This window comes from Pipistrellus hanaki, assembly GCF_964339955.1.
Source record: "Pipistrellus hanaki genome assembly, chromosome: 4".
In the NCBI taxonomy this organism is placed as follows: Eukaryota; Metazoa; Chordata; class Mammalia; order Chiroptera; family Vespertilionidae; genus Pipistrellus; species Pipistrellus hanaki.
The window spans coordinates 62,761,490-62,892,508 of record NC_140506.1 but is presented as its reverse complement, the minus strand read 5'-3'; the positions used below and the strand labels follow the sequence as shown (position 1 = coordinate 62,892,508).

Below are 131,019 nucleotides of genomic sequence, written 5' to 3'. Positions count from 1 at the left end.
CTGCCAGGCAGGTGGGGGGGGTGGGGGAGGGTCAGTCGGACATCCCCTGAGGGGTCCCGGATTGGAGAGGGTTCAGGCTGGACTGAAGCTCCCACACACACACAATGACATATACTGACATACACTTTGATATACACTGACAACCAAGGGGCAGACATTTGACCAGTTGACCAGTCACTATGATGTGCACTGACCACCAGGGGGAAGGCACTCCAACCAGTAGGTAGCTTGCTGTTGGGGTCTGGCCAATAGAGACTGAGCAAGATTGGCTGGACATGCCCTGGAGCCCTCCCATGGTCTCTTTCCGGCTGGCCAACCTCCTGCATCCTTTCCTGGCCCCAATCATACACCAGTGGGGTCCCTCGGCCTGGCCTGCACCCTCTTGCAATCTGGGACCCCTTGGGGGATGACAGAGAGCCAGTTTCAGCCCGATCCTGCAGGGCAGGCTGAGGGATCCCACTGGTGCACGAATTCATGCACCGGACCTCTAGTGGAGAACATATAAACAGAGAAAAGTGAAATTTCTCAAAACAAATGTAATTCATTGAAATAGCATATATAAAGGGGTCATCTGTAATATTTTCAACAATAAAGATAAACTAATAAAAGTAAATAGTATGTATATATGACTTAGCAGCAGAATTCCAAAATAAATATCCTTTTAATTTCATTATAATTCCTACCTCAAAATTCCTGTAAAGATAAACACATGTAGCCTTGTTACTAACAAAACCCTTCAAATAGTCTAAAATAGAACAACATTCGGATTCCATGCCAAACCAGATGGAACTGTCAGAGTAGGCAGTTAGTTATTAACAAAACAGAAAGGAGGCAGACATCTGGTTAAGACTAAGTCAGGAAACAAAGTTTCACAGTCACCCTGGGGAGTAACCAGCATCATTTTGGACAGCATTCCCTCCAGTCAATAAGGCAGGAAAGACAGCCTTAGAGTATCCCAAGGGGTAATAGGCTTGGGGAATGGAGGGGGTGTCACAAAATGGCAAAGAGGAATTCCTTTCACTAAGTGCATGCATAGTAGAAGCCAAAATAAATCAGAGGGATTCTTTTTACTAAGCACATATACAGTAGGAGCCAAATAATGAAACAAAAGTATGAAGCATGCACAGAAGCCAAAATGGTGACCATAAAGGGGGAAGAGACTATGCTGGAAAAATCTGGGAAAAGGATCTGATTGGAGAATGGCACAAGACCTCGGAAAAGCTAGCAAAGAGATTAAATGAGGGTGGTTTAGAGAAGGGGACAAATGGAAGCCTGGGAAAAGCCAGGAACCCAGCTCACGTCCTCCTTGGGGCACACCATGCCCTTTTCTCTTGGGTGTATACTTTTTGCCTTATTTTCTCCTAAACTCTAAGGGTCCCTGCAAGACTTGCAACCAGAGTAGCAGCAAGCAGTGGCAGAGCACTCCTCCTTTGCCTCTGTAACATCCTTTCTTGAGTCCATGCAGCCAATACCATAAAGCCCGCCCACGCTCTGTCCCTCTAAGAGTGTACTCTCTCTTTTTGCTCTAATAAATTTGCCAATGTTGTTTAAATCTCTTCTTACATGAGTGTTCCTGAAATTCTTTTCCCAATACACTGTGGAAGAACTGTAGCCTCTGGTACCAGAAATATAACAAAGCCCTGGTGTTATTTCTAAAATTATAACACATTTATATAGCACTTTACAATTTATAAAGTCTTTTTATCAACATTATTCCATTCTGTTCTTCCCCACAGCCTTGCAAGGTAATTAAGCTATATATTATTATCTCTATTTGATGAATAAGGAAAAATGACAGCCTCTGGAAATGAGGTGGCTTGTTTAATTTAAAATGACTATTTTAAGTGACAAGACTATGCTTAAAAACTATATCTACTAACTCTGGGGTAGTTCTCTTCTTCTGATACCATAAAATTTCTTCCTTTTTTAACAACATGGTTAAGTAGATGTTTATTGTTTCCCCAATTTCATATTGTACAAAACTGAGTTTACTTACAGTGAAATGAATGCTTTGACATTATGACATTATAGATCAGAATTTATATTTCCTGAGTTGCTGTTTCCACTGATGATTCTGCTAGAGATGTTTATCACTGTAAATCACTGTTTTTGCTACATAAGTACCTTGAGCCAAAATCTCTGAGAAAAATATGCTTGACATAAGTTCTCTTATGAATGGTTATAATTCAATTTCCTACCATATTTACTTCATTTTTTAAAGTTTCCAAAGAGATAATGTTTATATTATATAAGAAACATGCATGTTTCAAAACACCTTTTGCAGAAGGAAGTTTAAAATCGCTGAAGCAGATGTGACTATTGCCAAAAAAAAAAAAAAAAAAAAAAAGAGGAAGTTAAACAAAACTAAATATAAAAATGATCAGATGTTAGAATGCTTGAGTGGATGCATTGTGGCAGTCATACTTGGGAAATCTTACATTTTACATTTTGGAGACATGTCTTACACAAAGCCCCTATTTAGTGAAAATGCTGTTATATGGGTATATGATGGATGATTTATTTTTATTTTAGAAGAGGCATGAGTGCAGTTTAAGACTAGTCCAAAGAATCACCCTGTGCTAGAGTTTATAGTCGCTGATAAAATTTCTCACAACCTATATACCTCATTAATACTTAAAAATAAGTGAGTTCTATATGAATCATTATTCTCTTTTTACCAGAAGGAAATAGGTTCAGGGAAATTAAGATAAGTTTCCTAGTACCACACAATTAATAAATTGTGAAGAATGAGTGATTATTTAGCTTATTTATGTCTCTCAATGAAACAAATAACATATGTTGAGAATCAAGTCAATTATAATAACTATTAGAAATGTTTTTATCATGGTTTTCCTGGGGCAGAAGTCTGGCTGGGCCTATGCTCTGGCTGGAACTCATGCTGAATTAGCACCTCCTTCCTCCATCCACACCCAGAGCTGAGAGCTGATCTTCACTTAGTTATGTTTACCTTTGAGACAAGAAATTTAGTCTTTAACATAGAAAACATAGGAAAAACTGAAAATGCAAAATAATAATAGATCTATTTGCAGAAATAAACTTGTTCTTGGAACTAAAAGCATGGCAGGTCTGCAGACACTCTGGATCGGCCTTCTTCCACTTGACCTCTGTGCCTGCTCAGATTTGGAAGGAGAAATCCTTCCAAACTTTGAATAAAGCTAGTGATAGATGTGCTGCCTTTACTGGACCGGGTTCCATAGTCTGTCTTCCCAGCACTGAAGGGCTGAGGTTGAGAGAGCACTGTTTAAGTCTGTGAGAACATTACTAGTAAGTTCAAACCAAAGTTCCGTCTCAGAGCCTGTGGGAGTGACTTCGGCCCAGGTGGCACAGAGCCCACGCTGGCATCCCAGGTGTGCTCTCAGGTCCAGCTCTCCATAGATGCCTCTTCTCCTGAGCCTCTGCCACCTTCCCTGGTCCTCAGGCTAGAAGTTCTGGTTTCTCTCAGAATTTGAGATTTCTCTCCCCACCATGCACTGTGCTGAAGCTTCACATAACTGGTGGTTGAAAGGGCAAAGTGGAAAGTAAAAAAAGAGAAAAAATAATCAGGATTCCCCCCAAATTGTGGACCACAGGGGACCTGGGAAAATGGCGTGCAGAAACCAGTTTCCCGTGGAATTTTAATAGCTTAATTCCTGTCCTGGTTGGAGCTTCAGGGTAGGAGCAAGGCCAGGAGAGAAGAAAAGGGAATGTTCTGGGGCAGTGCCCCAGTATGGCTTGGCAGCCCTTTGTCCAGTCCTGTCTGTGTCATTCCAGTTCTGCCCTGATCAGGAAGGAAAACCAATCAGCTCATCTCTGTGCTGCTCATTTGTCAGATTCTATATATTTTTACTGAATTCAGAGAGAAAGGGAGAGGGAGATAGAAACATCGATGATGAGAGAGAATCATGGATTGGCTACCTCCTGCACACCCCACACTGGGCATGCACCCCTGACCAGAATGGAATTGGGGACTTACCCTCCTCTCCTACCCCCAGCCCACAGGTCTATGCTCCATCCGCTAAGCATTCGTCAGGTTCTGACTTCCCACCCAGTCTGCCTGTGGCTGCTTTCTTTCCAGAGTCCGCAGTTTCCAGCCTTTTCTATTCTCTCCCCAGCTTGTGGTGACCATCAGTGAGGGGACGGCTGGCTGTGGACCTGCTCCACCTTGGTGGCTCCAGAAAGATGTATTACAGTTTTTGTTTCTTAAGAAGAAAGGGAAGGAAGAAAGTGAGCCTGGACAGCAAGTAGACTTTCTTCAGAAATAAATGAACAGTGTCTTTTCTCATAGATCTTTGAAGTGCTCTGTTGGTTGGGATGAAGTACTTTTTGCTTTTCTCTCTGGGTATTCTTCCTGAAAAAGGTGGGCGGAGTTGGCAGCACAGATACAGGAACAGAGGGTGAGCGTGCAGTCCCGGGTTTCGAAAGGATGTTGTTCACACTATTCTGCATTTGTGAGCCTCTTTCACCTTGTGGCTCAGAATTGGCAGTAGGTGGGACCAGCCATGCATAGCTCCTCCTGTGCCTTTTGATATGCCCATCTGTTGCTCCTGCACGCCATTGTTCTGTGCTCATTGTCAGCTGAATGTGGAAGGTCAACAGGCCTCCAGGGTACTTAGTGAAGCCGCCTGTCTGAAAGCCCAGGGTCCCTGAGTCACTGTGTGGAGAGGAAGAGCTACAGTGGTTCCCAGGCCCACAAGATGGAACACAAATAGATTTCACTGGGTTCAGACATTGGAAAGTTCATTATGACAGCTCGACATTATTACCTTAACAGACACATTCTCTGATGGGCAATTAGAATCTCCAGGCTTACCCTCTGAGTAAATGTTGGACTTTTGATGAGTCACTTTTTGTTTCTCATCTTGGTTTAACCTCCTGCAGAATAGAGCTATCTCTCAAAGAAGAGAGCATGTAGAGATAAGGTACAATTATCATCAAATTTTGAGCACCATTATGCCAAGTACACAGAGAAAAAATTATTAATCATCCCTTACCTTTGACAGAACGTAAGCATCATTTCTACAGTTGTGATCTGCAGATCATTTAAAAGTATAGCCCCCTACAACGGTGCCACCTTTCCTCTGATCATCGCATGTCCTTGAGTTGTGTCAGATATCAATATTGCTACCTCAGCCATTTTCTTTATTTCCATTTGCTAATATATATATATATATTATATATATATATATATATTATATATATATATATATCCCTTTCCTTTTAGTCTGTGTGTATCTATTATTTTGATGTGGGTTTCTTGTATACAGCATACATATAGGTCTTATTTCCTTATCCATTCAAATACCCTATGTCTTTTGATTGGAGCATTTAAAGTGATTATTGATAGGCTAGTATTTATTGCCATTTTATTCTTTTGACTGTGTTCATGCTTTTTCTTCTTCTTCAAGAAGATCCTTTAACAGGCACTGTATTACTGATTTGGTGATGACAAACATTTTTAATCTTTTATTGAGTGGAAAGTTCTTTATTTTTATTTTTTTTTTCAACTTTAAATGATGGCCTTGCTGGGTAGCGTAGTGTTGGTTTTAGTTTATTGCTTTTTATCACTTTGAATAATTTTTTCTAAACCCTTCTCTCCAGAAATGTTTCTGTTGAGAAATAAGCTATTAGACTTATTTCCCTTGTAGGTAACTCTCTCTGCTGATTTTAAGATTCTTTATTTTTAACCTTTGTCATTTTAATTATGACATTTCTTGGTGTAAACCTCTTTGAGTTCATCTGCTCTGGGATACTCTGTGCTTCCCAGATGGTGTGTCTTTTTCCTTCACCAGGTTATGGAAATTTTCAATTATTTCTTTAAATAGGTTCTCAATCCCTTGCTCTATTTGTTCTTTTTCTGTTACCCTTATGATGTGGATGTTGTTATGCTTTATGTTCCAAAAGTCCCTTAAACTACCCTCATTTTTAAATTTTTTTCTGCACTGAATGAGTATTTTCTCCTACTCTGTCTTTGAAATTGCTTATTTGATCCTCTGCTTAATCCAATAACAATATACAGATTATTGTACCCTGGAGTTAGAAATGTGAACAGATGCAACTTCTAAGGAAAGCAATTTCCTCAAGAAAAAAACAACAAAAAATAGAACTACCATGTGATCCAGCAATCCCATTTCTGGATATTTACTCAAAGAACAGAAGGCAGGGTCTTGAAGAAATATATGCTACCCTTGTTCACATCAGCTTTGTTCACAATAACTAAACATTGAAGCAACTCAGGTATTTCAGTGATGGATGAATGGATAAATACAAGGTGGGTCCACTAGTGTTATATAAATGCCCAAATTACAGGTGTATTTATGGCCAATAAATAGAGCCTATAACATTATTAAAATGTTCTAAAAATAACAGAGAATAGTTATCTGGGAGGCACAAAAAAAAAAAAATTGCTTTGTTCGAGATTGTGACCTAAAAGTAAAATTAATTTCAAAGTAAGGGGCAACAAGCATTTATTTGAGACCAAAAATAATATCTATTCAGGAAGCATGATTTAGATAGAAGCCCACAAAATGTTCTGATAAAGAGAAAAAGCAAGAGGTGTTTATGAGAAAGGGAAGAAGGACAATTACATCAGCAGAGAAAGGCCTTCCTGTGAGTACAGAAAAGCTAACAAAGTGATACTAATTCTAAAAAATTTTCAGTCTGTGAGTCATCAGTCTTACAGTCATAACATCTGCTTTCTTATTATCTTTGCAAATACTTCTTTGGGACACAATGTTGTTTCAGGCCCAGTCCAAAGATGATTTTGCCCCAATTTAACATTCCAAAGATTTGAGGCAGCGACTATGGGCAGCGACTCTGGAATGGCAGCTCTGGCTCCATTTTAAAGTGGCTCTATCTATTATTATTACTATATATATATATTTTTTTTTACAAGACTACCTGAAAGATTTTTCTTTTATTTACATTAGCTGCCTATGGGGCCCATCAGGTGATTCAAATGTAAACCAGGGTGGAGAAGTACTATCTTAGATGATCTTTAAGCTCCCTTCCTGCTCCTAAATTAGTTGTTTCTAATAATAGTTACATTTTTGTTTAATTCAAATAGTTAAATTTAAACATTTGCCAGTTGTTTGAATTGTAGTTTTATAGTTTCATTATTTAACACTCAGTAAGGATATTCACGTCAAAATGTAAAAGTGTCTCCTGTTACAATATTAATTTGTAAAACAAACAAATCTAAGCGAAGAAGAAACTTTACAAAATAAACCTGTGAGCAGAAGTTCAAAAATATGTGTAGATAAGGGGCAATAAATTTCCAAGTTAATTAAACCTAGACTTAAGATGAAAGCAAAACTGCACAGCCAGGAAATACAAACATTAGAATAGATCCTTGAGGAAACCCAGGCAGGAAAAATTCAGGACATTTTTACATAGAGTTGGTGTCAGGAAAGGAAGAAGAAAAGGGGGAAAAGGCACTAAACCGATGGTATAACAAAGGAAGAGATGGTGCAGGTGACCTGGGAGAGAAGCTGGGTGAAAGGCATGAATTATGAAGGAAGGCCCTGCCCTGAGAAAAAGAATTTCAACCTCTTCACTGGAGTTAGAAGGAGCAGCAAATGGTCCAGGCCTTAAGGATTGAGGAAGAGACCATCACATCTTCATCATCAACTAGGTCATTTAAGAACAATTTATGTCAAAATAACCATTATAGATGTACTTAAGGAACATGTAATACATATGAGGCTCCCTGGGCTCACTACCAATTTACATTAAAAAAACAAACAAACAAAAAAACCCCACAAGATTAGAGCCCTGACTGGTTTGGCTCGGTGGATAGAGCATCAACCTTCAGTCCATAGGTTTGATTCTGGTCAAGGGCATGTACCTTGGTTGGGGGCACATCCCCAGTAGGGCTGTGCAGGAGGCAGCTGATTGATGTTTCTCTCTCATCGATGTTTCTAACTCTCTATCCCTCTCCCTTCCTCTCTGTAAAACATCAATAAAATATACTTTTTTTTAAAAGATCAGAAAGCCCTAGCCAGTTTGGCTCAGTGGATAGAGCATTGGCCAGAGGACTGAAGGGTCAGAGGTTCGATTCTGATCAAAGGTACATGCCTGATTGCAGGCTCAGTCCCCAGTAAGGGGTATGCAGGAGGCAGATGATCAATGACTCTCTCTCACCATTGATGTTTCTGTCTCTCTCCCTCTCTGAAATCAATAGGCTCAGAGTAGGTGTTTCACAAACTAATAGCATACAGGATAATATCTCTTACTAAGACAAAATATTTTTTTAATGTTTCAAAAAAATCAGAAATATATTTTTAAGAAAAGGTATCCCACAGAAGCCACCTTTCCCTTATATTACTTGACATTTTATAACATTTTAGGTTTTGATGTCTAGTTGTTAATGTTCCACATTCTTCTTCTAAAAATAAGGTTCTCATGGCCATTGTGCAGAATATTTGTAAGATAAAGGAAAACACTCTCTGAGAGACCTCCAATCCTAGCACCTTGGTATAAATATCAATAATATTTTTGGCATATAAATTTACATTTTTTTCACATAAAGTTTATATGAATTTGCAACCTTAAACTTTAGATGTGCAAAAGTGGAAGGCAAGATTTGTGCCCTCATGATCTGCATTCCATGGTGTTATGTCTATGTCTATGTTACTTTACACAACAAAATGGAATTAAGGTTGCAGATGGAATTAGGTTGCTAAGCAGTTAGCAAATTAGAGAGACTATACTTGGTTACTTGGGTGGAAATGGAAGTAGAAAAGGAAGTCAGAGAGATGCAACTATTAGGAAGAGGCAGGAGAGATTCGAATCACGAGAGGGACTCAACCTGCCACTACTGGCGTTGATGATGTAGCATGGGGATCATGAGCCAGAAGGAGTTTAGAATATGCTACCCCAAATATATGTTGCTCTGGTATATTGACTATTTTGTCTTTAAAGCTCTTGAAAAACAGCAAATATAAGAAAAATACTTTAAAAGCAGTGGATGAAATATCTATATGAAAGATGCCCTCCCTATACCATAAGGAAAATACGTACTAATCATCAAGGGCAGGAAGTTGAGATAAAGAGAATTCTATATAAACAGAGCTTGCTAACATAATTCTTATCTTCCTTAAGCCTTCCCACAAAGCTGAGTCACTTTTTCACATTTGCCTCTCTTTGTTCTAATATAAAAGTGTATTGGTTTCACAATTTCTTTGGGTCTCTGCGCCTCATGAAAGCTCTCAAGCCATGAAAAGCTTGTTAAGTAAATGTGTATGCTTTTCTTCTGTTGATTTGTATTATGTCAATTTAATTCTCAAGCCCAGCCAAAAGGAACCCTAAGAGGTTTAATAAAGATAACGGTTTGCCTTCCCTATAAGTCAAGGAACATGGGTTCCCTCTAGAAGATGGGAACAGCCCTCTGTTGACAGCCAGCAGGTAAATAACAACCACATTCCTGCACTGACAGGTTGTATCCCTTAAAGGACTTTGGCTCCCCATCTTGGTATCTTGGCATTTCCCAGAGGTTGGGTCACTGATGGTCTTTATTCTTATACCAGGGTCTGTCTCAGGCTAGTAACCTCACATAAAGTAGCAGTCAGCTGGGTGGGTAATACACTTTCCCAGGCTCTTAATGTCAGGCTTCTTAAAGCTGGATATTCCGTACAGGGAAACAACTTTTTTTTTCCTTCTCTCTCCCAATTCGGTTCTTTGATTCTGATCAACCTCTGGGAAATAGGTTATTCAGAAACAAGGATGGAGCAAGGGAGCACTTATGACCCTATGGTAAAATCCTAAGCAAGAGATGACGGGACTTGAACCAGCGCAGAAGTGATAAATGGCTGCATTTTGAATACTTTCAAGGGTGGAACCAGTGATTTGACATGGGGTGTTAAGTCAAGTATAAGTAGGTTTGTCAGGACTCACCTGCCTTCACATAACTCATAATTGGGAGTTCAAAAGGACCATAAGTGACTTATGGGAACATTTCACATCTTGAAACTGGAAATGAGAGTGTAAAGGTTGTCACACGTGAGCATTTAATTTTAGTAGTTAAAGACTTGGTTCTCCAACCTAAATCTACAGCCAATATTGTTTTTGATTCATCTCCTTTTCTACAGTCTTTGGGTTTTGATTATCTTACAAATCCAGCTGGCACAAGTGCCAGTTCTTTCTCTTATCCTATATCTATCACCCATGCATGCTTCAGCCTTTGCTTATCCCTCCCTTACAGCAGTAGTCCAAAAGAAATGATGCCTGCTGTTTGCAGGGGAAGAGAATACCAGATAGTTGAAAACAGCCTTCTAGTCTATTCACACACTTGACTTTACATTACTGAAAACCGAATAGTGAAATAAACACTTTTAAGAAATACAAAATTGCTCTATTACTGTTAGTGGTAAATCTACTTTATTGGTGGAAGTAACATAAAGTATTAATAAATTAAAAGAAGCAGTATCATTTTGGGCAAGTAGAATTTCCTCTTTCATTCTCCGGTGGACTTCATTTTGGCTTTTAAACAATTGCGGGCTCTGCTGCTGTTACCCAGGAGCTGTAAAAACTTGGGCAAGGTAGTTTTCTTTCTATGGCAACCCCCCCCCCGCCCCCGCCCCCCAATCCATAAAATCTCAACCCTTCTATAGCCTCCTGATCTTAGGGGCCTTGGAAAATTTAAAACCTCCTTTAGCAAATACTTGGTGTCTACTGCTCGCTTGATGCTGGGAGAAATACCAAGTACAAGATACAGGACACAGGCCCCTGCCTTTCTAGAGTAAGAAATTCGCATGAATCAGGCAAGAGTGAATCCAGTTTTCAGTGAGTGCATCTCCTGGGTTGGCCTTTAGCTATCACGTTCATCAACTGCTGCAACTGCTGTGAACACTCCCCCAGCCAATTCCTCAGGGGCCATGCTAAGGCGGAAAGGGCTGAATTCCATCTTATTTTAACTTTTAGAGAAGGGACCTTAAGGACGACTCACTGGTGTTTTCAAAGGGCATTCCTTCACCTGCCCCAGGATGCTAACCTAACTTCAGTTTCCCCCGGGACCACCCACACTTCCCAGTCCAGTTCTAGGTGAAAGGTCGCACTGGATCTTGACCAATGGGCTCGTGCCTTCTCCGCTGAGGGGCGGGACCATGGGGTGTAAACTTCGGAGGCCCGCCCCCGGACGTGGCGTGCGTGCGTGCGTGCGTGCGTGGCGGCGCGCCGCGCCGCGCGAGCCGGGTTCTCTAGCGTGTGGCGCCCCCTGGCGGCCGCGGGGACTCCGTGGGACAGCCGGAGCCGCGTCCCGGCCATGGACCCGCAGAAAGAGGCGCGAACAGCCCGGGACCAGGCCGCGCCGCCGCCGGCCTCGCAGACCCAGGCGCCGCCGCAGGAGGAGGCGCGGCGGGAGGGCGGCGAGGCGCCGGCGGCGGCCCTGGGCGAGGAGGCGGAGGCCAGTGCGGACGGGCTGTGGGCGCTGCCGGTGGAGCCGGCGGAGCGGAGGCCGGAGTGCAGCCGGTGCAGGTGACGGAGGAGGGAGGGGAAGGAGGCGGGGCCGGGGAGAAGGACAGGGGCGGGGCGGGGCGCTCCCCTGGCTCAGGCTTCTCAGCGCTTTAGGGTGCGGGCCCCTGGCTGAGCGTGCAGCCTGGGCGCATCCTTGTCAGTGCTCTTCAGCCAGAAGCCGCTCCTCTGGGCTCGGTGTTGTGCAGCCTCACTTCCCGCGGGACCCCGAGCGCGTCACGTGAGAAGCAGCCCTCAGGTCTGCGGTCCGGAAACTTCCGAGCGATGGGAAAGGAAGGCTTCGTGGCAGTAGTACTTGTGATCGTGAACACCTGTATGCATAAGCGACAGTCATCTCACACGTAAAAACAAAGCAGAATGCACTGGAGGACAGAAACAACCCAAGTGGCCATGAGAGGCGTGAAGATTATATTCAGAATACTAAATTCTGAATATAATATTTTTGAGCACCCCCTGTCTGCCAGGCACCGTGCTGGGTCCTGGGGGATGCAGGCGTGGATAAAACAGACCTGGTCTCTCACAGGCCAATGACGAGATTATTGACTACATAAGCAGCAGCAGCACCACCACCACCACCACCAACTAACATGATTGAGTGCTCACAGTGTGCGCAGTTGTTCAGGTATTTTCCAGGAGCACTCCACTGGGCTGGTACACGGGAGGACTGCTTTCCCCGCTTGTTTGAACTTTTTGCTATTGAGATACACGATTCTCTTTATGTCCTGGGTGTTCTGGATCATTTTCCTTGGTTAGATGAAGGTCTCCATCTATCACCTATCTCGCTGTGGCCTGTCACAATTTAACTATTAGATAGTGCCCCTGCTTGGTCACTTACAATCACACTACATTTAGTCACCAGAATGGCTCTCACTAAAGTCACCAGTAATATCCATGAGGTGAAATCCAATGGATCCTTTTCTGTCCACGTTTTACTAGGCTTTTTGGAAGCTTTCTACCATTATTTCTTCAAACACGTTCTCTATTCATTTCTCTCTTTCTGCGTCTTCTGGCACCCCTGCTATTTGAATATTATTATGTTTCACATTTTCCCATAACTTCCTCCTGTTTTTTGTTTGTTTTTTCTTTTTCTTTTTGGTTCTCTGATTGAGTGATTTTTTTCAACCCTGTCTTCTAATTCACTGATTTGATCCTTAGCATCTCCTAATCTGCTGTGTATTCCTTCCAATGTCTTCTTTATTTGTGCTATGTCATTCTTTATTTCTGTTTTCATATCTTACGGTGTAGAGCATCTTTACCATCATTATTCTGAATTCTGTATCAGATAAATTTCTATTATCCATTTATCTCTTCTGGAGAATTCTCTTGTTCTTTCTTTTGTGTGTTGTTTCCTAGTCTCATTTTAGTTGCCTATTTGGTAGATATTTTAGGTAGTCTGCTGTGCCTCTCAATCTCTAGTGCAGGACAGTGGCAAAGGCTGCTTCTGACTAATTAGATTAGGCAAAGACTCAAAGTCTCCAGAGACTGTCTCTGTCTACAGACTGATAGGATTTTCAAGAGTTTTCTTCAACAGGGTTGAACAATTGCTTCTGCTTGGAGGCTAATTGTTATTCTCAGTCTCTTTAATGGGCCTGAGCAACTCCACACCAGGAGGCAAGATGTTTTCTGATAGGGTGGATCAACTTTCTTCCCCTAGGCAAGGTTGCCTGTATAGCAAATGTCTGTGATGACCTCCACAGCCTGAGGCAATGACTCAGCATTGGAAACTGGAGTGTCTGAGCTCTAGCCCCACAACCCCTAATCCTGGCTTCTGCTCACACAGCTCCACTCCACTCTGGCCTCCTTCTGCCAGAGCACAAGGTGGTGGCTCAACAAGGAATTTTGTGTGTTGGCCCTTGAAGAGGGTACCTGAATTTCCGGCTATATCTTTCCTGGCAGACAGCAACCCTGCTGCTTTTCATAGCCAGATGTTATGAGGTACCCTTCTCAGTTCTAGTGCTTTCTGCTGGGGGGCCCAGCTTGGGAATTAGACTCTATAGTTCTCAGTGGCAACCCCCTACAGCTGAGATATTTCTCTGGAATTTCAATTGTTGTCTGCTAGAGATCAGCCAGCCCTTTTTTACATCTGCGTGCCCTTCCCCCATCCCCCCCCCCCCAATCTCTATGTGGTCTCCACTTTCAGTCCTTGGTTATTAGGGTTCACTCTAGCAAGTCTTTTGTTGATTATTCAGGAAGTTTTTCTTTCTTTCTTCATATATATATATATATATATATATATGTATATATATATATATATATATGCTTAGGAAGTTCTATATTTCAGTTCTAATATCAGTTTGGTCTTGGGAGTTTGTCTGTGTAACATCCACTTACTTTGCTGCCATTTTTAATCTCTCCCCCAAGGCAGTTTGAAATAAAGATTGTTGAATTGGTATCTAGTTAGAATTAGAAAACAAACTTTTGATAAATTTAAAATCAACTAGGTTAGCCCTGGGCAGTGGGGCACAATTGTTTGGAGCATTATCTCATACACTGGAAGCTCGTAGTTTTTAATTCCTGGTTAGGGCACAAAGCCAGGTCTCAAATTCAATCCCCAATTGGGGGCACATATGGAAGGCAACTGATCACTCCATGTTTCTCTCTCTCTCTCCCCCCCCCCTTTCTCTCCCTTTCTCTAAAGTCAATAAAGAAACAAACATATCCTCAGGTGAGGACTAAAAAATTAAAATCAACTAGGTTATTGATGATAATTTTTAGGGTAAAAACTTAGATAATCTGCAAGTTTAATTTTTTTGTGGATTTCAAAAGTATCATATTCCTAAGAGGAAATTATTAAGGTAATGTTCTCTTTTCTGTTAGTATAGAAAATATGTTTACTCTTTGAAGTAGTTCATTAGTAATATATGTGGAAAGCTAACTGATTTACAGATTACTTTGTAAGCTAATTATATGTTCAAAGTTGAGCAAAGATGATATATGTCAAAAAGGAATTTTTTTTCATATCTTAATTAAGTCTCCAAAGAGGAGTGACCAATTTAAAAAATCACATTAGAGCTTTCTAAGTGTTTGATTTATATTCCCCAAGAAAAATAAGAGTTAGTTATTACCCTCTGATAGAAGTTTTCTTAAAAAACATCAAAGCATATTAATTCTTTAAAGTATATCTGCCCAAAATTAATAATTCATAGTTCTGTTAGGGCTTATGTAGTGAGAAAACATATTCAGAAATAGGATAGTCTAAAATTTGTCATTACTTAAAGAGATCAAGGGTTACAAGTGCTTTTACATCTATATTTTTATTCAGTACATAAGATAACTTTGTGAATTAAATAGTTATTCCCTTTTATAGACTCTCAAGGTCAGATTTCTACTAAGAAGTATAGCTGCTTTAGCTTTCATATTTTTATTAGTATACCAAGTAATAATGAATTATACTGAAATGAATAGTATGGCTCCTTCTCCCCCCCCTCCCCTGTTGCATATAATAAATACTTTGAAAGAAGTGTTTGTCTTAAAATCCATCAATTCTTTTAATTTTTCTTTGTCTATGACTACTTTTAGTTACTTTGGGATGAGCACATTTTTGGGGGTTAGTGGGGGAGAAGCAATTTTAATTGTCTTTTTTTTTCTTTTCTTTTTAAGATAGAGCTTTTATTTCTTGAATCCTTTACCTGCCTATGGTCAGCTTCTCATTTGTATAAGTGGCGTCTCACTTTTCAGTCAGAAAGGCAAATTTGTCAAAGGGGAGGGGTTGGGGAGTGGAGAGCACTGCTTTAGACCTCTGGAGCACAGGCCTCTGAAATCTCATTTAAAGATTTTATTCTCTTTATAGAGTTGCTTCCTTTCCTATAACATGATTTTATCTTTTAAACTTATCCTTCCTCTACTCCTGAAGGCAGTTATAAAATAATACTATAGTGATAAAAACAACTTTTGGGAGTATGAGAATATTATTGTTATTTATATTTGAAGCAATCCGACATACAAGTTTTTTTTTTTTTTTTCTTCTCTTTATGAGGTAAAAGTTTACTATAATATTAATAAAGAAGAGCTGTTTTTTTATTATTTAGAATGGATTATTTTTATTTTTTTTATTTTTTGTTAATCCTCACCTGAGGATATTTTTCCCATTGATTTTTAGAGAGAGTGAAAAGGAGGGAAGAGTGAGGGAGGAAGGGAAGTAGTGGGGGAAGGGAGGGAGGGAGGGAAGAGAGAGAAGGGAGGGAGGGAAAGAAACATTTACATGAAAGAGACACATTAATTGATTGTGTCCCGAATGTGCCCAGATGGGGTGGGACCAGGAATAGATCCTGCAACTGAGGTAGGCATCCTTGACTGGCCAGGGCAGAGCTTTTTTAATTGGTTTCACAAATTTTAAAAACTAGTTTATTATACAGATTATATTCCTTTAAAATAACAGTAGAGGGCACTATGGTATTTAGTTTTTCAAAGCTTGTTTTAAAATTACCAAGTTGTTGGAATTTTTATGTGTAATAGTGTCTATGCAAGTAATCTATTGAAGGCTATGAAACTCTTTGTTCTTTGCTTTTTCGCTCTGTTGGGACTATAAAAATCTTGTTGAGTATTGGGAAATCTGAGGTGTACTATTTTTCTGTGTTCTGCATTTGCTTTTTTTTTTTTTTTTTTTTTTTAAATGGGTAAAAGAAATCCTTTTAAAATATTCTTGTAAATCTATTCACTAATCTTTACATGTTTCCCTCTGTGAGATTTTCTTGTTTAAAATTATGAGAAAAGTAGTTTCTCATAAGTTGGATATTACCTAAGACACTTAATTAAATTTTTGAAAAATGTTTTTTAAAGGTTCTAGCATATCTGGTCATATGCCAGCTACAATTTCATTTGCCTAACGGCTGGCAGAGATAGCATGCCCAGAGTGACAGATTATAGCATTCACTTCAGAAGCCAGTCAAGCTTAGTCTGACAGGAGTCCTACATATTTATTCCAATATTCCTTAATGATAAAAGAAGAAAAAATAAAACCTCACAGATTTTATAAAATTTCCTCAGGGAAATTATTAAAAAAAATTTACTTATATTTTAAGAATATAATTAACATTAAGTGGGTTGTGTATATTTTAAAGAAGAAAAACCACAATGATGGAAAACAGTATTTATAATATATTGGCAATGCATTAGTACATGTGGAAGAGGGAAAAACCTCAGCTCTTACTTTGGTCATTCTGTTATACATTAGCTGAAAATTAATATTTGTAAATGATTACAATTTTATAACATTTGCTTATGATTCATTCAGTAGCTATTCCCCAGAACTTTCCTGGTACTTTATCACCAATATTATGAAGGAGGAAATTGGAAAACCTGTGACGTGCTCCAGCTCACATAGCAAGACAAGGACATTGTCAGTGACATACCTTAAGATCACCCCCTAACCACTTCCATTCCATCCTGATTGATGTCTAACTGCTCCCCTGCCAGCCTCTTTGCCCCCAACTTCCCTCCTCTGCCGGCCTGGCCACCCCTAACTGCTCTCCCCTGCAGGGTTGATCTCCTCCAACTGCCCTCCCTTGCAGAGCTGGTCCCTTCCAACCGCCCTCCCCTGCTGGCCATCTTGTAGTGGCCCTTGTGACCACATGGGCCATATTGTGTATTGGAGTTTGGAACCGCTGGCTCCTAACCACTCACCTGCCTGCCTGATCGCCCCTAAAATTCAAGCTTCTTTTTATTTATTTATTTATTTTATTTTTTAAAATATATTTTATTGATATTTTTACAGAGAGGAAGAGAGAGGGATAGAGAGTTAGAAACATCGATGAGAGAGAATCATCGATCAGCTGCCTTTTGCACACCCCCTACTGGGGATGTGCCTGCAACCAAGGTACATGCCCTCGACTGGAATCGAACTGGGGACCTTTCAGTCTGCAGGCTCTATCCACTGAGCTAAACCGATTTCGGCTCTTTTTTATTTTTAATATTTATATTTCTTTATTTTTTTATTTTAAAAGTCAAGCTTCTTGAGAATATCACAGAGAGCTAAGCATAGTAAACATAGCAAATACTTAATACTTATGGGCTTCTACACAAACACTTTCCAACCAGGTATGTTTTAATAGGCAGTCTCCAAAAACTTGAACTGGAAAACCTAAAAGTAGTGCTCAGGTTTCAGGCATCAGGTGCTATCAGCAGGATTTCTATCCTAATTAAACTCTAATTCTTAGCTCTCAACAGTCTGGACAAACTGCCCTTTACTGTCCCCAAAGTTTCTTATTCGCCACTATCCCATTTTCTTTCTTTTTCCTTCCTTCCTTCCTTCTTTCCTTCCTTCCTTCCTTCCTTCCTTCCTTCCTTCCTTCCTTCCTTCCTTCCTTCCTTCCTTCCTTCCTTCCTTCCTTCCTTCCTTCCTTCCTTCCTTCCTTCCTTCCTTCCTGTTCAATGTTTTACCATACAAAACCCACCTGCCAACCTAGCTGGGCAGGCAGGAGGGGAGTCCATGGCAGCACAGAAAACCGGGGTTGCCCTAACCAGTTAGTGGATAGAGCGTCGGCCTGCAGACTGAAAGGTCCCAGGTTTAATTCTGGTCAAGGGCATGTACCTTGGTTACGGGCACATCCCCAGTAGGAGGTGTGCAGGAGGCAGCTGATCAATGTTTCTCTCTCATTGATGTTTCTAACTCTATCCCTCTCCCTTCCATTTAAAAAAAAAAAAAATCAATAAAATATATTAGAAAGCTGGGGTTTTTGTCCCAAAGAGGAAAAAATTAGTTTACAATCAAGGAAACAAAATCAGAACCCAACATGATCAAGGAGAAGCCTTGAAACTGCATCCAGCAGAGGTGCTGTGGGCAGCAGTGCATCTCGGCTGGCCCAGCAGTACCTGCAGCAGCCTCGGTTCCTGGGAAGCCTGGGGTCAGATAGGGCCCAGCTCTTGAGGTTATTTTTTAATAATTTTGCTTTTGGGGGAGGAGGGCTTCTGGGCAGCAGCTCCATGTGGGGGTAACCGGTGCGGGTTTCACTTCAGGGTTTGGAGGGGAAGTTGGGTTTGTGGGGCGGGACCGCCCGGCCCCAAATGTCACAGCTGAGATTCTTGGAAGTGGCCCAGCGAAGTTACTTCCTGCTTTCTTCCTGCCCTGACCTTAGGTCTGTGGTTTAAAAATCAGGGCACCAGGCTGGGGCTGAGCACCCCAGGGGCCTTTAGCCTCTTTAACTTAGTTGATGACCTGCCTTTTTCTGTGACATATAGTAAAGTTTGATTAAGAGCTGAGAGGGAGCTCTGTTCTCTTGGCCACACCTTCTTGGAATGGAGCTTCTGCCAACCTGAGCTGGGGCAAGGTAGGAAATGTGTTATGGCCCAGATGCCATAAACTGTCCCTGGGATAGGGGAGGGGAAGTTGAATCACAGTTGTTTCATAGCTACTCACTGTGAAGAGGTTTTCTTACAGACCCTGGGAAACTGAGCAGCTTATTATAAGAAGAACAAACCCTGAGGATAAGATAGCCAGGAGCTCAGATCAAGGACAGAATCTCTCTGAAGGGAGACAGCTTTCCAGGGGCTACTCTTTGCAAGGACAATGAAAGAAGGCAGACCCTAGGGTAGGAACTCACTAACTTTAGATTTTTCCTTATCCACTAACCCTCTATGAGCTTGTTTGAAATGAAGGGTCAGAGCGGTCTTTTCAGAGTGTTACACCTGCTGCTCTCTCAGATTGCCAGCTATCTGATTAATAAACGCACCACAAAGATTCAACATCATCTCTGGTAATGATGGGCAACTAGAACGCTTATAGGTTTCGCCTATACCAAATTTTAGTAGATATTCTTGAATAATATTTCTATATTCAAATACTTGAGGCCTGGTGCATGAAATTCATGCACAGGAGTGTGTGTCCTTCAGCCCAGCCTGCACCCTCTCCAATCTGGGACATCCCTCTCACAATCCAGGACTGCTGGCTCCCAACTGCTCATCTGCCTGCCTTCCTGATTGCCCCTAACCGCTTCTGCCTGCCAGCCTGATCACCCCGTAATCATTCTCCTACCAGCCTGATTGATGCCTAACTGCTCCCCTGCCAGCCTCTTTGCCCCTAACAGCCTTCCCCTGCCAGCCTGGTCATCTCAACTGCCCTCCTCCGTAGGCCCAGTCCCCCCCAACTGCCCTCCCTTGCAGGCCTGGCCCCTCCCAACTGCCCTCCCCTGCTGGCCTGATTGCCCACAACTGCCCTCTCTTGCAGGCCTGGTCTCTCACAACTGCTCTCCCCTGCTGGCCATCTTGTGATGGCCATCTTGTGTCCACATGGGGGCAGGATCTTTGACCACATGGTGGCAGCCATCTTGTGTGTTGGAGTGAGAGTCAATTTGCATGTTACTATTGTATTTTATTAGATAGGATGTCATCAGGGCAATTTCTAGACTTTAAGTGTATGTTTTTAAAAGTAGTTTTTGCTTGCAAGAAAAATAGTTTTCTCTGGCAAGTGAGTCTGTTAAACAACTTTCCCTGTCATCCTGGAAGTGGAACTCTCCAAATATCTTAATTCCAAATATTCCTAAAGTTCAAAATGACTTCTAATAAGGAAATTACCATCTCAAGAAACTGAATTGTTTTTTGTTTTTGTTTTTTTTCTCTTCTGAACAGAGGTTTTGGCCAGACATGAAACCCAGAACTACCAATATCAGGGAAGTCTTTGCACTATTCTGTCATATTAAGGACTTTTAAAATCATTGTTTATATCATGAGCTAAAGATGTTATTTTTAGGGCATGTTTACCTAGTTTCTGCTACTCATAGAAATCTGAAGCTTCCTCCTAGCATGTTTACTTGATTGAAACTTGCAGTTTTTTGGCTCTATTGATATGTGGATGTTTCCTGCATAGGACAGTTGTGTGTTTTGTTTTTTGTGTTTTTTTGTTTTTTTTTTTGTGGGGGGAGCATTCTTTTGTATTCTTAGATATTTAAGTTGTTAGTAAATTAAATTATGAATTTTTAAAATGGCTTCATCTGATCTGAAATTACATTTTATAAAACAATTTTACTGACATCTGTGCATTTCAGTCATATACAGAGTTAAATATAAAAGAGTTAGATACTTATCCCTGGCTGGGTGGCTCAGTTGGTTGGAGCATTGTCCTGTACACTGAATGATTGTGGGTTTGATTCCCCATGAGGTCATAGCGAGGTTGTGGATTCCATCTCTGGGTGGGTAACATACTGATTGGCGTTTATCTCTCACATTGGTGCTTCTCTCTCCTTCCTTCCCTCCCAGCATACCCCCCTCCTTCCTCTCTAAAATCAATAAGATTCTTGGGTGAGGATTACAGAAATAATAAATAAAGTCAGAAGCTTAAAGTTTTAGAAGTGAAATGTGCATCATTTTTTATTCTACCAAATGAAGAATTCTTTCTAATTGTCCCCCTTGATATGCTGGTCAGTATACCTAGATTATTCAGTCATTCTCTGTTTCTTTCTGGGTTTACTTTTGTTTACTCTTCTTGTGACCACAGAATGACTCCATTCCTAAAATCTCACATTCCTGGGAGAGAATCCAGTGTAGGGCAGAGTAATCATACCAAATCATTTTGTATGTCATTGGAAAGCAAGTATATTGGTTTTCCTTTGGTTAGTCATCCATTTTAGTTTGGATGGTTGAGAGGGGAGTGGGGTCATGTTGTAAAATATGATTATATTTCTGCCTAAGATTATCATGTAGATAATTTTTTTCAGCAGGAGCATAGGTTTGACAGTTTCTTGCAGAATGAGATGGTAGATATAATTGAACCAATTTACTCACACTCTGTTTATTGGCATAAACATTTTTTTACCTCAGGCTATACCTCTGCATAAGCAAGATTACTGAGGGAGTTGATAGTGCTTAGTTTTGTAGCAATTAGTATGCTGCTCAAATTCCCTTTAATATCACTTTCACTTGTACACTACTGTAATGTCATATAACACCTGTCTGCAATAGTGTTCTACTGTGAAAATTTATTTCCAAGATACACTGATATACTGGTAAACACACATATCCAATGTAGGGTTTACTGGTAAAATATCCATGTATGTTTCTACAATTTCTTTGGAAGGACACACAAGTTTCTGGACATTGGTTACCCCTAGAGAAGAGAATGCTCTAAGCTAGAGGGCTCAGATCGAAGTGTACCTTTTTATTCCTTATGCATTTTGTAATGAGTATAAGTGTTACTGAGACAGTAGTAAAGCACTAAAAAGTAAGTAAAACAAGAACAACAAAGTAAACAGCAAAAGGGAAAATAGGCAGACACTCTGCCATGATATAATTCTAGCCAAATATAATTTGGTGGCTGCTGTTTGGGTTTCTCACATTTATTAAGCTTTCTGTGTTGATTGATGTCTAAATTTGATCAGAACTCTCTTTTAGGTGGTAATACTGTTCTAATACTTTATCATCAGATTGTTCCCTCCAACTTCCAGGTGATGTAGAAAAGTTGCCAAGTTTCTCTTTGATATGAGATCTGTTCTTTTTCTTTCTTTTTTTTTTTTTTTAATAGATTTTATTGATTTTGTACAGAGAGGAAGGGAGAGAGATACCGAGTCAGAAACATCGATGAGAGAGAGTCATCGATTAGCTGCCTCTTGCACACCCCCTACTGGGGATATGCCCACAACCAAGGTACATGCCCTTGAATCGAACCCGGGACCCTTCAGACCCCAAGCCGACGCTATCCATTGAGCCAAACCGGTTTTGGCCAGATCTGTTCTTGATTTGGAATGCAAGTTAGTAGAAGTGTTGCTTCATGAATAAAAAGACTGTGCTGCTGATTTATGAGTATTGTTCAACTACAGATATCTAAGAAAATATTTTTTGGAGGAACTTTGATCTAATAGATGATAAAGAATTTACTAGAATCTTTTTTTCAAATTCTCATATGTAAAGTCTGGGTGATTAAATTCATTCTTAGGGGTTCATTTTTAGTCTTGGCCAGTGTTTATCAGTTTTTGAAGCCTCATCCTGTGTACAGATATTTAAGTTGTTATGGGTTATAATTCCAGTCAGGGCACATATCTAGGTTTTGGGTTTGATGCCTGTTTGGGTGTTTCTCTCTCACATTGATGTTTCTCTCTTTCTCACTTTCCCTCTTTCCTTCTCTCCCTCTCTTCTTCTTCTCTCTCTAGAGTCAATGAAAAAAAAAAAAAAATCCTCCAGTGAGGATTAAAAAATAAAAAGGTTGGGTTATGTTCAAGTTTTAGGTTATTGTCATATTTTATTTTAAACATTTACAGGCTTTCTTTTTCTTTATGCCCTTTAGCCGGCCTCAGAAAGTGTGTTTATGTCCGTTTCTACCAATGCATCCTCTGCACATCTCTACCCACTTGTACATAATTCAGCATCCGGCAGAGGTGAGTGAGTCTTCATAAAATGCACAATTTCAAATAGAATATTAGTATACAAGAGGAAACACACAGATGAACATATTCATTCTTCCTCGGTGCTTAGCATTTCTGGAAATAAATCGACAATAAATGCTTTCTCTTTGGGAAAAAAATAGTTTCTTTTATATATTATATGGTAGTATGTTGTATGCTTTGGAGATGGAGAAAATAATTTTATTTCATAAAAACTGTGTCATTGAATAGTATAGAAATTTAGAACTTCAACAATATTGTGTGAAGGAAAAAATGAGATTTTTGTGAGAAAAGAGGAAAATCATTGCTATTTAAATTTTGATTATAGTTTATATTCATTGATGTCTTGTTAAAATAGAAGTATCTCTCAGCAAATTGTTTTATTTTTTGTTTTTATTAATTTTGATTTTTCAGTTAAAGTCGACATACAATTTTATATTAGTATCATTTATACAATATAGTGACATTTATTTATTTATAGTAATAAATTTATTTATTATTTATGAAGTAATCACCCCAATAAAACTAGTAAACACCTGGTACCATACATAGTTATTACAATATGCTATGCTTTACATTCCCATGACTATTTTGTAACTACCAATTTGTACTTCTTAAACCTTTTCCCCCTTTTCATCTATCTCCCTAACCCCCTCCATCTGGCAGTCGTCAAAATGTTCTCTGTATCTGTGTTTGTTTTTGTTTTGTTTGTTTGTGTATTTTGTTTTTTAGATTCTACGTATAATTGAAATCAGATGGCATATGTTTTTCTCTGTCTGACATTTCACTCATCACAGTATCTTCTGGGTCAGGGGTGGAGAACATTTTTCCTGCCAAGTGCCATTTGGATATTCATAATATCATTTGTGGGCCATACAAAATTATCAATTTAAAAATATTTGGCCCTAACCGCTTTGACTCAGTGGATAGAGCGTTGGTGTGCAGACTGAAAAGTCCCAGTTCGATTCTGGACAAGGGCATGTACCTTGGTTGTGGGCACATCCCCAATAGGAGATGTGCAGGAGGCAGCTGATAGATGTTTCTCTCTCATCAATGTTTCTAACTCTCTATCCCTCTCTTTTACTCTCTGTAACAAATCAATAAAATATATTTTTAAAAAATTTAAAAATATTTGGTCAAACATTGAATTAGCTCATCCTTAATGCCTTGGCAGGGCCAGACCACATGATTTTGTGGGCCTTATATAGCCTGTGGCCAGACTTCCCTACTCCTGCTCTAGATTTGTGTTTTGCAGATGGTACTTTTTTTTTAAACCCTCACACGAAGATATTGTTTCATTTGATTTTTAGAGAAAGTAAAAGGGAGGAAGGAGCAAAAGAGAGGGAGAGGAAAAGGGAGAGAGAGAGACATCGAAGTGAAAGAGATATAGTAATTGGTTGTCTCCCACATGCCTGGGGCATGATCAAACCTGCAACCAATATGTCCTTTTCTTGGGAATTGAGTCCCCAACCCTTTGGTCCATGGACTGTCACTCTAACCACTGAGAAACCAGCCAGGGAAAGAAGTTCTTTTTTATGGCTGAGTCATATTCCACTCATTGTGTATATGAACCACATCTTTATCTGTTCATCTATTGATGAACATTTAGGTTGCTTCCATATATTGGCTGTTGTAAGTAATGCCACAATAAACATAAATGTATATGTCTTTTCAATTTAGTGTTTTTTGTTTTTTTTTCAGATAAATATAGAAGTAGAATTTCTGGGTCCTTCTTTGTTTCTTATTATAGCCTTTTAAAAAATTTATTTATCCTCACTTGGTGATATGTTTATTAATTTTTGAGAGAGGAGGGGCAAAGAGAGAGAGAGAGAAATATCAGTGTGAGAGAGAAACATTGATCAGTTGCCTCTTGTATGTTCCCTGACTGGGAATCAAACCCTGCTGGGGGTCTTGTTCAGCATCTAGAAGGGTCCAGGAATCTGGAGAAGGGCTGCATGTAAATTATTAAAGAGTCTAGACATGAAACATAAATTTGGAAGGCATTTTGGGGGGGGGGCGGTAAAAGAGTGATATGCAAACTGACCATCACTCCAACACACAAGATGGCTGCCCCCATGTGGTCAAAGATGGTTGCCCTCAGGTGGACACAAGATAGCCACCACAAGATGGCCAGCAGGGGAGGGCAGTTGGGAGGAACCAGGCCTGCAAGGGAGGGCAGTTGGGGGCCATCAAGCCTGCAGGGGAGGGAAGTTAGGGGGGACCAGGTGGCAGAGGAGGGAAGTTAGGGGTGACCCAGGCCTGCAGGGGAGAGCAATTGGGGGGACCAGGCCTACAGGGGAGCACAGTTGGGGCAAACAGGCTAGCAGGGCAGCAGTTAGGCATCAATCAGGCTATCAGGGGAGTGGTGAGAGGGTGATTAGGCTGGCAGGCAGAAGCGGTTAGGGGCAATCAGGAAGGCAGGTAAGCGAGCAGTTAGGAGCCAGCAGTCCTGGGTTGTGAGAGGGATGTCCAACTGCCCATTTAGGCCCAATTTTACTATTGGACATCCCTCGAGGGGTCCCAATTGGAGAAGGTGCAAGCTGGGCTGAGAGACGCCCCCTCACCCCGTGCATGAATTTTGTGCACCAGGCCTTTAGTAGTAATATATTTATAAAATGCATTTTGATTATATACATTGAAGTTAGCTATTATGATGATAATGGTAGTTTGTAGATAATTGATAAATTATTAATGTGACAAAGCAAAACATTATTTAGAAATATAGAGATCAATACTAAAAGATATAACTAAAACAAAGTGATTGCCTCTGGAAGTGGTATAGGGAAGTAATTGGAGAACATTATAAATTTTTGGCATTTTTCAATTTGACATAAATGTCAAAAGTTTGAAAAGTGATTTTAGTGTGTGTCAAAGTCTCCTACTGATGATCTAGATTAGAGGTAAGAAAACAGTATGAAACACAGAAAATGTCCTAAAATGCCCTCTCACCTGTCTCCTCTGAGTTGCATTTATATTATTAACTGCTCCAAATTGCTGTTTTCATGTTTCCTTAGAACTCCAGCTTGCTACATGTTCTTGAAAAAAATCCCAGCAAATATTTAATTTCCTATTTTCTTTTTCTACTTTTTATTAGATAGACGAATTTAGCTACTCTCAGCATCTTTAAATTTATTTTTTGATAATAATTTATTATTATTTTAATAATTCAGGAAACCAGGGGAGAAAGTACACACAAAAATGTCTCCAACAGGTGTGTGTGTGTGTGTGTGTGTGTGTGTGTGTGTGTGTGTTTGGTGGTGAAGAATGGTGAATACTTTTACAACAGTACTTTTGTTTTGCTGTTTAATCAATAAATATATTATTGTCTGTATCTGAAAATCTTTATAGAAAATTATGACTTGGTTTATTAGCTCTCAGCAACCCATTCCTGAGTTCTGAGGAAGCTTGCCTTCTTTTGAGCTACCTGATCTTTCTTCTGGGCAAGAGACATTTGAGATGGTTCCACCTCTTATTTTTAACTTCTTTCTTAGGCTTATTCTCATAGACTGGTTTCTCTTGTATAGCAGCATGAACTTTCTTATATTTCACCTCCATCATGTCTGGAGTTATGTGTTTTTTTATGTATGAGATAATTGTTTCTTATAAGCATCTTCATCTTCTTCTATTAGATAATGCTTATATTCTGCAATGTTCTGACCCATGATGTGCTTCTAATGTACTTGTGCATTGAATTCTTTGCTCTCTAAATCATAAGCAGGGAATCATTTGGAACTGAGAGGGATAGACCAGTCTCTTTCCACAGCTTCCTTTAGGGATCCAAAACTTCATTTCTAGTATTAGTTCTGGCAAGCTCTGCACTAAAATAGCAGGAGAAGGCACCAGGTTTGCCATCAGTGCTTTCCACATTGTATTCATCTCTGACACCTGCATTTAGCCCTAACAGATCCTATCCAGGCAAAACCTATGGGAAGCCTGCAGGCCAGCAGCAGCCCTGTACAATGTGCTGCAGCATAATTTGTCAGGCCAACCTGCACCCCATACTTTGGGAGTTTATGAGCATAAGCTACACAACTATCACATCTTCTTTCAGATTGGCATAAGCAGTCTGACAAATGATGTGTCTGTTTGTTACCCGAACTGTCATCCTGTATTTGGGTGTGTTGTATTTATTTTTATCCTAGATTACCGAGTTTATCCAGGAATCACTCATCATGTCCTAAATCTCACTTAGTATCTCTTGAAGTAGGCCTTAGTTTTGACAACTTTAACAAACCCCATCATGTGAAGATGGGCTTGTGTTTGCAGCTGTGATCCAGTGTAGCTACAGGGGGGTGAGGAGAAATGCAACACTTTTTATTTGTGTTAACAAATAATTATAAATTTATTTATTTTTAATTATTTTAGTAAATTCATATGTAACATTATTGTTTTGTGTATTAATTTGCTAGGTAAATGATAGTCCCAAAGTAAAATAAATAATATTTCATTATTTCACATACACAAAGATTATCAAATTATTCACTGCAAGGATCTATATAAGCAGGATTATATAAATTGATAAAGATAATATTGGATTGTATGTAGGTACACTGATTAGAAAGGGGCTGTGTTATATATTCACTCAAGCATGACATTCCCAGTTGGAACCGAGGTGCCAAGGAATGACTGAGCACTATGGATCAAAATCACCAAGATAAATGCAGGCTAATGCAGAATAGCTAATCACCTGGCTCTGCTGGGATTAAGGATAGAATTCCTGTGACAACAAGAAAGGTTTTTTAGTGTTAGATGCTAAGACATTAAAAAAACCACTTGTGATAATGGGATTTATAAATATGGTCTCCGGATTTTTCCACTTTAAAAGATATTTTTCTTCCATTTCTATACTCACTATTTTTTGAAGTCAGGCCATAAATTCAGCCCATACTCAAGTGGGAGGGAGAGATTAAGCTCTACCTCCTGCAGTGGGAAGTATTTACATTATTAGTTGGAATTCTCCTATTTCTTTTATTCCATTTATTTACTTATATAAATCTAGACTCTTATTTTATACTTTCGGTTATAATTCAAATGCTATGTTAACTTATTTTGTTGCTCATATTATTCCATTTTGGCCATTGGGAGCTCTTAAGATTGGCTTCTATGTGTCATTGATATCCTCCATCGTTTTGTTTTTTGAAATCTTCCTTGCTTTCTGAGCATAAAGATCTAGGCAGTTATCTTCAGGTAATTACTAATGGAATAAAAAGTTTGTCAGAATAAATGATTCAATTTAGTTAAGCACAAATTTATATTTTTCATAATTTTAACTATGATTTAATATTATCTTGTTTTGACTAATAAACCTTTAAATATAACCAAGTAGAATAATAATGTATACTTGTAGTAGATTTACTACAGATAAAGCAGAAAAATGGTAGTTCTTTTTATTAAACTGTGGTCTGCAGTAAAAGACTTGTGAAAATTCTGTATAATGTTAGGAGTGAAATGTTCAAAGTGTGTTTGGCTAAGTAAAAATCTACAGTTTAATTAATTTTTTAATTAAAGGAAAGCAAAGTGTTGCGGACAGTTCCTCTACTAGCAGCATGCCTCCCCCAGGACAAGTGTAAAGTCAAGATTGGTCGTCGTTTTAGTGAAGAAAGGTAAATTAACTTTTAGGGCAACTTAAAATGATTTTTCTCCATAGATCTTTAAAAATGATTTCTTTAAACTTACTCTTTAGACCCAGAATGTGGTACATTGGAAGTGGTAAAAAAAATTAAGTTCTGCCTTTTCTCTCAAAATTATACAAGATAAAGCAAAACATAAAAACACTTCTCTAAAACAAACCAAAATGGAATAAACAAAGGAATGATAGCATTATTCAAATGGAATATTAATATATATTGAGCCAAAAGACATATTTACTGTTTATTTCATTTTAGTTTAGATGGTTTAGTTCCATATTTTTATTTTTTTATATTATGTATGAGATACATGTATATAAGTAAATACATATATATCCATTTCTAGCTCATTAAGGCTTTTCTAACATACAGTGACTAGAACTATATTTAGTATCCTAGTTATAGGCACATCATTTATTTTTTTTTAAGTATAAAACACAATCTCTTGTCCTATTTAAACTGTTATTTTTTGCCTGGCAGATGCTGCTCAGTGATTGAGCATCATCCTGTGAACCAGGGTATCATGGGTCAGTTCCTGGTCAGGGCACATGCTTGGGTTGAGGGCTCAGTCCCCAGTAGGGGGTGTACAGGAAATAGCTGATGTTTCTCTCTCATTGATGTTTCTATCTCTTTATCCCTCTCCCTTCCTCTCTGAAATAAAAAAATATTTTAAAAATGCTATTTTTGATGTTAATTAAGATTTTTCCTTACTTAATTATTTTAGCTTCCTTTATAATTTAGCTTCATATAGTAAAAATAACATCATATTAGAACTTTAATAATATTTTTCTTTTCTCTGAAATTTATTTAGACACACTTTTCTCATATAGAAGTTTGTATTGTAGTATTTTTATGTACAGCTACCATTAGGTGATATCTTATTGACAGATCTATAATGTTCTTGGATCTTATTTTATATTTTTATTACATAAATAATTATAAATATGTTATATGCTATACAGTATATTTAAATTTTCTACAAGTCTTTTTATACCTTTGAATCATCTGTGTTGCTTTTCTGCCCATTCACAAAGCCTTCAAATTACTTTGATTCTGTCTACACAATTAAATATATCTTTTGATGGAAATTTTAACTTCTCATGAAAATATAGAGATTTCATTTTCAGGTCACTTAGAAAAATGCTAAGTGACACTTGTACTAACATGAAGCCCAGGGAATTGGCCAAGCTTTTTCCTTAATTATTTTAGTTTCCTTTATAAGTTAGCTTCATATAGTGAAAATAACATCATATTTACAGGGGTCCTCAAACTTTTTAAAGTGGGGGCCAGATCACGGTCCCTCAGAGAGCTGGAGGGCCGGACTATATGAACTACTAATTCCTACTGTAACACCTTGGCTGCGCTCACTGCCCAAAAAACCTGGCGGGCAGGATCAGACTCCCTTGGGGGCTGCATGTGGCCCGCGGGCCGTAGTTTGAAGACCCCTGTATTAGAACTTTAAATAACAATATTTTTCTTTTCTCTGAAACTGTTAGACACACTTTTCTCATATAGAAGTTTGTGTTGTAGTTTTTGCATAGCCTTGCCCACAGAGGAGAAATTTGCTCTGTGCGCGGTGCTGCTATTGGGAATTTTGCTGTTTTGCTGGGAATGGAAGCAAGATCCAGAGCTTATCACATGAGGAACAGCAACATCATTTACACTGTGACACTTCTTTCACACAGAGGCTCTTTATGATAGTTCCTCTACAATTCGTGGGTGGATGTGGATATATAGGTGGAATAGGGTCCTACATAATCTCTCAGCTTGGATCTAGGTTATTTTATTGCACCTATGGTGGTAGAAATGGAAACTATTGGACCATCTCTGACATTTTGGCTATATAACCACCTCTATGAATGTGCTTGGGGATAAGAAGCTTGACACTTTTACAAATAGCTTATCTCATTTTGAGTCCATTATATTAAGTAGTTCAGTTTTTTCCATGGTGCCTAATATAGTGCTTACTCAGTAAATTGTTATTCACTGATGGATTTTAAAGCTCATTAAGATTATTGATTTAATATTACTCTGGTAATATCAATTTAAACTATTCCTAGAATATATGATATAAACATAGTGGAATGATTATGAGGCATTACTTTTGGTATCCTTTATAAATAGAAGTTAAAAATACTTATTTTTTTGAACTTTTTTGCCTCTATTGTATAAGAAAACTTTTGGGGTTTCTTTAGTGTTTTTTTTTTTTTTTTTAACAGTTGTGTTTTGCGTATCAACCCTATATCCAGTGACTTTGTAAGTTCATTTGTTAGTTGAAGAAATTGTTTTGTAGGTTCTCTAGGACTTTCTGTGTAAGGAGCATTAGCATTGCAAATAGGGTTGTTTATACTTCTTTCAAAATTTTTATGCCTTTTTTTCCTTGCCTTATTGCAATAATTGGGACCTTCAATATAACATTATTAGGAGTGGGGGTGAAAGCCAACATCTTTACCTTGATCCCAATCTCAAAGAACATTGTCAAATATGAAATTGGCCATACATTTTTGTAGATGCCTTTTACTGGTTTGAAGATGCCATTTATTGTCTTTAATTGACTCTTTAATTTGTCTCCTTTCCCCTCAAGCTTGTTTTGTTTCCTGTAAAGTAGATGGAGGCTATCTTTTTATATATCTTCAGTCCCAAAATGCTTTGATATATATTTTGGAATGTATTTCAATAAGAATAATAAAACTTTTTGTTACCCCACAAAGTAATAAAGATTAAAGAAACATTTTTTTTTTTTTTTTTTTTTTTTTAGAGATCCTGAACTTTCAACTGTTTGTCGGAAGTCTGGTACATTAATATTATATCCAGGGGCTGAAGCTGCTAATTTGGAAGAGTTTATATTAGATTCTCCTACTTATCCTTCCACAATCATCATCATCGATGGTACATGGAGCCAGGCTAAGGACATTTTCTATAAGAATTCCTTGTTCCGACTGCCCAAACAGGTAAACATAGAATAAAGACAAATGTATTATTATGTATGTTATATATGTTGTTTGTAAGGGAATACATATAATTTTATGGTTTTTGTATAGGTAAATGTATACATAGATATGTGCATGCTTCTGTGTGTGTGTGTGTGTGTGTGTGTGTGTGTGTGTGTAGGGGCATAGGTTTGAGATATATGTGTAGAAAATTTCAAATTTGTCCTTCTTTCTCAATTCCCACTGCCTAACCATATCATAGTTTAGGCATTTTGCTTTATTAAGAGTTTCTCAGACATTTAATTAGAAAAGTCTAAAGAATATTTCTGTAAGTATTAATGTTTTATTAAGAATTATTATGTTTAAATACTTTTATTTGGTAACTAAGTTACTGTGTTCTTATTAGGAATTACTGAATTTTTATGAAATACTTTTTTGTATTTATTATAAGCATATGATTTTTCCTTCAATTTGTTGATGAAATTTTCTGTAGTAGTATAAAAATTTTGCTCCATATGCATGAGAAAAAAATGACAGAAAGAAAACACAAATCAGAATTAACTCATTAAGCCCCAGGTCAATCATAGTGACTGACACTATACTTTTTGTCCAGAAGACAAACCAGGCTGAGTGTTTAACATGTTAAAATCCAAATATTGCTTTCTTTACAGAAAAAATATATAGTTTTTTCTCCGCAAATACATAATTATTTGTGAACTTCACATTTATCTTATTAAGGAATGAAATAATTGTAATGCAAACCCATTAACTTGGCCTCCATTTAATCTGGATTTCTAATACAGCCACATCATTTAGCAGTGAATCTCTTCCCTCAGAGGAATTTTACACAGGAGACTCTTGACATTTGCTAGGAATAAATCCAAAGTGAATATGGAAATGTTTGTGGAGGCTCCTGACTTTCTTCATAAACTTGTTTTCAATGATATTTGTATTTCCTGATCTACTGCCTTTAAAACTTCCCCTTAAAGCTTAATTTCTAATTTCAAAAGCAGAACACTGTTGGGAACACTCACTGGCTAAGAGATTCTCATGAAAACTTTTTCTTGTGTCTACATAGAGCTATGACAGACTGGTTTAGGTTATATATCTAATCTATTGAAAAATTATCCTTTTATTTTTTTCATTGAGGTATAATTGACATATAACATTAAATTGGTTTTAGGTGGATAGCATAATGATTCGATGTTTGTATGTATTACAAAATAATCTCCAAAATATGTCTATTTAATACCCATTACCATATATAGTTATAATTTTTTTGAGATGGAGAAATTTTGTCTATGCCAGGTAGAAATCTGTTCTTTGGGCAATGTAAATTTTCCACTTTTCTGTGTGTGAGACTGTAAGACCTAGAGTATTGATTTTGGAATTAAAATTTAATTTTAGTGAGTAGGTAAATTAACAAATACAGAATCTATAAATAATGAGGATTGACTGTATGTACTAGTATATAATTCCTGTTAGTACTTGAGTAAATATTTCTAGATCAAGTATATAAGTGGACTTTTTCTCCTTACACTAAATGTTTTCAATACCAATTTGTGATTAAAATTAGATAAATTCTAGAATACTGATTTTGTTAATATTTTTCCCCAGACTATAAGTTTTCATGATAACCATAATTTTTGGTGACAAGCTTTAGTAGATTTAAAGTTTTATCATCTGATTCTTTACAGATTCATTATAACATTGCACATTAGTTTGCTTTTGCCTGGTAACAACTTACCATTAGGTTATTACTTTTCAAGTGCTGTAATTCTTATCAAGGCCAACCTTTAGGAGACTTAAGGTATACCATTAATTTTCAGATATTAAGTTTACTCTGTGGTTGTTTGCAATTATGCATATCTCAAAAATAAATACTATTTAATGTGATTTGTTTTACACACTGATTCCTTTTAACTACCTTTAATTTAATTTTTTCCCAAGGAACAGAAAATATGCCATTTAGGTCAGTCCCAGCCAGTGGTTTGTGTATCCCAATACATTGTTTTTGACAATAACATGTGGCTGTTGTTTCAATTACCTCTTACTGTTTGTGCAAAATGCAATTAATATAGATTTGAGTTGGCTCTCCTTAGATACAAAAATGCTTACAAATATGGCCTTTGGCTGGCATCTGTGAATGTGAATGGTAAACAGTTTTCTGTACAGATCTAAAACTTTTCCTAAATGGTCAGAGTGGATCATTGTGCTTAAATTATTTGTGCAAACAAATCCTATATAAAAAAGCCTAATACTAATGCAAATTGTCCCTCGAGTGGTCATTGGACGGGGAGTTCAACTGGAGTTTAATTGCTCACTATGACATGTGCTGACCACCAGGGGGCAGTGGCCAACTTCTGTTGGCACCTGGGGGAGGATGTGGGGGCTGCGACCTCTCACCGGCTACCTGGAGATGGGGGGGGGGGGGGGGCAGGCGGGGACAGACATGCGGTGAGAATTCGGGGTGTCACTCCACCTGCTACCCTCCCCCAGGACACCAGAGCACGTGTGCCGTGGAAGCCCCCACACTTAGGTTCTGGGCACCTATGAGGAGCCTGCCCCACACCCGCACGGCTCTTCGGGGTGAGCCGGGCCACAGCTGCTGGGACTGCAGGGGTTCATGCAGGAGCCGGTCTGCAAGGAGAGAGTGGGCTGCCCTCCCAGCTTCTATGTAGCACCATTGGGTGGCCCAGAGGTCCATGCTGGGCCCTGTCCCATGGTGACTGCTGTGCTCACTGTATCTCCACATGGGGACTTGGGGGCCGTGACTCAGGCGGAAGGGGGTATGTGGGTTCCTGGGGCCCCAGGTGCTGCCCACGGCCCAGAGGTCAGCTGGAACCTATCCTTTCATGCCAGACACTTGCGCGTGGATTGCAGGCCAGGCCTAGGAACTGCACCCATGCATGATTTTCATGCACCAGGCCTCTAGTGATATACAATATATATGAGCACCTGTTTTTCTCGGAGTCTGGCAGAGGGTGCCTAAGTGACTAGCCTCCATTAAAGCCCTTGGGCACTGTCTTCAATGAGCTTCTCCAGTAGACAACACTTCACGTAGGTTGTCACAGTTCAGTGCCATTTTAGGATTTAAGTGCATCTTGAGCAACTTCACTGGGAGAGGACTCTTAGAAGTTGACATTGTTTTCATCTGGACTCTGCCATATGTCTGTTCCTTTTGCTTATTCCACTTTGTAGTATTTTGCTGTAAGAAATTGTAGCCATGAATTTGACTATATGCTGAGTTTTGTGAGGCCTAGTGAATCTCTGTGGGTCATTGGGGACTTCTGACACACAAAATTTGGTATGAAAACAACAACCAATTTATTGTATTTCATGATTTTGTTGGTCAAACACAGTTTGATTTGGTGTTGACAGAGGTCTCTGCATGGTTTTCATTTAATAGTTGGTCTGGACTGGAGAGTCCAAGAGCTTTGTGCACGTATCTGGCATGTTGGCAGAGAGGGATGGAGGGTTGTGCTCAGCCTGTATTGTTGCGTAGAATGTAGCCTCTCCTGTTTTAGAGGTCTGAAATGCCAGTGAAGAGTCAGACCACCCTGGATAGATAGATTGTTCCTTCACTTACCTTCTACTTCTGAAATAAGCTTATATTTTCATTCTTAGCTGGAATAATTGGAGTAATGAATTCCCTATATTACCACATATTTTATAAATTTAATTCTTCTTATTTTTTCTCAGACCACCTTCTCTGAGTATTAAGGAATTTCCTTTTGTTTTGAAGAATTCTATGTTCATGTTATCAATACCCTGTATGATTTTATTAACATGTAACATCTTCTCTTGGCTTTATTTTACTAAGAAGATAATTAATGTTTTTATTGTGTCATTTTTAGAGAGTGATTATTCTAGTTGTCTTTATCTTTAATCATTTGCAGATTTTCATTTTGGAAATGAAAAAAATATGATCTGCCTGCAGTATGTTAGCTCAAATGCACCATAATGTTTGTTCTCCAGAAGAACTATGGAAGCATGAATTCCCTTTGCATAAAATTTTATGACTAGAAATTATTTTTTAATATGGAAAAATTTTCAACTTGTGATGAGAAATGTTTTTTGTTTACTCACTGGTTTATAGTTCCTAGAGATCCCCTGGAGCCTTCTTTTAGGAACTGAAAAATTATTGAATTCTCTCAGTGGCTATTATATATTTTAGCTTGTAGTTTGATATTTTCATATTTGAGTTCCTTCAGAACTCCCATGTGAATGTTATTCAATCCTAATTTATTTATATTCAATAATTATTTTTCAGTATTAATAATAAATGACATTTCTATGGGATGTTGCATGGTAGACAATAATTTAGTATGTTTTATATATATATATATATATATATATATATATATATATATATATATATATATATATATATGGCAGGCAGGATATTGGCCACTCCATTTGCCTGAGGTTTTGGAAATTTGATGATCTAAGCTAGATGTTTGGCTACTCAGTGTGAATCCTGAACATTAATGGCCACCGTGAGCCTCCCCTCTGCTTTTCCTCATTTAGAGTGCCCAGTCTAGGTGACTGAATTTCAGTCTTCATTTCTGATTTAACATTTTGTTTCGCCCAATAGGACTAAACTGCCTTAAACCTACACTTTTCTAGTTCTTGCTCTTAGAAATTGGACCACAGAGGTCCACCTCCTGGCTGGAATCTTGTCCCAAAGATAGGATCATGCTGGTACCACCCACCTGACTCTTCTGACCTTGTCTCACTTACTAGTTGAGTTCTTCTGCTACCGTGTTTCCCCGAAAATAAGACATCCTCCGAAAATAAGACCTACTTACAGGTTTCCTTCAGAGTGAAATATAAGGCATCCCCCCAAAAATAAGGCCCCCCCAGGCTAAACATGAGAGATTTGGTCCACTGATTCTGAAAGAAATGGAGTCACAAGAAATTCACCAGGAAATTCAGGAATTGGATTGTTATGATGATGCTCCAGAAGATGATGACATGATTGTCACTGAATAAATGAGTAAATTCTTGATACTGTAGGATTCACAGTTTGTCTGGTTTGTGTTGACAACTACCGTACTATCGTACCGTATACAGGTAATAAATTTCCTTTATTTTCATTTAACAATAAATGTGGACCGTATTCTTCTTCATGGAAAAATAAGACATCCCCTGAAAATAAGACCTAGCACATCTTTGGGAGCAAAAATTAATATAAGACACTGTTTTATTTTCGGGGAAACAGGGTATTTATCACCTTTCAGTACCACTAACAACATGGTAGTTTGGTTGTTGGTCGCCTTTTTTTGGGCAGTCCTAAGTATGGGCTTACTTATACTCACCTTCCTCATTAGCATATATTGAAATTGAAACCATAGTAAGGACTTCCATTCTTCCTTAGAATAATCCTAAACTGTTAATTAGATTTAGATTCTTTTCACTTACCATTTTTTTTCATATATATCTTCGGAATTAAAATGAAATTAAGAATTCAAGACTATGCCCTAGCCAGTTTGGCTCCTCTGCCTGAGTACCGAAAAGTCCAGGGATTGATCCTGTCCAGGTCATGTACCTTGGTTGCAGGCTCCTCCCAGGCTGGGGCTTGTGCAGAAGGCAACCAATTGATGTGTTTCTCTCACATCAATATTTATCTTTGTCTATCCCTCTCACTTCCACTCTTTCTATTTTTTTTCTTTTTTTAAATATATATTTTATTGATTTTTTACAGAGAGGAAGAGAGAGGGATAGAGAGTTAGAAACATCGACGAGAGAGAATCATCGAACAGCTGCCTCTTGCACACCCTGTACTGGGGATGTGCCCGTAATCAAGATATATGCCCTTGACCGGAATCGAACCCGGGACCTTTCGGTCCACAGGCCGACGCTCTATCCACTGAGCCAAACCGGTTTCGGCTCACTTCCACTCTTTCTAAAAATCAATGGAAAAATATCCTCGGGTGAGGATTTAAAAAAAAAAAAAATTCAGAATTTTTTTTTAAGTAATAATTTTCATGAATGAGCCTAAAGTATACATTTGTGGGTCATTTCTAGGTAGGTGGTAAGTTAAATGAGGCTATGGATGATGTTATCTAGTAGGAAAATATAGAGTAAAAAGAAAAGAGTATTTAAGTTTGGGCCTTGAAGAACTTAAGTATTTAGTAGCCAGGGAAGAACCACAAAGGAGACAGAACATGAAGCTAGCTAAGTAGAAGGATAACTAGGGGAGTCTGGTATCTTGGGAACAAAGGAAGAAGAGAGTTTTACCAGAGTTGAATGCTCCTGAGAGATCAATTAAAACGAGGACAGGGAAACATTTATTAGTTTTAGTGACATGATGTTCATTGATGGTTTTAGTAATAGTGTTTTAGTGGAGTGCTAGGTTGGAAATCAGGCAGCATGGCTTAAAGGGCAGTGCTGTATGAGAGTGCCTTTTTCTTAACAGCTTTTTCAACAAAGTTGTTAAATCTGTCTCTGAGTATTTAATATTTTTGATGCTATTATAATGATTGTATTTTGTTGATTTAAATTTCTAATTGTTTGTGGCTAATATATAGAAATACAATTCAATTTTGTATATTGACCAGAGACATTTCTAACTTAACTTATTATTTGCAATATATTTTATTATTTTTTTCTTTATTGATTAAGGTATTATATATGTGTCCTTATCCCCCCATTGTCCCCTACTCCTCCATTCATGCCCTCATCCTCCTAGTGTCTGTGTCCATTGGTTAGGCTTATATGCATGATCTCTCCCCTTTACCCCAACTCTCCCTTACCTTCCCTCTTGAGGTTTGAGGGTCTGATGGATGCTTCTCTGTCTCTGGATCTGTTTTTGTTCATCAGTTTATGTTGTTCATTATATTCCAGACGAGTGAGCTCATGTGATATTTATCTTCCTCTGACTGGCTTATTTTGCTTAGCATAATGCTCTCCAAATTCTATCCATACTGTTGCAAATGGTAAGAATTCTTTCTTTTTTATAGCAGAGTAGCATTCCATTGTGTAGATGTACCACATTTTTTAGTAAAAGATGAAAGATTTATGTGATCTGAAGAGAAACCAGAGTATAGATGTACCACATTTTTTAATCCACTCATCTGCTGATGGGCACTTAGGCTGTTCCAAATCTTAACTATGGTGAATTGTACTGCTATGAACATAGGGGTGCATATATCCTTTCTGATTGGTGCTTCTAATTTCTTGGGATATATTCCTAGAAGTGGGATCACTGGGTTAAATGGGAGTTCCATTTTTAGTTTATTGAAAAAATCCCATGTGATGCAAAGTATAATCTATTAATTAAGTGGCTGCAGCAGTCTGAATTTCCACAGTGGCTGCATCAGTCTGCATTCCCACCGACAATGCATGAGGGTTCCTTTTTCTCCACATCCTTGCCAGCACTTGTTGTTTGTTGATTTGTTGATGATAGCCATTCTGACAGGTGTGAGATGGTACCGAATTGTTGTTTTGATTTGCATCTTTCGGATAATTAGTGACTTTGAGCATGTTTTCACATGTCTCTTGGCCTTTCTTATGTCCTCCTTCAAAAAGTATTTATTGTAGGTCCCTTTATTGATTGGATTGTTTATTTTCCTTTTGTTAAGTTGTATGAGTTCCCTGTAAATGTTGGAGATTAAACCCTTATCGCTAATAACATTGGCAAATGTGTTTTCCCAAGTAGTGGGCTTTTTTGTTGTTTTGTTGATGGTTTCTTTTGCTGTGCAGAAGCATTTTAATTTAGTTGTAGTCCATTGTTTATTTTCTCTTTAGTTTCCATTGCCCTAGAAGCTGTACCAGTGAAGATATTGCTTCGTCATATGTGTGAGATTTTTGCTGCCTGTGGATTAAATATATTTCTTTAGGTTTTTAGAAACTTAGATGGGCATATGTAGACATTATTAAATGGTGATATGGTAAAATAATTCATTTCTGTTGTGGAAATTTTGTTAGAAAAAGTTGAAAGATTTTCAATTTAGCTACCCTAAAATTGCTCATAGACTATAAAATCTTTCCTATGATATCAACGATCAGCTAATTCCAATTAAGAAAAATTGCAGATACTTTTATTTAGCTTTAGATGTCATGTGATAAAAGAGATACAGCCCAATTAATAATTGGGAAAAATATTTTGGGTAAGCTCAAATGTAGAAAGAAAAGTTGTCAATTTGTAACCTAAAAAATTGAACTCAGGATATAGATATTTTTTGATTCTTTTAAATCCTTCAAAGAATTTCAGCTAAATATGAATAAAATAATTTACTTCATGTGGATAGTATCCCAGGTATTGTAGGACAAAAATTTGGAATTTTTAGAATTTTCACGTAAGAAATATTTTTATTTATTGCTTCATTTAAGCATATATTACATACTGAATATATTTGTACCTTAGTTTTCTCAAGTAGTATCTCTGAAAAGTATCATGCATTCAGTTGTTAAAAAATAATTATGTATATATGTACAAATGCTATGACTTACCACTGGCTAATAGTGGAACAATTGAAAGAAATAGAGGACAGTGAACTTAATCAATTGTTATATGCTAATTCTTTTTTTAATATATATATATATATATATATATATATATATATATATATATATATTTTATTGATTTTTCACATAGAGGAAGGAAGAGAGATAGAGAGCTAGAAACATCAATGAGAGAGATACATCGACCAGCTGCCTCTTGCACACCCCCTACTGGGGATGTGCCCGCAACCGATGTACATGCCCTTGACCAGAATCGAACTCAGGACCTTTCAGTCCGCAGGCCGATACTCTATCCACTGAGCCAAACCAGTTTCGGCTGTTATATGCTAATTCTTATTGGTTGAATAGTAGAAGAATTTTACAAAAAATATATGTATTGTTAACTCCAAGTTAAAATGTTTACCAATTGTTCAACAAACAAACCAAAAAAAAACAGCAAAAAATGGCATTGTGATTAAAATTTTTTCACTATTATTGTAGTTTTATGCAGGCAAATTTGAAGCTCAAGGAAAGGAAATTGCAAGAAAAACTTGAGGATTGCTTTGTTGACATTGATAAATTTGAAAATACTTTTCAATTTATGAAGTAACCCTTTGAATTTGAGATTAGTAAAACTGAGTTGACATAAGATTTAGTGAATTTACTTACTACACAGTCATGGATTTTAAAGTGATATGCTTTTGCTTCTGAGTTAAAGCAGTGATTTAAAAAAGATAAACGAATTTAGTCAATGTGAATGTAAATATTGAAGGAATGTATTTATGTGATATATGAATGTATTATTGGAAAACTTTGATGTTGGAACAACTTAGATGTGAGAACTACATTTTAAACTCTTATTGATAAAATCTAAATACCGATTAAGTATTTATGATTAAAATTTATCCAACTAAATTTTATATATGTTCTGTATATATAAAATACACAATGGCTTTCAAACACTTAGTTTTAAGAAAAGAATATAAAATCTCAATAATTTTTATAATATTACAAAATAAATGGAGTCCCAATGCACAAAAATCGTGCAAGAGTAGGCTTTCCTTGCCCCAGCTGCTGGCACTGGCTTCCCTCTGGGACCTGGGCTTCCCTTGAAGCCCTGGCTTTGTCTGGAAGGTTGTCTGGTCTAATTAGTATATTATGCTTTTGTTGTTATAGATTTTATAATAATAGTTATTATTTTAGTAGTAATAGTTATAAAATAATTATTCATTTTGGCTATTTTGGATTAAATAAGATATATTAAGATAAATTTTACCTTTTTATTTTACATATATTCTCACTAGACAGTATTGAGCTAGGTTATTGTATTATCTTGCATAAAAGTTTGTGGGCATTTTCTGGATGCTTGAGGTTAAGAGAAGTTTGAATTAAGGGTAGTTTGGTCTTTAATTCAATCAATAGTAATTTCTTGATTATCCTAGTCACTTTAACAACTCTATGAGGAAGTTTTATAATACAAGTTTTAAAACTCTTCAACTGAGGATATGTTTTTTAAAATTGATTTTTAGAAAGAGAGGAAGTGAGAGTGAGTGAGAGAGAGAGAGAGAGAAACATTGATCAGTTGTCTCTCATATATGCCCCAGATCAAACCAGCAACCTAGATACAGGTCCTGACTGGAAATTGAACCAGCCACCTTTTGGTGTACAGGATGATGTTCCAACCACCAACTGAGCCACCTGGTATTGGTAGGTCAGGTTTATAATGCATACTATTTATTAAATATTAATACCTGATGCAATGGCTCCTACTGGGTTGTAGTCATATGTGCAAGCATCTACTAACATGAAATGAATTTGTGTTCAAATGTATTAATTACTGTAACTTTTAGTGAGCTGTATTATGATACTGATGGTCTTTGTCTTTAATTGCTTGCATTCTTTCAGGGGAGTTTATTATTCAGAACTATTTTGCATTGCCACAATTGGGAGTACATACATACTGTGAGTGGCAGTATATATTCTATAAACTTTCTTACAACAGCTGTCAGTTGGCAGAGATAATCCTGGAGAAGCACTACATTAATTCAGCTCAGTGGATATAGTTATTTCAGAGAAAGACGGGCTATTTGCATCGCAAGCATGCTTGGTATATTTTGGCAACTGGCATGATTTATGTGTTTCAAGTATAGGGCATAATGGGTAAAAATGCCTCTGTTTACAAAGGATTGTGGAGTGGGAACAGATGGCTGAAAATACTTGATCTTCAAATGGCTTACTAATAATGAAAATAATTTTAAAATTTAGAATAATTTTTTATAAGTTTAGAAAACATTGAATAAAAATGGAATGTCAGAAGAAAAAAGCCATATTTAAAAATATTGCATCTAGAGGTTATTGATGAAATCTCATTATTGATAAAATCTATAATAATAAAAGCGTAATATGCAAATCGACCAAACGGCCTAATAGCCAGAGGACCATCCGGACTACCACGCTATGACATGCCCTGGTGCCAGGCCAGCTAAGGCAGATGTGATGCGATTGGTCGGGGGCCCGAACATGGCCTCACAATTACCCCATAGAGGGAGGCCTAAGTCACCTTCTGTGGGGTGATCGATGCGGGAGGGACTCCGCAATTGATCACCCCAAAGAGGGAAGCTGGAGGCGCCCAAAGGTGCAAACGAGGCGCTGAGCTTGAAAAGCACATCGACAGCCTGATGGAGGAAATCGCCTTTCTGAAGAAGGTGCACAAAGAGGAGATCATGGAGCTGCAGGTGTAGATCCAGTACACTCAGATCTCCGTGGAGATGGATGTGTTCTCCAAGTCCGACCTCTCCTCCACGCTCAAGACATCTGTGCCCAGTATGAGAAGCTGGCTGCCAAGAACACGCAGAATGCCGAAGGATGGTTCAAGAGCAGCTTCTCCGTGCTGACCGAGAGCACTGCCAAGAATCCCTACTCGGTGCACGCCGCCAAGGATGAGGTGTCCAAGAGCCACTGTCTGCTCAAGGCCAAGACCCTGGAGATCAAAGCATGCCGGGGCATGAACAAAGCACTGGAAAAGCAGCTGCAAGAGCTGGAGGATAAGCAGAACTCAGATGTTACTATGCAAGACACAATCAACAAATTAGAAAATGAGTTGAGAATTACAAAGAGTGAAATGGCACGCTATTTAAAAGAATTCCAGGATCTCCTCAATGTGAAGGTGGCTTTGGACATTGACATTGCAGCTAATAGGAAACTCTTGGGAGATGAGGAGACCTGGCTCAGTTTCACCAGCGTGGGAAGCATAACCAGTGGTTACTCCTAGAGTTCCCAGGTCTTTTGCCAGTCTGCCTATGGTTACAGACCAGCTCCTACTTGATGCCCACTCGCTCCTTCCCTTCTTAATACACCAGCCAGGTCCAGGAGGAGCAGATCAAGGTGGAGGAGACCATTGAGGCTGCAAAGCCAAGGAATCTAAGGATGAACCCCCCATCTGAAGGAGAAACTAAAGAGAAGAAGAAAGTGGCTGAGGAAGAGGAAAGAGTGGAAGAAGAAGGAGAGGAAAAGGAAGAAGGTGCCAAGGAAGAATTTGAGGACGCAAAGGAGGAAGAAGGACAAAAAGAAAGATTGAGCCTTCCTTTCCTTAATTATTCTAGGAAACCAGGTCAACCTTGTCATCAACCAAGCAGTTGAGTTCCCAATACTACTATATGAATTAAGAAGTCAAATATATGTCACATTCTGAGGTGATTCAGGTTGGACATTACATATTGTGCTATGACTTTCCTCCTTACACAGAGTATCTGTTTGCTTGCAGAGTGGCTTCCTGGCTTGCTGCCAGCCTGTGAATGGTCCACACTTATGAGTTCAGGATCTATGAATGTGAATAACTCAGATGTTTACAATAAAAACACATGAATACATGAATTCATTAACGTTAATGTTAAACTTTATGGAAAAAATAGTTCTTTGAATCTTTGGTGGTTAGAAATTAAGGACCTCAAATCATGTGCAATAAACAGTAAAAGTTACACTGAAAGACAAAAAAAAAAAAAATACATTAGGGACCAGGAAATGTTCAGAGAACTGGAGAACCATTCCTAAAACGGGAAGGGAAGCCACAGGGTGTATATTATTGCTATGAATACAGTATTTTCTACTACTTACAACATATACAATGTAATGTATTAGATGCCTTCCTATCGCATTAAGTGCAATATTACTCATAGAGTAATACTGGCAGTTATGTTATAGTTATAGTGGTATTTCATATCCTATTTATAATAATAAAAGGGTAATATGCTAATTAGACCATGAGACCTTCCGGACAAAGCCATGGTGGCGGGGCTGAGGCAGAGGCGGTTAGGGGCGATCAGACACATATGTAATATCTTAATTAATAAAAAATTAATTAAAAAATAAGAAAGCCATCTCAATTTTAAAATGGCCAAAAGTTTTGAACACTTTGTCAAAGATGATAAGTGAATGGCAAATATGCATATGAAAAGATGCTTAAAATTATTAGAGAAATGAAAGTAAAAGCATATTGTTACACCTATTAGAATGGATAAAATTTAAAAAGACTACCTATACATGTATTGTCAAAGCTCTAGAGTGACTGAAATGCTAGTACACTCCTAGTGGCAATGTACAATGATATAGTCACTAACATACGTCTAGAGATCCATCCATTCCACAACTAGGTATTTACCCAAGGGAAATGAAGGTTAATATCCATACAAAAACTTATATGTGAATGTTTATAGCAGTTAAACTTGTAATAGCATCAAACTAGTAACGGAACGACCAAAATGTCTATTAATAGGGATGTAGATAAAAAATGTGTGGTATATCCATATAATGGAAAACTACTGAGCAATAAAAAGCACTGAACTCTTGATACAGACTACAACACGGATGAATCCAAAAATAATTATGCTGAGTGAAAGAAGCCAGATAACTGTATGATTCCATTTACATAAAATTATAGGAAATTCAGATTAATCTATACTATCATAAACAAGATTTTTGCTTGCCCGGAGAAAGGGAGGGACGAGAAGAGATTACAGGGGTAAAGTATGATGGTTATGTTTATCTTGATTGTGGTGTTGGTTTCACAGATATATACGTATGTATACATATGACGTGCTTTAATTCTGTGCAGTTTATTTTATATCAGTTTTACCTCAGTAAAGTACTAAAAAATAATTTAAGTGAAGCAGACAAAAGTTCACATAGCTAGAATAATTGGCAATAAAGTCCAGACTTCAAAAGTTAGTGCTAAGATGTACACAGTTGCAGATGATAATGTCAAGTCAGTAAGAGTCAAATTAAAATCTAGAGATTTAGCCATTCCTCTCGGGCCCAATCTTTTATATATATAAGGCTAAAGTAGTATATTGATCTGGATATGTGCAGGAAACCATCTCTTGTGGCTGGGTAAACACATTAAACAAGTGTGCTGTGAAAATATAGATCTGTACAATTAGATGTGAACATAGTCTTAATTGATCACCCTTTGGCTTCCTAGACTGTCAAAACCTGATCCAAGCACATGGCTAAACTGAGTGTCAGTTAATAAGACTCAAATTAACTGGAAATCTCTGTGACTCACTTTAATATGCCCTTGGATCAACTTTATTAGGCTCCATCCCTATATTCTGACAGACATTTAGAAGATTGAATGTTATTACACATTTTATTTATTATTTATTATTTATTGGGGTAATATTAGTTAATAAAATCAAAAGTTTCAAACGTACATTTCTTTTGATTTTAGAATAATTGTAGATCCACATGCAGTTGTAAGAAATACTTCAGAGAAACATTCAACTTTTTAAAGCTTATAATTTCAGTACAACTGTAATATAGCTGAAATAATATTTATTGTTTTTAACCTTTTTTCCTTTTCTGACTGGGGCCCTGCAAATTAGACTGACCAGCCGGACCCCACCCATGCTTGAATTCTTGCATTAGGCCTCTAGTTTATATGTAATTTTTATTATTACTATTATGCTATCATTGTAGAAACAGTTTGGCTTGGGTGCTTTTTTTTTAATATATATATATTTTATTGATTTTTCACAGAGAGGAAGGGAGAGAGATAGAGAGTTAGAAACATCAATGAGAGAGAGTCATCGATCAGCTGCCTCTTGCACACCTCCTACTGGGGATATGCCCGCAACCAAGGTACATGCCCTTGACCGGAATCGAACCTGGGACCCTTCAGTCCCCAAGCCGATGCTCTATCCATTGAGCCAAACCGGTTTCGGCTTGGGTGCTTTTGATGATTATTTTTTAAAGAATAGTAAAATTTTGTAACTGTAAGGGTGCTGGTTCTATCACATATTTTCTATAGGAGACTAAGTCTCAGGAAGTTTAAATAACTTGTCTGATATTACACAAATAATTTTAAGTGGGAGGGATTTTTTAAAAAAAGGCAAGTGACAATTGAATAGTTTTTAGATTCATAACTTGTGTGCCTGATTGTTCTAAAATGGAACATATTAAGTGGTTATTTTAGAGGAGGTCAAGTTTATTAGGAGAATTTTTATTGTTTTACTAAGGACATTCTTAAGTGAAATTGGATGTATGGGTCTATCTTATCTATTTATCTATTTATATTTGTGTGTGTAGTGAGCATTGGGGGGGGGGGTAGCCTGACATGTCAGTCATTTTGGTTATATTCTGTTTCTTAAATAGTTAGAAGATTCAGGGATGTCAGTTTTAGTCTTATACTTCATAACTCAAATTTTACATATTTTGTAGATATAAATATTTTCATAATTATATATTAAAAACTAAAGTATTAGAAGAATAAATACCATTAGTAAATAGTCATTGTCTCTGGATGGTGACATTACAGGTCACTTTACTTTTTATATTATTCATTTTTGTATTTTTTAGGTATTTTATAATTAACATGCAGTTCTTTGTATCTAAAAAAGATATTGTATATGTGAATATAGGAAGTAAAAGCACAAATGTAAAAATTTTCAATTATTTTGCTAACAAAGATGGTAACCTTGCATTATACACTATCTTATTAAGCTGTCATGTCAGACTTAATGCTAAAGATATTTGTTTTTGTAAATCATTAGGCCCAGTATTTACTCTCATTTCAGACTTCGAGATAAGCCTCTTTATCTTTCATCAGAATTTTAGTTAGTCCAAGTAGGGTCAGCAAATTCTCCACTGGTATAATATATAGGTAAATTTAAAACCAAAGTTGACCTTTGAGTGATCAAAAGTTAACTAATATATACTATATTATTATAGCAATAGTACTTAGTTATCATCTCCTATGCAATATTATTAAACAATTCCAAAAGCCACTCACTTCAAGTAAAAGTTTATTTTATAAGTTGTGCAGAAATGTTCCTCTGTCTTCATGATACTTTATATTTTTAGATATTGTTTAGAACCTATAGATAAATATTAATATCCTAGAGGCCCAATGCACAAAATCCTTGCAAGAGTAGGCCTTTCTTCCTTTGGCTGCTGGCACCAGCTTCCCTCTGGCACCTGGGACCCAGGCTTCCCTCTGGTCACTGGCAGGCACCAGGACCAGGCTTCCCTTGCAGCCCTGTTTCATCCAAAAGGTCATCTGGAAGGATGTCTGGTCTAATTAGCATATTATGCTTTCATTATTATAGATTATGAAAAGTAAGAGTAAAAATGATAAATATTTTAATTTTAAAGAACAAAATACAAATTCTGTGGTTATTAAAAGTCTTTGATTATTTTAAAATATTTTAAACTTTAAAACTCTAACTTTAAATAGAACATTAAATGTTTTAGAAACATGAATGATACAATTGATCATGAAACACTACCTTCAATAATACTAACTTTATATATATTTTTTGGGTTGACAATTGAGAAACTTTCTGAGATCTCCATTGTTATGGTAAAATAAAATGTGTGTGTGTGTGTGTGTGTGTGTGTGTGTATATATATATATATATATATATATATATATATATATATATATATATGAACCAGTTGTTTAAAAAGTTTTTGTGACATTTAATTTCTTTATATGACTGTACACTTTAAAACATTGCATGATATGTATTCCCTTTATAATTTTTTTCTCCAAATGAGTGCACTGAAAATGTCACTTTGAATTAAAGCATAATGTCTGGAAAAGATAACTTATTTATGTTCTTGATTTAGATTTCAATAACATGCTGCGTTTTGCTCTAGTTGATTTTTTCTTGTATCCCTAAAGAAAATGCTGAAAATATTTAGATATAAGATTTTCAGATTTTGCATCATAGATAAAATGTTAGGATTGTATAGAATAAAATAAAGTAATCCTTTTTAATATTCTTTGAAAAGGATAGGATAAACACTACATATTTTATAATTAGTCAGAGTTCATATTTGATTCATAAAGTCTATGTGCTTTTTATAGATACCTCAGCTTAAATGCAGATGTACTATTTTTGGCTGAATTTCTAGTTCTTGTAGGATTTGTGAGCCATCAGTGGGCTCTCCCTGCTATATAAACTTACTAACGTCCCTCAAAATAGGTAAATTATGACTAGTATATATTTCTCAATTCCAGCCTTTTAATGTAAAAGTTGATAATTGACTAAAATAGTATTTTATCAGCTTCATAAGCTTAAATTCAGACACTAATCCTAACCTCTTTATACAGATCCTTTGTCCACTTCTCATTTTTACACCTGCTTTCCAAGTAAAGTCACCCCCACCCCCTCCTCAATTTAAGTGCTAACTTCTGGGTTATATTCATAGATAAACAGGCAGTCCTCGGGGTACGTCGGACTTTTCGTGGTTACGTGGTTACGTTGCCATCTCCCATTTATTTATAAAAAGAAAAAGTTCCGTCATTTCAACATATGTACATACGTGCTTTATGTTTTTTACTTACTTACTACAAGTAAAAGTCAGGAATTGTTATCTTTCTTTCTTTCTTTCTTTTCTTTTTTTTTTTTTTTTTTTACTGTTTCACTTAATTATTGCTGCATATGTACTCCATATGAGTGATGTAGGTGGGTTCTGACTTACGGTGAAAATTGCGTTACGTCTCACAGTAGGACTGGATCTCCTAAATAACCCAGGGACCTACTGTAGCTTGTTTTCTAATAGCTGAGATCAATATTCATTAACCTAACCAATATTTATTGAACATCAGCCACTGGGTGTTGGGCACTGTTCTTGACACCAGAATACAGTGGTGAGTAAAACAGTCAGTCCATGTCCTAATGGGAAATACACAGCCAGTTAGATCAGTATATAATTATAAATTAAAGTAAATTTTATAAGGGTGCTTAAAATGGGGGTTTAATTGAAGTTGGGGTTCACAAAGACCTCTCTAGTACTTGAAAACTCAAGGTTAAGTAGTAGTTAGCAAAAAGAAAAGGGTAGAGAAAATTTCATACATAATCTTGCTGGTGTGTAGTGATGGAAGTATGGAGAGAGCATTATTGATGAGATGGAAGATTTATAGACCATGTTAAGGATTTAGCTTAGTGGCAAGCTAAGGATTTTAATCTGAGTGATAATGTGATCAGTTGTTGTTGTTGTTGTTGTTGTTGTTGTTGTTTTAAATAGCAATTTTAGGTTCACAATAAAGTTGACTGGAAAGTAGAGAGAGTTTGTGTTTTAAAACATTTTATTATGACTTTAGTTTTTCCTTTATGATCAAATATAATGATGCAGCCCTATAAAACCTTTAATTCCATATATTCCATTGAACATTAGGAAGAAATATCAGGTTACTTTCTTGATAAAACAGTGCTTCCCTCAACATTTAGAAACCTGTAAATCCATCCTTGCAAAGCCCTGTATATTTCTTTCCTCTGAGTGAAGACCAGTGTTTTATGCCTCTTGTTCCAAACATTGCCTATTTATTATTTATTTGTTAGATTTTATAGGCACACTCGTTTGTTTTTTAAATGATCACTTGGGTGACACATCGAGAATGATACAAGAAGACTTAAGCGGAAGCAAGATTATTCAGATAGACCTTTGCAAACATTCAGGTTAGAAATGATGGTGACTTGAAATTAAGTACTGTCATTGGAGAGAAACTTATTTAAAAATAAATGCTATGCTATATCAACTGTAACTGAAAAATCAATTTTAAAAAATTGATAAAGTTCATGCTAGTAGTTGCAAAGATTTTGTGTGGTCTCTGGCTTAGAATGTTGGCCTTGTTTAGTAGAAAGATAACTAATTAAAATAGGTGAAATTAGGTTCTAGCTATTGCCAATAAATTAAATACACACAAACAGCTTTTCATTGGTTAAAGAAGTGATGAGAGTCTTAATAAGATAATTGTAAATTAAAACTACAGAAGAAGCTTTCATTAAGCAGCTGGTGAAAACAATATAATAATAAACCACTAATTATTAAATATTTTATATGATAATAGCGATACTTTTATTATAATTAATGCCTTTCCACAAAGAAGTGTGGCATTAACATGTCACTGGTTTTGATTAACAATTTAATAGAATTTTCATTTAAATCACTTACAAAGATGAATAAGCTTTGGGAAAATTCACTTTTAATTTGAAATCAGAGTATTTTTCCTCCTGAATAGAAAAGAAATCCCTGCCATTTGATAAGAATTCTCCATTTAATATTCTTTGCCCATATTCTTTTTATTCTTCATTGCAGTTATTAGTGCATCATCATTTTTGGGAGTGATAATTATTCAGCTTTAAATGTGTCATGAAAAACATTCATTTATCAAAAAAACACTTAAACATGTTTTCCAGTCTACAAAGTTGACAGAATTTTACTATCTTCCTGAGTGGAACATATTGTATCATTAATGGCGATTACACAGGATTTTATGTTACGCTTGAATGGATTCATTTAAAAAATACCAGTTCACTTTTTGGATTCCACTAGCTCTCTTAAATAGTCTAAGAAAGTAATTAACAGAACAAACATAAGTATTATCTAACATCTCAATATGTTGACTTACACTTAAATGGACAGTTGTCAATAAAATTAAATTCCACAACACCACAAAATATAATGCATATTATATTTCTTTTTATTAACCTTTTCAGCTTTCACACAGAACGGTTATTATATATTTGAGTTTAAAGACGTATTCTTCAATCAGCAGCTATTTATATCCCTGCCATTTTGTTAGGCTGATAAGATAGTAAATTCAGGGTCAAATATTGGCTGATTATTATTCCTTAAATAATAGACAATACTATGCATGTATGCCTATATACAATTCCCCCACCCCCCACCCCCCCCACTTTGCTGCACAACAAAGATGGAAAGAATATACATGTAATTGAGTCAGGGTCTCGATTTCATTTAGTTCCTTTTCTGGAAATTTGTCCTGTTCTTTCATTTGGGACCCATTTGTTGGTCACTTCGTTCTGGCTGCTTTCCTGTATTAGGTGAGATGCTATGTCTCCTGGACTTGGTAGAGTAGCCTCCTGTAGAATGTGTCCTGTAGGATCACAGTCTTCCCAGTCACTTGAGCTGGGTGCTGTGGGTGTGCCCCTTTGTAGTTGAACCTTGATTTCTGTTGGCAGGTCATTGGGAGGGATTGACCCACACACTGATTCTGCAGCAAGGACCAGCTGTGACTCTAGGGGAGGCCAGTGGTCTAAATTTTATAGGTGAGCAAGAACTGAGAAATTGAATGACTTGACTGAGATTGATTAATTATTGTCAGGTTTAATATAATAATCCTGGTCTTTCAATAAATCCTCTTTCTATATTCTAAGATGTTATCATATGTTAATTTTTTTCTTTGAATAATTTTGCCTTGAATTTCCTTGTACATTTACTTAAGAAGATAAGACAATCTTTGGCAAATTATTTGTTATGATGACTTCTCAAAAAGACAAATCCAGAGTGTTTCTTTTTGCACTTGCTTATTTACTCATTGAATCAAATATGTGATGGAGGTGAAATAGCACAAAAAAGAGGAACTTGGAGAATGTCGTATTAGCATACTCTAATAACATCCTATATAATAAAGAGCTAATATGCTAATTAGACCGAACAGCAGAACAACCGTCCGGATGACCTTCCAGATGACCTTCAGATGACCTTCCAGATGAAGCCAGGGCTGTGAGGGCCAGCTGAGGCAGGCAGGGCTGCAAGGGCCGAGCCACTTGCACTAATTTCATGCATCGGGCCTCTAGAGTATATTAATAATATGATAGATCTAGTGCATATTAATAATATGACAGATCTTAGTTATATACTCTTTTAATATATCCAGTTACTGGATAATTCCCAGAGAGATGATTTGTGTGGGATATTCTGAAGTGTAACATGATAAATGTCAAATTCTGAGTTTTCATATAGCTGTGTGGGTCACAGTATAAATTAAAACACTTCCCTGAAATGAGAAATGTCTTTTAAAAATCAAATTTATTCCAATAAACAAAACTTACTGTGAATTTTGCATGTATCACAAAGATTTTGTTATAATCAGCTGTCTATTATAATTCTCTCAGTAATGACTAGAAATTGAGTACTGAAACAGTAGTTGTCTGTTTTCTGTTCTAGTTGACCTGATGAAATATTAAAGCCATTAGTAATTACAGTTAATCAACATCATGAATTATTCTTACAGTTATTTAATCATAAGTTTTCTTTCATCACTGTATATGTTTTTCAATTTTTTCCTCCATCTCTTTCCTTCCCTGCATCTAATTTTCATTTTGTCTATTGGTAGAAATGTAAAATAATCTTACTATGATCATACTAAAACATTATTAGTCAAATATGCTTTAAAAGATGTATCCCAAAACCAGCCGAAACCGGTTTGGCTCAGTGGTAGAGCATTGGTCTGAGGACTGAAAGGTCCCGGGTTCGATTCCAGTCAGGGGCATGTACCTTGGTTGCGGGCACATCCCCAGTGGGGGGTGTACAAGGGGCAGCTGATAGATGATTCTCTATCATCGATGTTTCTAACTCTCTATTCCCCTCTCTTCCTCTCTGTAAAAAATCAATAAAATATATTTAAATAAAAAAAATAAAAAAAATAAAAGATGTATCCCAAATACATTATGTAGTGAATCTTAATGATACCCACTGTGCTTTCCTCCCTCCCTCCCTTTCTTTCTCTCTCCCTCTCCTCCCCTTCCCCTCTTCCTTTCTTCTTTCCCTCTCTTTCCTCTCTCTTTCTGAGGAAAGAAAGGAAAAAAGTTGTAAAAGAGAATTCTTTGAGCAAAAAGCAATTCTAATAGAACTATATTATGGGGGACTGCATGAGAAACAAAGGAGGAAAAGAATTGAGGGAAAAGATGCCATGGATGGGTTTTAATGGTATAAAGTAATGAGAGACTCTTAGGACTTTAGAGATATTAGAAAATAAGAGAGCCCAGTTGGCATTGCTCAGTGGTTTGAGTGTCAGCCTATGAACCAGGAGGTCACAGTTTCATTCCTGGTCAGGGCATATGTCCAAGTTGTGGGCTCAATCTGTAGTGTAGAAAGTGCAGGAGGCAGCCAATCAATTATTCTCTCTCATCACTAATGTTTTTTTTTCTCTTTTTCTCTCCCTTCTTCTCTGAAATCAATAAAAATGTATTAAAAAGAAAGAAAATAAGAGAGAACACCTGATTTTAATAAGTTGCTTTGTATTAATACTTATTGTAGATACCACTGCCTTCAATCTCCATGTATACATAGTTTAGGAGTAAAAGCTGAAATTCTCACCTATCCTCACATGTTTAAATATGATTTTGATCAGAATATGGGCTAGGAATATGGCTTTGTGAGTATAAAATTATTTGTTCATTTAATTAAAACAGGAATCTAAAAGCCAAATGTGTTGACATTAAAATTTTTATTGCCATTTTATATCTAATTCTGCCTCAGTCATTAGGTCTCAGTTAAAATACTATAGTATGTCACCTTTTACATACATATGTGTATGTCTATATTTATACACATTTCACACCCATGTGGACATACACCTATCAGTATATATTAAGAAATAATGGGAGGATAAATCATGAAATAAATTCTCCCAAGTGGTTACACCATTTTTAGTGCCACTACAGTGTTAGAGAGTTTCATTTGCTCCATATCCTCCGCTGGTGCTGTTAGTCTTTTTGATTTTAACTGTTCTGGTAAGTATGAAATGTTATATCATTGTGACCTTAATTTACATTGAATCATGCTGAGCCCTTTTACACATACCTATTTTCCATTCTTATTTCTTTTTTGTGAAATATCTATTCACTCTTTTGCCCATTGAGAGGGGGTTATTAGTCTACTTATTTTTTATTTGTAGGAATTTGTATATATGTACTCTGGTATCCTCTTATACTATTTGAAAATAACTAAAATAAAGATATATATGTATATGATATATATGATATACATATTATATATATATATATATATATATATATATATAATACTGATACAGTTAATATTTCTAAACTGGCAATTTCAGAAGGAAATTAAATTAATTAGTATTTAAAACACAGACTTCATAGTTTTAAATTTAAAACAGAAATTACATTCTATTCTGTTTTTGGTTTCAGGTGCAGTTAAAAACTAGCATTTCTAGTCAGTACGTAATTCGGGCACAACCAACCAATAGGTGCCTGTCTACACTGGAGTGTGCAGCTGTTGCTCTTTCCATCTTAGAGAAAAACAATCACATACAAGAGGTAGGTATGTCTTTGAAAGATTATATAGTTTTTGAAAATAGAAGTTTGATTAGATTTTATCTAGAAAAGTTAGAAATATATAGCTTGTTAAGTTTGTAGCTCAAGTGACAAGTATAATGTATCTGTGATATAAGTTTGTGGCCCTGGCCAGGGTGGCTTAGTTGGTTGGATCAGTCACCATTAGACCAAGGACCCATTAAAAGTTCAAATCTTGAAGGGAAAATATAATATTCTTTGTGTGTAGATAACTTTCTTTCCTTGCCCTGACCAGCTGGCTCAGTTGGTCAGAGCATCTTCTTGTATACCAAAAGGGTGTTGATTTGATTTCAGGTCAGGGCACATAGGTTGGTTTAATCTCCAGTCTATTGATGATGTTTCTCTCTTTCCCTTTGTCCCTCTCCCTCTCTCTCTTCTTCCCTTCTTCTCTTTCTCTCTACCTCTTCTCTTTCTCAAAAATTGAAAATAAAACCCCAAAGTAATAGCCTCATTCTCTTTGCTTTTGTCAGCAGTTACAGGAAAAAGATGTTTGACAATCAGACGTGTGATCTGGGAGGTACTAATAAGATGGTTGGTTAAAGTATGAGCAGAAGAAATGCAAATGAAACATCCCAAGTTGCTTATTACTGCAGATGGCAAAAATGGAGCTTTCTTAGTGGGGGCACCCCAAGTCCAGCCTGTTCAGATCTAGCTATAATAATAAAAAAAAAAAGGTACATTCTTCTGAGAAACATAAAGGTATTTTCTCTTTTTTCCTTTTCCAACCCTTCTCCCCACTCATAACCTTTAATTAATGGCATCGTTATAGAACCTTAGCATGATGGGGGAGAGCAGTAATTTTTCAGCCTGCTTCATTCTATAGAGGTAGGGCTCCTCAAAATAATAGCTTTCTTAGTCTGTTGATTTATCCACATCCTTTATTCTTGAGTAGTTTTTCGAACACTTGGAAGTTTAGCATGATAGGAGCTTTGAAGCAGGTTTGAATTAAAACTTCATCATTTATCATCATTATTTTTTGCCAGTGGGCAATTCTTTGTAATCTCTTAATGCTTATTTTCTTATCTGTAATATAAGAACATTAGTTACCTCATAGTGTTGTGAGAATTAAATGGAATAAAGTATAATTGCCTGACATCAAGCACTCAAAATAATTAATCCTTTTGCCCTTCCTTGTCCCATTGATAGGATTGACAAAATTTGAACTAAAAGTTGGTGATTTTCATCAGCTGCAATAATATTTACCAGGGTTTTCATACATTGGAAATCTTGAGTTTGGGAATGTTTTTTATTATAGAACACCCTCTGTTTATGAAGTTTGACCTTATGAACTTTTATAACCAGATGTGGCCAAGTTTTGTGCTGTAGCCCAAGTGCTTTAACTACACTCAGCACCAGCAGTTGGTAATTATGGTCCCTTGAAAACTCACTTTGTACCTATAGACAAAAAGATTTACAAAACAGGGATTTCCCCTGAAGTAACCTTTTAAAAACTATCTTTTTTGTTTTATAAATAGAAGATTTTCTTTGTTCCTGATATCTGGTCCATCTCTCATAAAGCTTCAGAGTGCCTCAGATACAATAAATATAATGTATATCTGAAGAAATCTGAAACACTAATACGAAAGAGTGTATGCAGCCCTATGCCTATTGCAACATTATTTACAATAGCCAACATTTGAAAGCAGCCCAAGTGTTCATCAGTAGATGAGTGGATAAAAAAGCTGCGACACATTTACACAATGGAATACTATGCAGCTGTAAAAACGAAGGAAATCTTACCTTTCCGACAGCATTGGTGGACCTGGAGAGCATTGTGCTAAGTGCAGTAAGCCAGACAGAGAAAGATAAGTTTCATATGATTTCACTCATAAATTAAATCTAATGAACAAAATAAACTAACAAAATAGAAATAGACTCATAGGTAGAGAACAGACTAATTGTTAGAGGGGAAGGAGGTTGTAGGGCTGGGTGAAAAAGCAAAAGGGATTAAGCAAAAAGTCCCCACAAAATAGCAACACCTCCTAAACTCAGACAATGACATAGTGATTACCAAAAGGGAAGGGGGGTAGGGGGAGAGGTAAAAGAAGATAAGGGGATAAATGGTGATGGAAGACTTGACTTGGGATGGTGAACACACAATAAATTATGTAAATGATGTACTATAGAATTTTATACCTGAAAAATATAATTTTATTTAATGTCACCCCAATAAATTCAATTAAAAAATAGGCTGATTTAGGCTCCAGTAACTTAAAAACCCAATATTAGAATGGCTAATCCAACAACAGCGTATGTCTCTCTCACACTGCCTATCCATTGTGATTGCCAGGGGATCTCTGCTCATTGCAGTCATTTAGGGAACCAGGCTGATGGAGGCACTATCTAGACATGTCATTCTATTTTCTTCAAGGAAGGAATAAAGGGAGGTGGTCAATCATATACTGCCTTTAAAGCTTCTGCCCAGATGTGGCATGCATTATTTGTGCTCACACTCTGTTAACCAAAGCGACTTATATAGCCATGCCTGACTTCAAAGGGGATTAGAAAATGCAGTTTGATCATGTACCAGGGAGGAGTGGAACATTTGTGACTAGTTCTAGTGACTGGCAGAGAGATGGAGAGGGGATCTAATTCAGGTCTCTCTTTCTCCAAAGTTCATTCTCTGAATCACCCCAGAAAATTAATAGACGCTTATGTTCAGGATGTAAAAGTTAGAGTCTCTTAACCAGAGGAATGTAGTATTCTCCTGTCTATGCAGAATTTAATAAATTCCATAAAATTGAAATAGAACCTTCAATTGTCTCAGTCTGTACATAGTCCTAGATATGTTTCCTAAGTACAGTGATGCAAAATCCAATCGTTGACTCTGTAAAGTAATATATAGTCATCTCCAAATTTCCTGTCTTGTTTGAAGAAATTAAGCTGTTAAAAGAAATTAAGATGTTAAAAGAACATTAGGGGCCCAGTGCATGAATTCATGCACCTTGAAAGGCACATGGGCGTGTCTTGGTCCATCCTTCTGCCCCCACCCACCCCCTCCCGCTGCTGCAGCATCTGACCCCCTCTCTACTGGCAGCCCCGCTTCCACCACTGCCGCTCCCACGTGCTAACGGCACCAGCCCTGCTCGCACCCACCGACAGCACAGAGCGATTGGGACTGGCTCCAGCAGAAGTGGGAGTAGCTGCTGCTGCCCCCTTTGCCCTTCAGGAACAGGGGGAGATGGAGAAGCCTTCAGGGGCAATCAAGGCTGGTAGCCACCACTCACACCTGCTGATAGCGCCGAATAATTGGGACTGGCACCGGGCGCCAGCAGCGAGTGCAAGTCCCGGCTGTGGGTACAAGCAGGGCCTGTGCCAGCAGTGGGTGCTAGTGGGGCTGATACTGGCAGTGGGTGCAAGAGATGGCTGCTGGCCCCAATCGCCCCTTAGGAGCAAGGGGAGGTGGAGAAGCCCTGAGGGGAGATTGGGGCCAGCAGCTGCCATTCACACCCACTGATGATGCCGAGTGATCCGGGCTGGCGCCAGACACCCGCAGTGGATGCGAGTGTGAGTACAGGGCGAAACCACGGCACACTCATGGTGCATGGGAGCAAAGAATTTTCAGAGGCTCGCCCTGATGACAGTTACTGGCACTTCACCTTGGTCTGGTGGCGAGCCTCAGTTGCTCCACCATCCCTCCATGGCTGACACCAACCATGTTCCCTGCTCTGCTGCCTGCTGCCAACATCTGCCATGGTTCTTGTGTGCCCCCTGGTGGTCAGTGCATGTCATAGCAACTGCTTGGTCAGTTGTTCTGCCGTTTTATCTATTTGCATATTAGGATTTTATACATATACAAATCTAAGGGGCTTTTTACAACAGTGTCATGCAGAGTTTTTCCAGGATGTTTGTCTTATGTAACGGAGCACTTACTGCAGTGGATGAACCGTATAGCAATTTCTTTTCTCTGGTAAATAAGAAATGCTGAGGTGAGCAGTCCAGGGCTGGCGATGCATTAGAGACCCAGGTTGTTGTGTCCCTCCCCCTCCCCCCCCTGTTTTTCTGTTTATTATCATATATATATTTGGTTCAATCTTCATGTTTCTTGCCCTGTAGTCTCAAGGTGGTTATTCCATCTCTAACAATCATATTCCAGTCCAGAAGAAAGAGCAAAAGCCTCTCCTTTTAGAGAGAATCCCTGGGAGCCCCACCCAGAGACTTCCACTTACATCTTATTGGATGGACTGTGTCATTACCCAGTATCACATCGCTAGCTGGGCACATTGCCACCTTCAATACAATTCCTGATTTTTTTAGCCAGTTAACTGCCACACATCCAAAATGGAAACCATCCCCACACGACACAATATTTTGTATTTAATTTAAAAAAATCAATTTTCAATGAATATTATAAAAATAAATATATGACTCACAATTAGGGTGTTCTTGAATATTTTCAGTTGAAAATTCTCACGAAAAAATGATTTTTAAAGTAACTATAGATGCTTATGGCGTACAGAGGATTAATAAGGAAGAAAAAATGGATATGAAAAAGCAACTACCAGTGACTGCTAAAATTTGTAAGAGTTCATTGTACATTAAAGCTATTAAGAAGCCTTTTCTACCACTTGTGTTGTAAATGTGAGGGGATAATTTTTCACACAGACATTTAAAAATTTTTATAATTAAATCTGTGAAGTTTTTTTGTTGTTCCTTTTTTTTAAACTGCTCAATCAAGTTTTGCTATTATTACTTAAAAGAAATAGATCAAGGATCTCAGGCTTTAGGAAAGAATCTGACTCAAAATATGTTTAAAACACTTAAATCTCTGAATGATATAAAGCACTGGTAGAGTGTTTTTACTTAAAGTTTTTAAAAATTTTCATAACTTTAGGAAAGGTATATGCTCCAGATATTTACAACCTCCACCACTCTTTGTTATCCTATGGATCCACCCAGTTCACATGTGTATGTTAAAGGCTGGCCTTGTAGGTATTTATATTTGGACTGATGTGTATACAGTTAGGATTATTTCGATGGCATGTGGTCCATATATTAGTGTGCTTTAGTCAATTGCTTACCCATCACTGCCATCAGCTAATTGTTATTAGGTAGCAGGAAGCTTGTATCTTTCTGTTACTGAAAATGAATCAACTCATCTTCATTATCTAAAGGTCTCTTGTTGTCTGTTTGTTACAGATTAAATTATTATAATGGCAACACTTTTGTGGTTTTTGAGTATCTTAATGTATAAAACTAAATTCCAACTTTTTCACCTATAAGGAAAATCAATTTGTGTCTTTTTACTGGAGTTACTTAGTGGTATGTAATGTATGAATTTAAATAAATTACTTATTTAGAAATCCCATATCTTTATTAGAATATTTGTGATCTTCATAGTTAAAAGCTAATAATAATAATGATAATTAAGATAATAATGCTTGTTTCTGAAGGAAAAATTTAGATAGAATATCATAACTTGTCACAGACACATTTTTAGTATTTTTTTTTTTTTTTTTTTTTTTTATCTTAACAGACTTTGCTTCGCCCTCTTCGAGCTTTATGCTCTTTCCAGCTTCAGCATGGTGCTCAGATTCGCCTCAGCAAGGAACACCTTCTGAAAAATGGATTATATCCTAAGCCGATGCCAAAGAACAAACGCAAACTCAGGAAGATGGAACTGTTAATGAACAGTGTTAAAATTTAGCACAAATGGTCTTATGATGCTCTTTATGGTGTCTTCAGTTGACAATACCATCTTAAGTTTTTTTTGTTTGTTTGTTTTGTTTTTATTAAATTTCTTTATTGATTAAGGTATTACATTTGTGTTCTTATTCCCCTATTACCCCCACCTCCCATTCATTCTACCACCCCCCTGTTGTCTGTGCCATCTTAAGTTTTTATACAACTTAAGTCTGTGGGGCCTTTGGTTGTTTAAAGAATGAGGGTTGCATACTAAAGTTGTCCAGAAGAAGGACATAAATCAAATAGCCATGAAAGGAAATAGACAAGTAAAATTAAACTGACTCAGTAAAAAGCAAGATTCTATGCTGTATTTGCTTTTAAAAATGTGCCTCTAATACATTTTTTCAAGTTCATAATTGAAATGGGATTAGTTGTTAAGCTGGGTTAGAAGTACTTTTTTAAATGGAAGGAAATCCTTGTGCCTGATTGGGACAGTAATGTTTCCATTACTGTTTTATAGATAATTAGGTATATACATGTAATAAATGACACCTCCATCAATTTGCAATAGTATACATGGACTTTATAGTTTAAAATAAATATAAAAAATAATGATAATCAAGTAGTTTAAACTGAACTTATTTATTTCATAAAATAGTATAAAGAATAAGGAAACTAAGTATTTTTAGGGATTAAACTTGAACTCAGTTAATGTGTATAAATGTTCTATTAATGCTCATAAATTTTTTTTATTATGGTATAATTGACATAATACTAGTTTTAGGTATATAACATAATGATTTGATATTTGTATATTGTAAAATGGTCACTATAACACATCTTGTTAATATTCATCACCATACATAGTTTTTTCTTGTGATGAGAACTAAGTTTTACTTTCTTTTTCAAAAAATATTTTAATTGATTTAAGAGAGGAAGAGAGAGGGAGAGAGAGTTAGAAATATCAATGATGAGAGGGAATCATTGATCAGCTGCCTCCTGCATACCCCATACTGGGATCAAGCCGGCAATCTGGGCATGTTCCCTGACTGGGAATTGAACCATGACCACCTGGTTCACAGGTTGATGCTCAACTATTGAGCCATGCTAACTGGGCCTACTTCCTTTGCAGTTTTGAAATATTCAGTATAGTATTATTAACTACCAGAGACCCAGTGCACGAAATTCATGCACTGGTAGGGTCCCTAGCAGCTGCAGGCTGCCAGCCTGGGCCTTCCTTTGTTCCGCGCCACCCCCTGGTGATTAGCACTCATCATAGCAAGTGATTGAATTCCTGAGGGGACACATTGCATATTAGGCTTTTATATATATAGACTAGAGGCCTGGTACATGAAATTTGTGCACTCAGAGGGGCGTGTTCCTCAGCCTGGACTGCACCCTCTCACAGTCCACGATGCCTTCATAGGGAGTGGGCCTAAGCCATCAGTCAGACATCCTTAGTGCTGCCGTGGAGGCGGGAGAGGCTCCTACCACTACTGCTGCACTAGCCAGCCATAAGCTTGGCTTCTGGCTGAATGGTGCTCCCCCTGTGGGAGCACACTGACCACCAGGGGACAGCTCCTGCATTGATCATCTGCCTCCTCGTGTTCAGTGTGTGCCATAGGTCATTCTGCTGTTTGGTCGATTTGCATATTAGCCTTTTATTACATAGGATAATGTCTTATTATGGGCAAGGCCTCTAATTCAATTTTTTTTAGGTAGTTAAAGGGAGGGGCAGAATTTTCACTTGAGCCTGAAGCTAAAATTGCCCTTAGCTAAAATATCTGCATACCACTGAGACACATCTTGGTGAGGCTCATTCTGAATCCCCACATTGTTCTATTGTGTATTAGGAACCATCTTATCTCTTTAGTGAAAGGAACCTTTTGTTATGTTACAATGACTAACTTTATCTCATGAGTTGTGTTTTGGCTTCAAGCCTGTATCCAGTATTCATGCAGCAACTTCAGCTCTTCTGTTCAATATTTACCTGGCTTGTCTTTTATTTTCTTTTCTCTAAATCTCTCTAGATTTTTATGTATTAGATAGGAATAGCCCATGGACACATAGTCTGGCAAAGGCCTGGAAGGGGCAGATTCAGGGTAGAGAAGATCAATGGAAAAGAAACAAAACTAAAAGAAAGGAACATCTGTAATACTTTCAACAATAAAGATACATTTTAAATAAAGGGAAATAATTGAAAAGAGTTTTATGTGAAATAATATAAGTAATTTCTCTACACTGTGCTTTATATTCTCAGCTCATCTCAAAAAGATACTAATTGACCCTATGTTCACTGACTACAGGACTGACCTCTGCCACACCAACCCAGCACTGACTGCAGGGCTGATTTCGGGTGGTCAGTCCAGCCTTCAGTCATTTTAGATGTTATGGACCCTAGCTCTTTATATATAGAGAAAATCATCAAACTGTACATTATATCCCCACGACTTATTTATGTTCTAACTGGATGTTTTTACCTTTTGATCTTCACCTATTTTGCCCCTAACCTACCCCCCTCTTCAAAAACAAACAAAAAAATCACACAAACCTTCATCTGTGGCAACTACCATTCTCTGTATCAACTTGCTTTTATGATTCCAAATATGAATAATATCATGTGGAATTTGTCTTTATCTGCATTTCCCTGATGATTAGTGATGATGGGTAGAGCAAAACCCAACTGCTTGCATTTTATAAGAAGTACTAGGCATTATTTTTTAAAGCTAGTCCAAGGATATATTTTACTGACTTCAGAGAGAGGATGAGGAGAGAAAGAAACATCGACATATGATAAAAACATCAGTCCGTTTTCTCCCATATGTGACCCCACCGGGGATTGAACTCACACTCTCGGTATGTGTCCTGGCCAGGAATTGCACTGAACCTTTTGGTGCATGGGATGATGCTCTAACCAACTGAGCCACGCCAGCCAGAGCAGCACCAGGTATTTTAAATACTATAAAGACAAGGTTAAAAGGAAGAGGATGGAAAAAAAAAAATACAATGTAGACCTTGACTTCATATTCTAATCCTTTTTATTTATTATTCATTAAATAAATATAAGTTTATCACCTAGTAGGTGTCAGGTATTGTTATTAGTAAGTAAAAAAAAAATCTAGCTACTTGGATTTTCTAACATTTTGGATTCTAGATAGGAAAATCAGATAATGTTAGGATATTTTCAAATAAATACTTGTTCCTAAAAACATCATGTTCTTAAAGGGAAAAAAGCCAATTGTACAACCTGACTGTTCAGTTAATTCTCTTTTTGTAGTTTAAATGTCTGCCAGGAAAAAATAGAATACTTTTAATCTCAGAGGTAGGCATCAGTAAGCTTTAGTAAATCCTTTAATCCTGCCTGGATCTTTATAAGGAGGCATACAACAGTAATATTTTAAATATACTTGTTTGATTAAAATATTTGTCTCAATTCTTGTGATCTAGTCACTAATTCCTTAATTTACCACTTTAGAAATCATGTCACATCCACTTCTTTTTTGAATGAAGAATGGAATCTGCTTTTTCCTCTTGGGCCCAGGATGGTGCTCTCAACCTGTGGTGAATCCCTGTCAGAAGTGAATAAAAGCTTCATTATATGATTCTTATAAAGAAAATTAATTTTCCTTTCTTAACCTACTTCACTTTATCATCATCTGAGTATAACTCAGAAAAGGGATTGTAATATTTGTTGACAGTGCTTTCCTGCCGAGAGGTTGCTCCAGTTAACTTGCTGATTTTTACAGGAAAATGCCTTGCCTAGCCTACAATTCAAGTAAGGCAGTGGCCAGGGATTGGACTGAGTAGTGATTTCAGGGAGGAAATCATGTTGGGACCAAAGTATTCTATGTAAAATGTATGATATTCTTAATGCTCATATTTAATATTTAATAAATCCAGTCCTGAAGGATAGTCTTTGAAATGCAAGTTCAGCTGCATGACTGGCATTTCTGTGTGCCACAATTAGAACTGTCAAAATGATCTCTTAAAATAGAGCCAGAAGGAGTTTGAGTGCTTGTTGTCTGGAGTTGTACCAGCATTACTTGAGATGAATACAGAGTTTCCTCAAAACATGAAGGAAGAAAAAAATGCTTTCTGGTTGTAAGTATAGCACTATATATAACATATACTAGTGGAAGTGATCATATTTTTTCAAGGCTAGTGATAAGATCTTTTTCACTAATTATCTAGATATTTGTGAATAAGCAGGCAAAGCCAAAAATATCTATGAAGAAACACATAGATAAACATTTCTGAAATTAATTTATAGAGTAAATAGGCCTCAGATACATCCTTTTAATATGGAAAAAAAATTGAGTGATGTATGAAGAATCCTAAAATAATCATATATTTGACAACTACTTTTTTTTAGATATTCTTTTTAAAAAAATGTATTGTTGAATGTATTACAGATGTCCTATTTTTGTTCTCCATTGACTCACTCCACCATGCTTCTTCTCCCCAGACCTTCACTGCACTATTGTCTGTGTCCATGGGTTATGTATATATACGTGTAAATTCTTTGGTTAATCTCTCCTCCCACCTATCCCCCCGCACTCCCAGATTTTAGGATTGCACTGAGTAAGTGAAGTAAGAAATGGCTCATAGGTCTCTAAACTCTTCTTTCTGCAAAACATTTTCTCAGATGATCAAAATCTGAAATCTGAGTTTCCTAATTCATACATCAAATTCTCATTATGCATTATTGCTAGAATCCCACCACTTAGCCATGAAAAATTGCAGTCTTTTACAAGATGTAGTTCTTGCATCAACTTCTTGCTCCTCCTTCAACTTATTGGCCCTTGCATTTTGAAAAAAATAATCCAGGAAGTTTTATTAGAAGCTAGGCTCCTGAATGCCAGATTTAAAAATTCTGATAGGAATTCTGCAACAGATTCTGTGGCAGCAACTCAAATATGTCAGTTATGATCTTCCCACTCATTTTAAGTAGGAAAATAATGAAAATTCTATACCATAATATCAAGTATTCTGCTCTAAGACTCATTTGCTCAAAAATCAGGAAGATCAAAGAGAAACATTGGTCCCTGCAATATGTGGAATTTTAAAATGTTGTTTTTTGGAGGCAAGGCTAAATTTATTGGTTAAGGGTTTTATGCCTAAATTTAAGCCTTGCTGTTCACTCCTCAACTACTCCTTTTGACTTTGAATTGTGACTGTCTCCAGCTGAGTGCTGGAGACGGAACAGCTAATGGCTAGTCATTGCATTAGAGTAGTGGGGTCAGTTCCATCTGAACAAACTGTTAAGAGAGTGAAACTCTCAGGACTACCCAAAGAGGAGCTCCTCAGGGTACTTACTTGACTGTAACATTAGCAATTACATCATAAAAAGGAAATCCTGTGGATGGAGCCCGGAGCAGGCTGACTCATGCAGATTTTTTCTGTGCAGAATGGGTGCTCTGGATCCTAAATCCTGTGATCTATCTTAGGACCACCTTTCTAGGTGTGGGGGTTTTCCTTACTGTATCTTTGGAGCTCCTGATAAAATACACAGACCAAACATATATAACTGAGAATAAAACAAAAGTGTTCGCTGGTTTACAAACTGGAGGGAGCAGGAGAGAAGAGGGGCATAAAGATATTATAGTTCAAAGGAGGAAGAGTTCAAGCCTCCTAAATTGCTGCACCAATTTTGCTCAGTTTCTTTAGTTGATTTATGTCAAATCACAGATCTCTTCTAAGTCTGGTTTCTGGAGCGTCCTTCTCCCCATGCACTCTCCTCTTGGGGGTTGCTGCTTACTCAGTAATTGTGCAATGCCCTGAAGTAAGGGTCAGCAAACTACTGTCGAGGGCCAAATCAGGCCTCCCACTTATTTTTTGCAAGACACTGCAATTAAGAATGATTTTTACATTTTTAAGTGGAAGTAATCAAAAGAAGAATGTTTAGTAACATAAAAATTGTATAAAATCAAAATTTCAGTTTCCGCAATTATATTTTTATTGACACATAGCCAAATTCATTTATTTACATATTGTCTATTGCTGGTTTCACACTACATACAATAATGGAGATGAGTATTTGCAACAGAGACATTTACCCCTATATTTCATTTGATTTTTTCTATTATAGACATCTGTTTACTTCTATTATGAAAGAAAAGGATTATGTTCTATATTCTACTTATACTCATACTCTTGCCCTAATACCATTGTCTCAGTATGATTACATAAGAATTTTAATATTCAGTGTTTAAATTATTAAGGCAGTGGACTGGTTGCCTTCTAGATATGAGGCGTAGTTATTTTCCTTTGGCTTTTCTTTACCATTTTAGAATTCTCTTTGCCTCTTTTTTTTGTTGTTGTTGTTGGTTTCCTACTTTGTTGTGTTTAATGTCTTCCTTTTTCTTGCTTTTCTCCCTCACTTTGGTGGATCCCATTGTCCAATGGCTTCCTGATAAAAGGCATGTGGGAGAGAAGCTGTGGAAGAACTTGCATGTCTGAAAATGCCTTGATTGATAGTTTTGACGAGGATAGTATTATAGTTTTTTACTTTTTTAAAAATGAGATTTTTTTTCTCTTTTTAAATATTATTATTTTTAAATCCTCACCCAAGGATATTTTTCTATTGATTTTTAGAGAGAGTGGAAGAGAGAGGGAGAGGCAGAGAGATACATCGATGTGAGAGGCACATTGACTGGTTGCCTCCTGCACATGCCCAATCAGGGCCAGGGAGGAGCCTGCAACCGAGGTGTGTGCCCTTGACTGGAATGGAATCCAGGACCCTTCAGTCCATAGGCCAATGCCCTATCCACTGAGCCAAACCAACCAGGGTAAATTTTTTTTTTTTTTTTTTTTTTTTTTTTTTTTTTTTTTAATAAGGCATTGTTTCATCTACTTTTAACTTTCAGAGATTCTATCAAGAAATCTAATGCCATGTTGATTCCTGAGTCTTTGTTTCTCTCTGGAAACTTTTATAAATGCTCACTTTTCCTCCAGTGATTTTAAATTTTAGGATGATGTGTCTTATTATTGTACCTTATTGTTACTCTATCTCCATTTATTTTTTATTTTTTATTTTTCAAAAATATGTTTTATTAATTTTTTACAGAGAGGAAGGGAGAGAGATAGAGAGCTAGAAACATCGATGAGAGAGAAACATCGACCAGCTGCCTCCTGCACACCCCCTACCGGGGATATGCCCGCAACCAAACTACATGCCTCTGACCGGAATCGAACCTGGGACCTTTCAGTCCACAGACCGATGCTCTACCACTGAGCCAAACCGGTTTTGGCTATCTTCATTTATTGTACAGAGCACTTGGTGGATCCTTATAATCTGGATACCCCTTCAGTTTTGAAAACTTTTTTCTTGTCTTGTTTTTGTTTTAGTTCCCTTTCTTTCCTCTGTTCTCTTTTTATAGAACTCCCATTAGTTATATATGTGAACTTCCATATTAATTTTTATTTTCTGATTTCTTTCCTATTTTCTATATTGTTATTTTTCAGTTCTACTTTCTGTTGTATTTTGTTATCTTTATCTTCCAGTCTTTATGTTGAACTATTTTTTTTTTGGCTGACATTTTATTTCCAACATGTTTTCCTTTGACTATGACTCCTCTTTGATTATAACCCATTATTCTTTTTTTAAATATATTTTATTGATTTTACACAGAGAGGAAGTGAGAGGGATAGAGAGTTAGAAACGTTGATGAGAGAGAAACATCGACCAGCTGCCTCTTGCACACCCCCCACTGGGGATGTGCCCGCAACCAAGGTACGTGCCCTTGACCAGAATCAAACCTGGGACCTTTCAATCCGCAGCCCGAAGCTATATCCGACTGAGCCAAACCAGTTTTGGCATAACCCATTATTCTTATTTCATGGGTATAATATCTTCTCTTAGAACTCTGGTTATAGATTGCTCTTTTAGTTTGTTCGTTTGCCTTTTTAATTTTTGAAATTTGTGCTCTTTTTTTCTGAGTGCCATTTATACTCTGTTAGTTTTAGTTTCTGTGTTTTTGTTTGTTTGTTTTTTCTTATGTCACCTTGCTACAAATTTCTGTTTATCCTTAGCTCTTTGTTTATGTTAAAGAATGAGACACTAAAAAGCATAATGAAATTTAAATGTGTAGGTTCGAGGCTTATCTGTTGGTGAGCTTCATAATAGGGTAATATGGCAATGAACATGCTTTTTCACTCTGGAATAGCCACATAGTGTAGCTATTCTTTTAGCAGTTTCATTTCCTCAGAGGAATTTCCAGTCTCATGCATGAATGGAGTAAACTTGACTTCTAGTATTTTGGTTGCTGAATAAAGGAAGGGGTCTGGAGGTCACCTCCAGTAAAGTGCTTTGCTCTACCTGGCTTTCTAAAGTAAGCTTTACTTGTCTTCTCCTTGAATGTATAGGTTGGAGTGAGGGGAGTCATTTTACCAAATAGAGTGCAGATGGGTTTTTTCAACCAATCCTCGTGTTTCCACTAAGACTTCTACGCAGTGTTTCTAGTTTCCAAGTCCTGAAATCAGTGTTGTGAGTTGGACCTTTCTAATCACTTTACTTCTCTCAGTCCCCTACCCTCACCCCTATTACTTGCAAGATGTCAGTTTTGTCATCTGTAAACCTTTTACTGTCAGGTTTTTTTTTTTCAGGTTGGGAAGAGAGTAGTAGTAAATGTGTATATATAATCCACTATGTTTAATGGGTGGAATAGAACTCTTTATTTTTGCAGATTATCTTATTAAATTTATATTGATATGTCTTTTACATATATAATAGTAAAAAACTTGCATATAATTTATAAATATATATTTGAAGTTGGACTAAAATATTTACTGATAGAGATGCTGGATAAAATATATTTAGCAACTAGTCATTTTACATATGTACAGTTAAAATCTTGAAAAGTATTTGTATATAAATGTGGAAGTTAAACTGAGGTTTAGTTAAATAATAAATAATAAATACAAAAAATTTTATTTTGCAAAAGCAAAATCTAACAAAGTTCAGTTATATAGCTTTGTATGCACTCAAAAGCAAAATGTACTAGATTAATCACATGCATTTCCAGAAGGTGACATTGGGTGGAAATTTCAAGAATCCTATTTAGCTCCAATTTATAGCAGCATTTTTTAAGAATTGCTCAAAAATGAATTGTGCTACTTTGAGATTTTATTTTTACTTGAATAATTATTTTTCTCCTTTTATTATACACGTTTATGCCTAATTTCTAAAGATATTGTACATGAGGTTTCTCCTTTGGGTGATTAATTAGGCTACTAAAATTCTAAAATCCTGCCTCTGGCTAATATTCTATAGATTTAAAATGTGACATAAAGTTATAAAATACTACACTAGAGTCAGTTTTGAATAAGCAAAACAGAATTCAGTGTAATAGTTACATATATCATGCATTTGTAGTTATAACTTATTTATTCTTTATAGCAGAAGAATTGTCTCACTGGCATGACTTACAGAAGGTGTTTCTCAGTAGGCTTACACAGCTCCTTGACCCTTTCAAAACAAGGTCTTGTCTTAGTGGGAAAGATATCCTTCCATTTCACTGAGCTGTTTTCATGTGGAATGAAATAATTAGATGTCTGGCTTTAGTAGTATAGTGCAGTCTAGTCTTGTCTTGAGGACACATAAGGTTTATGTAATATCCAAACATCAGTCAACTAGACCAATTTAAAAAAACAAGTCAATTTTATGAGTCTACATGAGTCAGGCATTTGATTGTCCTGAGAAAACAGGGGATCTGGGTCCTTTCACTGAAGCTTTCCTTTTGCAATCAATTAACTGCTGACTCTTGTTATATTGACCCTCACTAATTTTGTTGCATGGTCTGTCATTCCTTATCTGGAGCAAGAGGGAGACTCCTCTATAAATATCAACAACAGATGAGGTTAAAAAGGGCTCCATCTATTCTGAGCCCATTGTTCTTGGGATGTGTATGTGTGGAGGACCATGTGCAAAGCTTGGTGCCTAGCACATTTTCCAAGAACAAATAAGTTATAGCTTTTACACATACAGTAAATTGTTGAACAACCAACACCAGTGTAGATATTTACAAATTAAAATTTTATTTTTTCTTTATTCTCTAATTTTTAAACAGTCTTTTTATTTATTTTTAAATATATTTTTATTGATTTCAGAGAGGAAAGGAGGGGGAGAGAGAGAGATAGAAACATCAATGATAAGAGAGAATCATTGATTGGCTGCCTCCTGCATGCCCCTTACTGGGAATCAAGCCTGCAACTCTGGCATATACCCTTGACCAGAATTGAACCTGGGATCCTTCAGTCCACAGGCCTACTCTCTATTCATTGAGCCAAACCATTTAGGGCTCTTTAATTTTCTCTTGGTGTTAATCCTCACCAGAGGTTATTTTTTCCATTGATTTTTAGAAAGTGGAAGGGAGGGGAGGAAGGAAAGGAGAGAGAGAGAGAGAGAGAGAGAGAGAGAGAGAGAGAGAGAGAGAGAGAGAGAGAGAGAGAGAGATAAGAGAGACATATTGATTGGCTGCCTCCCAAACTCATCCCTACCAGGATGCAGGAAGCAAACCTGCAACTCTACAGTGCATAGGCTGACACTAACCACAGAGAAACACTGGCCAGGGCTATTAAATTTTTTTTCCATCATATTTTTATTAGTATAAAATTTTGCCTTCATGTTTGAGACTCAATAAATAAATTACTTTGCCAGCCAAAGATTAGCTGATCTCTTGTTTTAGTCTCAGCTTCTTTGTACCAAAAATCTTAGTGACAGAGATCCAAGATGGTGGCAGAATAGGTGGATATTATACTCATCTCCTCCCAGGACAAAACTGGAATTACAACTAAAACATAGAGCAGTCAACCTGAATAACCAACTGAAGACTAGCTGAAGAGAAGTTTTACAACCAAGGATTTACAGAAGAAGCCACATCAAGACTGGTAGGAAGGGCTGAGATGGAAAAGGACTAGCCTAGCTCCCACCAGCTATGGCTGAGATTCTGGAGAAATATCTCAGCTGTAAAGCTTCCCCCTGAAAAACCAGACTCCTTAGTGCAGAGCACCAGAGCTGGGAAGAGGTATCCACATAACCTCTGGCTATTAATATCAGTGGGGATTTTGTTGGCAGTCTTACATGACACACTCGATTAGATGAATTTAATTGATATCTGCAGAGCATTTCACCCCAAAGAAGCAGAATATACATTATTTTAAAAATATATATTTTTATTGATTTCAAAGAGAAAGGAAGAGGGAAAGTGAGATAGAAACATAAATGAGAATCATTGAATGGCTGCCTCTTGCACGCCCCCTACTGAGGATAGAGCCTGCAAACGCAGGCATGTGTCCTTGACCAAAATTGAACCCGGGACCCTTCAGTCCCCAGGCCAACTCTCTATCCACTGAGCCAAACCGACTAGGGCAGTATATACATTCTTTTCAAGTGCACATAGAACATTTTTCCAGGATAAAACATATGTTAGGTTACAAGACAAGTCTCAATAAATTTAAGAAAAGTGAAATCATGTCAAGAGTCTTTTCTAATTATAATGGTATGAAACTAGAAATCAATTATAAGAAAAAAAGACACTGAAAAACAAAAACATGGAAGCTAAATAACATGTTACGAAACAATTAATGGGTTAACAATGAGATCAAGGAAGAAATAAAAATTTTCCTTGAAACAAGAGAAAATAAGAACATAACAACCAAAAATCTATGGGACACAGCGTAAGTTGTCATAAAATTAATAATGTTACAGGCCTACCTCAAGAAACAAGACAAATCTAAAATAAACACTCTAACTTTCATTACATAAAACTAGAAAAAGAACAACAACAACAAAATCACCTGAGTCTGAAGAACATCTTTTGCTTCTCTCCACCAATTACTTATACTACTAGATAAAGCCATGTGCAGGTCCCTGAACATCTTGTTTTATTTCTCAGCTCTGCATCTCATTGTTTTTTCTACCTATTAGAATCTTTATTCTTAGTCTGCCTGGACATTTTTCAAGACAAAGTTCATTTGTTTTTCTTTCCTGGGAAAGAAAAAAATATGTACCACCTGATTTCACTTATATGTGAAAAGCAAAGTAGAGAACTTCTTCCTTTGTGCCACTACCTATCAAATATTACAGTCCTTGTCACACTATATAGTTATTTTTTATTCACTCATGCATCATTCCTTCAGGACTTTGAGTGCTCAATAAATGTTGTATGAGTGTTATTTCTTATGCCTAGAATGTGTTAGATCAGTTATCAACTGCTGCATAAACTCTCTAGATTTATGGATGTAAACACCATAAATTTGCATTTCCCCTCCTTGTTCTCACTTGAGCTCACTCATACAGTTGCTCCTGACTTGCAGTTTGACTGAGATAAAGAGTCAAATTTGGCCTTGCTCATGTATTTGTTGCCTCACCTGGAACCGTAGGGATGATTGATGATTCTTTGTCCTCTTTCATCTGGGCTTCTTCACATGTTGGTGGGCAAGTCCTAATGGACAGGTGCTATGAGCATCCATGGTGTTGGATTTACTAATATTTCCTTGGCCAAAGCAGGTCATGTGGTCAAGCTCAGAATTAGTGTGGGAAGGATTATATGAGGGCCTGCATGCCAGGATCCATGCTTCATTGGGGGCCACTAATGTAATAATTGAGCATGTATACTTACCTCCATTGTCTAACTGTTAAATAACTTTTGTTCAGAACTCCTTTTGATCTTTTCCTCCATTTAAAAAGCCTTTTGTGTCCTCCCCAGAGCTTTCTTATGCATTTCTATTGCCCATGGGGTAGTCTCAAATTATCCCTCTTGGGATCAGCAGTGAGATGCTCAGGCAGAACTTGGGAGAATGTATTCATTTATACTTCACCTTGTTCCAAAAATAAGGCATCGATTTTGAAATAGAGGACATAGGATCACCTTGGAAATACTAACTGTATAACCTGTAAGATTTAATACATAAGTCAGTCCTTACTAAAGGTATTAATTTTTTCAAATATCAATTTTGAAAAGATAAATGTCCCAAATCCCCAATACTCTGTGCTAGTAGGGTTCAGGGAGAAGACCACTTTTACATGCTGTGGGATTGACATTGAAATTGTAGTTTTTCTGTAAAGCAATTCGGCAGTCTGTATTGAGACTTTAAAAAGTTCATATTCAGTCAATTCTAGTGATTTCATTTCTAGAAAATCATTTTAAGATGATTTTGTAGAAAGTTGTTCATTGATGCCTCATTTATGTAGAGAAAAAGGAAAAAAATCCAAATTGGGAAATGATGAAATTATGGAACAGTTTTGTAACAGAATATTATGCAACCAATAAGAAGTAGTCTATACAGAGAAGCATCAATCAGACCATCAAACCTCAGAGGGAAGGTAGGGGAGGGTGGGGGTAAGGGGACTTGTATGCATGCATATAGGCCTAACTAACCAAGGGACACAGACACCAGGGAGGTGAGGTCATGAGTGGAGGGTGGGAGGGCAACGGTGGGATGAGGACATAATACCTTAATCGAGAGAGAGAGAGTGAGAGAGAGAGAGAGAGAGAGAGAGGAAGAAGTAGTCTATAGGAAGAAATTATTGACTTGGGAAATTGTTTACAATGTAAAATGTGACCCAAAGTTATGCAGAGGATTAATTCAATTTTATAAAACCCTATATGTACAGATGTTCATGAGTGTGTATATGTTTGTGTGTTCAGATATAACACTGTGCTTGGCACTGGGCTCACTGCTTCCAGATAAATGGGGAAATAGAAGCTGAACAGTGCTGATGCTGATGGGGTGAGAGTCAGATTTACACTGGAAAAGGACCACAAAGAAAATGGAAAGAGCAGGAAAGCTTGCTCATTTCAGAAGAATGAGTGAGTTTTGAAGGAGGTAAATAATTTTTGGAGGTGAGAGAGAATTATAGACTTGTAGCATTGAGGGAAGGAATCAAATGAAATAAAAGAGTTTAAAAGAATTATTATTAAATATATTTCTGCTTTTTTTTTTTTTTTTTTGCAAAAGACTATTGAAGACGTTAAATTATTTTTCAATTATTCTAAATGCTGCACTGAAACATCTTTGAGTATGACACCATGCTGATATAAAACATGTCAGCTTACCATAGGATACATATGCACATATGTATAAGATTATCCATCCATCCATCTGTCCATCTATCCATCTATAAAAATGTAGTAAAGAGTGGAGAGAAAATGCATTTTAAAAGCTAGGAGATGATTACTGGTAATTTTAATTTTGTTCTTAACTTGTCTGCAGTCAGAAAAATATGTGCATCATTAAAATTAGATACATTTACAGGGGTCCTCAAACTTTTTAAAGTGGGGGCCAGATCACGGTCCCTCAGAGAGCTGGAGGGCCGGACTATATGAACTACTAATTCCTACTGTAACACCTCTGCTGCCCTCACTGCCCAAAAAACCTGGCGGGCCAGATCAGACTCCTCTGCGGGCCGCATGTGGCCCGCGGGCCGTAGTTTGAAGACCCCTGCATTAAAACTTTAAAAAGATGAGTTAATACGAATGTAGGTTAGTCACCGGGGAAAGCATGCCATTGTTTGGCCAGGAGTAGGGTGACTGTTACCTTAACTATTCAGGTACTGTATCCCCAGCTGGTTTTACTAATGTGGAGACAGATTCTTCCTGCTTTCACAGCCTACAGTCATCAAATGTGTTGTATTCAACTAATTTCTCTATTCTCGTCTAAACATTCTTCTGAGAATAGCTGAGAATGTGTATGCAGATCTGTCTTTGGAAGCAGAATGAGCTGGCTGTGTCATTTTAAGCCCTCTGTCCATATTCTCAAGGAAATGTAAGTTTCTTTTCTTTTTCAAAATAGGTTTTAATAGTTGAAGCGAGGGAGGCTTTTGTTTTTATAAACTTTTTTGGGGAGGCAAACAATGCAAATTTCATTCTAAACTAGTTAATTAGAATAGAATTCTTGATTATGCATTCATGTTGGTAAATTCAGTTAATATATGTTAATGTCCCAGAGACAGATTTACGCTCACCACGCTGTCAGATTTCTCAGTTCTTCAGTGAGCAGACCAGGCCAGGTAAGTGGAAATTTACCAAGGCAGGCCATTCTGAGAAGCATCTTGGAAGTTAGCCATGTGACCCATTCTGTTCACACTGCACTTTAATATATGTTTATTTTCCTTAATATTCTATATAATTTAAACTTTATAGAACCATGTGTATCTTCTTGTTTTCCTTGCTATAGGGAGAAACCTTTGAAGGCAGATTATTTCTTTTCATTTATGTGTACTTTTAGCACCCAGCACAGTGCCTGGCATAAAATATGCATTTAATTAATATTTATGAATAAAAACATATACATGATTTGAGGTTAATTACCATATATATTTAACCATATCTTCAATATAAAGTTTGGGACATCTACTCTTTTGAGTTATTCAGACCTTACTTTTTACATACATTAGCCTAATAACCAAATGTTGTAAACTATTATTCCATGTTCTTCTCACCCCTTGTACAATTCTTTATGTGAAGGTTGTTGCAATATTATTATTACTAAGGATATGTTAGGCCATAAATGCTACCACCACTCTATTCTGACTTGTAAGAAATGGTAAGACTAGGGATAAATGGTGATTGATGGACGGAGACTTGCCTTTGGGTGGTGAGCACACAATACAATGTACAGATGATGTATTAGAATTATATACCTGAAACCTATGTCATTTTATTAACCAATGTCACCCCAATAATTTTTTTTTTTTTTTAAATGACAAGACTGTACCTAAGGTAAGAAATCAGTTTATCTGTGGCTAAAGTCTATTCCAATAACATTTTCTTTTGTTGTTTTAAAAGTCTACCCTTCCATAAAAAAATAATCTGCAGAATGAATGCACTGAGAGCTCAAGAATGAGGAGAGCATTGGCGTATTTTCTTCTTTATAAAACAAATTGAGAGACCGGGAAGAAAGGTAAATACCTGTGACCTCCTTTCAATAGGCCTCCACTGAACTCCCTTGGCATGAAATGAGGCCTGCAGTGAAGGGTCCTCCAGGGGGCCCCTCAGGTTTCCTCTCACGTGGTGGGAACTCTTGTGCTCTCCCAGGAAAACAGCTAGCAATAAGCTTAGACAGGAACAATGGCTCCACATGCATAGTGCATATTTCTTTTCTTTCTTTCTCTCTCTCTTTTTTTTTAGAAAGCAGAGTGGCCTTTATAACAAAATTAATGTTCAATCATATAATACTCTGAGAAAAGATACAAAATTGGGATGTAGAGATCTGATTTGTAGAAAACTTCAGGATAGACACAGACCCATCCCTGTGGGCCCCGCAGCAAGGCCACGGGGCTGCCCTCCTCGGGCACACAATGCTTTGCAGCCCCAGCTCATGGGGAGTGGGACCATCGCCCCGAGCTCCAGGTCTGAGTCGCCTGGGGCGGGTTTGGTGGGGGACTGAGGCTTCCAGAGAAGGCAGGACTCAAAGCCCTCCGGACACACTGGGCAGGCAGGCTGTCCTGACCTGGCCACGCGGAGTAGGGAAGTGGGCGGAGTGGGGGGAGTGGGCGGTAGCTTCCTCGGAGCCAGGATGGCAGCCCCGCCCACAGCCCTTGGGAGCACTGCTGTGGGAGGGAGGTCCAGGGGAGATGGCCTCAGGGAGGGCTGTGGGTGCAGAGAAACGGCCCTGGCTTCCAGGGAAGCCTCTCTGCCTTGAGTTTGGGTTTATTTAAAAGTAGAAAATAAAGCTGAGCTCCATGGCCGCGCCGTGTGGCTTCCACAGACCAAAGAGCTGGCATCGCCTTCTGGGCCCCAGACCTTCCCAGCGGCCCACACCGCCACCAACGCGCAGCAGATGCAGGTCAATCCCGGGGAGCAAAAGCCCCGACCGCCTCTTTCCTCTCAAGTCCATGCTCCCCGGGACAAGACCAGACTCCAGAAGGTGCTGACGTCGTGCACATTTCTTAACTTTTCTTTGCACAGAACTGCTGCATGACGTTTCCTCAGCTCCAGCTACTGTCCATACCTCTGGGGAGCAGAATGTGAGGTAAGCACCTCAGTGAGGAACCATACAAAACGAAACATTGCTGCACAGAGCGACAGAGCCAACGTGGGCTGAACCAAGGGGAATTAGGCTAACCTTGCCCATTGCCCACATGGGCTCTGAGGTTGATGCCGCATGACTTGAGTTTGAAACTGGCAACTTAATACATGGTCAATTTAGAGTAACCCTTTGTTTTCAGACTCACATGTCTGAAATTCACTTGACTCTTTCAATCAGGTTTTTGTTTTTTTGTTTTGTTTTGTTTTCCCTTGTTTTGAATTGGGGCCCTACTCACATTTTCAATTATCTTTATATACAGTATTTTATATATTTAATGTTATATAGGCCAATTCCCCTTGTGATACATCCCTAAGAAAAATTTATGAATTTACTATTTCAAACCCACTGTTTTTAATCATTGCAATTTTCAGGGAAGTTTTTTATTCTAGAGGGAATGTGAAAAAAAGTTAAGGAAAATTTAAGAAAAAGGTTAGTGCCAGAACCGGTTTGGCTCAGTGGATAGAACGTCGGCCTGCAGACTGAAGGGTCCCAGGTTCCATTCCGGTCAAGGGCATGTACTTTGGTTGTGGGCACATCCCCAGTGGGGAGTGTGCAAGAGGCAGCTGATCGATGAATCTCTCTCATTGATGTTTCTAACTCTCTATCCCTCTCTCTTCTTCTCTGTAAAAAATGAATAAAATATATTTTAAAAAAAGAAAAAAAAGAAAAAGATTAGTGAAAAAAAATTAAGGAAAATTCAGAGAGAAAAAAAAGAATCCTGATTTCAGGGTTATCAGAAGTCAAGGAGAAATATTCCTACGTGCTTTAGATCATAGCTGCAAAAACTAGGAGTTATTTTGTTGGTGGAGGGCTGGGTTGGGGAATTCCTCCTCTGCAAGTGGGAGGGCGGTGGCTCTTGCAATATCTTCAGAGAATGAATTTTCTAAGACTTGAACTGGAGAATGAATGGTTTTTATTGGCATGGAATTATATTCCTTGGGTTGCAAAGTCTTACTATTGTCCTTAAACCAGTCCTGGAAAATATGTAGCTGGGTCTCCAGCAGAACCCAAAGTAGTACTGGCCAGTGTCCAGAGTTTCCTTTCCATGGTGGAGTTGAGTCCCATGGAGCATCAGGCTAGATTCAGTCCATCAGTCCATTGTATGGGTCCTGAGTCCCCAAAAGAGCATGAGGGCCAATAGGGCAAGGGCACAAGAGAAGAAACTCTCCTGTTCAGGAGTTGAAATAGCAAATCTTCTCGAGCTTACAGTGGCCACACCTATTCTGGCCTCTGACTTGCTTCCAAGTGTGACTGATAGGTACTCTCCACATTACCCAGACGTTTCTGGGCATGTGCCTAAACTGCCTTTGTCCAGACCTTAACCCCATTGATTTGTGGGGAATAATAGACTTGGAGAGTGTTAAACTGCAGCTTCCTTGCAAAGCTTTACAAATGGCATGCGTGTATTATCTAGTTTTCCCTTTACTCATTTCCTGTTAAATAATAACCAGGTTATTAACAGTATCAATATGTTCAGAAAGAATTCATATTTCCCGAGATTTAGCATAAAGGATCTAGAGATAAAAGTGGAAAATAACTGATGCATCATTATATTGGCTGTATAAATATTTGTTTCCATATAGTAGCATCTCATCTGAAATCATTACAGTCATTGATTTTAGTGGTAGCCAACAGAAAACTAACACAAATGCAAGAGAAAAAGAATTTAATGCATATCAAAAGTAAAAGGTGTAAGTAGGGCTATTTGAGGATGATATCACCAAGACTCCATTTCTTTCCACCTCTCATTTCTGCTCCTCTAAATTGTCCTCCCTCCATGGTCAGCTCATTACCCTCAGCATCGTTTCCAGTTGGTCCTACACAGCTTACGGGATACACTCTGATTGAAACAATTTGGACCCCATGCTTGCTCTGAACCTTGACTGTGAAGTAGGGGAATACTATGCACTGGTTGACTTAGGCCTGGGTCATTGATGTCCCCTGTGGAACACTGAATGTCCAGTGGATTGAGAGAGAGCAAGGGACAAGGTCTCAAAAGAAGATTAAGGACAAAAGAAGGCTTACTGAAAGCTGGCAAGGCAATGGTAAATGTCTCTCACATGTACCAAAATTTATCTTACTTAAAAACATAATTTTCTTGTCTTCTTAAATAGTTTATTAGAAAAAGAAATAATATTTTGTAAAAGCCCTACATGGGTCCATAAAATGTATTGCTCTCAGTACTTGATTGTCAAATTTCCCTGTTGACTCATGTGAAACTAATATTTAATGTTCTTTACATATAAGCTTTTCCAAAAAGGTTTGCTGAGATGGAATGGACTAGGCGGGAAATGCACTTTATATCCTGCTTCCTCCCCTTTCAGATCTTGCATTACCAGTGAACCTCTTACAATGGCGCTCTATCAGCTAGTGTGTCTTTTTGATGTGAACATAGTGGGTGGAGTGGCTGAGCTCTTTTAAAATGGATGGTGAATTACTCTCTATCGGAGTAGTACCAATAGGTATGTACCCAGTCAGGATGAGAGTTAAGCAGGTGAATAGGGATGAGAAGGTTCTTACCTGATGGTCTGACCACCTGACTTAGTCAGGAGCCTCCATACTCTCACCCCCACCCCTGGTTTCGGAAGTGAGGGACTGTGTGGATAAGTCAGCTTGGTGAATCTCTAATCCATGTGGAATCTAATATGAATCATGTTATTTCTATAATAAATTATATGTCTTCAAGGTTTTCGAGAGAGATTGGAGTTCCACTTACATCTGAATTTTTGTGACATACTAATCTTTTCCACCCCCCTCCCCGCAGCACAGCATCTTACCAATAATTATATGCCTCTCATCAGTCCAAGACTTGAGCATTCAGTGCCTTTTCAATCTTTATTAACTCTGTTATGCCTAGGGATGCACTTAAGGTATTAAATAATTTCAGTTACTAGAAGGACACCAATGTAGAATGTAGCTAATAAGGTTGTGAAGCTTAATTGGAGGTAAGCATTCCTAACTAAAGTCATCTATTCCATTCCTCCTTCCCCTTTTTAAAATAACTCTGCCTTAATGGTGAAGTTTAACGTTCCAAAATCCTCAAGGATTTTCAGGTAGCTGGTATTATACTTTTTCTCTCTGTGCAGATGACCCCAGGTTGTTAAGCTTTCTTAGTTTTATGTTATTTCTTTTTCCTAATAACTGTCAACTTCTTCAATGATCAGTGTACCTGCTTTTAGGAGTTTTCCCACCTCCCCTCTTACTTTCTGTTTCTAAGATGAGGACAACTGAGATGGCTTGCACACCCTCCACATGAATGTGCTTAAAGCACAGACTGTGGAGGGTTCCGTTTGACTTTTTGGATGTCTCTCCTCTCCCTCTTATTTTCTGGGTTCTGGGCATCAAGGAAAAGCTGAGGAGCGATGAGGTCTTTGCATTTCACAAGGCAAATGTCTCATTTTTGGTTCGAAGGACCTTGGATCAGACAATCTAATCTTGGTGAGATCATCCTTTTTGAATAAGTGGTTTTCATTCAGCTATTCTTTTCAGAATAATTTTTTTCAAATGATTGGAGAAACTTATGGAATGAACATACACTTATTTTGCTGTTGGCAGAGATGTGAAATAAAGCAGCCATAGGTTGGCCTGGCCCTGTGGATGAGGTTTGCTCAGGGGCCCTTTGTTGCCTTTCTCCTGATTTCTGAGCCTCATTCTCCACCTGCTGTACCTCCAGATTTGCAGGGCCCTCAGGCCATGGGCAGGCAGTCAGGTTTCTCCTTGCTCTGCCTGGCAAGGCCCTCCAGCCCCAGGCAGTGCATCAGCCCTGCTTTAGGGCTTGCAACCAATCATCTAAACCAAACGAAGTTGATTTCTAATCTTGGAGTCTGGGTCCCAGTTAGCTGCCACTATTGGAAATGAGTACCGCTACTGGAATTAAGCCTCATTAAAGTATTGATGTAATGTAATGCTTAGTATATTATTTCTCCCAAGGATGCTGGCATTTTGGTAAGAAACACTTAAGGACCACTCACATTTAAGTCAAAGGAATGATCATCCTAAAGTGGAATTTTGGGCTATGGTCCAGTAGGTCTAAGAAGGGGTGAATTTCAGTACCTCCTCTGGGGCAGACAAATTCCTTTCTTTCTGGGTTTTCTCCATGTCTTGCTCCTTCAGTAGAGCTTGTAAGAAACTCTAGTTCATACCCAGGCTGGCAGGGGATTGCTTTCCAGCTGTGTTCATGCCAGGTCCACATCCAGAGTTCCACCCTATTTGCAAAGCTCCCACCAGAATTGGAAGGACTTTCCTTGGATACAGCCCTACCCCAGATTTGGACCTCCTGCCACCTCTACCACATTTGACTATTCTGAAACCACATTCCCTCTGCTTCTTTGTGACAGAATCCTGTTGCCTTGCATCTGCAATTGCTCCAGAAATGCCATATCTAGAATATCAACTTACTTTGTAAATGTAAACACCTCCCTAGGGCTGATGATTCTTCTCCCAGGCTTCCTAGTTTTACTCTCACTTTCTCTTCAGCTCTGCTCTGTCTCCTGGTGCCCTGCATTGCCCACCTACCCTGTAGATAATGTTGCAAACAATGGAGTTACGATACAGAGCATGGCAAGTGCATGGGGTGACACAAGGCATTTTGTAGTAAAGGAAGATTCATGATTTGAGCTTTGCTTGCCACCAAAAGAGTACTCACTCCATTCAATCACAGATGCGGACCCCCTACCCCCTTCACCTGGAGCCTTCATTTTTCAAAAATAAAATATTCCATCCCTGCTAGGATAGGATTACCAAATTATTTGTCATTCTAGTCATTCTCTTAAAGGAAAATTCACTTTGTCAATATCTCCTTGGAAGTTTGGTATCCCAAAAGAAACAAAATATAGGTGGCATGGGAGTTTACATAAGTGTTTTATCATCCAGTCCACATTTCTCTATCTTGTCTGCAAGGATACTGTGGAGCCTTTGTGGAAATGCCTTCCTGAAATCCTCACACATCTTCACCATGTAAAAAAAAATCAGCCTATTTGATATAAAATTTATACACACAGCACACATGGAGCAATATTTATACATTACACTTTAAATGTGAAAAAAAATAGTATGCTTTATTCTCCATAAGTGATCTCATCTTGTCCTCAATCCCATATTCCATTTGGGAGCAAGAAAACCAAATCTACAAGAGTTCTTGGTAAATTGGTCTCTTTTGTTTTTAAGTAGTCTCTGCTAGATTAGCTCAGTGTCTTTCAGACAAAATATTTATTCAAATTCAAGATTTGAACTTCTTATCCAAAAGGAGATAATTCTGCTCTTTCAAAGGTGCCATGTGTGTATCAGTGAGGGGGCCTCCAGGAAGTCAGTGTAGAGAAGCTATCCTTGTCTGGTTCTTCTCTGGTTACCGTGGAAATGTTCCTTATCTTTCCTGGTTCTTTGGTGTCTTGTTGATATTGAAACTCCCAGGCAGGGCTCAGTATAAAACATCTACCTGCTATAAATCATAGCCTCATTTCTCACTCTCATAGGGAAAAAAGATAATAAGTGAGATAAACTGTGTGGGACTGAGATGGGCAGTACATTTAGGCTGTTGACTTGGCAAGAGTTGGATCAGCTGCTGTGGCTCTGGCTGCAGAAGAGCTATGGCGGAAGCCAGCCCAGAACCCCTGGTCCGTTTCAGCGGAGTTTCCCATAGGAAAGCTTTTGCAGATTGTCTATCTCATTGTGGAAATCCATGTCTCAGGTCTTCATTTTCAGAAATGTGCACATGTGCAGGCTGTATTTTGTGAGAGCAAACCAACGTCTGTAATCCTGGAAGCAGGGGCAGAGTAAGCAGAACACAGGCTTGGAGACAGAGCTGGGTTAATTTCTACCTACTCCCTGTTGACCTTGGTAACGTTACTGAGCTTTCTTGAACCTTGGTCTCATCATCTGTAACACAGGGGCGTAAATGCCTGGTTAAAGAACAAGGTCCCTCAATAAATGGCAGCTGTAATTGTAAATCATAACATCTTCTAAACACAGTGTTTTTCTAACATGCTGAAGAGATAGCTTGTTTCCTTTACTATTGGTTAGCTTCATTAGGTTTGACATTTCCCCCCAGTAGGACCATTTTTCTTGGAGACAAATGCCTTTTTTACTCAGAGGGTTGTGTTTCTCTCTCTTCCTGACAGTGCCCAGAAGATCCCTGTGAACATCCTTCCCCTCCCTTCCCACTCCTCCTCTCCCCGGGGATGCTGGGGCGCATGGGCCCTGTGTCTTTGCCATCATTCCTCGGCCCACGGAGGACTGGTAGAAACTCCCTCTGTGGCTTATTGACGTCAGCTCTGAGGATGTGCAAGATGGATTAAGAAAAAGCCTCTAATAGTTTTTACTTTCCAGGAAGCCAAATGTTTTTCAAATCAGAAGCAAAAGGATTTAGCACAGGCAGGCCAGGCCCATATCTCTGTCAAGGGAGAGACAGCAAAACTCTGACTTTCCCTGCAGGCCCTTGTGCATTTCCCACTGGGCCTCACCCTCTGTCATGTGTTAAGCCTTCCTTTCCTGATCCTCCTCCTAGAAGCCTCTAAGCCGGATCCTGCTCTGTTCTGTATCCAGAGTGTGATGGGGAAGAAGGCCGGAGAGGCAGAGCGCTCCTGTCTGTACGGAGCAGGGCCGGTTCTATTCTGGTGGTTGTGTAGGTGGGCTTTTCCCAGTAGGTTCTGTGTGCTTTCCCTATTTACTTAATTTAATTTTTGCAACAAGGCTTACAAAACAGAAGAGCAAATACTTTTCCAACTAGTTTTTGACCCCTAAAATACTCTCATGGGGAGCATGCAGCCTGACTAAAGAAGCCTGGTCCCAAACCTAAGAGCTCCTTTCCTCTTTATCAGGGAAAGTGACTCAGAATAGTAGTGTACCTCTTGCCTTCTCCAGCGACAGCCCTTTGCCTGGCTATTTTGGGGGCATGGAGGGAGCTGTGAGTGGAAGCTTAGTAGTGCAGTCATATTCCTCTTGCTGACAGATAATTATCAAGCCTTTGGAGCCAAAAAAAGTAGTATTAGAAGTGATCCTGGTCTTTCCAATGTGGCTAACCTATGGTCTCAAAGATGCATTTGCAGCATTAAAAGTCAATCCAAAGGCAACTTGGTCTGGGGTCTTGTAATATGTAAAGACACGTAGAGACCTCTGCAGATCTCTCTTCACAGGAGTCCAAGATTCTACAATAGGCAGAATCTTGCTTGGGAAAAATGAGGCCAGCATGTGACTAGTGGCATGCAATGGAAACAGATGACCAGAGGGTGGCACTAGCAGTATTTATAAAGTGCGGCTACAGACCATTCGGTAACTGCTGAAGCACTTGCCTCTTTCCAACTGGCCAAAAGTGAAACAACTGTGTTTTGTTAACACCGAGTTACACAGAGGCTTTTGTGTGCGTTTCTGCTTTTGCCCACACCGCCGCAGCCCACTTTCCTGCCGCGGTAGGGGAATTACTTACAGTGAATTCAAAGACCGGAAGGTTTTGTTTGTTGACGTTTGCTCCATGTATTTATGATGCTTTCTGTTCTTTGAAGTTTTGACGAAAACAGTTCCCGATTCTCTGGGAACTAAGAGAACCCATTTGTGTAGCCACTGTTTTTCCCATTTAGGGAGTGTTCCGGGGATCTAGATGCAAGATTGTTATTGTCCATCCTGTCAAATTTTTGCTCCTAACTTTCTCTTTATTAAAGGCACCAAGTTAATGCTGCCTTTGCATGACCGATAGACAGCCTTGTGAATAAGTGACTCTGTCTGTACAGTTTAATCGCATAAGAACTACCTTAAAAGGGACTTGAAAGACACCAAGACACTTGGGAGAAACTCAGGAAGAAGCCTCCTTGACTGTGAGCACTTGCTCAGAGGAGGAAGATTTTTCCAGACGAAGTCGTTGACGTCAGTCCTATTGCTTGCGACACAGAAGCCTGTCCTCTTATCCCTGCAGCAAGGGGCTGCCAGTCATGGGAACAACTCCAGCAGAGGCTGCAGATTTTCCTGTAAAGATCCAAAAAGGAAGTAGTTTAGGCTTTGTGGGCTGTCAGGTCTCAGTTGCAGCTGCTCCATTCTGCCATGGTAGCTTAAAGCAGCACAGACAATATGTAATTGAGTGGGCATGGCTTTATTCCAATAAAACTTTATTTACAAAAGCAGGTGGCAGGCTGGGTTTGGGAGATGCTATTCACCAATGGGCCACTGTTTGGAGATCCCTGGACTATAGGAAGGAGACTTAGCTTTTCCCTTTCTGATGTGGACATTCCCTTTTGAATGTCTTGTTTTGTAGGGAGGTAGCTGAGAATTGTCCTGATGTGTTTGGCCTTGCCCTCACAGATTTCACACTGCTATTGGAACAAAAGGGCAGGAGCAGTTTCTGTTTCTGTGGCCACTGCAAGTAGGGAAATCACTGACAAAAGTAGGAGATATAGGCCATTTGTTCCTTCTCCTCTTCAATTTTCAGAAGTGAGGGTTGTATTGGGCCAAGTGGATTCAGCATAATCTGCTGGTGGCATCATATTTGGCCAATAGTCATCCTTTAAAATAGGAGTTGGCACAGGACAGCCTGTGGGCCAAATCTGGCCATCCCCTGTTTTTGTAAGTAAACAAAGTTTTATTGGAACACAGCATGCTCATTTGGCTTACACACCACCTTTGCTGCTTTTGCTTTATAATGACAGTCAGATAGTTGCTACAGAGACTTTATGACCTATACAGCTTCAGATATTAGCTATTTTAACAGAAAAGGTTTCCTGGCCCTTTTTCTAGAGGAGTGCTTTTCAGACTGTGATGAAGTACTAGTCTTTCTTTTCTTTTTAAAAAGCCATGAGGATGATGTGGGACTCGGTTGCCCATGACTGCTAGAAGCTTGTGCTACATGTCATTCCCCACACAAGTGCTGAACCCCCACTTTTGTCCACTGCTCTTGAAGGGCGTGTGTTCACTGTTAGTGTGCTTAGATGTGAGTACAATGTCAAATGACTATGAAAGTTTTAAGAGCTTATAGCAAAAGTCTGTACTTACCTAGTAGTTGACTAGGACTAGCAGGTTGTCAAATCAGTAGCATAGTTTTAGGGTAGGCTGCTCAGAGGGCATGACGCCATGCACTTCACTTGAATACGTTGTTAAAATGCAGATTTTTGAATCATTCAGCAAATCTAGGGTGAAGCTTATCATTCAGAACATCTTACAGACTTTTGGATGATGTTGATGCTACTGGTCTGTGGGCTATCCTTTGAGTGGCACTGCTGGAGGTATTTCTAAAGCAGTCAAAGTAGGCATCAGATATCGCCTCTACTCACAGATTAGTGCTGGCTGTGTTCTTCCCACTGGACTGATGACAACTATGGTGCTACTTAGAGAAGTGAAGTAGTCTGCATTGGGCAATCAAGAATGAAATGCAGATGCCATTAGCTAAGGGAAGCCTAGTTATACCCTTTTCCTTCCCCTTCAAATCATTCATCCAGAAATCAGCTGTCCTAGTATTGACACCATTACTAAAACCAAATCAGTAGTGGTACTGATTATAGCCCATTAAACAAGTGTGGGGCAAAGAGAGGTGCAAACTGCTCTTAACCTTTCTTCCCCTTTCAACCCCCCTCCTTCCTCCTCTCCCATTATTATGTATTTTTTGGAGATGCTCCAAACCTGCAAGACATTAGGAAGGAATATATCAAGCAGGAAATAGAACCCTTTTTACATTCTTATAACAATAATGTGCAAAATATATACTTAAGAGATCAGGCAAATGCCTTTCTGTGTCATTTGGGGGCACTGTTGTAGTCACATACGCCAGACTTTGAATTTGCATTAAGATTTATGTCACTAGAGCTGAATTTTCCTGGTTTCCTGCCCTCCCTTAGCTACTGCTTCTCAGGAGCTTTTGTGTAGTTCAGCTGCTGCTTTTCTGTTTAAATGATCTGGGCCACTGAGAAGAACAAAAAAAAGAGGCTAATAAGGGGATCTTAACTTCCTAGGTTGCTTACCATGAAAAATTGATTTAGGAGCCAAATCTTCAGGCCTGGCCGGCATGGCTCAGTGGTTGAGCATTGACCTATGAATTAGGAGGTCAAGGTTCAAATCCCGGTCAGGGCACATGCCTGGGTTCTGGGCTCAATTCCCAGTAGCGGGTTTACAGAAGGCAGCCTATCAATGATTCTCTCTCACCATTTATGTTTCCCTCTCTCTTTCTCTCTTCCTTCCCCTCTGAAGTCAATAAAAATATATTTTAAAAAATTCACTCCATATATTACATTAACAATGCTAATGCTGATGATGTTTGTTCATCAATTCTACAACAAACATTGCTTTGGTTTTGCATACATACTGTTGCTACATAGTTTTCTCTTTTCTGAAGTGTTTCAATTGGAGTTCATTCATAATACATCCAATCGAAGTTGTAGGCATAGTCACTTCTAAAGTAAAGTACCAAACTGGGACAAAGTCATTTGTATCAAATTCTTTGTTAGGAGCTCTCTTCTTCTCCTTATAGTACCTTGGCTTCTCTCATGTTTTCTTTCTAGTACTTTGCCAGAGATAATATCAAAACCATGACAACTTTTCACTACTAATTGGTCCAATGTTGGAGTCATGTCAGAGTGATATTTATAATGAGGTAGTCTAACCTATGGACAAAGCATGATCGCTTTGTGTGTTAGACAAGGTACCTAAGATGTAAGGGTCAAAATGCAAGCATTCTAGTTACTTGACATCTCAAACATTTCATCCTTGGAAAAACCAGGAAACTGTCAAGATGAAATAGATTTGTGTAGGCTAAGACAGTGGTCAGCAAACTCATTAGTCAACAGAGCCAAATATCAACAGTACAATGATTGAAATTTCTTTTGAGAGCCAAATTTTTTAAACTTAAACTATATAGGTAGGTACATTGTTATTAACTTAATTAGGGTACTCCTAAGCTGGCCTTTGCTAAAAACTCAAGGGGCCAAAGAGCCGTATGTGGCTCACAAGCTGCAGTTTGCTGACTACTGGGCTAAGATCTTAAATTAACTAACAAGAGCAGAAAGGAGACACCCACAAATCAATACATGCAAAATTTCTTTGTTCTTCTCAGTCATGGAATGTGATCACCTATCCTTCTGCATGCTCTTGTCATCTGCTGCAGGGCCACCCATCCAGGCTTCCTGCATACATTCCAACCTGTTCCTGCACCTCCCGCTGCTCCTCCTACAGGTGCTTTTCATCGTCTGATGTCTTGACTTCTGACATAGCTCCTATGTGATCCGACTGCCGAAAGTCTTATTCTTCTTCTGTCCTTTTACCATCTGTCTGGATCTGAAATCCCATATGTCATTCTCATTCTGAGATGCATCATTACCAGAAGGGTGACATTCCTTTACCTCTGTGTGCTGTACCAGTCCTCATTCCTGCTCCCACGCTTCTCTTCTCCATTCCCACCGCCCACCACTCCCTGCATTGCTCTTTATACTTTAGTAACATAGAACTACTTGTAGTCTTCAGAAATGTCATGCTCTTTCATACCTTGAACTTTTGGTCATGATTTCCCCTCTACCTATAAGAGTCTGCTACAGTGACTTTCAACCAGAAGTGATTATGCCTCTCAGAGAGATGGTTTTCAATGTCTAAAGATATTTTTGGTTGTCATAATTTGGGGAGGGGTGCTACTAGCATCTAGTTGGTAGAAGTCAGGGATGCACAAACAACCTTCCACAACCAGGAATTATCTGGCCTAAATGTCAGGCCTGCTAAGGTTGAGAAATCTTGACCCATCTCTGCATTTCCATCAGGATTACTTCTGCTTTCCAGTTATGACCCAGGTAAGACCTTCTCTCCTCTACCATACTGTCCTTGACCCTTCCTCTTGTGGGCTTGGTGAAGTGCCCCTCCTCTGTGTGTTAGAAAATGTCATCTATGTATAACTCTGATATCACTGCACAGGTATTATATATATATATATATATATATATATATATATATATATATATATATATATTTACTTAAAAATATATTTTATTGATTTTTTTACAGAGAGGAAGAGAGAGGGATAGAGAGTTAGAAACACCAATGAGAGAAAATCATCGACCAGCTGCCTCCTGCTCACCCCCTACTGGGGATGTGCCCACAACCAAGGTACATGCCCTTTACGGGAATTGAACCTGGGACCTTTCAGTCTGCAGGCCGAAGTTCTATCCACTGAACCAAACCGGTTTTGGCTATATTATTTTATTTATAATATAGGTAATACAATAGTCAGCAGCACAAGCTCCAAATTGTCTCAGGAGGATGTTAAATCCCACATCATTGGTTGAGAGCAAAACCAACAGGTGGTTCAGCAATCTCCCCTCAGGTGTGATATAGAAACAAATTCTGAAACAAGCTCTGTCTACACCAACCACCTTCCCTCCACACAGTCAACGCAAGAGGAAAGGCTTTCCCCCCAATCATGTGTCTATGGAGCACATGCTTTCTTTGCTGAAGGCCAAGTGGAGATCCCAAAAGAATTTCTGTTTAGAAAAAAAAGGTAAACCTATGAAAATGGTGACTGTTATTTTAAAAACTTTTAAAATAGATTTTTTTGGAGGAAGAGGAAGGGAGAGGGAGGCAGAGAGAGAGAGGGGGGAAGAGGGAGAGGGAGAGAGAGGGGAGAGGGAGAGGGAGAGGGAGAGGGAGAGGGAGAGGGAGAGGGAGAGGGGGAGAGAGAGAGAGAGAGAGAGAGAGAGAGAGAGAGAGAGAGAGAGAGAGAGAGAGAGAGAGAGAGAGAGATTGGTTGTATCTAATTGGGGATCAAAACCTGGGCATGTGATCTGACTGCTAATTGAACTGGTGATCTTTTGGTGCATGAGACAACATTTCAACCAACTGAGGCACACTTGCCAGGGCAGGTTACTGTGATTTTAATTTTTATTTTTGGTTGCTTTGCCAGAGAACTGGGGATAATCAGATGGGGGAAGTGAATTTCTAAAAATTGTTTTATTTATTTTTATTTTTAAAATCCTCACCCAAGGATATGTTTTCATTGATTTTAGAGAGAGAGGAAGGGAGAGAGGAGAGAAAGAGAAGGGGAGAAAAAGAGAGGGAGAAAAAAAGAGAAGAGAGAAACATTGATGTGAGAGAGAAACACCAATCAGTTGCCTCCCATACACACCCAAACCAGGGATCAAACCTGCAACTTAGATGGTGTCCCCTGACTGGCTTTTTGGTGTATTGTATGACATTCCAATCAATTGAGCCACACTGGCCAGGGCAGGAGTGAGCTTTTTACCAGTGGATTGTGTTGGAGCCACCATCTGTCCACTCTAGCCATACAGAGTGCAAGAACAGCAATTACCACCTACCACAGGCAGTACTGTGAGTGGACCAGGCAGTACTGTGAGTGTCAGGGCGGTATTTTTTGTTTTTTGTTTGTATCTGCTATTTAGCTCTACCCTGACAGGGAAGGAAGCAGCAGTGGGTAGAGGAAGAATAGAGGAGAGAAGCAAAAATCAGATCATGTGGCTCCATCCCCTCCATTTCAGGTCAGTCCAGTCAAAGCTGTAACCTGTGCTTGGGGTGGGGAAGGGTAGAGAGAAGAGATTTGAATCAAATGTAATACTGAAGTTTTTAAAATAAATGGTGCTGAGTCTTGGAAAGTGAAAAGATATTGTTTATATAAGTCAGAATGTCTGAAAGCTTATGGAATTGGGTCAAGATGATATTAAGGAAAGCATTACTTATATAAAACATCTAGGAATAGTTACTGGCAAAAAATATCAGGTTTATATTTTAATGAGTTGACAGTCCTCAATAAGTCAGTTTTATATATCCATGATAAAAATGTCAAACAGTAGAGAAGGAGATAATATTTATCTCATAATGACATGATCTATTTTGCAACACACACTGGGGGTCTTTGGGCCCTTTGGTTTTCTTATGGGTCAAGTTTGGGACTTCTTGGGTGCTTCCTACATTGTGGGAGACTGTTACTTCAGAAAGCCTCCTGCAAGCCTAGGGGGAGAGGTGATAGAGAGCTTGGTATCAATGCTTTTCTCCACTGGAGCTCAGAAGGAAAGGGACAAAGCCAAGCTGCCTGTCCCAGACCTTGTCCCATCAGCTGCCAATAGACCCTCATGACTCACTCTAATATCAATAGATAAAGCTTTAAATTTTTTTTATTATTTAAATTATTACATAAGTCTCTTTCCCCCTTTCAATTGACCTTTCCTGGCCGCCCCCACTCCAAACACATGCCCTCACCCACCCCCCTACTATCTGTGTCCATTGGTTGTGCTCATATGCATACATACAAGTCCTTTGGTGGATTTCTACCCACTCCACTCTCCCCCTCTCCCTGGCCTTCCCTCATAGGTTGGACAGTCTGTTTGATGCTTCTATGACTCTAGTTCTATTTGAGTAGTGTAAGAAAGATTTTATAGAGGTCAAAGTTCTAGTGGACTCAGAAGTTGTCTTGTAATCCTCAAGGGAAGGCATTTCAAGCTTATGACTTGTGGGGTCCCCCCACCCCCCACCCCCACATACACATTTTCTCATGAAACCCCATTGTTGGGTCTCTTAGTCTGATAGGATGACTCTACTCCTTTCCATGATTGAATTCTCTCCTTGGGTTCCTTTTGTACAGTTTGGTACAATATGAGAAATGTCTTAGACTCTGTGTTCTTGAGCATTGCCCTTCTTTTCTGCCTTTCATATGAACTCTGGATGTCTGGTGACCTGCCTCATTTCCTGATCCTAGAATAAGGTGATACCTCTTGAAACTTGTATGCATATATGCATAACCCATGGACACAGACAATACGGTGGTGAAGGCCTGGGGTGAGTGTGGGGGTGGACTAGAAGGGGTCAACTGAGAAAAAAGGGGGCATCTGTAATACTTTCAACAATAAATATTTAAAAGAAAAAAATTTAAAGATTGTGATAACAGACCACTCAGCCACACATGGGGCCTTGTTTGACGGGGCCCTGTTTTTCTAGTGAGCAGGAGCCCGGCTGCGGCTTTTCTGGGTCACCTATGAAGGGAAATAGTTTTTAAAATCACTAATTTCCCTGGGATAATGTAGTCATGTACATCTCCCAGAAAGGACGCTTCCCTGCTGGTGTGACTTTGACTTTGCCCTCCAGGAACAACCCAGGACCCACGATGGTGCTGCGATACTTTTGAGTCCTTGCCAACTGCCTAGGCCTGACAGCTTTTTAAGAGGAAAGCCCCGCACACCAAATTTTCATGTTCTGCTCTTGCTCAAGCAATCATGTTGGTGCCAGTGGATTTATTTTGATTTATTCTACCTCTGCCAGAGGGGGAGGAGAGAATCTCTATTTCTTTTCTTGTGTGTGTGTGTGTGTGTGTGTGTGTTAAAATATACATATCATAAAATTAACTATCTTAGCTATTTTTAAGGGTACAGTTCAGTGACAGTAAATATATTCACACCGTTGAGCAGCCACTTCCACTATACAACTCAAGAACTTTCCCGTCATCCTAAATCAAATTCCTTTTATTACATCTGTTCACTTGGACCAGAAGCCCCTTGAAGGCTGAGAGAATAACTTACCTGTTTTTTTAATTTCCATGGCCTTTCATAAAGTAGACACTTAATGTGCTTATTAAACTGCATTTATATTCAGCAGAGGAAACAGAAAAGCAAGCTATTGTAACATTACCCATGGAGATGAAAGGAAGCCGATGGTACTGTTAGTAATCTTTGCCTTTGTTACTGATGTCCACTCTTTCTTTTCCCAGGGCATTATGTGAATAGATTTTTTTCATATATAAATCGTATCCTTTATAATGGCCTGATTCTCATTAGCCTTCCTAAGTTGACGATATACAGATAAAATGTGTTAGCCTGTAGGGTGTACCATTCAAGTTCAAAAAGTACTCATGCTCAACAATGAAGGTTGGGAAAATGACCTGCTTTTTCCTTATATTCCACTACAGCCCTCTGCTATAAGCTGAAGGGATTCAGACTCCTGGAAGGATCAGCAAGAGAACTTATATAAAAAAACATTTGACTCTTGATAATACTGGGATATATTCATGACTGTCATTGTGAAATGTGGATTCTGGGTGATATAGGAGGATTTTCAGTTCGATTGGTGTCCTGTAGCAGAAAAGAGTGTGAAGTGGGAGATTTCTGCTCAGGACCATCAGAGCGAGGTAACCCAGGGGCTTTTTCACTGCACAGGTGTGAACCAGTCTCCAATTAATCTCCTCCACTTTTCAGCTAAGGAAATGGGCTAAGAAAGTGTGAGGAACTCGAAAAAGCCATTGGTTATTGAGTGGCAGAACTGAGGAGTCGAGGACTATGGTTTGTCTAATGCTATTGTAATTTTTGTTTATTTTTTGCTATTGAATTGCCAACAGGCCCAGAAGGAGCCAAGACTGATGGATGATTCCTGAGGGTCTGGACAGGGCTTCATTGCAGAGAACACTTTTTTTGTTTTTGTTTTGAGACTATTTTAAATATTTCCCCTAGTTTTAATAATAGTGACAAACTTACTGTATGAAATTAAAATTATTTTTATTTCCCCAAATTCACCATTTTACAAAATTACCTTGGAATATAATTTTTCTTGCTTATGGTTTAAAGGAAATGAATAAAAATATTTTAGTTTTATGAAAAACTTTAAACCAATAAGTAGGTAAATATGTCTTCCTTTTCTACAAATGCTAAATCCTTACTATTTATCAGAGTAGAAATTCAGCTAGGTTTTACATTCCTTGTTTTCTTTATAATAGTCTGCAAACATTTCTACCTATCATCTATCTATATCTATGTATATAGTTATTATATTTTTGTTTGTTTGTTTGTTTATTTATTTATTTATTTATTTTTACTGTTCCAAGGTAAGAATTTTACAAACATTACTTATATTAGTGATTAACAGTGGAATTTTACAAACATTACTTACATTAGTGGTTAACAGTGGAGATAAAGAGTATTGCGCCTTCTCCAAGCTGCACAGCGAGAACTACCAATAGTGTGGTGGAACTTGTGGCCCTTCCCAGGGTCACGGTTCTTGTGGCCTGCAGATGTCAGCCCTCACATCTACCTGTGCTTGTAGACTGGTTTGTGATCTATTGGGTTTTAGGATTTTGTGTGATAGCCTTATGGAAAGGATCAATGAAGATAACCTCAAAGAAGTTATACATGGAATCTTCACCAACCTGTAAGAATTCCGGACTCTCAGAGCCCCACAGTGGTGTCCAGCTCACTCTTCAACAACGTACAAACCCAATATATGACATAACCTTGCTTGGCCTTGTATCCCAGCAGTACACTCTGAGAAGGAAGCACATTCCATCTGACTGCTTCTTCCTGCATAGCTCCTGGATGTACCTGTAAGTGCCCATCTTAGTTTAACTATGGCTGTGGCTAGATGGAAAGCTATGTTTCTAAATTAAAGTAACGTCTTCCCTAACTGGTTTGGCTCAGTGGATAAAGCTTCAGCCTGTGGACCGAAAGGTCCTAGGTTAGATTCTGGTCAGGCTCAATACCTGGCCTTGACTTGTGGGAGACAACCAATTGAAGTTTCTTTCTCATCATTCTCTCTTTCTGTCTCTCTCCCTTCCTTCCACCATCTCTAAAAATCAATGGAAAAATATTCTCAGGTGAGGATTAACAATAACAATAAGAACAACAACAAAATAGAAAAAGTAAGTAAATTAAAGTAACTTCCAATGATACTTTGGTTTTATTGCTGACTTGTTATTTGTATCTTACCTCATTCCACAAGCATAAAGTGGCTAAAATATATTACCCAGTAATATATGATAATAAAGGAGAAAATTGGAAAAAAAAAGAGAAAACAAATAAATTAAGAAGATAAAATCAAGGTAATGTTTACCCAAATATATGCCATAAATGCCCAAGTACCTAGACACTTGGTCATAAGTGGGCTACAAACTGAGTACAACATTTCTAACAATTGATTTAAATGTTATAGAACTTGCTGAGTTCCCAAGATAAGAAATAGGTGATAGGATCTGAATTTTAATTCCAACCACACCAAGATTCCAAAGAACATTCAACATGGGGAGGTGTGTGGTCAGTTTGAACAGTGGTTGGAACATCCTCTTAAGACAGAGTGCTTATTTCTTGATGACTCCTGGGACTTTCAATGGTTTCTGAGCACATTTCTGCTCATTGTCTTTATCAAGATCACTGGAGTTGCAGGAAAAGGACATGAACCCAGTCAGAGGCCCTGAGCGAAGGCAGAGGGACTCTAGATGCTTCCACGAAGGTCATTCCCTGGGTGATTTGTGGTTTATGCTCCTGGTTGTTATCTTTATCACTATGGGAAACTTTACTGAGAGTTCATCCAATGCCTCTTAGACTATGGCTCTTCATCCTTTATGCCTTTTTGTTTTTATTGTTCCTCAAGTTGCAGGTATTTCTTGATCTAAATTACTTATTAGTAAGACCAATATAAAAAATGATAGTATGGACAGCATTTTGCAATTAATATTCATTTGCTACTATAACCCAGAGCAGGAGGGAAGGGGCAGAGTTATACTCCCTATTTTGTACATGGGGAGATAGAGGTCAAATAATCAATAACTAGTGAAGACTGTTATATAACCTAGGCCTACCGACCTTATATGCAGTGCTCTTTTCTGTCACTCTAACCACTGAGCCAAAATGGCCAGGGATTCTTTTCACTAAGGTCTGATGCATGTGTTGTTCAGTATCCACTACCGACTTGGTGCAGCAGAGATCCATTGAGTACTGACTATACAGAAGAATCTGGGACTATAAAATAATAATGCTAAATCTTCACATTTATAATTTGGTGGGATTGGAGGTGGGGATAATAGCGCCTACTTTATTACTTTAATGCCTCATATATAACCTTAATAGAATTGAAATTAAGCTTGATTTTAGATTTTGCTTGTCTTGCACCCCTTTCTTTCAGTATCACATATCTTGTGACTATCTATTCATTTATCTGAGACCAAGTCAAATGACAAAAGAAGTTCTGAGAGGAAGGTTCTGATGACAAATGACTTTGTCTCTTTCTCTTTAACCTTGATTCAAAGTGAGGGGCAAGTGGCAATTGAGACTTTAGTGGGTCTTAAACCTGAAGAATAAAGGAATTATTTATTAATATTTCAATAAGCTTAGTGATCTATTGAGAAAACTCTGAGCTCTGTTTTTCACTGCTGCCAATTCATCATGAAAGAGCCGAATGAATGCAGCATAAACTGCTGGTTGTCCTCTCTGTATCCAATCTGGCCATATGGGATAAAGGCTACATTTTCCAGCTTCTTGCATAATGAATCTAACTGTATGACTACGTACTGGCCAATGAGATGCAGTAAAAGATTATGGCAGCTCTGGGGAATCTTAAAAGACATCTGACATGCACCATTTATCTTCTCCCACATGGTTAAATATGGGCAGTCACCTTAGGTCATGAAGGATTCAAGAGAGATTCATTTCTGTTGGCCTTTGAAAGTTTTCCTGTTGCAGAACACTTCCTGAAATGTGTGCAGACTGAGGACACTTTCCTCTGGTAGGCGGAGAGCGATTATCTGGCGGAAAGCATGCTATCGCTAGTGAAGCTATAGGGTAGAATCCTTCATTTCTATGGGGGCTATCTCAGAACTTCTTTTAAGGGGGGCAAAATAAAAATTTGTCTTTTTAAGGTTCTTGTTGTTTTGGGTTTATGTCACAATACTAGGGGAAGGATTCAAGGTAAAATGAAAGGAATTCTGGGATATCGGATGGATACTTGAGGGCTGGAAAATAAACTGGGGTTTATAGTTTCATTTAGTAGTGGAGATCTGATCTCACCTACAAGCAGTGCCTTTGTGGATGCAGGAATCCGCCATGGAGATGGCCATGTTGGTGCCATGTAGCCAGGGCACTAGATGCTCAAGTGTTGGGAGCTTTAGTGAGGATCTCCATGGCTGAACATGAGATGAAGAGAGGTCGATGGGTGGAGCCATTATCTTTGCCAGAGATTAAAAACATGGGTGACCAAAATAGAAGAGTAGCCCCTGACCGATTTTTTTCTGAAGCTCATGGTTCTGTATTTCTTGTTTGAAAGAGTGGAAGGAGAGGTAATCCAAGAAGATGACTTTTATTGGATTTCTCAAACACTTGTTTTTGGGGATTATTGAGCCAGGTTTGATTCATTTTGGAACACGAAGAAATATTATGTTTTCTACCCCTTATGGGACAGTTCATACTATTATGAACGGATGGAATGTTCACGATTTCCTTTTTCATTTTCACTCAAAGCCCAAAAGGTATTCCTCCACTGAAAATGTATCTCTTGTTTCAGCATGCCAACTGCCAAAGCATTTAAACTTTTATAGCAGGACAGTAATTAATTAATACATTTAATAAATAAGGTGAACTTGTACTTTGTGCCAGGAACTGTTGCAGGCTACTGGGATTAGTCAGAGAGCAAAGACAAATCCTTGCCCTCATTGGTGCTTACCTTCTAGCTGGTGGACAGACAATATATTAACACAATCCATTATTAAGTGTAATATACTAGAGAGTGATTTAGTAGGAGTCTCAGCGTGAAGGGACACAACATACTTTTGTTTGGTGGCTACATTAAACATAGAGAGAGGTGAATCTGTCTGTACTTGTGACAATGTACCAAATGAGAGAGTGCAATCCAGGGCCTTGTAAGAGAATGGCCCTTTGTAAGCTTACATAGAGAATTCCTGCAATTGCCTAAAACAGTACCCTTGGGTATTACTGAAAACTGTGCCAAAAGTAGCAGATTTGAGGAGCGGATATCTGATCCCAAACACTTAGCAGCTTATAAACAGAGCAGCACACTGACAAAAGGTAAAGACATTAAAATAACAACATGTGAATGAATTTTTTACTTTCCGGAGGCTAAGGACCTTGGTGAACGTGGGGTTGGTGACAGTCTCCAAGGAGAGAGATTCATTTCTGTTGGCCTTTGAAAGTTTTCCTGTTGCAGAACACTTCCTGAAATGTGTGCAGACTGAGGACACTTTCCTCTGGTAGGAGGAGAGCGATTATCTGTGTATTGGCTGTAATGTAGGTCAATGTCTGTTCAGAGGGAGGATGGCTTGGCAGCTCCTGTGGAGATGGATCTGGTGGATTTGGAGTGTTGGTGTCAGAAGGTGGCTCTGACGGGAGGGGCCTGAGGAGTAGACAATTAGGTGTTATAAGAAAACATAAAACCACCAAAAAGTGTTAAGATGTAGGGCAAGGTTTAGGGTCTCTGGCCATTTTGGATAATGGGATATAGAAAATTAGGGCTGGAGAAGGGGAGATGTGTAGTTTAGGAATATACACACTTATATGTAGCAATTATAACTATAACTATGCTATATAATAAAAATGTAATATGTAAATTGAGCAAACAGTGGAACTACTGGTCGCTATGATGCACACTGACCACAAGGGCACAGGTGCTCAATGCAGGAGATGCCCCCTGGTGGTCAATACACTCCCACAGGAGGAGCGCTGCGCAGCCAGAAGCTGGGCTCACAGCTGGTGAGCACAGTGGCCGTTGTGGGAACCTCTCCAACCTCTGTGGCAGTGCTAAGGATGTCCAACTGCTGGCTTCGGCTCACTACCTGGGGGGATTGGGCCTAAGCAAGGAGGTGTATACCTCCAAGGGGTCCTGGACTGCAAGAGGGCACAGGATGGACGGAGGGACCCCCCTCTCCCTATGCATGAATCTCATGCACTGGGCCTCTAGTACATATATAATAAGACAAGAAATATATATATATATATATATATATATATATATATATATATATATATATATATATTGGGTCGGCAGCTAAGTAATTGCGGGTTTCACACATATATGGCTTCAGTTGAATTTTTAGGTTTGCAGACGTAGTACAAATGTAAAACACATTTTGTTATTTGATAGTTGGCTATTCAGCTGTTAATCAATAAAAAAAGTTTTTTGATCTGTTTTGTAGTTTTCGTTTGGCGTTCGTTGAAAAATGGAAAATCAAAAGGAACATTTTCGTCATATTTTGCTTTTTTATTTCTGCAAAGGGAAAACGCATCGCAAGCTCATAAAAAGTTATGTGCTGTTTATGGTGACGAAGCCTTAAAAGAACGGCAGTGTCAAAATTGGTTTGCCAAATTTCGTTCTGGTGATTTTTCACTCAAAGATGAAAAACGCTCTGGTCGTCCAGTTGAAGTTGATGATGCCCTAATCAAAGCAATAATCAATTCGGACTGTCACAGTACAACACGTGAGATTGCAGAGAAGCTTCATGTATCACATACATGCATTGAAAATCACTTAAAACAACTTGGCTATGTTCAAAAACTCGATACATGGGTTCCTCACGAACTGAAAGAATCACAGTTAACGCAACGCATTAGCAGCTGCGATTTGCTAAAGAAACGTAATGAAAATGATCCATTTTTAAAACGACTGATAACTGGCGATGAAAAGTGGGTTGTTTACAACAATATCAAGCGGAAAAGATCGTGGAGCAGGCCAGGTGAACCAACTCAAACAACATCAAAAGCTGATATTCATCAAAAGAAGGTTTTGTTATCAGTTTGGTGGGATTACAAAGGAATTGTCTACTTTGAACTCTTACCACCCAACCGAACGATCAATTCTGATGTCTACATTGAACAACTAACGAAATTAAACAATGCAGTTGAAGAAAAGCGGCCCGAATTGACAAATCGAAAAGGTGTTGTATTCCATCATGACAATGCAAGGCCACACACATCTTTGGTCACTCGGCAAAAATTAATGGAGCTTGGTTGGGATGTTTTGCCACATCCACCATATAGTCCTGACCTTGCACCATCTGATTACTTTTTGTTTCGATCTTTACAAAATTCCTTGAATGGTAAAAATTTCAATAATGATGATGATGTCAAATCGTACCTGATTCAGTTTTTTGCTAATAAAAACCAGAAGTTTTTTGAACGTGGGATTATGATGCTGCCTGAAAGATGGCAAAAGGTCATTGATCAAAATGGGCAATACATTACAGAATAAACTTATTTAGTTCCATGAAAAAATTGTCTTTGATTTTCTTTTAAAAATCCGCAATTACTTAGTTGCAGACCCTATATATATATATATATATGTCTATATATAACTATATATCCTATATAATCCTATATTATTAAAGCCTAATATGCCAAGTGTTTGGCCGTCCAGTTGTCTATTCAACCAATCAAAGCATAATACGTTAATGATATGCTAAGGTCTCTTAGCTGCTCTCTATGATGTGCATTGACCACCAGGGGGCAGACAGTCGACTGGTCAACCAGTCACTATGACATACACTGATAACCAAGGGGCACACATTTGACCAGTTGACCAGTCACTACGACGTGCACTGACCACCAGGGGCACTTGTTCTGATCTCTAGCTTGCTGTTGAGGTCTGGCCAATCGGGACTGAGTGAGATGGGCCGGACATGCCCTTGAGCCCTTTCATGGTCCCTCCCTGGCTGGCCAACCTCTTGCGTCCCTCCCTGACTCCAATCATGCACCAGTGGGGTCCCTCAACCAAGGGACTCACAACCAAGCCAGGCTGTAGGATCCCACTGGTGCATGAATTCAGGCACTGGGCATCTAGTAAAAATATATAGTGTTTTATAACCGCAAAACATTTCATGTGCTTTTATTTTTATTATTTTGTATATACTAGAGGCCAGCTGCATGAAATTTGTGCACTCACGGAGGTCCCTCAGCCCAGATTGCGAAAGGGTGCAGGCCAGGCCAAGGGACTCTACCAGTGCTCAATCAAAACCAGGGAGGGACATGGAAGGTTGGCCAGCTGGGAAGGGACCATGGAAAGGCTCCAGGATGTGTCCAGCCTGTCTCACTCAGTTTCAACTGGCTGGACCCCAGCAGCAAGCTATCCTACAGGTTGGAGCACCTGCCTCGGGGTGGTCAGTGCACATCATAGTGAGCAGTTGAGAGGCCTTAACATATTACACTTTGATTGGTTGACTAGCCATTTGGATGACTGGACACTTAGCATATTAGGCTTTTATTATATAGGATAATTTAACCTTTATTGTTGAGGTTGTTACAGATTCCCCCACCCCCCGCCCTTTTTTTTTTTGCTCCGCATACTCCCTCTCCACCTGGTTCCTGCCCTGCCCCAGGCCTTAGCCACCCTATTATCCGTGTCCATAGGTAATGCATATACATATAAGATTTTAGTTTAATCTCTTCCTGCCCCTCCATTCTCATTCCCTCTGAGAATCTTTAGTCTGTTCCATTTCCATGCCCCTGATTCTATTTTATTCACCAGTTAATTCTGTTCATTACATTTCTTATTCCTTTGATTTTTAGATTCAATTGTTGATAGGTATGTATTTGTTGCCTGCCATTTTGTTCATATTTCGATCTTTTTCTTCTTCCTCATCTTAAATAATAACCTTCAATATTTCATATAATACTGCTTTAGTGATGATGAACTCCTTTAGCTTTTTCTTGTCTGTGAAGCTCTTTATCTGACCTTGAATTCTAAATGATAGCTTTGTTGGGTAGAGTAATCTTGGTTGTAGGTCTGTGCTATTCATCACTTTTATTTTTCTTGCCAATGCTTTCTGGCCTACATAATTTCTTTTGAGAAATCATCTAACAGTTGTATGGGCACTCCTTTGTAGGTAACAAATTGCTTTTCTCTTGCTGCTTTTAAGATTCTCTCTTTGTCTTTAGCCCTTGGCATTTTAATTTTGATGTGTCTTGCTGTGGTCCTCTTTCAATTCTTTTTATTTGGAGTTCTCTGTACTTCCTGGACTTGTAACTATTTCTTTCACCAGGTAGGGGAAGTTTTCTGTCATTATTTCTTCAAATAGGTTTTCAATATTTCAATCTCTCTTCTTTTGGCACCCCCATATGTGAATGTTGGTATGCTTGAAGTTGTCCCAGAGGCTCCTTACACTATCTTCATATTTTTGGATTCTTTTTGTTTTTTTAATTATGTGTTTTTTGCTTCCTCATATTTCAAATCATTGATTTGACTCTTGGGATCCTCTAATCTACTGTTGAATCCTGAGTATTATTCTTTATTTCAGTCACTGTATGCTTAATTTCTGACTGGCCCTTTTCCTTCCATTTTTTGGCATTCTCACTAAGATCCTTGAAATGCTCACTAAATCCTGTGGAGGTTTCTAGAAGATACTTGAGTAACTTTATAACCGTGGTTTTGAACTCTATATCCAGTAGTTTGCTTTCTTTCATTTGTGACGTTTCTTTGTCTCTACATTTTGGTTGCTTCCTGTGTTTGTTTCTATGTATCAGGTAGAGCTGCTATGTCTCCTTGAGTTGGTAGAGTGGCCTTGTGTAGTAGGTGTTAGAAGACTCACTGGCTCAGCCTCCCCAGTCACCTGAGATGGGAATTCTAGGTGCACCCATTGTTGGCTGTGTGCACAGTCTTGTTGTAGTTGCAACTTGATTGCTATTGGTGTCACTTGGAGGAACTGACCTCTAGGCAATTGGCTGTGAGAACCAGCTGCCACTATAGTGGGAAAATTTTTGTGCAGGAGGTACCTTTATGAAGCAAGACTTTCTTTAGTGAGGCTTTGGTGCTCACTGAGTTTGTCCCTTGAGTGTGTTGCATATGGATGTGTAGAGTTGTAATCTTTTATGATCTGATGCTAATCACTGGGCGCACTGACTCTTGAGTCTTCAGGGAGGTGTAAAGCCAACCAATGCCTGGGGCCATCCAGCAAGACCTACAGAGAGATCTGAAGATTCCTTCTCTATGTATCATGTTTGGAAGTGCCCAGACAAAGCCCATCTGTGAAGCAAGACAAGCTGGTGCTGGTATCAGGTCTTGAACATTTTATTGATAGATTTGGGGTTCCTTGACCCAGCTGAAGCACGTTTGAGAGGTTTTAGCCTGAGTAAGGACAGGCCATTCATATGCAAAAGCTGCTGCACACAGCTTGGGTGGGGTTGTAAATTAGATGAAGTGGGGTCTCAGGGAATTCTCAGGGTAGAGCAAACAGAAGTGGCTGCCAGTCAGCCCTGTGACTGGGGAGGTCTCAGCACAGAAACAATGACTCCTGCAAGCACCTCCATCTGGAAGAAAGCTGGTTCGAGTTTCTGCTTCAATGCCAGACAATCCAATTCCTCCTCATATGTTCCAGTTTTCCTCAGAGCCTTGCCCTGGTGCTAGAGCTCAGAGGAAGCAGAACCTTAAAAGTTCAGTTTTTGTATGGCCTTTTAAGAGGAACAGTTGGGTCTCCAGCAGACTCGGTGTCATAATTCTCAATCTCTCCTGGTTTTTACAGCCCAAAGTTAACAGGGACTTTTTTCCCCCCAGCTCTGGGACCCTGGGCTGGGGGTCTGGTATGGGGCTTGGATCCCTTGCTCCTCTGGGAAGCTACTGCAGAGAAGATCTCCCTCCTGATTAAAAACATGGCACATGTGGATGGCCTGTTCCCCACCTTTTCACCTCCTACCAGTCTTAGTGTGTTTTCTTCTTTTCTTCTCTAATTGTAGGACTTCCATTCATCAGCTTTCCAGTGGTTTGAGATGATGGTTGTTTTGTATTCCAGCTGTAATTTTGATGTTGGGGAGGCAGCAAGTACAGGCATTTGCCTACAACACCATTGTTGTTCTCATTTTATCTGCCTTAATATCTATCTATCTATCTATCTATCTATCTATCTATCTATCTATCTATATATCTATATCTATCTATCTATCTATCTATCTACTTATTTATTTCAAAAAGGAATAGAGGAAGGGAGAGGGGAAGAGAGATAGAAACATCAATGATGGGAGAGAATCACCAATTGGCTGCCTCCTGCATGCCCCACACTGGGATCATGCACTTGCAAGCTGGGCATGTGCTCTCACCATCTCACCAGGAATCGAACCTGGGATCGACACTTTAGTCTGCAGGCTGACGCTCTATCCACTGAGCTACACTGGCCAGTTTCATGTGCTTTTAAAAGATTCATTTTACCCTTTAGAAAAGCTAAACTCACAATCCTGATATGCTATCACTAAGTGGCAGATGCCGTGTGTTAGATGAGGCTTTCTATTAAAGCTGTAGCAGTAGCTTCCCTTCTTTCTCTCTTTTAATTAGTAAATACATTTATATATAGAACTAGAGGCCCAGTGTATGAAAACTCATGCACTGGATGGGGTGGTCCCTCAGCCCGGCCTGTCCCCTCCCACAGTCTGGAAGCCCCTAGGGGCTGGAGGCAATCAGGGGAAGGTGACGCCCCATCACACCTTTGCTGCTGCCACTGTGGCAGCCAAAGCCTCAGCCTGCCCTGGTTACCTGAGCCTCAGGCAGCCCTGAGTGGCTGGGCAGCCTCCATCTGAGGCTTGCCTGTGCCTTGGGCCAGCCCTGGGGGACTGGGGGGCTGAGAGGACTGGGGAACTCTGGAGGCAGGCATGTCTTGCCATGTGCCTGCTGCCCCCGTGGGGCTGAAAGGACGGGGTGCCACCATCTTTGAGGGCCTGACAATCAATTAGCATATTCCCTCTTTATTGGCTGTGGTGCTGCCATCTTTTAGGGCAGGGCAGTCAGTTAGCATATTCCCTTTTTATTGGCTGTGGATGCTGCCATCTTTGCGACTTTGTGAGGGTCAATTAGCATATTCCCTCTTTATTAGATAGGATATGCACACATAAATACATAGAGATATACATATGAACTCTCACATATACACACATACATATTCACTTATATACCTTTACAAAAACAGTTGAACATAGGAAACATTGAAAAAAAATCGCCTCAATATAGTTTTAATACAGTATTTTAGAGCATTTTTCTGATGAAATAATTTGGTGTATTTTTCACTAATGTTTTATCCATCACCACTATTTTCTAATTTTAATATTTGTGGGTTATTGTTAAGCTAATTTTAATATATTTCATACCCAGACTAGATTACCAAACTTGATTTAAAGCTCACCTTATTTCTCTTCTTGGGATGATTTCACAACTCTGGGACCCCAAGTTCTTGGATCGAAGCTTTGCTACATCTCTGCCGCTGTCTAAACTACTCTAGAGAAAGAAGTTTGAGTCCTCCCAAGCTCATCAAAGAGACACTATTTAGCCTTTCCCACACCCCAGCTCTCATATGCAGTAGCCTAAAGGGAAGAAAGTGCTGTAATAGAGGGTCATTCTATTGAGAGGATAAATGCCCTCCTGACTAGTTCTTCTTCAGTCTTCAATGTTTTTATTGCCATTTTTCTCTTGATAAGTGTGAGAGCAGTTAATCAATCATAGCATACTGGCAAGAAGTCAGGTGATTTTAATGACTGTCCAACTTTGCCATGAGTTAACTGTCACTTGGGCAAATCATGGGTTCCCTGACTCTTCAGTTCTATTATTATTATTATTATTATTATTATTATTATTATTATTATTATTATTTTTGCAAAAAGCTATATTTTCATTTGGTCCAAAGCATGGGAGAGGCTCCAGGGTGGTTAAAAGGATGCCTAGGTTTTCAGGGAGAGGATGCAAAAGCCAGCCACCAGGGGAATGCAGAGGGGTCTCTTAAAAAGCTCTGGAACTCCAAAGGCTCCTCATCATGCTTGAGGATGAGCCTTTCCAGGACATAGCCATCCAGCCAGGCCAGCATGGGGGCTAGACAGGCTGCAGAGGTGAGTCAGGTGTGACCCATCTTCTTAATGAGTTTTACCTCCTCATCCAGGATGTTGTTTTCCAGGAAGTCACAGAGCTGAGGGTCAGCAGGGGTAGAACTTAGGGCATGCGGATCCAAAAGGGCCTGGTTCGGGTCCCTCTCTAAGGCCATGGCAGTTTCCGTGAGTTTGCCCCACTCGCCTTGGGAAAGTGTCAGCACGTCCTGGAAGAAAATGTGGCCAGTGCGCTGTTTTTGTATCATTCAGAGACAATCAGCACCCTTGCACTTCTCAACCAACTGGAGGAAGAAGTGGCCCACAGCCTTCAGAGCCAAATGTTGAAATAAAGCTCAGAGAGAGGAGGCCTGCAGAGGCAGGTTACCTGATGGCAGCCTCCACCGAGCTAAGGTAAAACAAACAATGCATGCACGTGTATACACACACACACACACACACACACACACACACACACACACACCCCTGGTGTTGGCTGGTCTTGGGAGGCTGAAGATGGCTAAGGTGATGACTGTGAAAGAGGTTGGAGGGGGGTCAGAGGCAGGAAGAGGGGGTGTCCCTGAGTCTGTTGAATACGAGTCCGCCAAGGGGACTGTGGGTCTTCATATATAAAGTGAGATAATGGGATATTTTGATCTTAAATTTCCTTAAAATTCTAGTACAAATCCATTCCTGACAAACTTCTTGTCATGTTGATCTTTATACAGGGCAGGGCAAAAGTAGGTTTACAATTGTGAGTACACGAAACATGGAGTTAATAAAGCTATTTTAATAATCATAACCTGCATGTATTTTCCCATACAAACAACTGTAAACCTACTTTTCCCCCACCCTGTATATGCAGTGATCCCACCCAACTCATTGTTGACTTCAGTCATTACCTTGATGTATAATATTTTCTTCATAAAAATTAAAATTCCAATATTCTGGCATACAACCAAAGCTTTCTGAACAAATTTAAATGAAAGATTCAGCCAAGTTATATTATATTAATCTCTAGATTCTTCTACTGAAGTGTCTTTATCAGATGTTTATTGAAAAGTTGTCATTGCACATTAATGTATTACAGTGTTGAGAATTTGTTCACCAACACTCCCTATAATCACAGGTCCCTTAGAGAGCTGGAGGGCCGGACTATATGAACAACTAATTCCTACTGTAACACCTCAGCTGCGCTCACTGCCCAAAAAACCTGGCGGGCCGGATCAGACTCCTTTGCTGGCCGTATGTGGCCCGCGGGCCGTAGTTTGAAGACCCCTGCTATAATGTTATAAACTACCCTTCGAAATGAAAAATGTAAAGTCATAGGACTGGTAACTGAATGATTATGTTAGTAAATGCAAATGTGATATTCCAAAAAGGCAGGCTAGTTGGACAGAATTATAAAAGCCCTGAGAGTTTCCAGCTGGAGTGGAGCTGAGGACATGGGAGTGAGGAGGGCTCCTGGGGAGAATGGGCCAAGGCCAACAGAAACCCCAGGCATCTTAACATTTAAAGTATTGGCAGCAGGAGAGCAGCTCTCAAAGGAGACTGGGAAGAAATGAGAGGTAGGAGATAGAGCAGAGGGAGCCTCCATTCAGTCAGAGAAGCTAAGAGGGAGAAACTTAAAAAAACAACAACCAGGAAGTGGTCAATAGTGTAAAATGTTATAAGGAGTAAAAATATAATGAGAATTTAAAAAGGATCTTTTGCTAGGAAGAAGTCCACTCAAGTGATAGTAATTGGGGTTTATTTTAAGGGTATTTTATGGAGTTTCAAATATATCCAAGAATAAAACCCATGCACAACTGGACAACAAAAGGACTGGCTGATGAGATCTGAAAGGCCTCCTGGAGCCAAAGCTATACCCTCATCTGTTCCCCAGTGGTCGTCTCTGAGCAGCTGCTTAGTTATCTATTCTCAGTCAACACCTTTCTCTGTGGTTTCTTATACTAGCATATGGCTACAGTGACCTCCTAGATCCATTGCCTCCTCACCAACTGCCAACTTTTCTTTGATCTTAGTTCAAATTCATGTCAAGCTCTTCTTTTTGAGCCTGTACACACAAATCACAAATTTTTGGCCATTCTACGGGTTGATTGCATTTAGATCAGATATCTTCTGTTTAATCAGTTGTGACTGGTCTGGGGAGTTGCCTGGGGGAATCTCATGGTAGAGAGAACATCTAGGTCTACTTGTCAGAGTCTGTGGGCTGTGGCACAGTAGGTTCAATTAGAAGCAGTGCAAACTGGCTACTTTTAAGTCATAAGAAGTTTGCGCAGTAGAATAAATTGACCAGCACATCCAGCTCAGGATCTATTTAATTGAGCTACTGAGTTGCATATGTCATTTTGGGAAGAATGCTTTCAGTAGAATGGGAGGTATATAAATGAACACAACATGTAGATTATTTCAGGCAGGAAATCATGGAAGCTAAAGAAGTATAAAAACTTTATGAAGGATTTTTTAAAATGGAAAATATAGGAATACTGTTAGAATTTTTTCCCCTGAATGGAATGAAGAAAAGGTTGAAAATAAAGAGAGAGAGAGGGTGATCAATGGAACAGGTTTACTGAGAGATAGCAAAGGGAAGGATACATCTAAAATGGCAGGAGTGATAGCATATTTTGGGATGGAGGAGGAAAGATGTTTCAGTGAGAATTGACTAGGATATGCTTCAATAACTACTCTAAAATCATAGTCTCTTTTAAAAAATCACTTAATTCTCATACTTCTACATTTTTACTTTTCTTTGCTCATCATGGTAACTTTGATGTAGCTCAGATGTTGCTGGTTTGAATGTTGAGGGGAAGTGATCTCTGGCAAATCTCCTATTTGTAATTAAATGCTCTGACCCCAGAGAAACACATGTCAGGTCTCCATAGGAATTATTGGTAAGAACTTATTAACCACTCTCCAATTACTAGGGGATCAGAGAGAGTGAGAGTAAAAAATGCTAGAAAGGTGGTTAGTTGGGGTATTTGGTGAACAACTTAATGACTACAACTAATAAAGAAAATGATGAGAGTAAATGTCAGGGACTCTGTGATTATTTCTGAGAAATTGAGTGAGTCTTGTAAAGCAGAAAGTGAGCTGCACATTAATGGGGAGGAATGAGTTGGTGAAGGTTTAAAATACGGTAGTTGCTTTTCATCTGTCTACATTGCCAACCTCAGTGTATTGGTTCTTTCACAGACTGGTTACTCATGTGTGCAAAATGGCTCTAGGCAGCACATCCTGACACAAAAATAGGAATGGAAGACAGGGGGCAAGAGATCTTTGTCTTTGCTTGTTTCTTATATCACAGAAGAAAAAAAATTCTTTATATCTGTTTGATCAGAAGTACACGCTCATTTTTAGGCCAATCACTGGTCAAGAGAAATGAAGTTGCACTGATTAATTTCAGATGGATCATTGCTCATCCCATGGGACTGGACACAGCTGCCTGAACAACACTAGGGTTCTGTTGTTAAGAAGAACAGGAGAAATTGCTGTTGGAGAATAGTGATTGCTACAAATAGGAACTGTACTTCTCAATGAATAATAAGACCACATGCTCTGGATGCAAAATTATCACCACTGCTTATTCAGGTTTTTAAAAAATGTATAGATACAGGCTTTGTGCCAGCTAAGTAATCTTCACCAAGGGGATAGCATTGTAATACTGTATCAGAATGTTGGTTTAGTACCCCTAGACACCTAATTTTTTCTAATTATACATATCGGTTGAAAGAATTTTGCTGACTGGTCTATGTGCATAGTTATTTCTCCTGTCAAGTTGCTCTTAGTTGAAATGGCTACCACGAGGATGGTAAAAGTCTGTGTCACTGTGGAACTAAAAATACTAGAATAGTAAATGTTCACTAGTCTAGATTATTGTTTTAAAAACTTAAATATATAAACTTATTTCCTTGCTTAATTTTTTCACAGGGATGTTATATGAAATGAAGACATATGCCCCCAATTCAGGTCTTGTATTAGGTATGGTTAACCCTTGAACAATGGAGGGGGTGGAGTGCTGACCCTTGAGCAGTCAAATATCCACATGTAATTTTTCACTTCCCCAAAATGTAAGTTATTCTTTGGTATTCCTGGGGAATTTGTTCTAGGACCCTGTGTGGATACCAAAAAGATAGATGCTAAGTCCAGGAAGATAGATTTCTTCTAATATGATTTGCCTGCTTCTCTCTTCCCTCTCCCCCACCCCTCCTTAATCTTTCATTCAGTTCTGGCCTTACACATAGGTCCTATTTGCTGGTTACCTACCTGGTGTAATTTGACAAACACTAACTGAGGTTACTAGATTCTCTGTTGATCACTAGTATCTACAATTTCATCATTGAAGTACTCCTGTCTTCATCAGTTCGGGCTACTATAACAAGTAACCTTAGACTGGGTGGTTTATGAATAACAGAAATTTATTTCACAGTTCTGGAGGCTGAGAAGTCCAACATCAATGTGCCAGCAGATTTGGTATCTGGTGAGAACCTGCTTCCTGGCTCATAGATGGCTGTCTTTTTTGCTGTGTGCTCATGGGGCAGAAAGGCACAACTCTGGTTTCTTCAGTTCATTGTAAGGGGCTTCACTCTCATGATCTAATCACCCCAAGGCCTCAACTCATAATATCATCACCTTGGGCATTAGACTTAAACATATGAGTTGGGGGTGGAGCATAAACATTCAGTCCATACAACCTCCTTGGCATTGTTTTCTATTCTTATGCTAATTCCACAGCCTCTCCAACGGGTTACACATATGCCTGAAAAGTATGTTGGTTTCATTGTGCCTGCTTCCATTAGCTGTGATAATCTATGGTATTAGCCTCCAGTGGCTTAGGTGAGTGAGAGTTGTGGGTTGTTGCAGTGCTGGCTCTGCCCCCTGACCTATTTGCTGTGCCTAGTGCACTCCTAGATTGTCAGCAGAAACCTCAAGGGGCCATATGAAGCCAAGTGAGAGTCTTCACGCCACCCTTTCCATCTGCTCCCCTTTCCACCCTCGCATAGTTATTTAGTTGACCCTCCGGCCCATTCTCCCGCCAAAAATCAACCATCCTTTTGAGAAAATGATGTCTCAGAATGTTAGCACATTTCAATTTAAATGACATGGGTTAAGAGAGGTAAACATGTGAAAGTTTGTTTTAACTTGTGCAGCAACTGTTTATGTGAAAAATTATTTGTCAATCAAATTTTTGGAAATGAAAATATGTTTTAACTGCTCCAAGGGACATTTTTTACCTAAAGGAACCCAACACTGAGACTTCTAGAAAGTAAAGATTCCCTTTTCAGGGATACAAGTAATCAGAAATTGTTCTGTGAGTTTGGAGTTTAAAGATAGTTTCTCTCTTTTTCTAATTTATGCAGATGCCATTCTGTTGTGTAAAATAGGGATTGTATACTTATTACAATGTTGGGTTTATTTTCAAATTGTGAGGCAATAGTTCCCAGTATAAACCCGAATTAATTCTCAAAATTGATCAACAAATCTGTGTCCATCTCTGTCTCTCTCATTCACACACACACACACACACACACACACACACACAACCCCACATATATATTTATAAATGATTTATAAATGACACTGCAATTGAAGCATGGAAAGGAGGGACTATGTAATTAATTCTGAATATTGAAGGAGACTGAGAAACTTGAGGAATGTTGACGAGTGAAAGCTGTGATTGGCAAAATGATTTGCAGATCTTGATTGGAATTTTCTCTGGGAACTGTTTGTCTCTCAGTTAAAGCTAGTTTGATTTTTTAAAAATAAAATGTGAATTTGATTTTTAAATTATGATTTAAAATTTCTCTTAGCACAGTTAATATCGTCACTTTGTGATTGCCAACCTGTGCTTATATGTAAGGAAATTTATTAGGAAGCAAAACTATCTTTTCTAACTATTCTTTCTGCCAGAGTGCAGTGATATTACTGTTAACAACAACAACTAACACATACGGGAAGATTCATTTAATTTCTGTCTAACCTGAAGTTTCCTTTCTTTCTTGATTTTATTCATCTTCCTGTCTTTAATGACCTAATTGCTCATACTGTTAAGTAACTGGGACAGAGAGGATCAGTTTATAATCCTGGTCCTTAGATGTCTTGGGCATTTTCCTGGCCCTGATAGGAGGATCTTGGCAGGTGACTAGTGTTCATCTAAATGAAGTCAGTACCATGTTCTGGCTGAACACAACTCCTCCCAACAAATAATTTGATTTGTCTCCTTTAAGTCCTGCAGATTGCCGAGACCAAGAACAGTCCATATAAACCTAAACAGAGGGTATCAGTTGTATGACTGCTGTAAAGAGCACAGGTACTGCAGAGTGAGAAGGATTCTCTCTGAAGTTGCTTTATGTCATCTTTGCTACCTGGTTTTCAGTCATTCTGGGGGACATAAAATCCAGAAACTAACAATAATGTTTAGATTATTTTGGATTCCACTTGTGGCAACTTCTGATAGATCTGAGAACAGGTAAAACATCTTATGGGATTTCTATCTTTTATGCATTTTGCTGAGCAGAGTGATAAATAATATTAATTATGTGAGAGACCATAGACTTCCTGAAATTCTCATTGTTCTTAAATAACCACAGAGAAAGGAGATTATTTGAAATAATTCCTTAATAGGATATTAGCATGACCCCATTAAAACTTAAGAAATAACAATGGGCCCTAACTAGTTTTCTCAGTGGTTAAAGCATCGGTTTCTGGACCAGGTTTGATTCCAGTCGAGGTCACATATCTCTGTTGCAAACTCCAACCCTATCCCCTGTCAGGGCACATGCAGGAGGTAACCCATCGATGTGTCTCTCTCAATCAGTGTTTCTCTCTTTGTCTTTACTCCCTTCCACTCTAAAAAAATCAATGGAAAAAAATATCCTCCAGTGAGAATCAGCAACAACAATAACAAAATGATAACAGAATATTACAAGCCAATGGGAAAGTAACAGATGAGTTCACAAACAGTATTGGGGAAATCAGTTAAAGTTAGTGACCTCCCTCACACCTCATATATTAAAATTAACCCCAAAAAGGTTAAAGAGTTTATTGTAAAATATGAACAAAAAACATGCAGAAGAAAAAATAGGTGACTATGCATCTTATTCCATAGCTTAAATAACAAACACTTATTTCTCATAGTTCTGGGGAGACTGGGAAGTCCAAGATTAAGACAGTAGCAGATTTGGTGTCTGGTGAGAGTTTGCCTCCTGGTCCATAACTGTCTTTTCATTGTCCCCTCATATGGCAGGAGGAAGGGAACTCTCTGGAGCCTCTCTGTATGGGTGATAATCCCATGTTTTGCCCTCATGACCTAATTACCTTCCAAAGGCTCCACTTGCTAATTGGACATTAGGATTTCAACTTATGAAAGTTTTGGGGACACAGACATCAGACCATTGCACTATTAAACTAAAGGGTGGGTTCCAAGCATGAAAACCAACAGAAGAAATGATGCAAGTAAAATAGTTCTACTTGACATCATAGTTGGACTGTTTCAGAACTGTGGGAGAATGTCCTCTGGCAAGGGTGAATTCTCCTTAGTGTCTGAGTTGTGGATGAGCTGCTGCTGTTGTGGGTGTGATCCTCAGAGCCATTGCTGGAGGCCTAAGTAGAGTGAATGTGCATGCCTTGGAATGTGAGCTGGGGAAAATCATGGAAATAGCCTTGTACTGTGTTTTAAGTCTTTGAGCTTTTTGAAATCATACAGGAGTAGCAAATTCTAGTTACTTCAGTACTCTTAATTTCCTACTGCTATGTCTCTCCTACTCTCCCTATTAGAATAACTTGTCACAATTCAACATTTATGAAATGATAGCAATGAAGAGTGAAAGTGGAAAGAGAGAGAAGGAGATAAAGGAAAGGAAGTATAAAGGGAAAAGAGAGAAGAGGAGAAAGAAATGAGATCCAATTCCTGTGCCAGTCTTGAAAAATACATTTTTTCATGTCTTTGCAAGTTGGACAACCTGATATTTCAAATTATTCTCCATTATGGTGAATATTTTCTTTTATCTCAAGGCTTCAAGCCAAATGCTATAACTTCCTAGTATTTTTGGTCTGATTGAGAGGAACTGAAGTGAAATAAAACCCATGGGCATTTTCACTGAATAGAGAGCTGACATTTATGCTTGAACGTTGCCAGCTAAATGTGCAAAAATCTAGCCAGGCCAGTTAATGCTCTTTCTTCAGAATTGCATAACTAGCCTACACAGAGTCATCCAGAGGTTCTTTCTGCTTCTTTCTGGCCCTCTCCATACATTTTATTTTTTTTTCTTCTGTTAGATGTTCACCCTCTGACACTTACTAAAATACTGTGTTCTCTCATGAATATCTTTCCCTCATGGTAGTCTTTTTGATTCCTTAAGCATGACTTGTTGTGACACTTCAAGACTGTAGGTCTTTAGTTATGACTTTGCTTTGATTCTGGGCCAACACTTTTCTTTTGAAAGGATCTTCTTGTATAAATACATTGACACTGCTGAACAGGTCATCTCCACATTGACATGATGAAGACAGAGGGCTGCTCCTTCCAGAAACCAAGAGTACCAAGGATTCCTGATTGCTTTTCTGCCCAAAATATTGTTGTGGATGTTGAAGCACAGTGGCTCAAGTTCCCACCTTTATCTAGTTAGCCAAGACTGAACATGTCAAATGGGCAAGTTGTGTTGGGTAAATCTCATAAAAGGCAAAAAGTTAGAGACCAGAATGAGACCAAGGAATAGAAAATCAGGAAGTAATTGATTATTCTTATTTTTTGGGAGAGGAGGAAGTATGAATGTGTTGGCTGAAAAATTAAAAGCTCTTATACTTGGGAAAGTTCTCCAAGTAGGCAACTGATAAGAACAAATCCATTATTTCACTCTCTTGAAAATGAAATGTGAGTTATAGTCATCCTTAGGGTTTGGGTTTTTTAAATTCTGGGCTCATATTCTGGAAATGTACTAGTTGACATGCTCTTTCCTCCAATTTCTTTCGCGATTTGTATACTAGTTTCTGTTTTCTAAGTCATCAGCTAGCATGTATTTTAAAAGATAAGAGTTTTAAAGAATGTAAGCATGTATTCGTTGACCAAAACTACTCCCATAGCAGCTAAGTGCCATCTTGCGATATTAGTTGGCCTTACTGTTGTGGAGTTAAAATAGATTTAAAAAGTGGAGAATTTTGTCTGATGTTTGGTTTGTATGAATAGGTTATACATTCATATTAGAAGTTAAAAAAAAAAGATACTGAGGTGTAAAAAATGTTAGAAATACAAAGTTGAAACTGAGCCACAAACTATGCTAAATTTGAAGTTCAGGTTGTGTGGATGGTAGATAGGACAAGGACATTTAAAGGAACCCAGATATGCCCATGAATGAATGACTGTCATGTTGCTTATTAAAAAGCATTTCTCCGACCAAAGCTGATGTTGTTCGACTGGCTCTTGTGATTTTTATTATGAGTATAGAACTCACCTCAGAGGCAGCAACCATCATGAAGCTTTTAGAAAAAAAGGTTTATTACCCACACTTTCTGCAGGATACATGGCAGGCTACACAGTGAGGTTCAAGTTGCCCAAGAGTGAGAGAGCTTGGACCTAGAGCTCTTCCTTTTTTTGGAGTTGAGGGTGATGTTACTAGGGTTTGAGAATCCACTCTTTATTGGAAAATTTAAAACATAAGAGGAAAAATTAGGGAGTAGGAAGAAAGAAGTGGGGTCACTCAAGTGGTTAGTTATGTAGGTTACACATGGTTTTCTAAAAGGGGGACATCATGGTTGGGAATGGCTTGGCCATATTTAGTTGGCTTGCTAATAGGTTTGTCATACAGCCAGCACTATATTTATTCTAGATGGGTACATTGGCAGTTGAAAGCTTACTATCAGGCACTTATACTACTTTTAAAGAAAGAAAGGACCTGAAGCAGGAAGAGAACCTTCCCCTACCCTCTTGACTGGCTACTAAAATTCTCTGCCCTCCACACAATGCTCACCTTTTGAAAAATTATTTTATTTTATATTAGAGTATATTCGATTTGAAATTTCAAATAAAATTTTAAGTTATAATTCATTTTTGAAATTAGAATATGCTAATTTACAAGTCATTTCACAATAAGTGAGCATTTTAATGTTAGGTTGAACTTCAGCTATAAACCAGGGCTCAGGTGGATGATCAGAGTGAATAATCATATATGTTAATTTTTGGCATGACCTTTAGTGGGAGAGACAAGGAGTTTATTAAATATCTCAAGAGTGGAAAATTCAATTAAAAAACTAATACTTAGGAGGTCAAGATTTTCCATAAAATTGCCTGTACCTTCGCCTTTAGGACTCTGGCTAAGGTGCTCTAAATTCATCTGCTTTTTTTTTTTTTTTTTTTTTTAAAGGGAAGAGTCATCTGTCATGGTGAAGAATGGCTTTCCTGCCCACTTCTGTGTCAGTTTTTATAATACCTGTGGCAAAGACCCTTTTGGCAGGTGACTCCCAGTTCCATGAATGGGCTTTATTTTTTAATCATAGAACTTGTGATCCTTGACAGGTGGACTCTAGTGGCTTAGTGTTCGATGCACGGACTTGAACTAAGGAAGCCTGGATTTTACCCACCAAAAGGCAAGAAATACGCTTATCGGGGTCCCACAGGGGACTGCTGTTCAGGAGACTTTTGTGATGTGAAACTGTCACTCACCTGTGATTCTTCATGGGGGGATTAGGATGCAAACAGTATGAACTTAAAAGTTGGGAGGGCAGAGAGTATAGGGACCTTTTCTCTACCCAGTTCTGCAAATACCCAGTGAAAACCTGTTTTAATTGGTTCAGATGCACAGCCACACTATTGGAGATTTGATTTAATAGGCACTGTATTCTGAATTTCATCTTCTTTAAGGAAAGAACCATGGACAAGATTGCTAAACTTGCACAACAAACTAATCCCAGTTCTGGATTGAGAAGCTTCTGGTGTGCACATACTGAAATCCATGGCTTATATATTTTAAATAACTGAATTTAATGGGATGTGAATTATGGCTCAGTAAAGCTGCTACAAAACAATAATTACAAAGAAAAATCTCACGTAACCATGTACCAAGTAAAGAAATCAAACACCTATTGTATTTGTTTTCAGATATGTTGCCTATTTAGGTTAACCAATAATGGGTTTGCATTTAAAAATCTTATTTAGAAAACCAGTGAGCAGTATGAAGAAAAATATGGTAGGATGTAGGTATCTGAAATTTAGGAAAACTAGAGTATGCAAGATGTATTATTGGATTTTACTTACTTTAGAACACAGCCATGTCATCTGCTATTCCCTCATTATTTGTTTAGTTTTTTTTTTTTTTTTTTTTTTTTTTTTTTTAGTACCTACCATGCATCTGTGCTAACTGCCTATCTGGAGCTCACTGTCCAGTAGAGATGGTAGGCACGACTAAGTATTTCAATCAGACTGTATGCAAATCCTGAGGCACAGGGTTCCCTGTTCTGGAGGAGACTGTTGCAATGTTTTAGGAATAAGAGAAACAAATAGGACAGGGAGTAAAATCATCAGAGAAATAAACACAGATGGAAAACACTTTAAAGTATGGTCAATGCAATTATGACTTTTTTTTTTTTCCTTCTTCAATTATTTTGAGCAAAAATTGACTGGAATCAGGGAGCACCAACCAGAAGTGGTTAGGAGCACTCTGCTGAAAGGGAAACTTATACAGAGAAACTCTGAAGAAAAGAAAGGAAATTATTTGGTTTGTGACTAGTTGGTTGTTGTGATTGATTGTCTTTAGTGTTTTGATTTTAAAACTGTAAGGCATTAACAGGCTTTGATTTTGTTTGTTTGTTTGTGTTTTAGATTTCTATTTTCTTGCCCAGGCCACCATGGTATTACAGCCACATTATTCTAAAGGCCTCTGTCTTTCTCCCTGCCTTCCTCTCATCTTTCCTTCCTTCATTTTCAGTAGGATCCATGTGACTTGAAAAAATTTAATTCTTAATAAGATTATTTGGGTTTTCTTATCACTTCAAATAAAGGTCAGTACTTGAGCCACAATTTTTTATTATTATTATTATTATTATTATTATTAAATATATTTTTATTGATTTTGTACAGAGAAGAAGATAGAGAGACAGAGAGTTAGAAACATCGATGAGAGACAGTCATCGATCAGCTGCCTCCTGCACACCCCCCACTGGGGGTATATGCCCACAACCAAGGTACATGCCCCTGACTGGAATCGAACCCGGGACCCTTCAGTCCGCAGGCCAACGCTCTATCCACTGAGCCAAACCGGTTTTGGCACAATTTATTATTTTTGTAAAATACATTTTTATTGATTCAGAGAGGAAGGAAGAGGGAGGAAGATAGAACCATCAATGATGAGAGAGAATCATTGATCAGCTGTCTCCTACACGCCCCCTACTGGTGACCAATCCCACAACCCAAGCATGTGCCCTTGACCAGAATCAAAACTGGAACCCTTCATTCTGTAGATCAGTGCTCTATCTACTGAGCCAAACCAGCTAGGGCTTGAGCCACAATTTAAAAATCTATAAAAACAAAACAACAACAACAGAAAAATACAACATCATAATACCTACTTTTTACCATAGTTGGATTCTTTGTTGGTAATGTTTCTGGATTCCAGCCTAAGCTTAACTATTGAGCCTGAAGAGACCAAATGCTTTTTTACTGAGATCTGAAGCGCTGAAGTTCAGAAATCCCTTCCTTCAATACTGAAAAACGGCAGCTTTTTAAAGGCTTAGTGGTTTCTGTTTCTAGCTTTATAGGTATTTCTGTATTCCAGGTGAAACCAATTACATTCATTGACATTCTCACTACAACGAATAGGATCTTCTTGTACATTTCCAAAAGTGAAATCAGAACAAAGGCAAGAAGTAGTAGTTGTTGGTCTGATTTGGTCTACTAAAATGATAGTTGCATTTTAAAAATTCAAATAAAAAATGTGAACAATTTTTTTTAGGAGATTGTGACATGTAATGTCAATACCAAAACTTCATCTTGTCAGAGCTGTTTTATTTAATCAATCAACAAATATATTTTGAATATTTGCTGGGTGTTGGGAAGTGAATGAAATGGTACTTGATAGAAGCTCTTTCTATGGAACGGTGAAAATTTTTTATCAGAATAGATAGATGAGCTGTAGAAAACTTTCTTTTTTGAAGGGAGGAGAGAAATGGGTAGAAGCTGGAGAGAGATATGAGTCAAGGGATTAATTGTTGAGATGGGAAGTAATATAGCAAATTTATGTGCTGGCGGATATAATGCAGGCAAGAGCAATAAAATACTTTTTTTTTTTAAGGCAGGAAAGGGATTATTTTTTTTTAGTAGGAGGGACAATTGAATCCATCCATACACACATGGAAAGGTTGACTTCTGGTGGGGTCAATAATAGGAGGAAAACCAGATGAGTACAGCTCTAAACTTATTAATGGATTTGGTGGGAGAAGATAAGTAGTTTTTACCTGATTGCACTTATTTTATTGTCTCTCTGAAGGAGAAAAGTGTGTTGGAGAAGAGAGAATAAGGTGTGAAATGGTTAACTAAGATAGTAGGAAGATAAACATGTCATGGGTGATTTCCTACTGAAATATTTAGCTCTGTGGAAATAGTCACATGATACATAGAGAATTGGAATTTTCTAAGGTCAGTTTTTGAAGATACATGTAATAACAGGAGAGAAGGCAAAGAAACTGGTGGTATTTTTAAGGAAGTTATTAAAGCTCCAGACCAGTGATTTTCAACCTGTGCCATAGCACACTGTTGTGGCACAGATTTAAAAAAATGTATGTATATATTTATTGATTTCAGAGAGGAAAGGAGAGGGAGAGAGTGATAGAAACATCAATGATGAGAGAGAATCATTGATCGGCTGCCTCCTGCATACCCCACACTGGGGATGAGCTGAAACCTGGGCATGAGCTCTGACCAGGAATTGAACTGTGACCTCATGGTTCATAGGTTGATATTCAACCACTGAACCATGATGGCCTGGCAGAATTTTTAAAATATGCAACACCTGACTATATAGTCAGGAGCTCTTACCTCTTTTCCCTTAGATTGTCAAATTAAAAAATAACAACAGCCAACACAATAGTCATCGGTATGAATGCCCTGTCTTGAACTATAAATATATAGATCATATTATTCTTGATCACATAATAAGGTTAAGTCTGATTGGTTAATTCTTTGTACCAGAAATAATTATATACAAGTATAGACCTGTTTTGTTTTAAGTAATTTTGGAGCAAAAAGGGTAGGTAATTACTATTCTTCTTATTATTTTGTAAATACATAAATATTATACCTATTTTTTGGACACATGGGCAAAAAATAGAAAATGTTTGTGTGTGTGTGCCACAGAATTTTAGCAATTAATTTTAGCAAATAATTTTTTATGAGATAAAAAAAAGTTGAAAATCACTGTCGCTGCAGCAAGGAAAAATGACTGGAATTGAGCAAATAAATAAGTCATTGGGAAGGACAGAAGTTAATAGAGAGAGTGGATGCTTTAAATCAAGATTTTGAAGGTGATGTGACGGTGATGTTTGAAGCGAGTGGATACGATGTTGAAGAGATTTTGGGGGGTAAGGAAGTTCAGGTACTGAGAGGCCAGAATATAGGAAACCTGGCATAATGGATACTGAGATCCCCAAGAATGTCAAAAGAGTATGTTAGAAAGAAACACATCAATCCAGGTATGTGGTCTTTCTCAAATAAAGGGAAGTGACTGCAAGATCAATAGATGACAGCAGCGAGTGATTGGTGATACAGATGCATCTCATCTCATGGGCTTTAAGGAACAGGGAAGCGGAAGACAGGCAATGACTTGTAGATAGGGATAAGAAATCTTAACTTAGTGGTTCATAGGCTGTGGGACAGAAAGCAGCCACCACTTGAGAAAGCCCCAGGGAAAGCTATCTCTTTGAGGCATAGCCAAGTTTTAGTCCAAGCAAGGAGAGGCTGAGGACATAGGGCGTTTGTGGATAACTGACCATGAATTTCTTAGTGTGCAGCTAAGTGTTTAGGTATTTGGTGAAAGGTAGAAAATGAGGACATGTTAGAGAAAATACACAAACAGAATGGGGATAAGAAAAACAGTGAAGATGGAAAACCTAGTTGATATAAATAGAAAGTATTGTGACACTGGATGGTGATCATCTGTAGGTCATGTGGTATGGTGAAGACAGTCAGGGCATCCTCCTTGGGACAAGTTTCCTAGGCAGCCCCGATGGCTCTGTGACTCTGAGAACACAGTAGTAAGTGATGTGAGGACATCAGTGTTGTCTGGCATTTTCCAAAGCCATTCTGCTTAGGGAAGATAATATAGGTCTTTGCTGGAGAATGGGGGAAGAGAAACACTGAATTTTTTTCTTGCTCCTATATATACTAGATATAAGTACACTAATCTATACCTCTAATGTTCCCTGTCAGAGGAATGGCATCTATCGTGCAGCAAAATTGTAGAAATCAATGCGTTCAGCCCCTAGAGACTTGGCTAACAAGGAGTTCTTTTCTTTTTCATCCTCCTCCCTACTGTACATGTGGGTTTTTTTTTGTTTGTTTGTTTTGTTTTTTTAAAATAGGTCCTTGGAAAATAGAGTTTCTCTTATGTAAGAATCTCTCTGGTTGGCTGTCAGTCACTCTGAAGTTCATGGTGGCTAACCCTGCAGTTACCTGTGCCATCACTGACCTCCTTTAGGTCCATTGACATGTGATGTTCTCTCTGACCAACCAGCCCCTTCTGTTTATGTCCACATAGAATCACAGAGTTACAAGTGACCTTATACATTTATAAACTGTAGCAGGAGCCATAGATTTCGCTAATATTCAGGCCTCCTGCTCAGTTTGGCCCACACTGCTGGCCATCTTCTCTTTGGTGACGTTCTTTGAGGAGCCTGTTATCATATCCTTTATCTGGCCTGAAACTCAGTTGGGAACTGTGTTCTTATTTTATTCTGTAAGCTTATAGACCTTTGCTAATTAATGCATGTGACTAGGTATCTGTTTTAGTGTCCCTGAAAAAACAATAATCGGTTAAGGAACTCCTGAGTAGTCCATGACAGTTAGGAGATTTGTCTGTCTAAAACAATGGTTCTCAGATTTTGACCTGTACTAGAATTATCTGGAAGGCTGTTAAATCAGATGACTAGACTCATCTCAAGGCTTTTTATTCTGTAGACCTGAAATGGAGCCAGAGAATTTCGTAAGATCTCAAGTGATGGAATGCTTTGAGAACCAATGGACTAGAACATACTGGAAACTTCTTTGAAATTGTATTGTTTAATTCCAAATGTTATCTCAAAAGAGTTTCAACTATGACTCAGTCAAAATATTCATATACTAAAGGTCCAGTGCATGAAATTTGTGTATAAGTAGGGTCCCTAGTGGCTGCCAGCTGGGGTCTCCCTTCCCTGGCTGCTGGGTGTCGGCTGGGGCCTTCATTCATTCTGTACCTCACCCTGGTGGGCAGCACACATCATAGTGAGTGATCAACTCCTAGTCAGTCAAACTCCCAAGGGGACACTTTGCATATTAGGCTTTTACATATATATAGGATGGAGTCCTGGTGCACAAAATTCATGCATGAGGGTTGGGGGGTCCCTCAGCCGGGCCTGCACCCTCTCCAATCTGGGACCCTTCGGGGGATGTCTGACTGCCCCTCACAATCCAGGAACACTGGCTCCTAACTGCTCACATGCCTGCCTGCCTGATCACCCTAACCCCTCTGCCTGCTTGATTGCCCCTAACCACCTCTGCCTGCCTGCCTGATCACCCTTAACTGCTCCCCTACTGATCACCCATTTGCATATTATCTCTTTATTATATGAGATTATAAAAGTTAAATAAAAATTGAATTTATATTCTTAATTGTAATCATTTTGAGAATAGTCACTATTTTTTTTTTTTTTATCTGTGTAACCTCTACAGTAGAAATTAGACTCAAAAGAGCAAGGTAAAAATTAAGATGAAGGGATACAGTTTGCATCTTGTATATCTGGAAATATATCTGAGAATGGCTATCTCCAGGTAAAAATAAATGGTTTCAGAGTCCAGATGTTGTGGGAGGGTCAGCCTTTCTCAAAGGGAGTTAACATTCATCTAGCCATCAGTTAATACCACTGATGTATTGATCGATCCAATTTATTTCCTCTTCACAGATAAATGAGATAAATTATGTTGAAATGAGGGTTTTGCCCACTAGATAATTTGAGTAAGAACAAATAAAATCACTTACTACTCTACTAGATTGAAGCAGAAAAATATTGTTTACTTATTTATTTACAAAAAATGACAATTCTAGAAGGGAGAAGGAAGCTAAGGAAATAACACATTTATAATCAAAGCCCATAACACACATTCCAAAAAGATAGGCTTCTTATACCTTAGGATTCCATAATTAGTTACTTAGATGCTAGAGTTAGAGCCAAGTTCATCTCTTTATAACATAATTTATTGTTTAAGAATCTGCAACCTAGCTTTGATTCCCTTGCTCTTCATTAGCCATCAGTTTAATCGATGTTAAATCCCATAAAATTGAGTAAAAACTTTGTAATTACTGTTATTGTGATAGGGTTCATACATTGTTCAGCAAGGATGGAATTTAGTGGAGCAGGCAGGGTGGGACTCTGAAGTGAGCTGTAGACAGAGGTCCCTGAAGGGTGCTTAAGAGTAGGAGAAATAGCAGAGAAGGGAAAAAAGAAGAAAGAGATGTGTAGGAAGGGAAGGTTTAAGGCTTTGAAATATATAACTTTGAACTTGGTTTTAGTAAATTTTAGAATACACAGTATTCTTCTACTGTGTCTGGCATATGTGGGGGGTGGTTTATGAATAGCAACATAGAATTGAACAGTGAGTCACTGACTCTTAAGGGAGAGTCCAAGCACTTGGTGAAATTTGCTTTTGCAATGCTTTCTTCTGTCACAAGAATTAAATGAAGGGTTGCTCTCTCCATTCCACTCCCAATATCAGTGTCTCTGGTGCAAATGCAGAATAGGCGCATTGACTTCAGCTTATATTCTCATTCTCTTTAGGATCTCTCGTTCACTTCTGATTGCCAAGGGCACTTGTATAATGGGTTTGAGTTTCTGCTATCAGAACCCTAAGTTCAAAAGGCAGGATCAGTGTCACCACATAATAGTTCACCCACATGATCCATTTATTTGCAATGCTTAAAAAAAATTTCCCTAAGAACTTAACACAGTTTGAGTGTCTGTAAGTGATTGTCTGGCATATCTGATACCCTAGCAGAGCTTTTCATCTTAGCTAATATCTTCCCGTGATTACTTTACAGTCCATTTACTTGGGCAAGGGCTAAAATGCCCTGAGTCTCGATGTGTTGAGGGTGAATGTGGATATTGAAGTAGAAGGCTAACAATATGAGTGTTATGTTCTTGATTTTGTTGTTCTCTATTATAATCCCCCAGGCTACATAGTTAGGAACAACAAGCAAAGTGCCTTAGATAGTCCCATGGTTATTATATCCGCCCCTCAGCAGTCTTGGGAAGCATAGACAGTAATTCTACAACTGCATCTGTGCTACACATTTTCTTTATTGTTGTAGTTGTTGCTAATCTTCACCTGAGGATACTTTTCCATTGATTTTTAGGGAGAGTGGAAGAGAAAGGGGAAGATGGGGAGAGATAGCGATGTGAAAGAAGCATATTGATTGGTTGCCTTCTGCACAAGTCCCAACCAGGGCCCGGGCCAGGGAGGAGCCTGCAACCGATGTACGTGCCCTTGACCAGAATAGAACCTGGGGCCCTTTGGTCCGCACACTGATGTTGTATCCATTGAGCCAAACCACTAGGGCACTACACATTTTCTTTTACCTTGTATGCTTGTAGTTGGCAATGCTTGGGGGTCCACTTATAACTCTGTAAACAACTGTTTTAATTGAGTGATAGATGGGATATTTCCACCCAAGGTATGCTTTTCATAAGAGAACTAATTGCTCTTTATCAAACTTTATGTAAATATAGTCAAATTAGATTTATTAAGGCGATGAAAGAGAATAGGGGCTTTTTAATGGGTAGCAATGCTGGGCATTATCTAAAACCCCAGCAGATGTAATGATGCATTAGAAATGCCAAGAAAATTTAATCAGCGTAGGAAAAATATAATGAAATGGTTGTTTAAACACTGTAAAGCTAATGTTGGAGTAATTATTTCCCATTGAGCAAGACATGGAGCACATTACTTAGGCTCTGTTTGATTAGTCACCCTGCCTGCAACATCTGGTCCTTTGATCCATTTTGATTTTCATATGATTTCTGAACTTCTGAATTTAAGTTTTAGGATGAATGAATAAATAAAATGACTTCTGCAGGAGAAAAAGTTTTTACTAGCTCATGACAAGTTAAAACCATACCCTGTGCTCACTCCTGTCTTTCCTCCCTTCTCCCCAAGTTCACCCTTACCTCTCTGTGGTGAAAGAGAACCCTGAAATCCAGGATGGTGGACTTCCTTGCTTTTTAAAAATTGTTTTTATTAATTTTTAGAGAAAGAGAAAGGGAGGATGATAGAGAAATAGAAACATTGATGACAGAGAAATATCAGCAATTGGCTGCCTCCTGCATGCCCCCTAGTGGAAATAGAGCCCACAACTGAGCATGTGCCCTGACCGGGAATCAAACCAGTGACCTCTTGGTTCCTGGGTAGATAGATGCTCAATGGCTGAGTCACACGGACAGGCTGGACTTTCCTGCTTTTAAGATTAGGTAGCAAATATTGAAAATTTTGGGTTTTTTTTGGGTGGTTTTTCTCTTTATATACAAGTGGACAAAGGAATGGTTTTTAGGAACAATTATCTTTTTACCTATTGGTAGAAAAGAATGGGTTATAAGAACTAATACTTTTGCTCCCTCTTTATGAAAGTTTATGTTTATTGTTGAAAATTCAGAAAATATAGATATAAAATAAGAAAATAAATATCACTCATAATCCTATTTTCTAGAAGTAAACATTATTAATATTTGGGGGGTATTTTTTACTAAAAACTTATAGTTAATCTCATTTAATCTAATAATCATATAACTCAGAAATTAATGTTGTGGGTAAGTCTGCAGGAGTCCAATAGCTTGGATTCAAATTCTCATTTCACTTTGGATGTTACTTGTTTTCTTGGCACCCAATTTTCCTCACTTATAAAATGAAAATTGAATAGTAATGACTTCATTGCATCATTGTAAAATTAAATAAGATAATATACACAGTGGACTTAGAAAAATACCAAATACATAAGTATTATGTCACCTATTACTACTACTATTATTAATAATACTTCTGTGAATATTTGCATACACATTTTTGTGTAGACATATATCTTCACTTCTTTTGAGCATATACCTTAGAGTGGAATTGCTAGGTCATAAGGTAACTCTAGCATTTTAAGGAACTGCAGAAACTGTTTTCCAAACTGGAAGTACTATTTTATGTTCTCACCTAGTGTGTATACATTCCCATTTCTCCGCACACTCATCAATACTTGTTATCTATTTTCTTTTTCATCCTAGACATCCTTGTGAGTGTGAAGTAATACTTCACTATGATTTTGATCTGCAATTTCCTCATGGCTGATGCCAATTTTACTCTGTCATAGTTCTCTCTTCCTATCCCAAAAGGGCCTGCAGAAAAATCTCTACTCTTCTATTCTGGCCTTTTGCTTTATGATCTTTCTTTATATCCCTAATGTCAGTCAGCTCAGGGGAGAACATAGGAACTTCTATGGATGTAGATTTTCAATCAGGATTTAATATAGGGATGTGAACATGTGAGAGCAGTGAAAGAACAGAAGTGAAGGGCGCCTTTTGTCTATTGATTCAAGGACTGTGGTTGAATGCAAAGATCAGGTCACTGCTCCAGTGTGGGGAAGCACGGGACTTGGTTGAAGTGTCTGTAAGGAGGATTCTCCGAAAGGTCAGGGCCTCTGGGGGGACCTTGCCAAAGGTGTCAGCCCTACCTTGACTTTTCCAAACAAGTCTGAACCCCCCGGGTATTTACTAGTACTTAGACATGTTCTTGCTTAAAGGATGCATGTGCTTTCTCCAGGATACTTACTCTGCTGATTGTATCTAGAGGTTAATTTTCATTCTAGCTGTATGACAATAAAAGCAAAAGGAGGCAGGCAAACAGGGCTACTTGGTGGCAATGGCCAAGTAGTCCTTAGCCGCTAAGCAATCTGTTCATCCGTCGCTCAGGGTCTGCCGGTCAGCCCTGGCACTCCAGCTATGGATTCTGCTGCTGCCACATTTGCCTGTTCCACTCTGAAATCCTGAGGCTGGCTGCAAAACCTCAAGTCCCTTTGATTTTTTTAGTAAGCAGCAGTAGCAGCAGGAAGATGGCCCCCTCATCACTCCCCAAAATGCTGCAAGTGACTCTCACTCAAATAACCTAACTTGCAATCAGAACTGTAAGCTTGTTTTTACAGTCCAGCCCCACTCATACAAGAGAGTATGCAGAAAGGAATGTGCGTTAATGCTGAGTGCTCATAGATCCTGAGGGCTGCTGTAAATGACCTTAAGATTTGGTTGAAAACATTGATTTGTGAACGGTTACAACTTTCCCTCTCTCTCATCTCCTGAAGGGAAAGGATCTTTTGCCAGGCTTGTGTAGCTCAGTGGTTGAGTGTCAACCTATGAAACAGGAGGTCATGGTTGATTCCTGGTCAGGGCACATGCCAAGATTATAGGCCCCAATCCTCAGTGTGCGGTGTGCACGAGGCACCCAATCAATGACTCTCTCATCGTTGATAGTTTTCTCTCTCTCTTTCTTCCTCTCCCTTCCTCTTTAAAATCAATAAAATATTTTTTTTTTCCCAAAAATCTTTTGCTGTCAGTGGCAGCAATGAGTCTGGGATTTGATCAAAGTTTAATGGATAGAATTGAGAATTAAAAGAAACTAAAAAAGCATAAATTTGAGTGAGATTTACGTTGGGAAAGGTAGCATTAATATTGGAAGAAAGGTTTAGCTCAGAAAAATCCAAACTGATGGGGAGAGAAGACTAATTTGGGACTGACTCTTGAGGAACTATTTGGGGAAGGGCTGAAGAGTGTGATTGGGAGGGGGTGTAGTGCCACTCAGATGGGCGAAGAGGGCTTGGACATTGTTGAGCATAATGTATAGTGACCCTTTTGGCATTTTTAAGAGACCAGATTAATGTTTTAAATTGCCTTTTAACTTTATGCATTTCAAACATAATGTTTTTTTCTGAATGTGACACATGCAGGACCTGGTTGAGAAAGAACCCACCTCTATTCTGGATTCATCTTGTTTTCCAATTATTGTTAATAAGAGTGGGTCAACATGTATGTGGACTGAAATAAAATTTCCATGGCCGCGGGATAAAGCATCCATACATAAAACTAGCAGAACTTTGAGTGCAAGGTATTTGTAGTTAGCACGATGTCTCTTCTCATACACTGACAGGGGAAGCTCCCCGAGAACACCCCTCACCCCCTGAACCTCCTAGTTGAGGTTGAGAAGAACGTGGAGAAGGAAGGAAGTGGATGTTTCACTTTCCATGGAATAACATATAATATTTCAAACCTTACTAATGAGACTCTCTTTGTACAAAACATTCTGTAAATTTTTTTTAAACATCTGTTTAGTTATACTGAAAATATATTTAAAGGTACTCATTATGAAAAAGATTTGACACTTCCGAGAAAAAACTCAAGAGAAAGTGTCTCTTAGTAAGATAAAAATTACTTAAAATTGAAGGGTCTTGAGAGTAGAGCTAATTTGTTATTTAATACAGGGCTCAGTAAAAAGTGATGTCACCATGCTGATAAGCTTCAGAAGAGGCACTGCTTGTAGGTATGGCTGTCAAGTGGAACAAACGTAAACTCTGCTTTTGTTCTGGAGAAACATTAATTAGATGGATGCTAATTCTCTGTTTTGACCTCCCTTTTGGTTTTGGATGTTGGTTCAGATTGAAGGAGTACTCATTTATAATCCTGAAGTGAATCAAATCCACAAATATCTTGGAATTCTGGAAAGAGAAGAATTAAATGAGAAAAGATTGGAAGGAGGGAAGCATTCTTTCGTCTGTTTCAGGGATGGCATTCAGAATTCATCTATTTCTTTTAACGAATGGATTGGATTTAGAATCAAAGGCAGTTTCAGAATTTTTGGATTTGAGTGGACTTTAGAATTTATCTAGTTCTGTCCCCTCACGTTTCAGAGGAGGAAGGTGAAAAGTGCAGAAGGGTGATAAATTTCGCCAAGGTCATACAGGTTGGATTTTGCTTCTGGTCCATTAGAATTTCTATTGCACTAAAATCTATGTAGTGAGAGGCCATAATGGGATTCAGTAGTGTCTCACTTATATGAGGAACAGAACTGGTGATACATTTAGGAGTTATAGAGCCACTCAGAGCAATGCATATGATACAGAAGTTTCATTTTATGAAAAGTCCTAAGTATGTTGATATCCAACATTGAGCAGCAAAGATGGACATGAGTAGAACCAGAATAAGGGTTACATCTCAATGTTACATCTCTCTGTAACTTAACTGAGGCTTATAGCCATATGTTAATTTATCTTTTATGGAGAATAGTTTACAAATCAAGATTTGAAAATACAATACTTGACTGAATTGTCTTTTTGTAAATTGGCTATCAGTTTGTCATGTTTAAATTTGAAGATATCTGAATTTTAGAATTGTGTTGTCTCCAATGTTCTTGTTTATTTGTTTTCCTATTAGACAAATGTAACAGGTACTTATGTATAAGAAGGCTTCTTGTCCAAAGTTATCTCAATAACTGGTTTATTATTAGTGTCCAAATGCTGCCAATAGAAAGCTCTTACTTCGTTTTTTTTAAAAAAAATTTTATTGACTTTTTACAGAGAGGAAGAGAGAGGGACAGAGAGTTAGAAACATCAATGACAGAGAATCATCGATCAGCTGCCTGTTGCACACCCCCTACTGGGGATGTGCCCCCAACCAAGGTACATGCCCTTGACCGGAATCGAACCTGGGACTTTTCAGTCCACAGACCGACGCTCTATCCACTGAGCCAAACCGGTTTTGGCAAGAAAGCCCTTACTTTGATTTAAACTTTTCTTCATTAGACTGTTTTTATTTTAAAATAAATATATCCCAGGAAGGGATAAAGGAATGCGAAGTGGGTGTGAGAAAATAGATTTCACTTGCTTGACAATTTGCCCCACATTCTGATCAGGCATTGTAAGATTACATTAGTTTATGTGTGTTCTTTTTATTATTATACTTTATACCACATATTCTTTTTCACCAGTATTCTTTTGCATATAAAAATATAAAATAAAATAATTAAAATTAAGTTTTTGAATGAAAAGAAACAATAATAGGGATCATTTGAAATTTTCACATGTGTATTTTAAATAAAGCACTTAAAATACTGTTACTGGGAGGAATTGACATCCAGGCCAATTGACTGTGGGGACCAGCTGCACCTACAGTGGGAGAGCTGCGTGCAGGAGACACCCTTATGGAGCAGGACTTGCTTCAGTGGGGCTTTGGTACTCACTGAATCTGACCTTTGAATGTGTTGCTTATGGATGTGTAGAGTTGTAATCTGGTATGGTCTCACACTGACCACTGGATACACTGGCTCTTGGATCTCCAAGGAGATGCAAGGTCAGCCACTGCCTGAGGCCACTCAGCAGGAGCTACAGAGAGATCTGCAGATTCCTCCTCTTTGTTTGAAAGTGTCCAGACAAAGCCCAACTGTGAAGCAAGGCAGGCTGGTGTTGGTGCCAGTTTTGGGGGCCTTTTATTGATAGGTTTGCAACTCCCTGACCTAACTGCATCTTGTTTAAGAGTTTTCTCCTGAGAAAGGACAGACCATTCATATGCAAAAGTCACTGGGTGTGGTTGTAAATTGGGTGGGGCAGGGTCTCAAACAGAAATGGCTGCCTGTCAGCCCTGTATCAGGGAGGTCTCAGCACAGGAACAATCACTACTGTGAACACCTCTGCCTGGAAGAAAGGTGTCCCCGAGTTCCTTCCCTGTTGCCAGACAGTCCAGTTTCTCCATGTATGTGTCTGGGTGCCCCAGAAGCTCACCTGTCACTGGATCTCAGAGGAAGTGGGAGCTTGTAAATGCACTTTGTGGTGCTGACCTTTAAAAAGGAACAGCTGGGTCTTCAGCAACCTGTGTGTCACTAAGCCCAATTTTTACTGGTTTTTACAGTCCATAGTTCTTAAGGCCTGTAGGGACTTCTTTCCCCAGCTCTGGAATCCTGGGCTGGGGGTCTGGTGTGGGGCTGGGACCCTTTGCTCCTCTAGGTGGCCTCCTCCACAGAGGCGATCTCCCTCCCCATTAAAAAAGCAGCACACCTGGGTGCCAGACCACCTTTCCACGCCTCCGCACCTCCTACCAGTCTCTATGTGCTTTCTTCTTTCCCTCTCTAGTTGTAGTACTTCCATTCAGCCAGCTTTCCTGCAGTTCTGGGTGATAGTTGTTCTGTATTTTAGTTGTAATTTTGATGTGGTTGTGGGAGGCAGCAA

The 131,019-nt window shown here is 38.6% G+C and overlaps 1 protein-coding gene and 2 pseudogenes across 5 annotated transcripts; 2 read left to right on the top strand and 1 right to left on the bottom strand.

Annotated features, from left to right (window-relative positions):
• The first annotated feature begins 11,155 nt into the window (after positions 1-11,155).
• Positions 11,156-60,601, top strand: DTWD2 (DTW domain containing 2). Of its 3 annotated transcripts, none has more exons than XM_084880468.1 (6): positions 11,158-11,469; positions 22,676-22,766; positions 28,281-28,375; positions 31,158-31,350; positions 54,240-54,368; positions 59,881-60,584. In XM_084880468.1, exons 1-6 carry the CDS (start codon positions 11,258-11,260, stop codon positions 60,049-60,051), a joined length of 891 nt encoding a protein of 296 aa, XP_084736594.1. In that variant the 5' UTR covers positions 11,158-11,257; the 3' UTR covers positions 60,052-60,584. The 3 variants fall into 3 exon arrangements, with proteins under 3 accessions (XP_084736595.1, XP_084736594.1, XP_084736596.1); XM_084880470.1 differs by lacking the exon at positions 11,158-11,469 and adding an exon at positions 11,631-12,088 and having other exon boundaries at positions 59,881-60,601; XM_084880469.1 differs by lacking the exon at positions 54,240-54,368 and having other exon boundaries at positions 11,156-11,469; positions 59,881-60,596.
• On the bottom strand, positions 26,140-27,011 carry LOC311620801 (large ribosomal subunit protein uL18-like; annotated as a pseudogene). Its single transcript has one exon. The product of its transcript is annotated as a large ribosomal subunit protein uL18-like (transcript).
• LOC311621032 (neurofilament light polypeptide-like) lies at positions 33,782-43,416 on the top strand (annotated as a pseudogene). Its single transcript has 2 exons — positions 33,782-33,786; positions 42,413-43,416. The product of its transcript is annotated as a neurofilament light polypeptide-like (transcript).
• Positions 60,602-131,019: the final 70,418 nt, after the last annotated feature.

Coding starts and splice junctions, on each gene's coding strand:
- DTWD2 (XM_084880468.1), top strand. CDS start 11,258: ATGGACCCGCAGAAAGAGGCGCGAACAGCCCGGGACCAGGCCGCGCCG. Junction 22,767..28,280: donor TAATTCAGCATCCGGCAGAG/GTGAGTGAGTCT, acceptor TTTTAATTAAAG/GAAAGCAAAGTGTTGCGGAC. Junction 28,376..31,157: donor CGTCGTTTTAGTGAAGAAAG/GTAAATTAACTT, acceptor TTTTTTTTTTAG/AGATCCTGAACTTTCAACTG.